Consider the following 144,179-nt stretch of genomic DNA (forward strand, 5'->3'; position numbering starts at 1 on the left):
TCCCGAAACCGCAGCCAAAAAAATTATAACCACATAAAGACATAAGAAATAAGAGCAGGAGCAGGTGATACAGCTTGTCATGCTTGGTCCGCCATTAAATACCATCATGGCTGAACCTGGGCTTCAACTCCACTTTCCTGCTGCCCCCCATATGCCTTGATTCCCCGAGCGATCAAAAATATGCCTGTCTCAGCCTTAAATACATTGAACAATGGAGTATATATTGAACAGTGCTCTGGAGTAGAGAATTCCAAAGATTTACAACCCTCTGAGTAAAGAAGTTTCTCCTTATCTCAGCTGTTACAGGTAGGGATGAGAGAGAACTGTTTCCTTCCCTTACTGTCCGTAATCAGGAGGTGTTTTGAAAAGGAAGAGGTGTGTGTGGACTTGAATAACCAGCAGCAAGCTTTTTGTGGGTTTAAAGTAAACAGGATTGTTCATTCATGCATTCACCCGAACATCTAACACTACGTCACTCACTCAACCACCACCCACCACCCCCCAAAACACTTAAAAACAAACACATTCACATACAAGAAAAATACAACAAAAAATAATTGTTTATAATTCATGTGATTAGCTTGTCTTGGAAAACACACATTGAAGGCCTGATGAAGAGGATATTTTCACTCCTGAAATGTAGTCTAGGTGAATTCAATAGCCAAAGTCATACACCAGAGTCGCTGCTGGATTCTCTCGAAAAGATGGATTTTTGCAGGTTACGGAGTTAGTTACTTGTAAGTCTTGTTATCAGGAGATCAGTTTGCTGTATTAGTGGATTTGAAAAAGAACTGACATGAAGACCTTACAATGTTACGATCTCCAGCTCTTAAGGAACTGGTGTTGCCGCCCTTACTGCTGCTGCTGCTGTTTCTGCAGTTGTTGTGCGTCTTTTTGCGGACAGCACTTAAAGATTCAAAATATGGAGACCAATGAGGCTGCCTTACTATATGGTTTTTCACAGCTCCCTAAGTGTGGTGTTGGGCTTAAGTTGATCAGCCATAACCTGGATTACCGTTTATAGACATTCACCCTGGGGATTTGAGACAAACACTGTCTTGGTTTCAGAACGATCTATTCAAGTCAGGAAATAGCTTTTTGGGTGGTTTCCCCAGGGACCAAGAGTCCGGTGACCCTCGGTGGCTATCTTTAGCAGCCCATCGTTGTCAATTTTAAAAAGAAATGTCAGTTCCAGAAGTTTCCACACTGAGTGCAGTTTGTTTTAAAAGTTATGAATATGACGTGCCTTTACTGGTCCTGACATAGTCCTAAATGATCCTGAAACTGTCCCTCCACGTTCTAGATTCCCCAGAATAAGGTGCTGTCACGCTCCCAGCTGATACCACTAATTGACCCCATCCATCTACCTGTCTCCTTGATCTCCAGTTCTGAGTGAAGATGACAACTATGAACTGGAAACCTCTTATTCATGGACTTCACACATCAAAACTGGCCGACACAGACTGACCTGAGCCAGAGTGGCATGAAGACTCTTCTCACAGGGCTCAGCATCAACATTTCTAAACCACTTCCTGGGTTCAGTCTTGAGAAAAGAGAGTTTTCACAGGCTATAGAAAATACAGGACAGGAGGAGGACATTTGGCCCCCAGTGCTGGCACTCACTCCATTCATCTCAAATCCTTTTTTATTCCTCCTTTTCAAAAATTTATCTCCTCCCCTTTTAAAATTAAATTTGACTACAAACCACATGAAGTGAAGGATCCCATAGTGTGATAGCTCTCAATTCAAGAACATTCCTCCCATTTTCTTCCTCGGTTCTTCTTATGAGAATCCTTGGCCTCTGTTCCCTAGTTCCCTATTTGCCCACCAGTGGAAATTATCTTTCACTAAGGTCCCCACGCTTCATTCATGCCTTTACTGGCTGCTCCTCTCAGTTTTTCTCTCACCATTTATGTTGCTGTTGTTACCAGCTTTGTAGGAAATGCTTGTCCCTTCGCCAGCTCACAACCCTGACCCTAGTCCCCTTCTCTCCCTATTCCCCTATCCCCATTTCTTCCTTAATGTTCAATCTCCTGATCCTGCACTAGGGAATGGGGGCTCAGTTGGGGGAGATGGAGACTGGGGAATAAGGCTCAGGAGGTGAGAGGGAATGGGCAATGAGGGTAAAACAAATGACTGGGAAATGGGGCTCAGAGAGGAAGAGATGGAAAAGGTGGAATGGGGGCTTAGGGAGAGAGGTAGAGAAAGGGAATGGGCTCTCAGAGAAAAAGGGAGATGAGAGATGAGAGATTAAGGGATTGGAGGTTAGGACCAGGATTTTCTGCTTGGCGAGCTGGGTCAGGGCCTGCTCGCCAAGGTGTAAAATGATGCGGGGTAACGTTGGGCACGCAGTCACCGCGCATCATTTAGATTTTCAGTTCGGCGGGCGTGCAGCCGACTTGGCTGTGTGCCCACCAAACTGTCAAAGGCCTATTAAGGCCATTTAAAAACTAATTAAACTAATAAACTGAGCTGTCCATCCAACCTTATGGTTGGCAGGCAGGCGAAGAGCTCAGGCGGCCTTCGCATTTTTCATGGAACCTCATCCATGGGCGGGATGAGGTTTCATGAATGTTTAAAAATTGAATAAAATTTAAAAAAAAAAATTAATTGACGTGTCCCAGCTCATGTGACACTGTCACATGAGGGGACATGTCTTAAAATTGTTTATTTTCTTTATTTAGATGTTTAAAACTTAAGCTAATCACAGAGATGCCTCAGGGAGATTTCTGCGCTCTTTTGTGCGCATACATGTAAGAGCACAGCCCTGACTCAGGGAATCCCACCTGCCCACACAGAGAGCGCTCAGCGTTTCCGGGTGCACGTAAAATGGCAGTAGGGACCTGATTGGGGGCACCGATCGGGTCCATGCCCACCTGTGCCCCGCCCCTGCACAACGCCCCCCCCACCCCCCCCTCCAGACGGGAGGAAAATTCTCACCCAGGAGACTGGGAAAAGGGCAAAAGAAGGGGACTTGCAGGATAAATTGTTAAACTCGTGGATTGCTGGAGCAGAACTTAGGGCGGAACCCCTGATTTCGAGAGATTCCCTTCATTCTGGGAGGGTTGTGAATATTACTGTAAGTGTACATTGATGCTGTAAATTATTTGGCTTCACTTTGTCAATAAATTTGTTTAGCGTAATTCTAGTATTAGGGCCAAATCTGACTCCGGAACAGAGTGATGGGACTTTCATTCTCCCTCTGCTGTAAAGCATCCTGAGGTAGGGAAAGATGCTACAAATGCAAATCTTTCTTGTATTCTTTCCCTTGGTTTGGTTAGACCTGTCTCTGGATTTTGGGTACAGTATATTTATGATACAAGTAGCAACTGCACTGCTACAGTTAAGGACAACTGAGGGTGAATTTTAAAAAAGTGGTACAGTTGTAGTACAAATAAATGCACTCTGAAAATCATCTGAATTCTGCTTGCTGTTGGCCGATGGCAATCTAACTTGCGCTTGGAGACCCACTTTGCGAGGAATTACAGACAGGACATTATATTGCATCCTTCTGCTTTGTTGATTTGTAAATCAATCCTCTTTACTGCCAAATAACTCTGAGTGATATGTTTTCCCCTCCCAAATGATTCTACTATGAAATACATTTGAGATTATTTAATTGCAAATTTTAAAAATATGCTTTTAAGCATATATGATCAATTTTGCTGACAGCCTCGAAACTCAGCAACAAAGACAGTGGGATGTCAATTCCCCTTCCGTGAACGCAAAACAGGCAGTCTTGGAGTGATTGGACATCATACTTACGAGGAGATGGGATGGGATTAAGGTCACACGTTTGTCGCTGGGAAACCCGGAAGCATTGGGAACACGGAAGGTACTGTCAAATTTAACAATAGGACCTCATTAGCATTTCTTTATTTCATTTCTCACCAGCAGCCAGCCAGCCAGATGGAGAGTCTGGGTGGCTGCCAGGCACCTGGCTGGCTTCTGGGTGGGAAACCAATTTAATTGAATGCTGTAGCTGGGAACAGTTCCTAGCAATTGGAACCTGTCAGGGCATTTTGAGGAGGTGAGTTGGAGGATTTCTGTAGCGAGAAGGGAGGGAAAGATCAGGGCCTGGTCAGGGTAGAGGGGAGTGTCTAGATTATGGGGGCAGCCTGAAGAATGCTGGGGGAGTTAGACTATGGCAGGTTTGCTTAAGGAGCTGCCTGGGCAAGTTATTCTCTTCCTCCTGGTCTACAAACAGTGTTCGAAAAAGCACTTACATGTGGCAGCCTCTCCTTAGTGGCTGGGTTTCCTGACCTCTAGAAAATGTGGCCTGCAGCTATTAATTTCAAATCATCCTGAAAGGTGAAGAACAGAGCCTCATCTAAGTATTAAAATCACTGATGCCCTCTCCAGAGCAGATGACTCAATGCCACCAATCCTGCCATGGTCACAACTGAAAGGTGCATACATAATGGGTAGGGACAGCCAGGTTTCACATTTTTAACAATTTACTTCTCCCCCACCAGCCCCACCAACGCCCCCCCCTCCCCCCCTCCACTCCCCAAATCCCACCTCCAAGCTCAGTGGTGGGGGAATGGATTAAAGTTATCCCTTCTATTTCCGTCTGTCATGTTGGTTTTTGTTGTAAAAACATTGCTGTACACAGGTTGAAGTTACGGCACGAATTGAAATTGGCAAAAATCAGAATATCTGAATGCTAAATTTGATGCTGACGTACTTTCTTAGTCCTGTTAGGATATGCAAACTTCAATAAAGCCAAAACACTAAAGGTGTTAAATAAGAATGATCCTTTTAAAAATTGTTTATTTAGTATTTCTAAGTTTGAAGAATGGAAATAACTTTTATTATAAAATGAAGTATCAGCTTTACTGAATGTGTAAAAATACAAAAACTTTGGCATTGTAGTATTATATAAAGCAAATAAAAACATATATTCATTTACTTCTGATGCACCTAATTTAAAGATGCTGTTAACTTAAACTAAATAATTTGTGGGTATATTTTCTTCCAGAATTAATACAATTGGATAAAATCAGTGTGTTGGTTAAATAATATACCCATAAATGCAACAAACAGTGCAAAGTGCAATAAGAATTAGGATATGCTTGAATTATTTTTGCCTCCTACTCTCAGGCCTACCTACAGCATTTCTCATTCCCTCATTCCCTGGGATAGAATTTGGCATGCCACTCAGACATTGACATCGAGTCTCATTTCAATAACCTGAGCGAGCTACCGGTGCCTGCTGTGCCACAAGGGACAGCTCACTCACTTTAGCAAGATACATTTCAGGTTGCTTATCTTGTCAGGAATGGCTCTCAAATAAGTCCTAGGGGAGGGTGTTGAAAGGGTAATGAAAGGGGACTGCCCCTCAAGAGTACTTGGAGTTGGAAGGAGTTCTCCTATACTTCTGGACCTCATATCAAACTGTGAAAAAAAAATAACTTAGGCATGACAGAAAATTTGGTCAGGCATTGCGTGAAGAAGTGTTCCCTAACTTGTCAACAAAATGTTCTGGCTCTGATTTTGAGGTCACGACAGCTTCTTAAACAGTGGAAAAAAATTCTCTCAACCTGCCCCATCAATTCTGTTCAATATCCTAAACACCTCAATCAATTTGCCCTTCATCCTTCTATATTCCAGGGAATACAAGCTAGTTTATGTAATCTCCTCAAAATCTAATGCTTGGAGTCCTGGTAACATTCTGGTGAATATGTGCTGCACTTCTTCCAAGTGTGGGATACAGAGTATTCCAGGTGGGGTCCAGCCAGGGTTTTTTTTTATAAATGCAGCAAAACTCTCTCCCCTTTAATTTCTAGCCCTATATTTAGAAAGGCTATCATACAATTCACCTTTTTCATTATTTTCTGTACCTGACTATTACACTTTAGTGATTTGTGTATATGAACTCTTATATCTCTTTGGACCTCCACCATTCCTAAAAGGTTTGAGTGGTTTTATGCACTGAAGTTAGATTTCATAAGAATTATAATATAAGCAAGCACGCAGTAAGAAAAGACCATATTTTCCAAGGAGCCCATTTATTGCACAAACTGTATTAAGTCTATATGAGTTTCACCTAATCATAGATCTTCCATTATTCATCCTCAACCTTTGTTAGCATGACATTGCCAGCAGTTCAGAGACCCTCTGTGTGTATTAACGCAGGTGTAGTTGGGTGTATGAAGGGAGTATGGAGTTAGGACAGGGGCTCAGGTGGAGTGCCTTTACAGACTGTTGTGATAAAAAGGGAGTGAACAGAGTGAGTCAACATCTAGGAAATATTATTTACTTCCACAAGTACCTACTGCGTCTATATTTTTAGATCCAATAGCACTGCATTAACAAGTGTAAAGGATTGGCTGGAATGCTATATGTTATTTATCCCTCTCTATCTAACGTTTGTTCCATTTCTTGTTTCATCATCCTTTATCTTGTCGAATAGGCTACATCCTCAAAACAGAATCTGAGTAAAGCTTAGCAAGTTAAATATATTTCTGCAGGAATCATTAATAATGAACAAATTTATCTTTAGAGGACAGTTAAATGTAAAATAAAACCAGAAAATTCTAGGAATAAACAACTCTGCCAGCAGGAGAAGAGAAAAAAAAGATGAGTTAACGTTTCAGGTAGAGCCTCTTCATCAATTCAATCTTTCATATGTTTATAGACCGTCTGTTCATTTCCATCATTTTATTCTTTTAATTTCATATTTTCAGCTTTTGCAGTTTTTATCCTTTTTATCTTTTAATAAAAATGTCGGTCAACAAACTAAAAACAAACACTGTTTAAGAAAATTGTGAAATCTTGATCTATAGGCATTATGAAAGCAGAACCATTGCAGACATGCTGCTGTGCAAATGAACTGTTCTGTTCGATGATAGGAATCAGTCTTTGTCAATTACCTTTAGAAAGGTTTCATAATTCAGGGTCACTACAAAAGAATTTGTAAAAACAGTTATCAGACACAAAGGAGCTTGCACAGATCATAAAGAAATAATGAACCCCTTCACCCCCACACCACCATTCACAAAAAGTTCTGTTTGACCAAGTAAATGCAGCATTGATAGAAAACCCAATGTTTTCTTTGAACTTTCTATATTCAGTCTCATTCTCACTTGTATTATCAACCCAACACCTGTCATACTCACCCTTTTGCTGGTTCATCTTAATTTCTATTTCCTTCATCATCCTTGCTAATTAGGCTCATTGTTGAGCCACTTGAAAGACATTATCCCTGAGCCCACCTGGATTTAGTGGTGTCTGAGGGATTTTCCCGAACTCACATGCGTTTCACACACCTACTGATGGTCACCCAGCAAACCTTGCCAGGTGTGCCAGTAGCATCCCAGGAAGATCCCTCTTTCAAAGGCATGTCATGTCCAATCAAGGGACCCAGCTTTGGGAAGAGGATGCACTGAAAGGCAACTCCTGCTCTTGCATCCAAGCCCCCTCCGTCCCTCAATGGCAACAACCTCCCTGTGACCCCCAACCCACCCCATTCACTTCTCTCCAGGGATCTCATGACGATCCCTAGTGAAACTCTTACTGAATTACTGGCAACAGCAATGCTCTCAGTGATGCTGCCTATCATGTTGAGCTGCCAGCCATTGATTGGCCGGATGACGGGATTTCCACTCCCAGGGTCCTAAATCCTGGGGAAGGCCCTATGCTGGCCAGTTAAGTGCCAGAGGTGTTGTAAGATTATTTGCTGTCTCACTGTCGGTCTTGTGTGGTTGGACATGAACCGTTTATTGTTAATGCATAAGTATATACATATCTCCAAGCTATAGCCCTTGCAAGGTGCTATCTTCATTCTGACCTCTCTCAGATTCTCTCTATACTCAGTCTATTGTCATGTGACTCTGCATCATAATGTGGGCGGTACTGTTTCCCCAGTCCCCCCTAACCCTTACTAACCCAAAGACCCTTATTCTACACCTCCCCCCAAAACACTTACCCAATATCTTTACAATATTTTCATGTTACCACTTCTTTCCCCAAGTCAATTTTATGACTTTTCCAAATCTCATTCTCTTCCCATTCAGAGGAGTGGTAGTCTCAGTTGCTTCAGGCTGACCTTGTTAGTTCGGAGTTGAAATTGTAGCACTTGGTGTTTCAAACACTCGGGTTTCAACATCTGGTTCTCGTCTTGTGCTCTTTAGTGTTATGTTCTTTGTTGACAATCCACCTCCTTTGACCAGGTACCATTAACTTATCCCATTCCTTGTGGAGGGAATGTTCACTCTGTTCACTCATAGAGTGGACTTGGATTTTCTTTTTCCATGGGGTCTATGTTCTTCCGGAAGTTGATGTTTTAAAAATGGAACTTTAATTTCCACTTGTTTCACAATTTCAGCAAATTATTTGTTTACTCTCTCTTATTTTCCAATTCTTTTTCAAGCCTATTAATCTTTTCATTCAGCTCAGCAACTAATCTGGTAAGTTCAGTTGTCTTTGTTTCAGAGTTATCTGTTGATCTCTTATATAAGCTTAACAACTTCACCTGGGCATTTAGTTCCTTTCAGAATCTTTCTTCCATGGTCACTAACTGCTCCTTCAACTCCTCCACCCATTAGATCTGCAGTCTGTTTCTTAGAATTTTCCTTATTTGCTTTTAAATTCTGGATTTGTTGTTTCACACTGCACATCTCATATTTCATGTTCTTGAGATTTGATCAAAGTTCAAGAATTTCATTGCTCCTTTCACAATGAAGTTCCAACATTTCATCAGTTATGGTTGTTAATTCTGCATGCAACCAATTGTTCTAATTCATTATTAGTTCTTTTTCCTGTTCTAGGCATTTATCACGATACTTAATAGAGGCTTCTGATACTTGAATTTTATCAAGTTCTAATTTGTCATTAACAAACTCATCTTCTGCACGTGAAGGTTGGTTCCCTTCACTGAACAGTTTTTCCTTGGCAGAGCATAATTCCTCTGTGCTATCCTTCAAGCTCACATTTTAAATTTTACTTCTGCTAGTTATTTCTGAGATTCTTCACAGTCTTTTGTGAGAATTCCTACTTTCCCTTGGAACTGTTCAATTTTTTCTTGACATTCTAGGTTCTTGACTTTCACTTCAGCTATGTCATCTTTCAACAACCCAATGGTTCTCAGTAAGTTTGAAGCATCCAGTGCCTTTCCTTCTTGTTCCTTGGTCTTCAGCATCGGATTTACATTTTCTGATCTTATTTCTATCCTTCCTTTCTCTGCCTGCAGCAGAGCTATCCTTGTGCTTCATTTTGGTTTCACTGTTAGGTAGGTCTATCTCTGGCAAAGTCTTAACTTGTTTAAGTTCTGTAATTGTGCTGCTCATGGCTTCATTATCCACTTGCAACTTGCAAAGCTTTACAGCTTTTCCTTTCAATGCCTCCTCTTTTCCACTCAGCTAGTTCTTCAGCTTAACAATATCCATAGCCATCTTCACTTTCAATTGGGTATGCTGCAACAGTGGTAGAGTTCTTTTTCTCACTGTCGAATTGGTGCTGCAATTTTTGTACTTTATGTTGCTCCTGTACACAAGAATTCTTCATCATTTCCTTTTCCTCCTGCAGTCTTTCACTTTGTAGTTCGACCTCTTCATACTTCTTCATCACTTTTTCCACACGCTTATCCTTTTCACCCATATCATTGACAACTTGCTTTCCATCTCTTAATATATATCTTTGGAAATGTAATGTTGTTCCAAATTTCTTCCAAATGTCCAACAATTTTCTTCAGCTCTGCAGTCTCTTTCTTGCACCTCTTGGCTTCCGCTTGGAATATTGAAAATTGCTGACTCTTCTCTACCAACTGGTTCTTCAATTCTTTCAGAGTGACATTAAATTTACTTTGCTTCTCTTCGTAATATTCCAGAGGAACAAACTTTGATCTGAATGATCCTTGTAGTGTGCGAAGTTCCTTCAACAGGTTTTCCTTTTCTTTGTGAAGCTCAGTTGCTTCATCTTGAGCTTTCTTGTAATTCAAAAGTCTTCTCAACTTTTTTCTGCTGTTCAAGGCAGTCTTCATTTCTTCATGCTGTTAAAGGGTTATATGAACCTTTTGCATTTGATCTTAAAAGACAATTAGTTGTTCTTTCAACTGTTTATTTGCTTGTTGATCTCTTGCCAACTCATGCTGCACTTCAGTGCTTTGCTTTGTCACTGCTGATAGTTCTAATGCAGCTTTATCTGAAAAAGTATTCAACATCTTTTTTAAATCTTCATGTTTTTCCAGGGCCAAGTATTGATTCTTCAAAAAGTCTTTCAGGGCAGTGACTTCTTTGAGTACTCGTTCTACCTGTTGTTGTGCCTGGTTATACTTCTGGTTGAGTTCTACCAACTCAGCTCTAATACAAATATTTTTCTGTTGAATAGCTTCATTTTCTTTTGGCAGGATTTGTTGCTTTAGGGTTACCTCAGGTAACGTTCCTTCATTCACAGCCACCTGCCAGCTGCTGTTACAGTTTGGGTACTGTTTCGGTATTTTCAATAGGCTCTATTATTAAATCTTTCGGCTGCTTCTCATTGTCTTCTTTTCTCTGCACTAAACTCCTCAGCTCCTGCATTTCATTGTACAGACATGGCCTATGACCATCCTGTGTTTTGCTTGGGTATTGTCTACCTTGCTCTGGTGTCTCTTTGCCCTTTTGGCACTTTATTGGAGATCTTCACTCTCCATGACTTAGAGTTTAAAATACTTGTCAAAAACTTTTAGTATCTCGCCAAATGTAGTTGAAGATTCATTTATATCTTGTCTTATGATTACATTGCTGGCAATTTCACTAAACAAGCACAAGAATGTATTAACATACACTTTCACTGATTTTCTACTTAATCCTGATGTATCACTGTAATCTAAACATTTTCTTATCCAAGCCACCCAATTTTGCATCTGGTTTAGCCCTGGCATGAGCTGAAATTGATCAGGTAGTTTTAATTTACTATCCATGGCTGTTTGTGAGAACAGGGGAGTACAGCTTTAATTTTCTTTTCAAGATGGAACTGCAGTCACCATTTTCTTCTCTTCTTCCCACATTTACTGGGTTTCAGCAACTGTTGCAATCACAGAGCCGTCTTTAAAACTTTGTGATTCTGCATGAAACCTTTTAAATGTTCAGTTTTGGCCAATGATTTGTTTCTCTGAGCTTGGAAAATCAATTTGAAGGTGATTTGTTTTTCTCTGCCTTTGGTTTTGATTTTTTTTCCCGTTCATTACAGCTCGGCTGCCATTTGGTATGGCATTGGCTCTAGACCCAGCTGTAGCATTCTTCCAGATGTGCTGGTTAAACAATCAGTATGCTCTCCCTGATTAGTGTCCTGATTCTTTTTAAAAAGTTGGTTCAGCCTTATAGTGAATTTTGCTCACACTTTTTGTGATCTGTTCACGTCCATTGATTCTGCATCTGGTCAGGTTTGTCCTTAGCTCACCCTTTTGTGATCTGACAGAGTCCTTTAACTCTGCATTCAGGTCTGGCAATGGACGCCCACGTGCTCTGGTGGCATCTTTTTATGCTGCATACTGGATCTCTTTTCTGCCCTTCTGTCTCCACATCTCCAACAGAGCTTTTTTTCAGTTGATCTCCAGGTGTCTCTGAGGATTAGGTGCACTTTGCTCAGGTCAGACTATAGTTTCTTTACTTCCTTTACCTGTTTTTTTGGTTCTGGGTTTGTTCATTGGTTGTCACCATGATGTAAGTTTGTTTAGTGTCTCACTTAGAGGTCTGGAGGCTTGTGCGATGGAACATAAACTGCTTATTGTTAACACATAACTATATTCATATTTCCAAGGTATAGCCCTAACTAGGTGTTATTTTCATGCTGACTTCTCTCAGACTGTCTACACACAGTCTACCTTCATGTGACTCTCTGCATCATAATGAGGGTGATACTGTTTCCGCAGCCCCACCTTAACCCTTACTAAACTAAATACCTTATACCACAAGAGAGGCACTTAGTCTGGTCGGGCCTCCCCCACTGAAATGATGTGGATTTCCTACTGGCTCTCTAAATTGCTGGCAATTTCACTAAACGAGCACAAGAATGTATTAACATACACTTTCACTGATTTTCTACTTAATCCTGATGTATCACTGTAATCTAAACATTTTCTTATCCAAGCCACCCAATTTTGCATCTGGTTTAGCCCTTGCATGAGCTGAAATTGATCAGGTAGTTTTAATTTACTATCCGTGGCTGTTTGTGAGAACAGGGGAGTACAGCTTTAATTTTCTTTTCAAGATGGAACTGCATTGGGAGCATTGAATTCCGCCGATGAATTGGTTTTGTGACATGAAGGAGCTTATGTGTTGTTATTAGGCCTGGGATGTAGTTCCTGTGACAGCGGTACTCCCCCCATCCCTACCCCCCACCACCCCCACCCCCACTGGTTGGAGATCTGATCGGAGCCCTGCGTTGTCTCTGCCAACAATGTGCCTCCCATGGGATCAAGGGTGGAAATCCTGTCCCCGACAGCTGCCAGCAAATCAGAGGCAGTGTCACCAGGAGCAGTGACTACTCCAGGGCCTACCCAGAGGATGGACGGTCAATCCCCGGAGACAGTGACTGGGATGGGATGGGAGTCACAGGGAGGCAATTGCCGGAAGTGGGGGAATGGTGTTGGAGGCAAGGGGACATTGGCTTTCAGCTGCCTCCCCTGCTTCCTGATGTGGGGTCCTGCGATCAGGAACTGAGTGCCTGTCAAGAGGGGATCCTCCCTACGAGGCCACGGGCAAGACTGGTTGGGTTAACTGGACAGTCTTCGGGAGCTTGCTCACTCCACAGCCTCTGTTCCATCTCCCTGTTGTACTGCAAACCCAGAGGCACTGTCACTGCTGTCCCACAACCTGTTTCAGTCTTTGCGTGAGCAGGTGACCTGGTCCTCTGCCCTCCCTGCGGGGATGCAGCAACACACCCTGCCAAATCCAGGAACTCACAAACGACTTCCAAAAACACCCCAGAGTGCTTCCAGACACTTTACCATGGAAAATGTTGTCAAAAATTCCCTTCCTGGCAGTTTGGGTGTGTGTCCGTTTAAGGAACACTCGAGCGTGGCCCACCTTGAAGCCTCATGCCTGACCTTTGTAGATTGGTGAACAAATTCATCACCAGGACTAGTGTTGCCCAAATTTGGGATCTTGGCATTGCATCAACTGCTTAGGATAGTGCTGCTTCATGGGCTTCTGCTACCCACTGGGAATGCCCATGTGGGCAGTGTTTTGAACAGGCCTCGCCAGAAGCTGCTGGCAGTGCTGTGCAGGATCGGAAAACAGCAACTGCATTTCACACCCAGAAACCTTGACCACAATTCTTCATAGTTTTGAAAGGAGAATTCTAACATCAAAATATTTTGTCAAGGAGCCCTATGCATGCTTGATGTATATAGTTTTAGTAATGATAAAGCTTGTGCATACATTGTCTTTTATTATGCCAGAACGTTTCAAATATCGATGACGATGAATTCCATTTGCATTCTTAAAGTGTCAACATGTCAGGATATGGCAGTGCTATAGTCCTTGTTAATACCAAATGAAATCTCAATATTTCTTTTAATTCTCATTTCCAAGTGCAATGAATCATCCTTCTGTTGCTCAGAGCTCTGTCTTCCTGAGTTAATTGTTGCCTCTGGTGATATACTCTGCTCTGTGCTTGTGCTGTCACTTTACTCGAGACCACTTCCTGTTAGGTCTTGCCGTGACGTGCCACAGTGCATATGATTATGGCTTTCCAGTCGACTATGTGGTGAAATATAATCTAATATAAACTTGATTAGTGTCAAATAACGAAAAGATTTAATTAACATGTGACAAGCATAATTTTTAAAAATCTATGCATGATTTGTTTAAATGTTAAATAGTCATGGAGGTACTACATGGGGTTAAATACAGGTAGATACATTTTCTATCAGGATTACAAAACTTAAGGTTCCTTCTCTCTCGGTCTTTCTCTCTCTCTCTCTATCACGTACCTTGAGTTAGGTTTCAGGTCTTTGTCCTCGCTGATATCTGCTAAACATTCCTGTTGAGCTGAAATGATTTAGGAGTGTATTAGGAAGTGAAACACAGCAACACATCAAATGCCACATGGAGTTTGACTCTGGAGAACAGGGGTACCTGTAGTTTGTGCACCTGTGAGGCTTTTCTGAAAACTAAAATACTGACTGGAATTTATGGGACCATTCAGGACATGTTTGGCGGTTAAGGTGCATAAAATCCACACAAAACACATTGAACTAGAAGTCCGATATCTGTACGTTTCCAGATTTTACTGGTGCAAAAACATGCAAATATTTCACGCATCAACGCAGCGGGATTGCAATTAAAATATTTAAAAAGCTGATTAACTGGAATTTTATGGCACATTTCTGATTCTACTGATCATGCGGCTTCAGGCCTGGTTAATGAAGATAGTGAGCAAGCAGAAGCTCGGTGCTGGCTCTCTCAGACAGCCATTAGGAGGATCAGGATGGAGTGCCAGGGAGGGTGGAGAAATGCGAGTACTGAATACTGAAGGCAGGAGTGGGGAAAGGTGGCAGCACTGCAGGGGCATGCTGCCAGGGTTCCATTGGGGCAGTGGCACCAAGGAGAGTGGCCTTCCACAAGGAGGGAGACCACCTGTCATGGGCCTCATCCACCCAGGATTTGGGGACCCCCATTGAGGAGGAGGTGCAGCAGCAAAGAGGGAGAGACACCTGAGCAGTGGGACATCAGCAATCTCAGGGCAAATATGAGGGCCAGCCCTCAGGTGGGCACACCAGAGAAGGACATAGAGGGGCACAGCAACAGCCTCCTGCCACAGAAGAGGCTATTCCCACGAGAGAATCTACTGTCCAAGGCTGAATTGTCTCCAGATGTCTGAGCGGCAGCATCAGTGAAGATAGCAACTCTCCAGATCTCCAGAGAGCAGTCATTGATCTCTGTCCCTTGCTGCAGGATGTGCTAAGAACCATGTGCATTGGTGAACACCCAATGCTGAAGACCACCAGGGCTCTCAACTACACCTCCAACTGTTCCCAAAGGTCTACAGGGGATATGTGTGGAATCTCCCAGCCTGAAGCCCATCATTGCATCAAGGAGGTGAGCTAAGCCTTGTTCAAGGACAAACCCTAATAGTCAGTCGGAGTGGTCCACCAGCTTCAGGGCCATCTCTGGGTTCCCCCAGGTGCAATGTATCATTGACTGCCCACGTGTGTCCATCAAGCTTTCCACTGACCAGCCAGTGGCCTTCAGGAAGAAAAGTTTCCAGTCACTGAATGTCCAACTGGTCGGTGGCCACTGGGGATGGATTCTTCAATTGTGTGTCCGGTTCCTGGGAAACAGGCATGCGCATACATACTTCGGCAGTCCCAGCTGTTGCAGCTTTTCTGGCCCCCTGTGTGGCTCCAGGAATAGAGACTGGATCACAAGAGCTACTCACTAAAGACGTAGATGCTCAGACCAGTGAGGATTCCACGCATGGATGCAGAGGAGAGGGACAACATCTGCCATGGGTCAACCCAAGTGACCATCGGGCAGGCCATTGGTCTTCTGAAGAAGCAATTCTAGTGCCTAGACCAATCCAGTATGCCCCAGCAAAGGTCTTGTGCATCGTGGAGGACTGTACACCCTAGCACTGCAGAGGGGTGAGGCATTGGTCAATGAGGGTCTCGTGGATTGCGATGCCTCCTCCGACAATGAAGATACAGAGGAGGCTGCTGACCAGGTGAATTAAGATGAGGGACCCCAGGGGCCACAGGCAAAGCCAATGAGGCTTGTGCAGGGGAGTTTGGGAGGCACTAATACAGAGATTTTTCTTGTGACCCTCAGGCCCTTGCAGAAACATTTCCATTAAGCCTTAACTTTATGCAGTCCTGCTGTCACCTCCTTCATTTTGCACTCTATTGGCCAGTGCCAAGGTGCACAGAGAACAATGGCAAGGTCGAGGAGTTTATCAACCACAGCTTACTCCATCACTTCCAGCCCATTGAGGGAACAAGTTTGTAGATAAGATCTCAAAGGGCAGCAAGAATTGGAAGTAACATTAGTACATAAACCCTTTATAGAATGACACAACAAATGCGAAACTTGACATTGACACATCTCGTTTACTTGTGAAACCCAGCTAGGCGCTTTTCTTAATTCACCAGTAATTGCTCCTGCACCTACAGCTGATTTGGAGCCAGGCTGTTGATCATGCTGCCCTATGGCTTGGTGTGTCCTTTATGGTCGCCCCCCTGGCTGCCTGAATTCCGGAAGGCCCTGTCATGCAGGGCCCTTTGCTGTAGTCGTGGCTACTGCAGTTGCTGGGGTCACGGGCTGAGGAGCTGTTGTTCACACTCAGAGCCCCTGAGAGAAGACCCAGAAGCAGAAGCCATCTGTTCCTCCTCCCTTTCAAGGCACACTTGTGCCTCTCTGTCAGTGGAGGTGATGGGCACTCCAGTTGCCTTGTTCCCCTCTCACCTTGCCACTGTTGTGTTTAGTTCATGAAAAAGGCAATGGTATGCAGTTCTGCGTGTATCTCTGGCATCCACTGAGTGGTCTCTTGATCAGGCTCTCCATAAAGGCTGCCAGCCTCTTGATGGAGGGTGCTATGTGCGCGCACACCTGAGGCATGGCAGCACTCATGGCATGGATGGGCTCCTCCATCGTCCTTGCATGGGTGTGCAAAGGGTCTGGCAGCTCCGCCAGGTGTTCCCTTACTTTACCCTGCAGCTGCAACATTTGGAGTGTTGCCAACGGCCCATCATCCGCTTGGGGCTCAGCATGGGCCCTGGCCTCCCACTGTCCTCCAACAGTCAGGGGTCTCAGCTGTCACAGTATCCATCAGCTGCTAAGGCATGTATGTGATGTGCTCACAAGGTTGTTACCCTTAATCTAATTGTGAACACATATCCGCTGATATGAGTGTATCTGTGCTGGTTGATGGTGCAGGGGGATGGTGTGACGGTGCATCCTCTGATCCCCCTCTCCTTCTCTTCAGAAGGGGGTCCCCTGTCTCTCCAGCTCTCTATGCTTTGGTCTGACTCTGATCTGCATGAGCAAACAGATACATTGAAGCGCTAAGGGCTTCCCATTTCCTCTTCCTAACTACTCCTGCTGTGGGGCTCCATGTGTCCATTGGAGGACACATGAGCTCTATGCCTCATGTCCCCCTCACTCATTCACTCACCCTGTGGGTTGGTACTCCTGCCTTATCATCAGCAGTGACTTGGCTGCACTGGTGCTCTGCCAATTCCAAGGCCTCCTCCTCCCGGAGGGCTGGGAAGTGCAGATACAGCTCCCCTCCAATGCTCTTGGCCTTTCCTTGCTGTTGTGTACTGTCTTCTCCTGCAAGTACAAGAAAGAAGTTTCCATTGGTTTCCCCTGGAGATGTAAGGCATTTTGATATTTTGTGTATTTCTGTCATGCTGTAAGGCCTTTCTTTGTTTCTTTTTCATTTGTTTTATCTTTATACTTGTGTTAAAATGTAACCAGTTGTGAGGTGGACCAACATCCTGAGCCAACACCAGGTGGTAGGAACATGGAGTGTGGAGGATGTCAGACAAAGGGAGAAAAATTCTGACTGAGGACATCAATGCTGAGGCTTTTACGGAGCTTTTTAAAAATAAAGACTGAATGAGGATATGTTCACAGACACAGGCATGTCAGGTCATGTCACTGGGGCAGTGGCTTACCACCAGACGCTCTGATTACAGAATCTGACCGAGACAATGGTCTCTCAGGGATGTATGAATGAGTTTCTTCCTGCCTTACCAAGATACAGAAATCATATCCATTGCTGGCAGGTACCTGAAGACACCCCCTACTGAGAGCAGGAAATGACAGCGAGCAGGTGGTCTTTGCAAGGCCAGGGTGGGACTGACAACCCATTCGGATGACTTGATTTAAGACATTACCTTATATGCCGAAAGACCAGGGTCAGTAAGGGGATAAAGCCACAGCTCCCAAGGATATTGCTGCTGCAGCCAGGAAGTGTGACTTGATCAGTCAGGGAAGCTGTGTGGGAGAATTTGTCCAGCAGTCTAACCCCCCAGGAATGAACTCCTGCACATGGGTCTTACTAAGCAACTGGTGTTGTAAGTATATACTATTGCTTCGCTGGTTGATAAAGGTTTTCCACATGAAATGGAAATTGTATCCATAGTTTGTTTCATGCTGTTGATACCAAAGTAGAGGGTGAGGAACTTAGAGGGTAGTGAGACCCAGTGGTTAAGAGTCTTGCAGAATCGCCAATGCTGGTGGCCCATGTTGGGTGCTCATGAAAGCCTCCTACAAGTGGCTGCTCTTGAGGGACAATGTGGGGAGGGAGGGTTACCAGTGAGAGACAGGTGCCTCTCACTGAGATGCAGCCATGCCCCTGACAGGATATGCTGCTTCTTGACCTTCATGTAAGGCCCCAAGGGGAAAGATGTATAGAGTACACACCTTGGCAGACTGAAGGAGGTCATTGATAAACTGACGGCATGGGATCCAGGTTCTCCAGGTGCTCCCACGGCTGCTAACTCTCTCTGCAGTCTCCATCCAGGCTTGAGCAGTCCTGTCTCTTCCTCTCGTCCCTGAGGAAGAAGACCCCTGCCTAGATCCTGCAGGCTGGAGATGCTGCAGAGAGGTGAACCATGGGGCCTCCCCAGGTCTTTCTTCTGCCTTTCTGGCTGCAGCAGTCAGACAGAGGCTCCTTCCAGCAGACAGCAGCCAGACAGAGGCTCCTTCCAGCAGACAGCAGCCAGACAGAGGCTCCTTCCAGCAGACAGCAGTCAGACAGAGGCTCCTTCCAGCAGTCAGACAGAGGCTCCTTCCAGCAGTCAGACAGAGGCTCCTTCCAGCAGGCAGCAGTCAGACAGAGGCTTCTTCCAGCAGACAGCAGTCAGACAGAGGCTCCTTCCAGCAGACAGCAGTCAGAGAGAGGCTTCTTCCAGCAGACAGCAGTCAGACAGAGGCTCCTTCCAGCAGACAGCAGTCAGACAGAGGCTCTATCCAGCAGACAGCAGTCAGACAGAGCCTCCTCCCAGCAGGCAGCAGTCAGACAGAGGCTCCTCCCAGCAGGCAGCAGTCAGACAGAGGCTCCTCCCAGCAGGCAGCAGTCAGACAGAGGCTCCTTCCAGCAGGCAGCAGTCAGACAGAGGCTCCTTCCAGCAGACAGCAGTCAGGCAGGGGCTCCTCCCAGCAGGCAACAGTCAGACAGAGGCTCTTTAAAAACACGGGCAGCAATGAATGCAAGGCCGGCATCACCTTCCCAGCGTTGCTTCTCGCCTCCATTGTTCAATTTGTTGGCCCCCAGGCCTCCTCTGAGTTAATTGGCCGGCTGCCCTGTGATAGTGTGTGGCTGGCCATTAAATACCCGGTCGGAAGTGGCACCCATGTCCAGTGTCACTGCCGGGACCTTACGGACTTGTTGTAAAATTCAGCATGTTTCTGCACTAGAATCTAAAATATGTCATTTAGGTAAATTTATAAAGAATATAATGATCATGGAGTGAGGGGAGAGGGAGAAATAGAGAGAGGGAGAGGGAGAAGGCCGTTAGAGAGAGAGAGAGAGAGAGAAAGGAGAGGCAAAGCTGGGTAGAGAGAGTTTTATAATGTCAATCTGGACCAGATTCAAAACTATGGCCTCCTCCTGCTGTCCCACTGCCCTACAGTCTCCTTCGTGGATAACTTATTAAAATTATTAAAAGGGGAGGAGTTGACCGTATTGAGAGATTATGTATTTTATGATTGTGCACTTACGCATCTTTTTCACGCTGCCCATCCATCTGTCAAGTTCGTCCATTTCGACTTCCATCACCGAAGCTACATCTTCCTCAAAAATAGGGCTTATAAAGGGAAATAATTACTAGTTGTGAGTGTTACTACTCAGTTTTAAAAATCAGAGGATCACATCTCATCTATCAAAAAGTATGCATTATCAAAATTATTAGGGCTGAAAATTCTCAGAGCACAATCCCAACAAAACACACATCACTCAAACACCCCGACCACACACACTGGGAACCTCTGGTGCTGAATGGCCAGAGGAAAGTCCAGTCATTCACATACATCCAACAAGTCCCCACTCCCCTATTTGGGAGCGATTCTCCAACACATCCCTGTATAGGCCCATCCATTGCCAGTTAGAGGGGCCACTAGGTCCCCAAAGGTGATTTATGGTCAATAATTAAAAACAAGAAAACATTTTTACTTGCCAAGTCTTTGAAGGCCCAGGCCACAAACCAGGTTGGCCCACAGCTGTCACTGCAGAGACAACTAGGCCTTTTCCTTTCCCAAGCCTCAGGAGCTCCACCGGGCTTCTGTGATGACAGAGATGTGGAACTTTCAGCATGAGCAGTCCCGCCTCCTGACTGCCCATTTCAATAGGCTTAAGTAGAGAAGGTGGAAGGTCTAATACAAAACAAGGCCATTGAGAACTTCTGCTCAATTGCTGCTTGCAATCAATAATGCGGAGAGACTGATGTAAGAATAAACACTGATAGTTTATGGAGACATGGGGCAGAGCACCGTATCATACATGCTCACCCAGAAACCTCCAAAACTAAACTTACAGTATCCAGTTGCCCGCACTGTTCGGTGATTCATCAGTGCTGTAACATGATCAGTACAATTGCATTCTCTTAAAGGGACATGGTACCTCATTTTACCACAGATCAAAGAAACGATTGATAACAGCATAAGGAATTGACATTACTCGAGCAGTTTGTATTGTGTTTACATTTGGAACAAGTTTCAATGCCACTGGATTGCTTTGCCTCTACGTTCTGCTTAAATTTAATGGAGACCAGCAGAATGGAGCCCAAAAAGGTGATACAAAACTTTAAAATACACAAGATCTAATACAAAAACACAAGAAATAGGAGCAAGAATAGACCACATGGCCTATCAAGCCTGCTCCATCATTCAATACAATCAGGGTGATCTTGGGCTTCAACTCCATTTTCCTGTCTGCTTCCCATATCCCTTAACTTCCTGAGAGACCAAAAGTCTGTCTATTCCAGCCTTAAATATAATCAATGATGGAGCATCCACAACCCTTTGGCGTAGAGAATTCCAAAGATTCACAGCCCTTTGTGTGAAGTAATTTCTTCTCATCCCAGTCCTAAATGATTGGCCCCCTATCCTGAAACTGTGCCCCTGTGTTTTAGACTCCCTGACCAGTGGAAACAATCTCTCATCATCTACCTATCATACTCCTTCAGAAGTTTGTAGGTTTCAATGAGATTGCCTCTCATTTTCCTAAACTCCGGGAAATATAAGCTCAATTCACTCAGACTCTCATCGTAGCACAACCCCCTCATGCCAGAGACCAATCTAGTGAATCTTCACTATCCGGCCTCCAATGAAAGTACTTCCTTCCTTAAAAAAACACCACATGCAGTATTCCAGATGTGGTTTCACCAAAACCCTGTACAACTGTAGCAAGATTTCTTTATTGGTGTACCCCAATACCCTTGTAATAAAGGCCACAATGACATATGCCTTCCTAATTGCTTACCGCACTCACATGCTAACTTTTCACGTTCCTTGTACGAGCACACCCAAGTCTTTTTGAATATCAACACTTACAAGTTTCACATCTTCTAAAAAATATTCTGCTTTTCTATTCTTATGTCCAAAGTGAATGACCTCACATTTCCCTACATTATTCTCCATCTGCCATCTTGTTGCCCATTCACCTAACCTGTCCATATCTCTTTGCAGCCTCTCTGTGTCCTCCCCAGAGCTTACCTTTCCACCTAGCTTGGTATCATCAGCAAATTTTGATACATTAGTCTCTGTTTCTTTATCTAAGTCATTAATATCGATTGTAAATAGCTGAGGCCCCAGCACTGATCCTTGCAGCACTCCACTATTCACTGTCTGCCAACATGAAAAAGCCTCATTTATGCCCACACTCTGCTTTCTATCCATTAATCAATCCTCTATCCATGCTAAAATATTGCCCCCAACTCCATGAGCCCTTATCTTGCCTATGAATCTTGTGTGTGACACCTTATCAAATGCCTTTTGGAAATCCAGGTATACTACACCTACTGTTCCCCTTTATCTAACCTACTAGTTACATCCTCAAAAAACTCTAATAAATCTGTTAAACAGGATTTCCCTTTAGTAAAACCATGTTGACTTGTTCTAATCATACTATGCTTTTCTAAGTGCATTGTTAAGACTTCCTTAATAATAGATACCAGCATTTTCCCAACAACTGATGTTAGGCTAGCTGGCCTGTAGTTCACTGTTTTCTCCCTCTACCCTTTTTTTGAAAAGCATTCCAACATTTGCCAACTTCCAATCTAGTGGGAGCATTCCTGAACCTTATGAATTTTGGAAAATCATAGCTAATACATTCACTATCTCTGCAGCTATCTCTTTTATAACCTGAGGGTGTAGGCCATCAGGTCCCATGGATTTGTTGGAATTTAGTCTCTTAATTTTTTCCAAAACCTTTTCTTTGATGATATTAATTTCCTCGCTCTTTTTAGCCCCTAGGCTGCCATCTGTTTCTGGTATGAAACGTGTGACTTCTACTGTGAAGACAGACACAAAATATTTGTTCAATGCCTCTACCATTTCCTCAATCTCCATGGGCAGAATTTTTTGTTCGGTGTGTGGGGCACATGCCCGACATGCTCGAATGTAAAATAGCATGCCTCGATGTCAGGTAAGCGCCCCGACATCATTGCACACTTGTGTGATATTTCGGTCGGTGAGTCGCCAGCATGCCCACCAACAATTAAGAGGTGCATTAAGGCCATTAATGTAGTAATTGGGAGTGATTTTTCACTGCCTGTCCAACGTTAGGTTTGGTGGGCGGGCGCATCAGCCGGGTGGCCTTTGCCTTTTTGAGGAAACCTCATCCAAGGGCGGGATGAGGTTTCCGACATTAATTAAAAATAAGATTAAAATGTTTGGACAGAACTTTCATCAGGTTTGTGTTCCGGTGACTGATTCTGATGTGTGGGCATTTTTTCCCGGTTCTTAAAATCATTATTTTTTTGCATTTAAATTCTTCAGTTCCCTGAGGCAGCTCTCTGCCTTCAGGGAGCTTTCCTTCCACGCTCCCCTGCACTCACGTTTACTTCAGCACTCACCCTCCTCCCGTCCCCACCCCGGCAGCGCTGAGCCTTTCAGTGCGTCTTTCACACTGTTTGGTCAGCCACAATGAAATCGCAGTTGGGGGCTGATTGTGGTCAGGGGTCCGTTCCCCAGCTGCTCCTGAGCCTTCCGATCATGGGCGCCCTCCAAACACAAAATCCTGCCCCATGATCATTTCTCCTGTCGCTGCACCTAAGGGACCAATGTTTACTTCAGCTGCTCTTTGTATATACTTACAAAAGCTCTTACAATCTGTTTATATATTTCTGGCTAGTTTACTCTCATATTCTATTTCTACCTTTTTTATCAATGTTTTGGCTGCCCTTTGTTTGTTTCTAAAACAATCCCAATCCTCAGACTTGCTACTGTTTTTTTTGCAACAAAAGCCTCTTCTTTTATTCTAATACTATCTTTAACTTCCTGAGTGAGCTACCATAAGACCATAAGACATAGAAGCAGAAATTAGGCCATTCGGCCCATCGAGTCTGCTCTGCCATTCAATCATGGCTGATAAGTTTCTCAACCCCATTCTCCCGCCTTCTCCCTTTAACCTTTGATCCCCTTACCAATCAAGAACCTATCTATCTTGTGTCTTAAATACACTCAATGACCTGGCCTCTGCAGCCTTCTGTGGCAATGAATTCCATGGATTCACCACTCTCTGGCTAAAGAAGTTTCTCCTCATCTCTATTCTAAAAGGTCTTCCCTTTACTCTGAGGCTATGCCCTCGGGTCCTAGTCTCTCCTACTAATGGAAACATCTTCCCCACATCCACTCTAACAAGGCCTTTCAGTGTTCTGTAAGTTTCAATCAGTCCCCCCCTCATCCTTCTAAACTCCATCGAGTATAGACCCAGAGTCCTCAAATGTTCCTCATATGTTAAGCCTTTCATTTCTGGGATCATTCTCGTGAACCTCCTCTGGACCCTCTCCAGGGCCAGCACATCCTTCCTGAGATACGGGGCCCAAAAGTGCTCACAATATTCTCAATGTGGTCTACCAGAGCCTTATAAAGCCTCAGCAGCACATCCCTGCTTTTATATTCTAGTCCTCTCGAAATAAATGCCAACATTGCATTTGCCTTCCTAACTACCGACTCAACCTGCAAGTTAACCGTAACAGAATCCTGGACTAGGACTCCCAAGTCCCATTGCACTCCAGATTTCTGAATTCTCTCCCCATTTAGAAAATAGTCTATGCCTCTATTCTTCCTACCAAAGTGCATGACCTCACACTTCCCCACGTTGTATTCCATCTGCCACTTCTTTGCCCATTCTCCTAACCTGTCCAATTCCTTCTGCAGCCTCCCCACCTCTTCAATACTACTTGTCCCTCCACCTATCTTTGTATCATCTGCATACTTAGCCAGGATGCCCTCAGTTCCTTCATCTAGATCATTAATGTATAAAGTGAAAAGTTGTGGTCCCAACACTGACCCCTGTGAAACTCCACTAGTCTCCGGCCGCCATCCTGAGAAGGACCCCCTTATCCCCACTCTCTGCCTCCTGTCAGACAGCCAATCTTCTATCCATGATAGTACCTTGCCTCTAACACCATGGGCTCTTATCTTACTGAGCAGCCTCCTGTGCGGCACCTTGTCAAAGGCCTTCTGGAAGTCCAAGTAGATAACATCCATTGGCTCTCCTTTGTCTAACCTACTCATTAACGCCTCATAGTTATGGATGGGTCTTTCTTGCTGAGTAATAGAATGTATTTCTGTTGAACATTTTGAATTGTTCCTTTAAAATGTTTCCCACTGTTCATTTAGCTCTATATCTTTTAGTCTATTTACCCAATTCACCTTGGCCACTTCTCCCCTCATATCTATGTAATTGGTTTTGTTTAGGTTTAAGGTACTTGTTTGTGATTGGAATATTTCACGTTCAAGCTTAACATGGAATTGGAAGGCTTTACGATCACTATTTCCCAGTGAATCTTTTACTATGACATTGCTGATTAACCCTTCTTCATTACACAATACTAGATCTAAAATAGCTTTATCTCTAGTTGATTCCACAATGTTTTGCTCCAAGAAACTGTCACAAAAACATTCTACAAACTCATCCTCAGAACCATTCTTGCCAATTTGATTGTCTCAGTCAACACATGAAGATTAAAGTCCCCCACATTTATTATCTTTCCTTTGTTACAAGCTCCAATAATTTCTTGTTTGATGCTCGGCCCAACAGTGTAACTACGGTTAGGGGCCTATAAATTACTCCCACCGGTATTTTCTGACTCATACTGGTTCTGCTTCATTTCTTCGTGGCCAGAATTTTACGTTCGGGGGTTCAGCACCTGCTCAACCCGACCAAACGTAAAATATCGTCAAATGACATCAGGCGTGCTTTCTGATGTCACCGCGCATCCGCTCAATTTCACGGTCAGCAGCACACGTGTGCGGGTTGGATCCATCCTGCCGGTATTTAAAGAAACAATTAAGGCCGTTAACAAAACAATAGACAGCAATTTGATGCTGCCTGTATGATTTTTAGCTCATCACACAGGTGAAACTGGTGGGTGAAAATCACGTTTTAACCATTTCCTTATCCTCGGGTGGGATAAAAGGCCCTCAGAGCAGCAGTGGTTTCTCTGCCATTTGCAGTTCTTTGCTGTGTGAGTACAGAGTTGTCTTCAGAGTTTCTTGGCATCTTGTTTGATTGTCAAGCCTGCCTTTCAGCATCTCAGGCCCTCATCTTCTCTGGAAGGCTCCCCTCAGTATTGCAGCACAGTTATCCCTCATTTTCAAGGCACTGCCCCTCTGCATCCCAACTAATGGGGATAGTATATTCCGTTGATGGAACCTCCTCTGAAGAGGAAGAAAGGGGCAGGAGGGAAAGGAGGCCAGGAGAGTGCAGGCAGCGTCCTAGGGACAGCGCTTTAAGAAGAGTGGCATGGGCTCAGTTGGTGCAGGGCCAGCAGGGAGGCCAAGAGAGGAGGGCACATTGAAGGCTCCTCTGGCCAGCGGCTAGCGTGTTCAGGCAGCGCTCCAACTACCTCCAGATCCAGGTCTGAGATCCAGGGACGCAGGATGTTCTGCCTCTCCAGGGACATAGTGACAGCAATATGTCACATGATAGATCCGAAAATCGCCTGTAACTGTGTGGGCGGACACCCCATGCCGGTGGCTTTGAAGGTCACAATGGCCTGGAACTTCTCTGCTTCTGGTTCTTTTCAGGTCTCAGTGGGGGATCTGTGTGTTTCTCAATCAGCTGCACAAAGTTGTGCCAAGCTCGTGACTGATGCTATCTTTGGAAACATCCGCATGTTCATCCATTTCTGGACAGACAAGGCGAGCCAGGCAGATAGAGCACAAAACGTCACTACGATGGCTGGGTTCTTCCGTGTCCAGGGTGTAATCACTTGCACTAATGTGGCCATCAAGGCACCAGCAGGTGAGCCAGGAGCATTTGTAAACAGAAAAGGGTTCCACTCAATGAATGTTCAGATTGTCTGTGACCAAAGGTTCTCCCAGTTTGCGCCCATTACCCTGGGAGCTCACACAATGCTTATGTCTTGTGGCACTCACAGGTACCAAGGCTGTTCATGGCTCTTGCACAAGCAGATGGATGACTCCTGGGTGACATGGGCTATCCCTTGAAGAGCTGCCTGTTGACCCCACTCCGTCACCCAAGAACTGAGGCTGAGGAAAGATACAACAGGATTCATGCCTCCACAAGGGCAGTGGTGGAGGAAACCATCAGGCTGCTGAAGATGCGCATCAGATGCCTGGACCGATCAGATGGATCATTGCAGCATCCTTCAGAGCCTGCATCCCCCAGAGTCATCGCATGCTTCACCCTGCACAACCTGGCTCTGGCAAGGGGGAAACCTACTGGAGGCTGAGGAAAGCGAGGCAGCTTCACAGGATGACTCAAGTGATGGCTCAGAGGAAGAGCCGGAGGAGGGGGAAGGTGAGGACATTGAGGCAGAGGATAGGGACCTTCATGGAGTCAGGAAGACTAGGGATCCTTTGATCCAACGAACCGTGAGCTTGGCATCCAAGACATTGACGCCTTGTCCAGCTTTGTCCAGTCTCTTTTGCTAATAATCAGTAAATGAGAACCTGACCCAGTATGCCAGCTTCACACAACATCACACTTTTACAAAAGCCTGTGCTGCATCTGGCACCAACTCAAACCATCCAGCCAACTCAGCCCCAACTCAGTCAAGTAAACGTTTATGTTACTTCACATGAACATTCAAAGAATCAACAAAGTGTCCATCCCAAACAAAAACATCAAAATAATTAATGCAACTAATGTCACCCATGACATGCCCCTGCAGTGCTCAAGGTGCCTTCAACTTATGCCTGCGGGGGCTGCGTCTTGGTGCCCACCCCCCACCTCGCTGTCAGTGGCATTGGAGGCAGCCAGCTGACTGGTCTGTCCCGGTGGCCTTGATGACCTTGGTGGTTGTCCTCTGGCCACCAAAGCCTAAGCAGGCTCTACCTGGGAGTGGTCACTCCTCAGTCGCTGCAGCATCATCAGATGCAGCGGCCACCGGTAGAGGGGCAGAGGAGCTGGTGCCCTCATCAGGAGCATCCTGAGAGGAGCCCACAGAGACGACAGGCAGCTTGTCCACCAATGTGAAGTCTGTTTGCACCTCCCTGCTCACCATTGATGGGTGGGCACACAGCAGAGAGAATAGATGCCTCATCCATCTCTCACAATGGCAGTGACCTCCTGAGGTCATTGCTTGTGTGAGGGCTTGCAGGTCCAAGCACAATCTCAGGAACCCCTGAGTCTGGTCCTTAAGCTGCCTCTCTGTAAGAGTCGCCCTCTCTCCTTGGAGGTGGCACTGTGCACTCGGTGTTAAGGGTCAATGAAGAACTCATGCTCAGCATGGACTCGTCCTCCCCACTCTCCCACTCGGGCATTTGGCAGTCCGTGTCACAGTGGCACATCTCACCCTGTAATACACTGAGGCCAATTGTGCTGACATCCCAGCCTTGGCAGGGCAGGTCTCAATGCCAGTTGGCATACACACGCATAGACCCCTGAACATTCTGAGCAACAGGCACCCGAGTAAAGTTCTTCGCACAGGTCCATGCCATCTCTGCACTTACCCTTGCTGACTGCAAAAGATCATTGTACCTTTTGTGGCACTGAAGCCACGTGCAGCACACCACATTGTGCCCACTAACCTAGGCGGCAACCTCTGTCCAGGTCTTTTTGGTCAGGTGGGGTGGCCTTCTCTTGCCATCGCTGGGCATTAAAATATGCTGCCTGGCACTGACCACCTTGACCAACACTGCCAGGCACTCATCTGAGAAACAGGGGGGCAGAGTGCCCACCCTCCTGCCTTCCATGAACACCAAGTGCTGAGACCATGACTGCGCACTAGGACACTTCTTGAACAGCTTCCAGACAGCTCCCTCAGCCTCCCCCATAACTCCTGGCAGCTTTCAGGGAGCTGCCTCTTCCATTTTTCAACACCCCGCTGGGTCCCCATTGGATCAGGCACCCAGCACCTCCCTACCCCATGCGCGGAAAAAACAATAGGCGGTTGCATTTCACACATTTCGCCCTTAATTGGCCACCCAGCATAATATTGCATTTACCGTCCGATCTCGGTCGGGAGAGGCTTTTACATCTGCTTCCAGCCACGCCAACTTCAGGTGCACCCCGAGGGTAAAATTCAGGCCCATGTCTCTAGCGGCGATTAGATAGAAATAATTTTCCTCTATTCATGCCACTAGTTCATCTATCTTATTGCAGTTGCTTTGTGCATTCAGATAAAGCACCTTTAATTTCATTATTTTTATTTATATTTCCTGCGATGACCTTTCTCGCTAATGTACAGTTTTTGTTAAACTCTCTGTTCCTTCCTGTTTCCCTCTGCTTGTCTTTATCCACATCACTATACTGTTTCGATGCCTCAACTTTTCTCTTCGGATTTCTAAATCTCTTTTCACCTGAGCCCACGCCCCAACGCCCCGCCCCCCCTACCCTCAGTTAGTTTAAAGTGCTGTCCACATCCCTAGTCATACGATTGGCCAGGCACTGCTCTCAGCCCAGTTCATGTGGAGCCCATCCCAATGGAATCGCTCATCCTTCCCTATTTACTGATTCCAGTGCCCCATGAATTGAAACCTCTTCTTCTCACATCACACTTTTAATTCTCTAATCTGCTCGACCCTGTGCCAATTTGCACGTGACTCAGGTAGCAACCCAGAGATGATTACTTTCAATGTTCATCATTTTAATTTAGATCCTAACTCCCCAAATTCTCTTAGAAGATCATCATCCCTGGTTCCACCTATGTCGTTGGTTCCCACATGGACAATGACAACTGGATCCTCCACCTCTCACTCCAAGTTTCTCTCTAGCCATGAGGAGATGTCCTTAACCCTGGCACCAGGCAGGAAACACAACGTTCAGAGCTCCAGTGTTAGCTGCAGAGAATGGGATCTATCTCCCTGACTATCCTGCCTACTATTACTACCACACTTCCTTTTGCTCCCCCTACTTGAATGGCATCCTTCACCATGGTGCCATAGTCAGTTCGCTGATACACCTTGCAGTCTTTTTCCTCTTCCGCACAGGCTGCAAGCACCTTATATCAGGGACTGAGACTCCTCCATCATTACTTGCTGGTTTCCCCATACCTACCTGATTCACAGTCACACCCTCCTGTCCCTGACCCCATTGACCAACTCTAAGTCTCTGCCTAAACTAAGGGGTATGACTGCTTCCTGGAATAAAGAGTACAGGAATTCCCACTCCTAATGCACTCCATAATCCACAGCTCAGCCTCCAGCTCAACAACTCTGAGCCAGAGTTCCTCAAGCCATAGACACTCACTGCAGAAGTGTTTGCCCTGGATCTCACTGGTCCCATGATCTCCCACATTCTGCATGCACAACACATCGCCTGTTCTACCATCTTTATTATGTATTAATTAATTTATTATTTTTCTTAATTAATAAATCCTACTACTCTCAATAAGGTTTACTACTGCTAGTGAACCTTACTACTATTACTAACACCTTACAACTACCAATAAGTTGTATGATAAATAAGAAAAATATTCACCAAACAGTCACTTACCTTTTTCCCTGTGACTTTGATTTCTTATTGAATGCGATCAGACCACAGTCTGAAGCTCTTTTAAGCCTCTGGCTGGGTCTCTCACTCTCTCTCTTCAATATTTACATCTATAAGATCTGCCCATCTGCTGTGTTCTTCAATCCAGCTGTATGACAGCTGATTCGTGTCAACATTGTGGCCGACAGTGAACTCCTTAACAGTATCCAGCTAGTGCCTGGAATACCACCCCTGCTACCCCCTCCTCCCCCCACCTTTGCCTTAGTCAGATGTTAGAGATCAAAGATGGGAGATCAAACGATTTTAGCTTCTGGGCAAAGTGAACATTTAAACTACATCAATACCGATGGCGCAGAATATTCTGCCTGTCAGGCAGGCCGTGCAGGACTGGGCATAGGCGGGCGTGGACCCGACTGCCGCCTGCGATTGGGGCCGTACTGCCATTTTACGCAGGCGGGCATGAAATGCAGCTCCCGAGGACAGTGGGAGTGGGTGGGCAGCGGCGGGGCTGCAATGACCAATGGGTCCAATGGCGACCCGGCGGCCTGTTTATAAGAGCTCCGGCAGCCTTACAAAAAACATGGCCAGCTGAGGGTCCCCAGAGCTGCTGGTGAGCAGGCCAGGCAGGAGGGTAGGGCACTGCGCACTGTGCCCCTCGTTCCTCAGACGATTGCCTTGCTGCCATCCTTGAGGAGGTGGCAGCAGGGCCGGAGATCCTCGTTCTCAAGGACAGGAGGAGGAGGCCCCCCCAACATGACCAAATGTGCCTGGGAAAAGGTGGCGGATATAGTGATCTCCCTTGATGTGGTGCGATGCACCTGGATCCAGTGCCGCAAGCGTTTCAATGACCTTTAGTGCTCTGGAAAGGTGAGTCGCATGTTGGTATTGGTCACTTAACCCAGCAAGTAGGCATCCCCCCATGGCCACCACATCCTCCAACTCTGAGCGCAATGGCTGCATTACTCATTGACAACATGTGTCCTCCATTGGTTGGGCCAGATATGGCCCATGCCGAGGTCACCCTGAAAGGGTGATGAAGAGATGGGTTCTGCACCCGCAGCATGTGGTACAGTGACACCCACATTACTGTTTTGGGGGAAACCTGGAGGATCTGCACCTGGGAGCAGTGCTGGAACTCCAGGACATGTCAAAGTCATGCTGCTGACATACTGGGAGGGGAGATTCCAGGTGGCAGGACACTGATCCATCTGCTGCCCTTTGTATCCCACGTGCTTGCGCCTCCTTTCTTTGCAAGGTTGGACCGTGTGGTGCCAAATGTGATGTAGGCAGCATTTGGCCAAGGTGGGGGGACAGGTCTGGCATCTTTGTGCGGCAGCTGCGGGGTGGGGAGGCACTGGAGCCCTGCAATGTCCCACTCTGGTTGGGGTGGGACGGCAGTGAAGAGATTCCGGGTACAAGTTGCACTAATCAATGCTCTTCTCTCCTTTTCAGGAGAAGAATGCTCATAATACTGCCAAACAGGTGAAGACTGGTGGAAGGCCGGCCCAGTTGGCCATCATTACCAGGTTCGAGCAGCAGGCCCTCAATCTGGATAGGTGCCATATGCCCAGATCCACTGGTGTTGGTGAGGCTGGGGTGCCACGGGCAGGTATGTTAGCCCAGCACTGAGGTCACCATCAGTGTCCCAGCAGCCATGGGACTGCTGAATGTTCAGTGATTGAAGTTTGGATTGACCATTGCTTATGGAAGGATGAATGCATAATGATCTGGGGGACAGGGATGCACATTGACATTGTCTGCATGTTAACTAATCAAATGTCCTTGTTCTTCCTTTCAGCATCACCGGTGGAGGAGACACAGCGGCAGCCTCTCACAGCTGAGGGGCCTGAAGTCTCTGACCTACCAACGTCACACCACCTCTGCCAGGCAGGCACCAGCACAGATACTAGTACCTCAGTGGGAATTAGATCATCAGCTAGTGTCCCGGGGCACAGCGGTGAGGGCACTTCACAGTCGCTGAAGGAGCTGGTGGAGACAGAGAGTGCCCACAGCACCAGCAGTTGGAGAACTGCAGGGGATCACGCACATGCTCAGTCAGTGCTCTGGAGTTGTCCATGAGGCAGAAAACACTGGAAGTCCAGCAGGGTGTCAAGAGGATCTGGGGGAGATCCATGAAGCTATGCTTGGCATGGTGTCCACGCTGGAGGAGTCCACACAGACTATCGCCGATGCAATGAGCCTCATGTCCGAGTGCCATGCTTCCACCATGGAGAGAGTGGCGACTCTCGTGGAGAGGCTCCTCCAGGAGAACAATCAGGGCTTCCTGGGGATGCGCTTTGACCAGCAAGCCCTCATAGTAGCATTGACCACAGCTGGTCAGTGGGAGATGGTCTGGGCACCAAGTTCCCCAGCTCGGTGCCCATCCATCCACAGTGAGCAGGGAAGTCTGAAGTGACCTCATGTTGGTGCAGCATCTGCATGTCATCTCTGCAGGCACCTCTCAGGGCACTCTGGGTGAGGGCAGCAGCTCCTCCGCCTCTCTGCCAGTGACTGTTGCATCCGATGAGTCTGCAATGACTGGGGAGATGCCAGCTGTGGAACTGGCCGCTCCCTCCCAGGCGGGCCCGGCACAGGCTCCACAGGCCAGAGGACAACCACCAAAGGTCATCAAGGCCAACAGGACAGCAGAGTGAGCAGGCTGTCTCAGATGCCAGTGCCGGTGAGGGGACAGCACCAAGACGTAGCACCTGTAAGCATAAATTAAAGCACCTTAGGCACACCACGGGTTTCTCACTGGTGCTTTTGCGTTGCTCCACAATGAGATCATGATTAGTTGGTGTGGTGTTTAACACATTTGTCATTTACTTTCCTTGAGTTCATTTTGTTATATCATTAAATTTAGACACGTGACCATGGCTGAGGGTGCCTCTTTTCTTCTGCAGGATGATGATTACCCATGTTGTTATGAGTGAGTTGTGTCACATTGAGCTTTATTGACAAGGCTCTTAGTTAATGTTACTATCCAGGCAGATTTTGCACTCAGGTATCGAGTATGGAGCCTGCAGCACAGGCTTTTGTTGGAGGTCCATCTGTGGTGTTCTAACTGAAGGTTCATTGGATTAAAGCCTCCTGGGTGTCCCTGCCTCCCTGCAGTATATCTGGGTCAGTGTCTATCCCCTCAGCATTTCCCAGTGCATGCTTATCCTCGGACTCACTGCTGGACTCATCATGTGCAGCCGCAGCCACTGCCTCGATGCCTTCATCATCCACCATGTCCCCCCCTTCCAGCGTAAGATTGTGGAGAGTGCAGCATGCAACCACTATCACCGACACATGATCTGGGGGGGTAGTGGAGTGCGACCCCTGAATGCTCCAGGCATTGGAAGCGCATCTTGAGAAGACCGATGGTTCTCTCCACCACAGCCCTTGTGGAGATGTGGCTCCTATTGTAGCGCTGCTCAGCTTCTGTTCTTGGATGGCGGAGAGGCGTCATGAGCCACCTTCTGAGGGGATAGCCCTTGTCACCCAGCAGCCATCCATCCAGCCGAGCCGGAGCACTGAAGAGCCCCAGCACCTGGAAGTGTCTGAGGATGTAGATGTCGTGGGAGCTGCCTGGGTACCTTGCACAGACTTGCAGAATCTGCATCCTGTGATCATACACTATCTACACGTTCATGGAGTGGAAGCCCTTCCTGTTGACAAAGGCACTGGGCTCACCTGCTGGCACCTTGATGGCCACATGTGTACAGTCTATTGCACCCTGGACATGGGGGAACCTAGCAATTGCTGCAAAACCTCTGGCTCGCTCTGTCTGGCTGGTCTCATCCCAATGGAAGTGGATGAAGGTCAATGCATGCCTGAACAGAGTGTCTATGACCTGCTCGACACAAGTGTGGACAGCTGATTGGGAGACACTGCAAAGGTCACCCACCGAGCCCTGGAAGGAGCCAAAGGCATAGAGGTTGAGGGCAGCTGTGACCTTTAGAGCCACTGGCATGGGATGTCCACCCACACAGTTAGTGGAGACCTCAGGGCCAATCTCCTGACAGATATAGTTAATTGTCTCCCTCGAGAGGCAGAGCCTCCTCTGGCATTGCACCTCAGACATATTGAGGTATCTGCTTCGCCGCCTGTATACCCTGGCAGCAGGATAGTGGCGTCTTCTGCGGCCCCTTCCACCTTGGACTTCCTGTTGGCCCTGCAGCCCTTGTGCCTGCACCTCTCCTCCCAAAGGTGGCTCCCCTGGGGGCTGATTGTTCACTCCTGGCCCCCTCCCCCTTCTGGCCCTCCCTTCCTCCTCAGAGGAGGTGCCTCCAGTGGACAGTTCAGCTCCCATTCCCAGGTTAAGTGAAGGCTTCCTGAAACGTGCAGGCCCAAAAAAGATTCCTCATTGCAGAGTGCTGACCTGAAGGTTGTGAGTCCAGTCCAAGCAGCTGGTATGAGTTTTGAAGTATTTCTGCTCACACAAGCAAGTATCAGTAACTTACCAAATTAAATATCTGAGCTTATTTGCGACCCAACTCACCCCTCCTATCCCTCCTGTGGATGTGGTTTATACAAATGTCTCCTACCCGCCTGTCCGTTGCGCCTGTGTAACGACCTGAAGATCACACGGGCCTCAAAAAATCCCCGTCAATTGGTGCCTCAAGGGCCTTAAATGGCCTGTTAATTAATGGCAGATGTGCATCGGAGATCACCACGCACCCGCCCACTGAAATATCGTGATGGCGCACGGTGAGGGCGGGACACTCGCCTGACGTCACAGAGCAGAGTCGGCAGTCATATATCCCCATGCACATTAATCAAATGTATTGGAATCAAATGGCTGCTATTAAGCATCTCAATTGAAACCTAAACTGTTTGTGTTTGACATGTCAGTGCATGCACTAGACAGGTAACTGATCAACAAGACTCATGCTAGAGATTAGAGTATATATGGCCTCCGGCCTGAAACAAATGTTTGATTTTAGTTGTCCATCAGGCTCCAAGTTGATTGGTACAAATTTCAGAATTCAGCCCATGAACTTTGTTATTTTATACCATGGGCAGAATTTTCCTGTTGGCGTGTGGGGGCGGGACCTGCACACTGATGCATAAAATGACGCCGGATGATGTTGGCCATGTGTCCTGATGTCATTGCGCTGTCTCATGATGTTTTGCTCGGCGGGCACACGCCGGAGTTGGCTGCGCGCCCGCCGATATTTAAATGGCCTATTAAGGCCATTAAGGAAATAATTATGTTCAACTTTACGCTGCCTGTCCACCCTTACAGTTGGCAGGCAGGTGAAAAGGCCAAGTGGCCTTTACATTTTTTATGCAACCTAAAAAATTTTTTAAAAATTTAATTTGAAATATTTCAGGAAGTGGTGTGCCGGGGCACTGGAAGTGGTCCCATGGAATGGGAGCACTGACAGAATCATCAAGCAGTTTTTAAAAACTGGGAGGATGTCTGAATCTGATGGGTGAAGAAAGAAAGCAAGCAAGAAAGAAAGAAAGATAGAAAGTCTTGCATTTATCTAGCATTTTGGATGACTTTGTGGGGGCCCAAAGTGCTTGACAGTCGTTTTTGGAGAGCATGTCCTGGGGCGTTACAAGAGGGATTTGGGAGGGCAGTTTGGAAGCACTGGGGCAGGGCAAGGTTTGGATACCTTACAGTGGAATGGAACCCAGAATAATGAGTGATTTGACCGATTTATCGTCGTCTTTGTTTTATTGGTGGGTTCTTCCCACTAGATGGATTGCTCTCACAAGCCTTTAGTTGTTTCTCATTGGCACTAATTATCCAGGTGTAATAATATAAAGTGGGCAGATAGGTCCCACAGCAGCACAAGTGCAGTAACACCTACACCTATCAGTGACTGTATAACAGAAAACACCAGAATCAAGGAATCATTTACAACAAGATGAAACTGACACTTTGAATATTTTAGCTACCAGCCTCTGATAAACTACTCCTGTCAGCTTAATGAAGTTTCACTTTATGCAGCCTATATAAAATGTTAAATGTTTTAAACACCATACCTGGCAGGATTTTCATTGTCAACGTCATTGTTTAGAGCTGAAAAACCAAAGTTTATACATGTTTAGTTCAAATACATTTCCCAGCAGATTTTCTGAAGAAAAAGACTTGTGTTTATATATTGACCGTCGGATGCCTCAAAGTGCTTCACAAGTCAATGAAGGTACTTTTGCAGCGTAGTCACTGTCGTAATGTGGGAAACACAGCAACCAATTTGCACCCACAAGCTCCAACAAACAGCACCATTGGAGGTGCTGCTTTTCAGGTAAGAAGTTAAATTAAGGCTAAATTGGGTAGACATAAAAGGCCATAATGACCTGATAATCTGTTTTCGGGATGTAGGGAGGGATTTTCTAGTCCTGCCAGCAGCAGGCATCATTGCAGGCAGGATGGGAAAACTTGGAGAGCGGCCAAAAGACAATCGGCAGGGCTGGAAAATCTCGCCTGTTGACTTCCACCACCTCCCCACTATTCACCAAAGGGAAAAAAGTGGCTGTGAAGATACACTTAAAAAAAGGGATAAATAATGGCCAGGACACCCCAGTCTTCACCAAAATAGTGCCATGGGATCTTTTATGTCTACCTGATTTAGCCATAACTTCTTATCTGAAAAACAGTACCTCCAATGGTGTAGAACTGCCTCGGCCTTGATTTTTATGTCTAAATCCTGGGGTGGGACTTGAACCTGAATCCTTCTATCTCAGAGGGAATAGTGCTACAAACTGAGCCATGGCTGGCACGCTTGTCTTCGGATTTGTATTGTTTTTACATACTTTGACCGGGAGATAGTTGTCACCTGTAGAATGAGGGAGGTTAACTTAGAAAATAATGAAGCCAAAATGTAAACTAGTTCTGTTATTATTGATATTCTCTGGAATTAAAATTGAGCTCTTAAACAGACACTGATTTGTTGAAAATGAAATTATTATGCATTTTGTCCCTAAGTACAATTGAGTCATGGAGTTTTTGTAGGTTCTGTATCCCATAAAGCAAATTTAGCAATATATTTATTTTCCTGCTGATGCAAATTGCTTGTTCCCCACCATCTCATTCCCAATCCTCCCCAAGACTGTTTCTAATTGTGAACATGTTTGGAACTGTAGTGCTCCAGCTCTTGTAGCATCTTCCCTACACTAGTAAATATGGTGAAGTGTTTATTTCTGAAAAACTACTTGGAAGAGGTAGTCCACATAGTTATAATAAATAACATGGTGACAGTGCAAAACCCTTGGGGCAGAACCTTGCCCTCATTGGGTGGGCTCAGTGGGTGTGGGTGGGCTGCCCACTGCCCACGATCAGGGCCGGATCGCAATTTTACGCTGGCGGGCCAATTAAGGTCCACCCAGCGTGAAACACATGCTGCAGCTGGTAGGGGGTGGGTGGGGTGGGGGGGCTGTGTGGGAGGAGGGCGAGTGGGGAACTTCACACAGAGCTGCCTCAGGGAGATGAAGATTTAAAAATTAAAAATTAAGTATCTTTAGATGTTAAAAGACATGTCCCCTCATGTGACTCTGTCACATGAACAAGGACATGTTAGAAATTAGCATGAAAATTTTTGATTCTTTTTTAATGATGGATTGAAACCTCATCCTGCCTGTGGATGAGATTTTGCGAAAAATGCAAAGGCCGCTTGTTCTTTTTGCCTGCCGCCAACCGTAAGTTTGGACGGGCTTCGAAAAATTTAATTCATTTGGATTGTTAATGGCCTTTCTAGGCTTTTTAATCGACAGCGGGCCACTGCCAACTCCTGCGCATGCCTGCCAATTGAAATATCGAGCGAGTGCATGATGATGTCAGGATGCTTGACGGACATCATCGCACGTCATTTTATGCTTATTCGGGTTGGGCACGCACCCGCCCAATGAGCGAAAAATACTGCCCCTGAAGGGACTTCACTGTTTGATTCTGGCTACAAAAGTAAATGGACTGCTGGGGTCACTCCTACTCCTGCTGGTCTACAAGGAACCCATATAAAAATAAATCACCTTTTTGTACTTTCTCTGGCCCCAATCGTGTTAGCTGCCAGGTTTCTCTGGCGGCTCTGGCACTGGCTGTGCCTGGTGCAACTACAAACTAAAGTCATGCGTTTGCATATGATAAGATCCCTACTTTTGCAGATTTGTTAGGCTCTCACTTACCCGCAGAGATAATCTCCAACAGCTCCTGAAACGTGCGGGTTATATTGGCAACAAAAAGGAGCATGATAGCGAGGTCGATATAAGTACACCACCCCTATTTTAATCCGCTGTCTTCCCTGTTTTTGTTGCATGCAGGAGTTTGAAATCAGGGCATTTATGTTGATGTCAGATGAATCTTAGCTGCAATTTCCAATCCTGCAGTTGATTAAGCTACCAACGTTGTTTGTCTGCTCACCCATTTATGTGAAGTGTAAAAGGACTACAGGCAGTTGCAGAATTATATGTCAATAATAATGAGTGTCTTCAAGTTAGGAAGGGAGAAAATTGGTGGAAAATTCCTTTAAATAGAATGAAAATCAATGCCTTAAAATGAGTTTAGAGTAACTTTTAACCTCTGGGCTGAAAGTGTCAATCATTGGGAGTGGATATCGGAATTCATGCACACACTTTTCCATCTGTTAAAATTAATTCCTGATATATGTTACAGGTAGGCAAAGCTCTCTGTCAGAAATATGATTCATAAAATGATCCCTTATATGCCCATATTCAATTAGGGATCCTGTGTCAGCCTATTAGTAAACAGAAGTGTTTGTTCTAGGATAGCTTAGGTAGGACCACAAGTATGATATGAGGATGCTAAGCCATTTGAAAAAGACTTTAATATCCCTGCTATTTCATATTGGAAATCCAGGCACATTTCATTTCTTTACTTGTTTCATGAACAATCTGCATATTCTGAGGTAGTCATGGTTACAAGCAACTATGCATGAATACATTGGGATATGATTGATGCGAACTGTTTGATTTAACCTAATTAGTTTGTGGAATAAGTTAGGGATCTTTGTGTTCTGTGTTTAAAAACAGGGGGGACATAGCTAGTACAGTGAGAGGACTATGCTGTCATTTCACCTGGGTATAAATCTAGCCCAGACTGATGGGATGAAAATTCCTCTGTTGGTAAGCATTGCAGAAATTCAATCAAAGTCAGATCTCTCACTGAATCTTCTCTTTTCTATTGGCTTTCTACTTTACCAAATACTCAGTGTTGGCCCAATTCATGCACAATCAGCAAATCAGAGTCTGAGGGAAGATTGAATTCAAATCTCAGTTGAGGCTAGGTGGATTGCAAAAGTGGGTCCCCCAGCTGGTTAAGCAGCCAATACACTGTCACATCTCAGCTTTCTAATCTGGTAACTGTCCATTGTCTAGTGACATTCAGAAGCAGTTAAGAGAAAAATGCTTTCATATGGAACTGGGCATTTTGAGATGAAAAAATATTCATAATGGAATAAGTGGGACAGTCTGTAATAATTCAATGAAAGAAATGGGGATGGAAGGGCAAAACTAGAGGGTATCAATATAAGATAGTTACCAAGAAATCAAATAGAGCATTCAGAAGAAACTTCTTTTCCCAGAGATTGATAAGAATGTGGACCTTACTACCATGGGAGTTGAAGTGATTAAAATAGAAGCATTTAAGGGGAAGCTAGTTAAATATATGAGGGAGAAAGAAATAGAGGGTTGTGGAGATGGAGTTAGGTGAAGAAGGATGGGAGAAGGCTCGAGTGGAGCATAAATGCTGGCATGGACTGGTTCTTCTAAATGACCTGTTTCTGATTCTATGTAATTCTATAAAATTTGGCTTTGTTATACATAGGGAGAGGATAACAAGCTTGGGAATAACTGGCAGTTGATAAAGCAGTTATAATAGTGCAGGATAGTTTCAGGATATAGAGACTATTCAGATCAGTCATCGACTCTTTCACCAAAGCTCTCCAAAATTTATATTCCCATTTCTCCATGGAATTGTGTCTTGGAGGAGGCAATAGAATATAACAAACAAATGCAATTCTTGGTCTCCTGGGGCAGAATCTTCCGATCGGCATGCGGGAGTGGGTCTGACACGCCGACGCGTAAAATGATGCGCAATGACATCAGGCGTGCATCCCGATGTGATCGCGATATTTCGTTCGGCAGGCGCGCGCCAGAGTCAGCTGTACACCTGCCAAAATGTCAACAGCCTATTAAGGCCATTGAGAAATTAATTAAAGCACTTAAGAATGCTGCCCATCCAACCTTAAAGTTGGCGGGCAGGCGAAAAGCCCGAGCGGCCTTCGTGTTTTTCAGGAAACCTCATCTACAGGCGGGATGAGGTTTCCTGAACTTTTCAATAAATAAATAAATTTTCATAAATTTAAAAATGTCCCAACTCCCAACTGTGTCTCATGAAGGGACATGTAAGGGAAATTTTATTTTTCTATTTTAATTTTTTTTACATATACAGCCAATCTCCCTGAGGCTGCACTTAGCCTCGGGGAAATGAGTACGCTCTTTTGTGCGCATGTGCGAAAGAGTGCACTCTTGACTTTGGGAATCCTCCCCCGCCCTCACAGAGAGTGCATAGCGCTTCTGTGCGGACGTCACGCTGGGCGGGCCTTAATTGGCCCACCCACGTAAAATGGTGCTGCGCCTCCAATCGGGGGGAAAATTCAGGCCCATGACTGGAGAGAGACGTAGATTGAAAACTGGAGAGAATTATTTTCAGCATTCAAGAACAAAAAATTGCATTTGTCAAACTGTGGCGATTGTTGGTTAAAACCTTTCTTAATAAATAATGATCTGAAACAGACTGACTGCTGAGGCCCCCGGGTGTCTCTTTATCAAGAGCTTGTTATATATTTCACTCTCAATCCCTTTGAGAACTTTCCATAATGTGTTGTTTTCTTCTGACTGTGCTAAATAATTGTGAATTGTGTAATATTTAATGAGTATTGTATATTCTATGAATTGTTGTAAACAACTACATCCTCAGAGATTTGAAAAAAATCTTAACAACAGTTCCCATTGCAACTAGTCTTTCATCTATTGTTTAAAGTTATATAGCCCCAATTTAACCCTTCACGCCCGACAGGAACGGGGTGTGCTGGGGTTAAAGCCTTTATAGAGATCCACTCACCTGATCCTTGCTGACCATGTGCCATGCACATTTTAACAAGCACATACTGGCCCACCAGCAAATGCCCTGCATTAGACAAGCGAGGGCCACTTTGACATCCAACAGTCAAGGTCTGTTGATCTTGGCTATATCTTAACAGGGAATATTTGTGTTGGTGTCCAGTGCCAACCTCATTAGAAGCTGCAGGGATGAAGCAGCAGGCCCTGAAGAGGGCCAAGAAAGTGAGCAACGTGTTATTTTAATTTGCGTTGCTAGGCAGCAGTGCTCCTCTGGGCCCCACAAGTAAATCTAGAGCCCTAGGCTTCCCTTCCCAGTGTGTGATTGAATACCTCCTGCAACTCATCCGAATCCAGGGAACCGTTACCACAGGTTCCTGGCCCAAGACTTTTGCTATGCTTGCTCGCTGGGCCTGACACCATTGACATTGGGTTTGGGTAGGAAGTGGCCCTGGAGTATTTAAATGAACCACGAAAGGTAAAAATGGCCTGTGCCTCAGTGTGCCTCGCAGTTGGCCCCTCACTCATCCTTGTCTCCTGGTTAAAATTGGGGTTTGATGTGTGCTTGTAGGGCATTGCAGCTAAAAAAAAAGCTATTACTACTAATATGTGCATAAGCTTTCAAAACTCGTATTTAAAAAATGCTATTATGCCAAGTTTGTTCAAACAAATAAATCAAAATATGATTATTTTTGTTTGTCCATTCTAATAGATCTCCCTTGAAATTCCTTACAGATGGAGCATGTGAAAGGAGTGGTGTGAATAAAGTTGCATCCACTCTTCCAAAGAGCTGGAGGGTCATTTTAACCAAACATGCAGGCCTGGGAACAGATGGACCTGAATTTTACATGTCCCCAGCTGCCCGGTTTGTACACGGAGAGGGGGTGGGTGAGCGTAAAATTCCTTGGATGGGCTTCCCGATGGGTTCGCACCTGCCCCGACCTCGCTGCACTTTTACGCTAATGCGGGCGAGGCCTCGGATGGGCCGCCCGCCCTTGCCCCAGTTGAGGCCAATTATTGACCACTTAAGATCTGTTTTCCAACCAGTCTCAATTGTTAGGCTGGCGGGAGAAGTTCCCAGGTTTGGGGAAAACCCGGAAATAATTAAGTTTAGGCCTCGGGTGGGCTGGGGCGAGGCGTGGTGCCGCCATAAGAAGCTAACTTTTAACTTCAGGCGCCCCCTCCCCTTAAGGTTCCATAACTACAGGGCCTCCTTTCCCCAACTTGCCTCTTTTCCAACACCCCAATCCCCCACTATGCAGCTCCCCAGGCCTTCTCTACGCTTCTTGCTGTGAGATCCTCAAAACTTACTCCTTCCTGGAATGGCAGGACTTGGGATCTGGGGACTGATTGCAGTCCCAGTCCTTTCCACTGCAGCTTCTGGCATTGCGGGATGTAGAGAGCTGCCGGCCAATCTGATTGGTTGGCAGCTCTCTAAGTTGGGTCTTCCTCCTGAGTGAGGAACGGAAGTCCTACCTGCAGCCAAGTAATGCTCTTTGGGGACTGAAATCACTGCAGGGCAGACAGTGTTGACGGTGATGTGTTCCCTGCCGAACCTTTGGATGGCAGGTCGGGAAACACCACCACCCTAAAAATCCTGGCCATGGGGGTAGATCAGCTGCCCATACTCGCTGCCCAGGTTTACTATCCATTGACTTCAAAGGGAAGTAAAATCAATTACCTCCGTCGTGCCTTAATGCCAAACTCAGAACAACACTCCTTACTAGCACTTTGTTCTTCATAGGCCAACCAGTTTGGTTCCTTTCTGTTATCGCTTCTTTGAAGTACAAAACTACTTTGCACTGAGCTTGTTTAAGCAAATTAATAGAACAAAATATTATTGCTTACGTTGCTTGTTCCCATGAATATGATTTATCAGGAAGGCAATCAGTAAACCAGTCAGAGCAAGACCCAGAATTGGAAGCACAATCATCAAAATGACTTTGTTGTTATTTGAGGGCGTCTTTGAAATATTTTTGGGAGCTGGCGAAGAGGTCAACACGTATATGGAATTCTCGGATCTGTTCCACAGGTGTTCAATGGTGGCCTTGGTACGTGTAGCTTTTCCTTTGTGGACATCTTCCAGAATCATTGTTGCTGATGTATATTGGGAAATTGTTGGTGACGCTTGTTTACTTGCTTGTAATGTGAGGCAGTTGTTGGTACAGAGATCATGATGTGTGATAGCTGTAGATAATGGAACAAATGTATCATTTTTGGTATGAACTGACTGGATTGTATGAATCTTTGACGTGGTTGTTTCATTTCTTTCCGTTGAATAGCCTGTTGAAATAAATCAGAGGATTAAAAAACAATTTAGTTTGCATTATGTATGAAACTGGTGCAAGTCTCAACTCCTCTGCAGAATGTGAAACTTGCCTTGCAATTCTCCTTTTATCTTCCCTCTTCTAAAATATTGGAGGGTGGGTGGGCAGAAACTTAATGCAATGTTGGCATTTATTTGGAGAGGACTAGAATATAAAAGCAGGGATGTGCTGCTGAGGCTTTATAAGGCTCTGGTCAGACCACATTTAGAATATTGTGAGCAATTTTGGGCCCCATATCTCAGGAAGGATGACAAAAATGAAATAGAAATACCTGGAAAAACTCAGCAGGTCTGGCAGCATCGGCGGAGAAGAGTACAGTTGCCGATGCTGCCAGACCTGCTGAGTTTTTCCAGGTATTTCTGTTTCTGTTTTTGTTTTGGATTTCTAGCATCTGCAGTTTTTTGTTTTTATCTCAGGAAGGATGTGCTGGCCCTGGAGAGGGTCCAGAGGAGGTTCACGAGAATGATCCCAGGAATGAAAGGCTTAACATATGAGGAACGTTTGAGGACTCTGGGTCTATACTCGTTGGAGTTTAGAAGGATGAGGTGGGGGGGACTGATTGAAACGTACAGAATACTGAAAGGCCTGGATAGAGTGGATGTGGGGAAGATGTTTCCATTAGTAGGAGAGACTAGGACCCGAGGGCACAGCCTCAGAGTAAAGGGAAGACCTTTTAGAACAGAGATGAGGAGAAACTTCTTTAGTCAGAGAGTGGTGAATCTATGGAATTCATTGCCACAGAAGGCTGTGGAGGCCAGGTCATTGAGTGTATTTAAGACCGAGATAGATCGGTTCTTGATTGGTAAGGGGATCAAAGGTTCCAGGGAGAAGGCAGGAGGATGGGATTGAGAAACTTGTCAGCCATGATTGAATGGCAGAGCAGACTCGAAGGGCCAAATGGCCTAATTTCTGCTCCTATGTCTTATGGTCTTATGGTCTTATGGTTAATTATGGCTGCCACCTTAGCTATGTCACTAGTGATGCTGGTGCTCACTATTGCCGTGCAAAATAAGGAACCACCCTCTAACCCTGTGAACTTTAGTGGAGTTGGTGGTAGGCATCCAAGAAGAAGGTCATTTGACCCATCATGTTTGTCCCAGCTCTTTGTAAGAGCTGTCCAATTAGTTCCACACTTCTTTCTCCGAAAATTTCCTTTTTCCTTTTTCAAGTGCTATCCAATTCCATTTTGGAAGTTATTATTGAATCTGTTTCCACCATATTTTTAGGCAGTGAATTCTAGGTCATGACAATTCACGCATAAAAAAATTCTCCACATCTTCCCCCCAATTCTTTTGCCAATTATCTTAAATCTTTACCCTCTGGCTATTGTTCCTTCTGCCATTAGGATCATTTTCTCCCTATCTACACCATCAAAACCCTTCAAAACTTTAAACACTTCTGTGAAATCTCCTTCTCTGCTCTAGGGAGAACAATCCCAGCTTCTCCAGTCTCTCTGCATAACTGAAGTCCTTCATTTCTGGCTCCATTCTTTCTGTTTCTGTCAAAATTTAACACATATTTCGTTCGGGTGTAATGGATGCAATTTTTTAAGCACTTTTATAAAATATGAATAAAATATACTCTTCTCACTCTGGAGGAGGAACTGTTGACAGTTGGTGCCACCCACTTTCACCCCTCCCCCAAGTTGCTCTGGTCTCACTTTAGAATCATGTGAATTTACATGAGCAGCAATAGAGCATTAGCGTCTGTCAGCACACCACAGGCTGCCTGTGAAACAGTATTAGGTTACAGAATTGCAGGAACAGATAATAACAGGCAGCCATCCACATCAGAAGAAGTGTTACTTTATTTAAAATGAATAAAAATAAGATTCTTTCAAAAGTTGTTGATTTATCATTGTGACAGGACTGCGATATTGGAAGGCCATAATGAGATTGTAAGAACATTCCCATAACTGCAAAAATGAGAATGCATTCTGGTGGTAATTTTCTGGTGGTAGAGATTACCACAAAGGGAAAGTTGAGAAAGTATCTGTTTTCCTCAATGATAAGAGGTCATTTAGAATCTTTAAATTAGTTGGTGGTGGTATTCAGGTTTTTAAACTCTGAAAATAGTGGATCTCCAAAGAAATATTTTTAACTGGGAAATGTATTGCCAACAGTGCATTGGTTCTGTCCTTCAACAACATATAAGTTTTTAGATGACAGATTTTTACACACAACAGACATAATACAAAGACAAATTTTCTGAGTTGCCACTTTTTGGTGAGATACCTCATGTATTGCGAATGTGCTTTAGAAAATCTATCTTTCGGAGCAGAAAACAACTACCACTACTTTAGCTGCCCAGTGGGAAAGAGGCAGAGGCTTAGAGCAGCAAAGAAACATAGGTGCAAGAGCAGACATTCAACTCTTCATGCCCACTCTGCCATTCAATTAGGTCATGGCTGATCTGTGTCTTAACTCCATTTACCCACCATGGTTTAATAATCCTTAATACCCTTGCCTAACAAAAATCTATCAATCACAGTGAAGAAGAGTCGTACTGGGCTGAAAACATTAACTCTGTTCCTCTCTCCTCAGATGCTTCCAGGCCTGCTGAGTTCCTCCAGTGCTTACAGTTTTTATTTCAGATCTCCAGCATATGCAGTATTTTGCCCTGATTTTAGCCTCAGTAGCTTTTTGTGGGAGAGTGTTCCAGATTTCCACTAGTTTTTTTTAGAAAAAGGACTTCCTGCCACCACTCCTGAACAACTTAACTCTAATTTTGTTCTGCACTTCCCCACCAGAGGTAATGGTTTATCTCTGCCAACCCTATCAAATCCTCACCAATTAATCCTCTGTACTCAGGGGAATACAAGCTTTGTCTAAGTAACCTCTCCTCATAATTTAAACCTCTTAGCCCCAGTATCAATGTGCTGAATCTGTGCTGCATCTTTTCCAAGATTAAGATATCTTCTTTGAGGTACAGTGCCCAGGACTAAGGCTCAATAATAAACATCAAAAATTGGATGGATTTAGTAAGGTTTTCCTATAGCCTTTTAATCACATTCCTTTTTAAAAAATGTTGCTATTGCTATTGCCTTCCATCTATTGACCTAATTCATCGATGGATCAGTGGGTCTGCACTTTGCAGTACTAAGTACAGATCAAAAAGGACCCAGGCTTCCTGAGGGGAATGGGGCGTCTTGGTTCATTCTAAGATAAATGGCTTCAGGCAGAGTAGCAATGGGCAATGAGGGAGCAGGCATTTGGGATTCTGAGTTAGAGTACTATCTTGGTGTTCGCTGCTGGGCAGTGTGATTGGAAGGAAGTTAAAGATAATATAAAGACAAAAATTAAGGCATACCAAATTGTAAAGGTCAGTAGCAGGCTGGAAGATTGGGAAACTTTTAAAGATCAACAAAGGGTTACTAAAAAAATAATAAAAAGAACAAAGGTAATTATGAAAGACAACTGGCGCAAAATATAAAAACTGATAGCAAAAGCTTCTACAAGTATGTAAAAGGAAAGAGTAGCTAAAGTGAATGTTGGTCCCTTGGAGGATGATACTGAGGTGTTAATAGTAGGTAATGCAGAAATGGCAGAGACGTTAAATCAATATTTTGCCTCAGTTTTCACGGTGGAGGACACTAGTACCACCCCAAAAGTAACAGGTAGTGCAGAGAGTATAGAGAAGGAGGAACTTAAAACAATCATCATCACTAGAGAAAAAGTACTGAGCAAACAATTGAGATTAAAGGGTGACAAGTCCCCAGGACCTGATGGTTTGCATCCCAGGGTCTTAAAGGAAGTGGCAGTGGAGATAGTGGGTACATTGGCTATAATATTCCAAAATTCCCTGGATTCTGGAATGGTTCCAGTGGATTGGAAAAATGCTAATATAACACCATTATTCAAAAAGGGAGGAGGCAGAAAGTAGGAAACTATAGACCAGTTAGTTTAACGTCTGTCATTGGGAAATTGTTGGAATCCATTATTAAGGAAGTAGTAATGGAGCATTTGGAAAGTTAAGGTGCAATCCATCAGAGTCAGCATGGATTTATGAAGAGAAAATTTGACCAATTTGCTAGAGTTCTTTGAAGATCACAAGCAAAGTGGATAATGGGGATCCTGTAGGTGTAGTATGTCTGGACTTCCAGGAGGCCTTTGATAAGGTGCCACACAAAAGATTAATACACAAGATAAGATCACACGGAGCTAGGGGTAAAATATTAGCTTGGATAGAGGATTGGTTAACCAACAGAAAGCAGAGAGTTGGGATAAATGGGTCTTTTTCTAGATGGCAAGCTGTAACTAATGGGGTGCCACAGGGTTTGGTCCTTGGGCCCCAGCTATTTACAATCTATATTAATGACTTGGATTCAGGGGTAGATGGTACTATAGCTAAATTTGCAGGTGACACCAAAATAGGTGGGAAAGTAACTTGTAATGAAGAAATAAGAAATTTACAAATGGATATGGACAGGTTAGGTGAATGGGCCAAAATTTGGCAGATGGAGTTTAACGTGGATAAGTGTGAGGTTATCCATTTTGGTCGGAAGAATAAAAAAGCAACTTTTTATTTAAGTGAAGAGAAACTTCAAAACGCTTCAGTGCAGAGGGATCTGGGTGTCCTCCTACATGAATTGCTGAAAGCTAGCATGCAGCTTCAGCAGGTTATAAGGAAAGCAAATGGAATGTTGGCATTTATTGCTAAAGGAATAGAGTATAAAAATAGGGAAGTGTTGTTGCAACTGTACAAGGCATTGGTGAGACCGCAGCTGGAGTACTGTGCACAGTTTTGGTCCCCTTACTTGAGGAAGGATGTAATTGCATTGGAGGCGAGATTGAGAGTTTAGACCTATACTCGCTAGAGCTTAGAAGGATGAGAGGAGATCTACCTGAGATATATAAGATGCTAAAGGGGATAGACAAAGTAGACATGGAACAGTTGCTTCCCCTTGTGGGGCATTCTAGAACGAGAGGCCATAGTTTTAGGCTAAGGGGTGGTAGATTTAAATCAGAGATGAGGAAGAATTGCTTTTCTCAAAAGGTCGTAAATCTATGGAATTCACTACCTCAGAGTGCAGTGGATACCGGGACGCTGAATAAATTTAAGGAGGAGATAGACAGATTTTTAATTAGTAGCGGGTTGAAAGGTTATGGGGAGAGGGTGGGAAATTGGAGTTGAGGCCGAAATGAGATCAGCCATGATCGTATTGAATGGCGGGGCAGTATTGCCTGTTGATGCTACCTGGTAGACTCGCACGCTATAGCACAAAATGAGTGTTGGTGAACTGGGAGACCATTTTACTTCAACGGGAAAGCATATTGAACTAGAGTGTGAAATGGGTTGCCAATTCGCCATCATCTGATAAATAAACATTAGCTTTTGAAATTCAACAGGAAGCACGCAAGATAGAAAACAGAAACACGACACCGCGTTTTTCTGTGTCAACACTTCCCCTTTCTCGGTGTATGTTCACACCAGATATTAATACTGATAATGGTTGGTTGACAAAATATGATGATGAGTTTAATCTTTACCATTTATCTAACTATCACTTCTCATGTTAAAACAACAGAGAAATTTATTTGGCTGCACAATAAATGGATGAATTAATTAATTGAGTCCACTGCAGCAAACTTTTCTTTTTTTACCGACGATTCCTCAGAATCTCTTATATTGGGCTAAAATGATTATTTTCTAATTCCAACATAAAATTAGCTCTGGTGAGCAATTAGAATCCCTTTTAAGGTCCATATTATTATGAGCAGAATGACCTGCCTGCAGAAATTTTGCAACTTTTAGCTGTTTGAAAATGCCCTCTATGCCTCTGATGTGGTGACTTGCTGCTTCGAAAAATATGCAGTGTGTGGAGTTATGGCACATCGTAGGTATATTCAATCCCGTCTTTGCATTGTTTCCAGGACTATCACTGACGTCATCTCCTCTGGAGATCTTCCTCCCATAGCTTCCAACCTGATAGTCGCCCAACCTTGGACGGCCCACTTCTACCTCCTACCCAAAATCCACAAACAGGACTGTCCCGGTAGACCGATCGTGTCAGCCTGCTCCTGCCCCACGGAACTCATTTCTCGTTATCTTGACTCCCTTCTCTCCCCTTGTCCAGTCCCTTCCCACCTACATCCGTGATTCCTCTGACACCTTACGTCACATCAACAATTTCCAGTTCCCTGGCCCCAACCGCTTCCTCTTCACCATGGACGTCCAATCCCCCTACACCTCCATCCCCCACCAAGATGGTCTGAGGGCCCTTAGCTTCTTCCTCGAACAGAGGCCCGAACAATCACCATCCACCACTACTCTCCTCCGTCTGGCTGAACTTGTTCTCACACTGAACAATTTCTCCTTTAACTCCTCTCACTTCCTCCAAATAAAAGGTGTGGCTATGGGTACCCACATGGGCCCCAGCTATGCCTGTCTCTTTATGGGGTATGTGGAACATTCCTTGTTCCAGTCCTACTCTGGCCCCCTTCTACAACTCTTTCTCCAGTACATCGATGATTACTTCAGAGCTGCTTCATGCTCTCGTCGGGACTTGGAAAAATTTATTAATTTTGCTTCCAATCTCCACCCCTCCATCATTTTCACGCGGTCCATCTCTGACACTTCCCTTCCCTTCCCTTCCTTGACCTCTCTGTCTCAATCTCTGGTGATAGACTGTCCACCAATATCCATTACAAGCCTACCGACTCCCACAGCTACCTCGACTACAGCTCCTCACACCCCGCTTCCTGTAAGGACTCCATCCCATTCTCTCAGTTCCTTCGCCTCCGTCGCATCTGTTCTGATGATGATACCTTCAAAAACAGTTTCTCTGACATGTCCTCTTCTTCCTTAACCGAAGTTTTCCACCCATGGTTGTTGACAGGGCCCTCAACTGTGTCCGGCCCATCTCCTGCGCATCCACCCTCATGCCTTCTCCTCCCTCCCAGAAACATGATAGGGTCCCCCTTGTCCTCACTTATCACCCCACCAGCGTCCGCATTCAAAGGATCATCCTCTGCCATTTCCGCCAACTCCAGCATGATGCCACCACCAAACACATCTTCCCTTCAACCCCCGGTGGCATTCCATAGGGATCATTCCCTCTGGGACACCCTGGTCCATTCCTCCATCACCCCCTACTCCTCAACCCCCACCTATGGCATCTCCCCATGCCCACGTAAAAGATGCAACAACTGCCCCTTCACTTCCTCTCTCCTCACCGTCAAGGGCCCAAACACTCCTTTCAAGTGAAGCAGCATATCACTTGCATTTCCCCCAACTTAGTCTACTGCATTCGTTGCTCCCAATGTGGTCTCCTCTACATTGGAGAGACCAAACGTAAACTGGGCAAGCGCTTTGCAGAACACCTGCGGTCTGTCCTCAAGAAAGACCCAAACCTCCCTGTCGCTTGCCATTTTAACATACCACCCTGCTCTCTTGCCCACATGTCTGTCCTTGGCTTGCTGCATTGTTCCAGTGAAGCCCAACGCAAACTGGAGGAACAGCACCTCATCTTCCGACTAGGCACTTTACAGCCTTCCGGACTGAATATTGAATTCAACAACTTTAGATCCTGAACTCCCTCCTCCATCCCCACCTCCTTTCTTTTTCTTCCCCCTTCCTTTTGTTTTTTCCAATAATTTATATAGATTTTTCTTTTCCCATCTATTTCCATTATTTTTAAATCTTTTATGCCCCGCTAGTCTTTCCACCCCTCACTAGAGCTGTACCTTGAGTACCCTACCATCCATTCTTTATTAGCACATTTGTTTAGATAATATCACTATCTTCAACACCTCTGTGTTCTTTTGTTCTTTTGTCTGTGACATCTTTTGATGACCTGCTTCTATCACTGCTTGCTTGTCCCTACAACACACCAACCCCCACAATTTCTCCCACACCCCCCCACCCCACCCCACCCCCCCAGCCCCCCCACCTTAAACCAGCTTATATTTCACCCCTCTTCTTATATTCGCTCAGTTCTGTGGAAGGGTCATGAGGACTCGTCAACTCTTTTCTTCTCCGCCAATGCTGCCAGACCTGCTGAGTTTTTCCAGGTAACGCTGTTTTTGCTTAAAATGCAAGGCCACATTCCAAGGTGAAGATGAGAAACCAACAAATCACCCTCAGGGAAGTGTGAAGAGAGAGACATTTCCTATAATCCAGACGCTCGACTGTCTAAGGAAGAGACATTGAAAATGCAAAGTACTAGATATTGAAACAATGGCTGCCACAGACAGACACATCCAAAACCTCTTGGAGATACACAATGGATGAAGTATTTCAAGGAAAGGCTGCCAACCACTAGAGAGAATGCAAGTGACACAGATGGTATCAAGAAAATCTTACAAAACAAGTTGAGGGCTGCTCTCTCCCTCTCTCTCTTTTGGAATAAGAGTGTCGCCCGGTTCAAGGAGCCAACTCTGCCAGAAACCTACCAGCAATATCTTCTACATCTGATCACATCCAAGAAATCAGCTAATCTGAAACAGCCACAACATTTAAAATCTACATCTGAAGGACAATCAAAGGACATTCTTTTACCTGGGGGAGAATTTTCTCCCCATCGGGGGAGCTTAAGGGAGCGGGCGTGGGCAAGCACGCAGCCAATTGCCGCCCACAATCAGCTGTACGCTGCCATTTTACGTGACGCACACCCGGAAGTGCTGAGCACTCCCTGTGTGGGCGGGGGGAGTAGCTGAGTCGGGAACTGTGCTCCTTCATGCATGTGCGCAAAAGACCGCAAAAATCTCCCTGAGGTAAGGAGCTGCCTCAGGGAGTTTAATTACATTTTGAAACATTTGAATAAAGAGAGAAAAAAAATTTCAGACATGTCAATGAATTTTAATTGAAAAATTTATTTGAATTATAAATCCTTCATGAAACCTCATCCCGCCCATGGATGAGGTTTCATGATAAATACAAAGGCCGCCTGGGCTCTTCACCTGCCCGCCAACCTTAAGGTTGGATGGGCAGCTCCTTTAGTTATTTTAATTAGTTTTTAAAAGGCCTTAATAGGCCTTTGACAGTTTGGCAGGCTTGCAGCCAACTCGGTGCGCGCCCGCCAAACTGAAGATCTGAATGACCTGCGGTGATGTCGGGACGCACGCCTGATGTCACCGCACATCATTTTACGCGTCAGCGAGTGGGGCCCACTCCCACGCACCGACCAGAAGATTCTGGTCCTTTTTCTTATTGGATTCTAACTCCCCTTATTTCTGATACCTGTATATATGTGTGTGTGTGTGTGTGTCTGTGTGTGTGAATGATTGCATGAGGGCTGAATGTTTGACATCTCACTTTTGTGTATTGGCTCTTTTTTTTACTCAAGCAAGTCTTGTTTGATTGGCTTCTTATTGCTCATAGCTTAAATGGTTAAATATATTCTGATTTGAAAGAGGCATATCTTTGTGAAAAAGAAACTTAAACCTTTGTTGTGACCAGCCAAGGAAGTTGAATAGAGGGGAGCCAGTTCACCCCTTCTCACCTGGTCATACACTATCAGGAGTAGTTGAAAAGGAAAAACAGTTTTGTGATTGAAAGAGCAAAACCGCTTAAGAACTGGAATGATGTCCCCCACCCCCACCATATTTGTACAAGAATACCTAGCTCATTTTCCTGTTTCTATCTGGACAACACTCAATGAAATTTAATGATCCCATCACTGCCTGGTTTAAGATTAAAGGCAAAACGTGGAATCTTTCTGCAATGTATGGCTCAGTAAATTAGGTTTGTTAACCTTCCAGGATTGTCCTGGAATCTCTAGGAATTAAAGGTTCATTTCCTCAGCACTGCTGATAGCAACTGAGGAGACAATGATTTATTAAAAAAATGTTTATCATTTTTGGCCAATATCCTGTACTATAAATTATTGTGATTTTTTTAAATTTGGCATTTCAGCATTTGTCCTGCTGAGAACAAGCTGAAAGGCTTCAGCAACATGTCTCTCTTTTCAGCACTATTCAAGTTCTGTACTATCATGAAATACTCTTCTATATATCCTTCTCATTCACAGAGGCATATTAGCAACAAAATTTGAACCACAGAATATAATTTAAACAAAAGCTTGGCAGTTAACTACTCCCTGGTACATTCTCCATGGCAACGCCTCTACCAATCATTTTGCCAACTAATCAGCACCCTCTTCTCGTGCAATATAAATTGTTGTTCCCTTTGAAATTTGGTATTCTTGCATCTATCCTGATGAGTGAAAGATGAAAAGCTTCAATGGCAAGTTTCTTTTTCAGCAATACTCAAGTTCTGTACTCCTAACGACTATAAAAGATACTTACATTCATGCCGCTATCAGTGTTCCTCCATGCACATTCCCCTCATAGGTGAGACAACTAGCTCATTCTATACTACACATGTGATGGCAGCACTTCGCTCCTGTTTCCCAGTTTGCACTTTCACATCATTTCACAGATCCACTGGAAAGTGCCCATGGACTCCAGTTTGAGAGCCACTGAACTGGAGAACATTGCATCTCAGAACCTTGGGGGTGGGGGTAGAGGCATTACCATGGAGAATGCACCAGGGAATAGTTAACTGCCAAACTTTTGTTTAAATTATATTTGTTTTCTTAAAAGCATTATTAAGATACTTTATATACAACACTTTTATAAGTACTTTAGAATATATAATTTAAATGGGAGGGGGCCATGATTAATAATCCATTTGAGAATCTGCCCTTCAATCAAAAATATTTAAGAGCCACTGCTCTAGTTTACAGGCCAAAGCCCCATTCCCATTCACAATGCCACTATTCTGTGGTTCATACTCTGTTGCTAATCCCACCCTGTTCACAATGGCCATAGTGAGACCATATCTGGAGTACTGTGTACAATTTTATATCCTTCCTTAAGAAAGGATATAATTGCTTTGAAAGCATTTCAGTGAAGGTTCACTCAACTCATTCCTGGGATGAAGAGGGTATCTAATGAGGAAAGGTTGAGCAGGTTGGGCCTGTACCAATGAAGTTTAGAAGAATGAGAGGCGATCTTATTGAAACATCTAACATCTAGAGATCTTGACAAGGTGAATGCTAAGAGCATATTATTCCTTGTGGGGGAGTTTAGAACTAGGGGACAGAGTTTAAATATTAGGAGTCTCACATTTAAGACTGAGATGAGGATGAGGAGATTTTTTTCCCTTTCAGGGTGCCATTAGACTGTGGAATTCTCTTCCCCAGAGAGGAGTGGAGAATGGGTCATTGAATATATTCATGGCTGAGTTAGATATGTTTTTCATTGACAAGGGAGTCAAGGGTTATGGGGACAGACAGGAGAGTGGAGTTAAGGTCACAGTCAGATCAGCCATGGTCTTATTGAATGATGGAGCAGATTCGAGGGGCTGAATGGTCTACTCCTGCTCTGAATTCTTGTGTTCTTCTGTTCTTCCCCTCCCCCCCACCCCCCACCCCCAAAATTCATAAATAGGCTCTCTACTTCCTTAGGCTTCTTTCACTGTTGAACCCAGTTCCAGTTCCGATATGACAGTATTGCTATGCTCCAAGAGCAGAATCTATGTCATTTCTGCAGGGAACATCAGAAACTCTTGATCACAGTACATGCCAGTTTCCGCTCCTGGAGCAAATTAGCAGCCATTTAAGTAGCCTCTCCTAAAAGTTCCTGGGGGAACTATTTTACTGGCACAAGTGCAGTGAAACAAAAGACTTGAAAATGTATAGCACCTTCACTGATCTCAGGACATCCCAATCACTTCACAACCAGTGGAGTACTTTTGAAGGGCAGTCACTGTTGTAATGTAGGAAATGTGGCAACCAATTTGTACACAGCAAGCTCCTACAAAGAGCAATGAGGTAATGACCAGATCACCTATTTTAGTGATGTTGGTCAAGCGATAGGTATTGCCAGAATGCCAAGGAAACACCCACTGCTCTTATTAAAAATAGTTCATTTGTTTCTTCTACAACCACAGGAGCAAAGACTTGACTAAGATTGCAGAGGTGGGGAGCAGTGAGGCCATAGAGTGATTTGTGGAGGACAATAATTTTAAAATTTATGTGTGGTTAGATAGAGAGCATGGTACAGGACTTAATATGGGTTAGGATACAAGGAGAAGCTTGAAGGAGTTACAACTTGTGATGGCAGTCGACTACTGCAACTTCTTTCCACTCTCTTTCCCCTTACATATTTTCATTCCTACCAGTCCCAGTAGACCTATCCCCAGCAATAGATTATCTTCATGTCTCAACACAGTGACCTTTGGAGTGGTCCTTTTCCTTATTTACGCGATGCATGTATCTTGATAACAACAACTTTGCAGTTATATAGCATCATTAATGTAGTAAAATGTCCCAAATACATTCTATGGAAACATTATCAAACATAATTTGACAACAAGTAGAGAAGATGTTAGAATAGCTTGGAAAGAGAGGTGTAGAGGTGGAAAGATTTAGGGAGGGAATTCCAGAGCATAGGGACTAGGCAGCTGAAGTTGGACCACCAATGGGGGAATGCTAAAAATCAGATATGGCAAGAGGCCACAACTGGATGAACACATAGATCTGGAAGGGTTATGCAGCTAGAAGAGATAACAGGGATAGGGAGGTGTTAGGGGTGAGGCCATGGAGGGATTTGAAAACAAGGATGAGAATTATAAGATCAAGCCATTGCTGGACCGAGAGGCAATGTAGATCACAAGAACAGGACTGGTGGATGAAAGGGACTTAAAATGTGAACAATAAAGTTTTGATTCTTGATTGCCACTTGCCCTTGAATTCCATGGGCTCCTATTTTTCTGACCAGTCTGCCATGTGGGACCTTGTCAAAAGCCTTGCTAAAATCCTTAGCTTCACCCTATATTATCTGCTTACAATCCCAAAATGCTGTCGCTGTTTAATCAAACAACCAATCCAACTTAAAGTTGTGGATGAGACAAAAGTTTCCCCAGCTGCACTTTTGGAAAGTTGAACTCATTTCATTCAGCTGTCACCAAAACTATTGGACCCTTGCCTCATCAATCCCCTCTGAGCAATTGTTCAGGCTGCAGAGGACAGAGCACAACCTACATGTCCTTTCCAACAGGAGGTGAGCTTCAAACCCTTCAGCATCTGAGCCCCAGGACTGCTTACTTCAACCTCCAAAATATTGCCCACCTCTGAACATGGTTCAGCCACCATCGTTAAAAACCTTAACTATGGTTTTGATAACCTCAAGGATAAACATCTCCAAGGATAATCCAAGAATTTAAAAGATACTTTGAGGGTTTCTGCCTCAACCATTTTTTAGGCAGTGATTTCCAGACCCTTACATCTGGGTGAAGACATTTTTAATCCTTCTACCAATCACTTTAGCCAGGATTTTATGGCCCCTCTCATCCAACGGGCTATTACAGACCCGCCGACCTGAATGGAGATTTAACTGTCTCACTGCATCCCCGGGGGGAGATGCTGTTAAATCCTGGTTCAGCCTCTGCTCCCTGGTTATTGACCTCCCTAACAAAAATGGCTTCTTCCTAATCACTTAATCATCCCTTATAATTTTATACATCTCAATTAAATCTCCCCTCATCCTCCACTGTTCCAAATAAAATAATCTAAGCCTATCCAATGTTTCCTCATTGCCAAAATGGTTTCCTCCCTGGCAGCATCTCTTAAATATTCTCAGTACCCACTCTAGTGCAATCACATCTTTCCTGTAATGCAGTGACCAGAACTGTACATAGTATTCTAGCTATGGCCTGGTTCATGTTTTATACAGTTCTATTATACCTTCCCTACTCTTGTAAGGAAAGCATCCCATATGCCTTGTTAATCTACTTGTCTTGCCTCAAGGGATCTGTGGATATGCACCATGAGGTTCTTCCATTCTTCTACACTTCTCAGTATCCTACCATTTAGTGTGTATTCCCTTGTGTTGTTTGCCCTCCCTAAGTACATTACTTCACACTTCCTAGATTGAATTCTATTTGCCACTTTTCTCCCCACCTGACCAATCCATTGGTATCTTCCTGCAGTTTAAGCTTTCCTCCTCACTATTAACCACATGATGAATTGTTCTATCATCAAACTTCTTAATCATGCCCCTTACATTTAAGTCTATATCATTGCTATACACCATGAAACTGAGTCCTGAGCAACCCAACTGAAAACAGCCTTACAGCCATAAAAACACCCGTTGACCATTGCACTTTGTTTCTTGTGACAGCCAATTTTGGCTCCTACTTGCCACTTGCCCTTGGATTCTCCAGCTTTGGCCTTCTGTGCATTCCCCCTCCCACTGCTCCTCCACTAGAAACACGGGCATGAAATTTGGTTCCATATTGCTCGATTTTCCAATGGTTCATAGTGTCCATGGCACATATATACTTCTGGTTCTGGCCAGCTGCCATTTTGGTGATAGCATGGATACAAGGATTATCTGGCAAGAGTAGGGAGATTGAGACATCAATATGTATGTAATGCTAATTTAAAGCCACACTGACATCTTGAGTCTGATACTTAGCTAACACCCTCTTTTAACTTTGCATAGCCCCACAAGACTCCACAGCAGGAAGGACCCCCATCCCCACCAATATAATTTAAAACAATCATCAATTACTTTCAGATTAGTGCTGATTGATTTCTAATGGCTTTTGGTGCAATTGTAGAAGTGTTTAGTTGTTTTCAGAGTTGCTTAAAGTTGCTGAAGTCTAAAGGGACTGGTCCTGACTTCAGGATTCTGCACAGGTCATTTGCTCTCAGACATGAGTGCAATAGTTTGTAACCACCATCAAATAAAGCACGACAGGGAGAATGGGCAAAGGCTACAACAGAGCAGGACAAGCTCATGGAAGAGGGAGGAGGAGGAGGCAGGTTCTCAGCAGGGAGGCATCATCCATCCAGGGTATTCAGGGAGCAATTCTCCTACCTGAACCTTAGTGAGGATCAATGTTTCAAACACCTCTGCTTCATTTAGGAAGACCTCACTGAAATCTGCCATCAACTGTAGCCTCAGAGCAGGGTAAGGATTATATTTCCAATAGCTGTGAAGGTAACCATCCTATGAACTTTTATACATTGGGCTGAATAAATTTTATTCCATCTTGCCAAAGATAAGCAGGCAGATCAAGCACCAGACTTAATAAAGATTTCAGGCTTTCCCAAGGTGCCTTCCAACTTCTTAGACAGTCCTTCAAGATCGAGGATGACTTGCTTCTACTCTGGTTCGATGAGTTCTGAGCAGGCTCATAAGCCTAATGCAGACCTTACAACATGTGGGGCAGATGGTCTTGAAGGACTGAGTAGCTGGGTTGTTTGGTGGTCTGTGCACTCCCTCCAATGCCTTGATTTTGCCTTGCATGTTCTGATGAAGTATCTCGATGTGTTTGGTGCCTTCCCAGATTAGCCTTCTCCATTTTGGTCGGTTTGGAGACTCAGACAAGTTGGCAGGGATGTTTGACCTCTTCAGGGATGCTCTAAGGAACATCCCTAAAGAGTTTCCGCTGTCCACCTAGGAGTTTCTTACCTTGACCAAGTTCTGAGTAGAGCAGTTGCTTCAGGAGCCTGGTGTCAGACATACGAGTGACATGTCCCACCCAGCGGAGCTGGTTTTGAGTTATTACCATATCGATGCTGGACAACTTAGCTTGGGAGAGGACATTGCTATTAGACTGTCTTTCTTGCCACTGGATTTGGAGGATCTTGTGCAGCACTGCTGGTGGCTTTTCTCCTGTGCTTTGAGATGCTGCTGTAGGTTGTCCAAGTCTGCAAAGCATATAGGAGCATGGGATCACTGCTGCCTGGTAAATCATGACCTCAGTCTTAGGTTTGAGACCCTCGTCTTCAAATACTCTTTTCCTCAGTTCGCTAAAGGCTGAGCTGGCACATTGGAGGCGCTGATAAATTTCATCATCTCTGTCTGTCTTCATTGAGAGGAGGCTCCCAAGGTACAGAAAATGGTCCACCTTTTCCAGCATTTCACTCTTGATCTTAATTGATGAGGGGAGGTGTTTTGCTGTGGGAGCTGATTGGAAGAGGACCTTACTTTTCTAGGTGTTTCGTGAAAGGCCCATTTTTTTATATACTTCAGGGAAGGAGTCAATAATAACCTGGAGCTCAGCTTCTGAGTAAATGCACAGGCTTCATGTGCGTACTGAAGTTCAATGACTGAGTTTGGAATGATTTTGGTTTTGCATTGAGGGCGGTGTAGGTTGAGCACATTTCCTTTTGTCCTGATCATCTCCATGCCTGTGGGTAAATTTCTGGAGATGTGGTGCTGTATTGCAATGAGGAAATTGGAGAAGGAGGTTGCTCCAATGATACAGTCTTGTTTGACTGCAGTTTTTACTGATATTGAGTTTGTGGTGGTTCTATTGGTGAGGATAACAGCTGCATTTCATCATGGAGTAGGTGGAGGATGGTGACAAGTTTCTGAGGGCAGCCAAACTTGAGGATACTCCATAAGCTTTCATTGTTAACATAGCCAAAGGCTTTACAGAGTCATAGACTTATACAGCACAGAAATAGGTCCGTCTGCCCATCGTGTCTGTACTGGCCATCAAGCACCTATCTATGCTAATCCCATTTTCCAGCACTTGGCCCATAGCTCTGTATCTATGGTGTTTCAAGTGCTCATCTAAATATTTCTTAAATGTTGTGAGGGTTCCTGCCTCCACCTCAGGCAACGTGTTCCAGATTCCAACCACCCTCTGAGTGAAAAAAGTTTTCCTTAATTCCCCTCTAAGCCTTGTGCCTCTTACCTTAAATCTATGCCCCCTGGTTATTGACACCTCTGCTAAGGGGAAACGTTTCTTTCTATCTGCCCTCTCTAGGCCCCTCACAATTTTGTATACCTCTATCAGGTTCTCCCTCAGCCTTCTCTGCTCTAAGAAAAACAACCCCAGCCTATCTAGTCGCTCTTCATAGCTGAAAAGCTCCAGCCTGGGCAACATCCTGGTGAATCTCCTCTGGACCCTCTCGAGTGCAATCGCATCCTTCCTAAAGTATGGCAACCAGACCTGCACACAGTACTCCAATTGTGGTCTAACCAGCGTTTTATACAGCTCCAGCATAACCTCCCTACTCTTATATTCAATGCCTCAGCCAATAAATGCAAGTATCCCATATCCTTCTTAACCACCTTATCTACCTATGCTGCTGCCTTCAAGGACTTATAGACATGTACACCAAGGTCCCTCTGATCCTCTGTGCTTCCTAGGGTCCTACCATTCATTGTGTACTCCCTTGCTCTGTTAGTCCTCCCAAAATGCATCACCTCACACTTCTCAGGATTAAATTCATTTGCCACTGCTCTGCCCATCTTATCAACCCATCTATATCACTCTGTAATCTAAGGCTTTGCTCCTCACTATTTACGACACCAACAATTTTCATGTCATCAGCAAATTTACATCTCCTATGTTCACATCGAAATCATTAATGTACACTACAAACAGCAAGGGTCCCAGCACCAACCCCTGTGGCACGCCACTCATCATAGGCTTCCAATTGCAAAAACAACCTTCGATCATCACCCTCTGCCTCCTGCCAGTAAGCCAATTTTGGACCCAATTTGCCAAATTACCCTGGATCCCATGGGCTCTTACCTTCTTGGCCATTCTCCCATGCGGGACCTTGTCAAAAGCCTTACTGAGGTCCATGTAGACTACATCAACTACACTACCCTTATCTACACAACTAGCCATCTCCTCCAAAAATTCAATCAATTTCTTGAGGCTTTCTTGAGGTCGAAAAAGGCCACGTGCAGCGGTTGGTGCTGTTCTTTGCATTTTTCTCAAATTTGCCGTGTAGGTCATGCCTGTGGTGCCTCTAAATGGTTGTAAACCTCACTGTGACTCTAGAAGGAGCTCTTTGGCCACTAGGAGGAGGCAGTTGAGGAGGATCCTTGCAATGATCTTCCCTGTGACAGACATAAGGGAGACTCTTCTGTGGTTACCGCAATCAGTTGATTCTTGAATACAGTCATGATCACAGCATCACAGCAATCCCTGCTGAAATTCTCAAACATGTGGAGAAACACTCCCAGCATGGCTGCACAACATCATATCTCACATCTGGGAAGGAGAACACATGCCAGCTGAACTCAGGGATGCTGTGATCGTGATCCCAAGGTGCAGGGTGCATACAGGTCGGTGGGCTCACATTTCAGTTCTGCGATACACCCCAATTGATTGGGATTCACTCACTCAACATCTAGATGATGTTCAACTATATGCAGTGTATCCTGCAGGACAATGCCCAGTATCCTGGCAGCCTTCATTCTGCATCAACCCACTGTGCCATCTGCAATGAGTCACCATGGCAAGCCAGAAGATAACTGAAGGTCAGCATTTGTTTCCTGTCCCTAGTTGCCCTTGAGAAGGTGGTGGTGAGCTGCCTTCTTGAACCACTGCAGTCCATGTGGTGTAAGTACACCCACAGTGCTGTAAGGGAGGGAGTTCCAGTTGACCCAGCGACAGTGAAGGAATGCCAATATATTTCCAAGTCAGGATGGTGAGTGGCTTGGAGGGAAATTTGCTGGTGGTCATGTTCCCATCTATCTGCTGCCCTTGTCCTTCTAGGTGGTGGTGATTGTGGGTTTGGAAGGTCCTGTCAAAGGAGCCTTGGTGAGTTTCTGGGTGACAGGCGACCTCAACGGTGCTGGGGAGGGGGTGGCTGGTGGAAAGATAAATGCATGAATATTGTCATCTAAATAGAGGGCAGCAGGTTTAGCCTCCATGAAACCATTGGCACTCCCCCTGAGGCAGGGCCTCAGCAGTCCCAGCAATGTGTTGAAAACAGAATTTTGGACTTCTGTGAGAGCCTGCAAGCCTCTTTGAACATTGATATTTGCAACCATGATGGCAGCTGTCTGAGTCTGTATGATATCACTCTGAGTTCCAACTGCAGCACTCAGTTGTTGGGTGGCTTCTGCTTGTTCTGTAATAGTAGCTGAGACCTTGCTATCAGACGCTGTCTCATGGTTGGGTCTACAAGTACGGTAATGGAGTTGGCTTTCATTTCCATGCTGGAAAGGATGGGCTGCAAGTTTTGTGCAAAACCCTGTGCCAAGTTGGTGCTGGACTCCTCCATGCTCCGTGGCATTGACCACAGGCTTTCTGCCAGGCCTTGCAATGCACCAAACATTGTCAGTCTGTTATAAAAACAAAAAACTGCGGATGCTGGAAATCCAAAACAAAAACAGAAATACCTGGAAAAATTCAGCAGGTCTGGCAGCCAGACCTGCTGAGTTTTTCCATTGTCAGTCTGTTTCTGGACACCACCCCATCAAAGTCCTCATCTGAATCCTCTGCAGCAGAACTTATGTGCAAACTTGCCCTCCAGTGAGCTGGCACTTCTGCTACCCTTGCCCTCTGCCCTGACTACAGGCTACTCATGTCCAGTGACTCACCACATGCTGTTCCCCGCTCTAAGCTACCCTCTAAAGTATGTGTAGTGTCAGTAACTGAGCTGGTGGCTCCAAGTGGGGGAGAAAGTGATGGTGTTTCTTCTTTATCACTGTCTTCCTCCTCTTCCAGCCCTTGCCCCTCCAGCATTAACTGGACAAGTTGCACTGCTTGGGTATCTGAAAGAAGAAATGTATAATGCTAGGGTTGTGGTGAGGGGAGAGGTGGGAAAGCAAGGGCGCATGCTTACACCATCTGCAATTTAGAGGTCAGAAGAGATTGTGGGATGAGTGGGACATGGAATTTGATAAAGAAGATTAGGTATGAAGATATTATCATCCTCAATGGTTTCAGTCCCACTGCTGGCTATGGCTGCAGTCATAGTTGTTCCAACAATGGCCACCGCCATTTCCTCCATCAGGTTGAGGGTATGCAGCCGTGCCTGCACCTTGCTGGTTAGGTGCTGCTAGCTCCAATTATGCACCAGCTTGGCCTGTAAGAGAGAGGGAAGTATGTCAGCGAATGTGTGATGGACCCTGGGTACGTGGCTGTCATCGTTGAAAATCCAGCATTGCATGCAAGCTGTGAGATGTGAGTGTGCAACTGGCAGTAGTGCTAAGTGTATGAGAGTAAGGTGAAGCTATCAATGTGATATACATTCCATGATTGATAGAGATTGAATGATCGGGGTGTGATGCATTTGGTGGGATATGGAATTTAAAGGTATATTCACTGACCTTGACCGCTTATGTGAGGTCATTGAACTTCTTGTGGCACTGCATCCAGATCCTCAAGGTTGGACCCCTCTGGCATTGACTACCACAGCTCTCAGTTCCCACTGCCATCTTCCTGTGTGTTGGGAGGACTTCATGAGGATCTTTCTCCTCCTGACCACTTCCTGCACCAGACATTCAGCACAGTACCAGAAATTCTTGAAGCATTTTCCCTGCCCTGTTTTGCCATAATTCAAAGTTCTTCTTGCTCGGACTCTCTTCTGCAACCAATTCCAGTCCATGTTGCAGCCAGAATGTACAACCCCACCCCTCCCCTCCTAACACTTTTAAGAGGTGCAGTCTGGCTTTATGAAATGCAGGCTAGCTGTAAGTGGTACTAGTGTTGCACAAACCTGGACCCTCTGCTGTGGTGTGCAGCTACTCAGCAGCATATTCAGCGCTGGCTACATGCAGCTATCATGCAAATCAGCAAGCCGCACAAAGTTTGCATTCTGCCTACTTCGGAAACAGTGGGCATGGGTTAATTACGTATTGCACTTTTCCCCTATTTTCAGGCCTTGTTCAATTTTGCAGCCTCCAGCCACTTTAACATCTTTAGAACTCTCTTCCTAACACTTTTCATTCAGCTACTTCTCTCTGCTCCTGAAAATGTTATTTTTGGTCATCTAGCTCTCTTACTGCTGCTCGGTGAGCCATCTGTCCTTTGTAAAGCACCTTGAATGTTCTATTACTTAATTGGCACTGTAAAAATGGAAGCTGTTACTATAGTATAGGCCAGATGCAAAGTGAAGATCTCTCTAGTTTTCAAAGGCAAAACACCTGAACCACAAACTCAAAACTGAAAACTAAGGGGTTACTTTAACTCCTTAATCCCTGGTCCATCGGGAACAACACAGGCAGAGGGTTAAGATGGTGAGGGGGTCTGTGCCACATTCTCAATGCATTCCTGCCCTCACCCCCACAATCAAGCACAGGGAGATTTCCTACTTGAGGGGTTGGGGCCTCATTTAAATAATAAAGTTGCCATCCAATGATATAATCAGGGAACACATGCTATTTTAATTCCAGGACAGCTAAGGATCATACAGTTTCAGACTCGTCAGCTCCTGCTGCCAGTAGGCAGCACCCTGTCCTCAAGATAAATCCTACTCCTGGCCCCAAAAAGATACCTTAGGATTCCCCTGTCCTTCTCTGATTATGAATTTATCAACTCTGCCCCTTTCTCGCTTTGCCAAAGGACTGTTTGTGTGGATTCCTGGTGGGGACCCGACCTTCCCACAGATTTGCACTCCAACCCGCCAGCACTGATGTCATTCCCACTGGTTCCAGGTGCAGTCTGAGTCAGGCATTCCAATGAGGAGTGGAAGTTAAAATCTTGCTGCCCACTTTGGCCTCTGCACCCCCAGATTTTAACCTGTGTTACTACTGGGGATCTATTTTTTAAGATTGCTCCGATAAGGAGATTAAAACAAAAACACAGAAGGTGATTTAAATAATTACACAGGGAGAAGGATGTACAGTGGAATGAAAGGCATGACTTCACCAACACATCACATCACATGAAGTTAATTTATCTCCCGTGGAGAAAAATACTCTTCTTCAGAACATATGCCACGGGTCGAATACAAGTTGAACAATTTGTTTCTCAACCGAAAATTTCAGTGCGTAGGTGAAGTAGAATAAAAAAAACAAAGCAAATAACAAGAGAGATTCATCAACCTGGGAAATAAGTTAATTATTCACAAAATGTTACAGCACTACAAATGATTTTTTTTTGCTTTTGCTTTGAGCAGCTTAGGACTTTGCATTCGTTTTACATCAGAAATCTTTTCTCAATATCATCCAACTCAAAAGAGGATTCAAAACAGAATCTTGAGAAAAGAATCTCCAAATGAATGAGAATAAGTTTAGGTTTTTAAACCCTTTTTTTAAACCATTGTGCACTTTTAAGGTAGCCAAACATTTCCACTCTTTATTGAGCAATGAATATTTTTAAATATGGAAAACAATGGAAAAAACCTCAGAAGTTATAAATGACAAAAGCTAAATTATTTTTGTTGATTTTTTTTCCCTTTTAGTTTCTCACTGCTTTCTTTCATTTTCCAGCCTCCTTCCCTGGCACTGAATGAGCAAAAACTTGGCAACATTTGCCGTCAACACCATTTCATGATCAGCCATCATGGTTGAGCTGATGGGACCCTGTCAGATTTCCCATTTCTCACCTTCCCTTGATAGGTAGCCACATGTTACCATAGTCATAGATCAAATTCATTCAGCGGTTTATGTTTACTCAGTGGATGGCACTCCATCCTCTGAGCCACAAGTTTCTGGTTTCAAGTCCCAATCCAGGGCATGAATACAAAAATCAAGGCCAACGTTCCAATGCAGTGCTGCAGGAGCACTGCACTGTCGAAGGTGCCATCTTTCAGATGAAGCCCTATCTACCTTCTTGGATCAATGTAAAAGATCCCAAGGCACTATTTTAAAGAAAAGAAGGGTATCCTGGCCAATGTTTGTCCCTCAATCTGCATCAGAAGAACAGATATTCGGTCAATTTATCACATTGCTGTTTTGGGAGTTTGCTGTGCGCCTATTAGCTGCTGTGTTTCCTATGTTACAACAGTGACTACACTTCAAAAAGTGCCTCATTTGGCCATAAAGCACTTTGAGACATCTGGTCGTTGTGAAAAATGCTCCAGAAGGAAAAATCAATCTAAAATTTTCAAATCCCAGTAAAAATCAATAATACTGGCACCAGTAATACTGGAGTCCTGTTTTGAGGTAAACAAGACCAGTTCAGATAAGTTTTACCTTCATTTCCAGTTTTATTTTCTTATTAAAAATTATTTTCTCCCTTTTCCTTATTACCAGGATTCACATAGGCATAGAATATGGACTTGAATGTGATTTGAGTGTAAATCAGGCATATAACAAATTTCCCAATTTGGGGATCACATCCTGTGAAATTGGATCAGCCGCTTTTTTAGGTCAACTACCTTTAACAGGCACTAGGCCCCTTAAATGTATTAGATCCCAGGACCTGCCCCACTCAAGATTCGTCACAGCGGCAGCAGTCATCGTTGAAAGCCAATTTTAAGAAAAAATAAGTTATTTTAAAACTTTCTCCCGTGTTCCTCCATGTTCCACAACCCCATGTGCAGTATGGGAGTAGCAGCAAATTTCATGTAACCTTGCAGCACAGCCATTCTGTCTACAGGATGTGACTGATAGTGAAAGCGAGGTCGTTTAAAAGGTGACATTTAGGAAACAGTGCTAGAACAGCTCCTCGGTAACTCATGAAGATTATACTGGAGGGAGGCTCAACAATAAACAAATGAATTGGAATTTTAAAAAATATGCACTTTCTGCACATAATTAACTGGATATAATGATTCACCAGTCAACTTTAGAATGTGTCGCTCTACATTTATGATTGACAAGAGTATGATTAGAGTTACAAATATCAAAATAGGTTACACTTTAAATCAAAATGAATTGCCTTTTGTAATATGTGCAAGCTATAAATTTTAGAGTACTAGGTCCTTTTACAGTTCCTTATCTGACCATTTAGTGGATTTCACAAGTGGGTAGGGACAAATCAAAGAACAGATTAATGCCATAGTCTGTGCAAACAGATTTGAAAGTGTAGAAATTTTCAAATAACTGTGTAAATCAGTCTCCAACCAATTAATCTGTCAAGAGAAAAATTATAGCAGACGCCAGGTCCCACTGAGAAGCCTGAAAGATACATACTTGTTCTAAAGTGCACTTAAATATTAAAGCATATTGCTGTCACATTCCTTAAAAATCTGGGTGTAACCATTCACTGAAGTAAGTCAGAGGCTGCATGGTAGGCAATACAAGAGTTTTCAGCCAGGTTCAATATAACATTTGACATTGACACTTACTGTTGCCAGAAAATAAGGTCACCGACAGAATCAAATACAGCCTTGCATTCCGCTGGTTCATGTTACCTTTACAGAGAGTGTGCATACAATTTTATTGTGCTCTGATATCCTCTCTTACTCAAAGAAGCGTCACCATTTCCTGTTTCCTGTAAATGTTTCTGACTCTTAATATTTCTCCAGGAGCTGCTTTTGAATGATCTTTTTAGGAAGTGATGCAATGCAACCTGGGCTGGCTGCTGCACCAGATTGATTATTTCTGAAGGTGGTTTCTTTCTTATTTAGCTACATAAAAGTGATTCCTGTAGGTTTTTTGATTAAATCTTTTTTAAACACTCCAGCTTCTCCAACCCCCAGAGGAGGTATACCTTTGTTATCTGTTCCAGCTTGTGAACACAGGATGTGATTATTTTATCATAAGAAACATGATGCTGTTAATGTTTTTATAAGCTTCTAATACAGGATGAAGAATATCCTGCTAACTAATTAAATCCATTCCTTCCTGCCACGTGAGAAGGTCGCAGATATTGATCTTTCTTCCAGGTGTTGATAAATTCCCAACCTGACTTCCGCCAGGAAGGAGAGATTAAAATATAAACTGTTCATGTTATTGCTCAGCCAAAAATTATGCTTAAAATTAGCCAGTTTCCCATGGACCACAGTGTGAGAATGTAATTCAGTCCTCATCTGAATGTGATTAGATTCTGTCCTTTGCGTTATATTAATTAGATTTGATATTATTATTTGTAATTATCTAAATTAGGAAACAGAGAAAGTCTGGAGCAGAGGAATTTCTCCGCAGCATACTTTGAAAGTTGAGAGATGCAAAACTGAGGCACTAGAACTAAGGGTGTCATTACAGGGTGATTTGTTTACATTGCCAGTTTCTATTATAAATGTGTACATAAGAAGGGAACTTTTAGCGCTAGCTGGTTTCTTTTCAAAGCTGAGCTCTTGAAATCCTCATCTCTGCCCTGCTCAGCAGAGGAACCTGAATTTTCTCCTCAGCTGCCCATGCCACTGGTACCCGCTGCTATTCACTTGTGTTGGGTCCTTCTGCAAACCCATCCCGCATCACTGTGTAAAAACACACAGAATGCCAAGGTTTGAACTGGTGCCTGGGAAGGATGGAACGTTGGTGCTAAATCCTCAGAAGGATTGTCCTCCTCCAACATATCTTCTTTGAGAAGCCTTCGCTACTGAGGACCTAGGGGAAAAAGAGAAGGGCCAGAATTTTTAGCTTGTTGGACAGGTGTGCGCCTGACCCACTTGAGCATAAAATGATGCGCGATAATGTCAGGTGAGTGTCCCAACATCTCTTGCGCGATATTTCGGTCGGCGGGCGCACACCAGTGTCAGCAGCACGCCTGCCGACAATTGAAAGACTTATTAAGGCCATTAAAGTTATGATTGAAAGAAATTTTTCACTGCCCATTCAATTTCACAGTTGGCGGGCAGGCGAAAATGCCAAGCGGCCTTTGGATTTTTTAGGAAACCTCATCCACTGGCGGGATGAGGTGTACAACAGCAAATAAAAATAAAAATTTTAACATTTCGTTTATCACAGAGTCATATGAGGGGGAATGTTTTATAACATTTTTAAAGTCTTTTTTTTAATGTTTTAAACTGTTCATCTCCCTGAGGCAGCTCAATGCCTCACGCTGGAGGGCCTTAATTTGTCCACCAGCGTGATATCATGGTCTGATCCTGATCGCTTGTGGTGGTTGCCTTCCCAGCCACTCCTGCCCAGCCCGCTAGGCCCGCAAAGCCCACCCGATGAGGGGAAAATCGTCCCCAAGGATTTTAAGATTGAAGTGTTAGGCAAGATATTTACAGGTGATCATCTTCAGAATGCAACTTGAAGTTGTAAAGCCTGCTGAATATTTACCAGGTGAAATGAAGGGTGGCACCCTACTGAGATAAATCAGCAGCCTGTCCTTCCCTGACACTTGTATTTCGGCTTGGGTTGCTGATCTCCAAGCCTTCTGCATCTGCCTTAGTGAAGGTTATATTATTAGATATTCCTCCCCCTGCAAGCTTGGTTGGTTCCCTGTTATGTGCCATTTTCTCTTGCAGAAAAGAGACTGAGAGTTAATGAACGGTTGTTGAAAATTTATGCAGACGTGCCTCAGGTTTGTGCTTATAATTCGTGGAGAAAGAAGCAAAATGGAGTCAGGATGAGGAGATGGTGAATGTAAAGCCAAGTGTGTGGAATGTGAAGTGAGGCAGGAATGCTCGGGGGGGGGGGGTTTGATTATTGTGCAAGTGCTAACATGTGAGAAGACGATGGTGTTGGTGTGTGGCGGGAAAAGGTTATTTGGTGACTGATGGAGGTGGGAAATGAAGGAATTTTTGACAAGTACTGCTGAGAGAGGTAAAGAACTACTCTAATGAGATCCTTGAACCTCTTGATTCGCATCAACAAAAACAGAGGCCGGGGGGTGGGGGCTGGGTGGGGGGGTTAAAGAAAGAGAATTCCTTTGACTCGTGTTGCCACAACGTTCTCCCCGGTTGTTTGGGAGAAAATAAAACCATTAATCTTGCTTTAAGAGATGAATCCCCAGTTTAGTTAGAGCTTGGGAGGTCCAACAAAAATTACACTTGTCATTTGGGCAGACTGTCCGATTCCTGGCCTGAGTTGCTTTGGTGGGCGTTGGGTTGTTGGGGGGTGGTGTGTTGGGCAGGGGGAGAAGGAGCCCATCAATCAGTTGCTGTCTGGAAGTGAAAGTTGTGTGAGTTGTGCTGTAAATATTAGGGTTACTCTGTTTGGTTGCATACTGTAAGATTGTACATTTTTCTGACCTGTTTCTGATCATTAGGCGGCATTTCTGTCAGAGCGTATTAAGGATATTATACTAATAAAGAAGCTCTCATTAGGGGTACAGTCAATGTAGGAACAGCTGATAAAGTTGTATAACATTAAATTATCCAAATCATTTTCAGACTGTCGATAGAACCCAGAATGTAATCTCCAAAACAACAGTTAACATCCTAAATTCCCACTGAGCAAAACTAGAATTTGACTTAGTAACTGTGAACTGTTGGCCTAGATTACAGCATTTCATTGAGGAAGACATGTTGGATAGGAACTAGAATGATCCAGAACCAAGCCAGAGAAAGGTATTATTTTTTAAACTCGCACTTTTCACTATCGAGTGACCACTGTAGCAACACAGGGAGTGTCCCACATCAAAATATAAAATGGTTCTGGGGACTTTCCAAAGTTAGAAAGGCTGGGCAGATTTGACACATACAGAGATCACCATAGAAACAGATGCCACTTTCCTAACCATGAATTTAAGAATAAGGTAGCTATAAACAGCAGCTCCCTCTGCCTGTGCTCCAGGCATAAAGCATAGACTGTCAGGAAATATTCAGACCAAGGTAAGCTACAGAGAGAGAAAGAGAGCACAAAAGCCACATTTGACCATTTCTTTTATACTAACCCTTCTGGCTTAGAACCTGATACAAGTTGGCCGTGTATGGTTAGCATCTGGGCACCAAAGATGAGTTTTTAAAATATTCTTGCATGGGATATGGCCATCACTGCCCATTCCTAATTTTCACAACTGAATGTCTTGCTAGGCCATTCAGAGAGCAGATAAGATACAACCACATTGTTGTGGGTCTGAAGTCACATGTAGGTAAAGATGGCAGATATTCTTCATTAAAGGGCACTAGTGAACCAGATAAGTTTTTATGGCAATCATGGTAGTTTCACCATTGCTGAAACTAGGTTATAATTAATTGAATTTAAATTCCACTGTTTGCCATGGTGTGATTTGAATCTCTGTCCCCAGGGCATCAGCCTGGGCCTCTGGATTACTAGTCCAGTCACATTACCACTACACCCCCTGATTGTGGTTGTACTGTATAATCAAGGGGAGGATTTTTAGGTCGGCATGTGGGTATGATCGGTGGGTCCGGGAGCAGCTGGGGAACAGACCACTGCCTGCAATCGACGCCCAAAGCCGATTTCACACTGGCCAATTAACGACCAGACAGCGTGAAACGCGTGCTGAAATGCTCAGCGTTGCCAGGGTGGTGGTAGGAGGAGGGCGGGCACTGACGTAAGCGCGGGGGAGCACGGAATGAAAGCTCCCTGAAGGCAGAGAGCTGCCTCAGGGAGCTGAAGAATTTAAAAGCAATAAATAAAGATTTTTAAATTCCCCAGAAAAATATGTCCACGCATCAGAATCAGTCACCTGAACATATACATGATGAAAATTCTGTCCATACATTTTAATTTTTTAATTTAATAACGGAAACCTCATCTCGCCCTTGGATGAGGTTTCATCAAAAATGCAAAGTCTGCCTGGCAGATTCACCCATCCGTCAACTGTAAGGTTGTAGGGACCACGAAAATTTGGGGACAATTTGAACTTTAATGCACTTAATTGCCCTCTTAATTATCAGCTGGCACGTTTCCGACTTTTGCATGTGCCCACTGACCGAAATATTGCACGAGCATGGGATGACATCACGTGCTATTTTACGCTCAAGTGGGTTGGGCACGCACCCACACACTAAGCTAAAAGTTCTGCCCCATGTGTGCAGGAATGAATTGAGGCCTGAAAAAGGTGCATGAATGTAAAGTGTATGATTGTTTGCCAGTGAGTGTCGCAGACCCGCGCACTCAGATTTCCTGATACAGTAAAGAGCACAATTCAGAAAAAAGAATACGTCCGACAATCTGGCACAATAGCTACCAGCAGTTTCACTTAGTCACTGTTATCATAAAGATTTAGTCTGCACTTGTCAACAAATATCTTTACTTTTGGCCTGTTGACTCGCCTTCCCCAAAATCACCAACACACACTGTAATAACAAAGGACAGGGATCAATGTTCCGCATTTCCATACACTTTAAGCTCCATCCTACTATCCATACAAAGAAAATCTTCCCAGTCAACCCTGATTTCTCTTCCTATTCCCAAATCATCAAACTGAAGATGGTTAAAATGAGGAAGAACTTCTAAAACTTTGTAAAAAGGAAGAGATTAGCGAGAGTAAACATGGGTCCCTTAGAGGCTGAGACAGATGAAATCATAGTGGAGAATAAGGAAACGGCAGAGATATTAAACAGGTATGTTGTATATGCTTTCACAGCAGAAGACAAAAAAAACATACCAGAAATAATGCAGAACCAAGGGTCTTACGAGAGTGTGTAACTTAAAGTAATTTATATTAGTGAAGAAAAAGTATTGGACAAAATAATAGGATTAAATGTTGACTAAATCCCCTGGACCTAATGTCTAGAATTCTAAAAGAGGTGGCTGTGGAGGTAATAGATGCATTGGATGTAATCCTGCCAAAATTCCCAAGATTCTGGGAAAATGCCAGAATCCATTATTAAACATGTGATATCAGGGCACTTTTAGCCAGAGGAAGATTGGGGGAGAAATGGTTTTTGACAAATCCTTTAGAGCTGATAGAGGGTGTAACTAGCAGCATAGATAAAGGGGAACCAGTGGATGTAGTGGGCAGAATCGTCTGATCCTGTTGGCATTAGGCGTCATGGCAGGGGGAACAATATGGCGAGAAGGCCAAAAATCGGCTTCACGCCAATGTGAAAGTGCAGCGGGATCATCCGATGATGTCCACTATGGCGGAACGCGAATCCCACTGGAGGCCGACGTGAACCCAAGGTGCATCCTGCTAATGGGATGCAAAGTGAGGCCTGACGGGAATCATCCCCCCATGCTAGATTTACCGTTACGCTTGCAAGAAAACACGATGGCCCAGAACAAATCTGGACAAGTGTGACATGCAGAAGTCGGGACTTACTGTCAGGGTCTTGATCAGATCGCGGACATCTGAGGAGAAGATGACGCTGGAGCCCTACAGCTACTGGACCCTGGAGGAACATGTGCATTGCCTGCTGGGTGGATCCTCGTGCACATGGCTCCGTCACGAAGCAACTCATGGAAGGTGATGCTTCAGGTCTGCTTTAGAACATCATGGTCTTGGCCATGGGCTGATACAGATGATCAGCAAAGTGGGGGAGAGAAAGGTCTAGCTGTGTGTGGGAGCGGAATGTGTACTGGGGAGGGGTGAGGTGGGGAGGAGGGAACAAAGCTGTGAGTGGGGGAGGTGAGGTTGGGAATGGGGAATGAAGGTGTTGGGGGGTAAGGTTGGGAGGGGGGAGTACAGGGAAGAGGGTGTAACGGGCGAGAATGCAGCAAGTGCGGGAGTAGGTGTCAGGGGGAGGAAGGTGTAAGGGAAGGAGTTCAGGGGGGGAAGGAGTTCAGAGGGGAGAATGTGTCCAGGGAGAGGAAGGAGTTATGAGGGAGGAAAGTGTCTGGGGGAAGGAGGAGTTTGGAGGGGATAGGGTGTCAGGGAGAGGAGGGAGTAAGGGTGCAGGAGTGATTAGGGGTGGAGAAGGGAGAAATGGAGGGATTATGTCCAGGTGAACATGTAAGGGAGGGGTCTGTGGAGTCATTGACTGCCTCCTGGGTAGTGAACTGAGGGTGGGAGAGATAGGAATGAATAGTGAGTATGAGAGGGGCCAGAGGGTGCCAGTAGTGGTAGAAGGGGTGGCGAGGGTGGTAGTTGGCCACTCGATGGCAGACATGGATGCTGGGGGTGTGAAGGAGGAGGTCGGGGAGGTCAATGTGGATGGGGTGGAATTCTCAGGAAGGTAGGGAACATGCATGTTCACCTGGACGTCCTGGAATGACAAGGGTTTGGGTTGGTAGGGAGGTGGAAGGTGATGCCGGGGGGGTTGACAGTGATGGGGCAAAGGAAATGGGTAACTGCGGGAGGGGAAAGATGGGGGGAGTTACTTCACCAATACCATGGTTGTTGAAATCAAAAGTGAGTGGAGCCTCATGGGTGAGTGGATGAGCAAAGTTCTGTATGAGAGTGTGATCTGTGGATGGTCGGAGATGAAGGTCAGCTCAGATGGACAACTGAAAGGGAACCCCATCAGGCAGCATTGAAAATGCTCAGGACAGTGAGATGAGTGTGATGGATGAAGGCACCGTGTGCGTGGGAGAGTGTTGTACGAGGCTCCGAAAGGCCCTGCCACATATGCGCTTATCCCTCCAGAATCATTCGTGGTCTGGCTGTGTGCAGCTGATGGGACGGGGGATGCAGTGGGAGGACTTGTGAAGCCTGTCAATGAAGCTGAAAGACACCTTTACACATTATTCAGTGAAAGTGAATATATTTTCAGATTCTAAAGTGACAAAATGTGTTCACCCATGCACCACTTATGATCAGAATTTCTTAACTTTTCTACGCCTAACACTTCTTCTAGGTGCTGCCCTGACATCCACAGCAGGGGTGGAGACAGCCTGTGCAATGGTTGGCCCCGTCGCCTCTGATGACTTCGACCTGCATCCTCTGGAGAGCCGAGGCCTTGAGGGCTCCGGCTTGCTTTGGCTGCCCTCCTCTGGGCCAACTGCTCCCTCTGCACTGACAGAGGATGAGGTTGAGGGGGTCACAGGCAAAGGGGACTCGGAGGGAGTAGACAGCCTCTGTGATTACTGAGTGGATGACCCAGGGGTGTCTAGCTGCCACTTCTTTCGGGTGCCCAAGGGTCCTGGCCTGACCCCTTGAGGGGAAGGAGCACCTGGAGGGAAGTTGAAGTGCCTCGTTTCCCTCTCACATTGCCACTGCAGGAATTCACCCATGGCTACCTCGATGGAGAGTAGGTCTGTGCACATATCTGCATTCTGCTGGACCAGGGTCTCCATGGCATCCACCATCCTCCCTCTAGAGACCTCCATGCACCACATGTGGGCACCACTTCAGCAGAGAGCAGGCGGATGCACTCCTCCCACTCAAATGCCACTCTGCTGAGGGCATCCAACAGCTCTGTGTGATGTTCTCCCACTTCTGCTGACCCTCCACGGAGAGTTGGAAGGTCGAATATAGAGGCTCGTCATCTGATCGGACCTCACAGATGCCTCTTCCCCAGCAGTCCTCTGAATGCCGAGGAGCTTGGCTGAACCTGCCTCCTCCTGCTGCGGTGTCCATTCGGTAACCACCAGACTGTGAGCCCAATCATCGCCATTAAAAGAAAGAAATACTTGCATTTATATAGTGCCTCTCATAACCACATGCCTTTCATCTAGTTGCAGTCTTTCTGTGGTTTGTTTTAACTCAGCCACATCATTAGCATCTCGCATCCAGGTTTTCCAACTAGTCGGAGCAGCAGGCATGATGATGACTTGAACCTGTCTGTTAAATGAGGTTCCAATCCATCCATTCTTCAAGTGTTAATACACAGGCAGGAACTTTGGTGATGGAGTGCTGAGGTGGGAAGGTTGCATCCCCCCCAACTCCCTCGCCCCGTTCTTGGATTTATCCCTGGAGGTAGTACTGTAGGTAACAAGGACATGCAGAGATACTTTATTCCTAGCAGATGGGAGGAAGAGGCTTGTAGGCTAATCTATGAAATGAGTAAAATACAGAATAACATTTATGGGTGATTAAATGGTGCCTGTCCATAGGAGATGGAAAGATGGGAGTCTCCCAGATAATTGGTGAGGGAATTAGATATTGCATTCCCACTTGGCAAATCACATTCACTCTTGCTGACATGCTCTCACCTGTACTTGAAATGTCAGCTCAACAATGACTTTTGACCCTTTCTCTTTGTCAGTTCTAATTAATGTCTTTCATCTCCCACAGGAGCTGGAGTGCTTGGAGGCCAAGGAGGCCTCAGAGGAGGTTTCCCTCTCTGAGAAACCACCATCAGACGACTCATGCACACTTTCCACTAACTCAGCTACACAAGTCCTCAGTGGGGACCCTAAGACAGTTGGCTACATTGTCACATGGTGAGTTATACAGCACACATGAGCAGGAGGAAGTGCTGCAGACAGGGAGAGCAGTGGAGAGACCCCATCGAACTCCAGCTTTTAGTTAATGGGGAGACAACGGGGAAGATGGAGAAAGGGCACATGGAGGTGGGGACTCTATTCAAGTCACTTCCACTCCTTTCCCTTTGACCCCACCACCCCCCACACCTAAGTCCCGATGACTAAGTCTGCAGGTGCAGTTGGGACAGTCTTTGGCAGGATTCTCACAGGCTCCAGAACCCAGAGGGTGTTGGCCAAGAGTACATGAGCAGTTGGTGCAAGGGAAAAGAGCAGTCTGCCTCCAGGTCAGCTGAAGGTGCAGGGGTAGCGCCATTTCAGAGTAATAGAAAAAAGAAGATAAAGGCTTTGTAATTGCGCAAGGAAAATCGCTCCAGTGTTCAAATGTCTCTTAATGTGTCCACTTAATTGTAATTGTTAAGCAGCATGAACTTCGGCTGGGATTTTCCTGTACCACTCATGGCATTTTTTGATATATAAAGGGTAAGAGAGAGGCAAAAGTGGACATTGGGCTGCTGGAAAATGACGCTGGAGAAGTAGTAGCGGGGAACAAAGAAATGACGGAGGAACTGAATAGGTACTTTGCGTCAGTGTTCACGGAGGAAGACACGAGTAATATCCTCAAAGTTCAAGAGAGTCGGGGGGCAGAGGTGAGTATGGTGGCCATTACCAAGGAGAAGGTGCTAGGAAAACTGAAAGGTCTGAAGGTGGATAAATCAACTGGACCAGATGGATTACCCCCCAGAGTTCTGAAGGAGATAGCTGAAGAGATAGTGGAGGCGTTAGTGGTGATCTTTCAGGAATCACTCAAGTCAGGGAGGGTCGCAGAGGACTGGAAAATCACTAATGTAACCCCCCTGTTTAAGAAGGGAGTGAGGCAAAAGACGGGAAATTACAGGCTGATTAGCCTGACCTTGGTTGTTGGTAAGATGTTAGAGTCCATTATTAAGGAGGAGATTTCAGAATACTTGGAAGTGCTTAGTAAAATAGGGCAAAGTCAGCATGGTTTCATCAAGGGGAGGTCATGCCTGACAAATCTGTTAGAATTCCTTGAGGAGGTAATGAGTAGGTTAGAAAAAGGAGAGCCAATGGATGTTATCTACTTGGACTTCCAGAAGGCCTTTGACAAAGTGTCATGAGGCTGCTCAGTAAGATAAGAGCCAATGGTGTTAGAGGCAAGGTACTAGCGTAGATAGAAGATTGGCTGTCTGGCAGGAGGCAGAGAGTGGGGATAAGGGGGTCCTTCTCAGGATGGCGGCCGGTGACTAGTGGAGTTCCGCAGGGGTCAGTGTTGGGACCACAACTTTTCACTTTATACATTAATGATCTAGATGAAGGAACTGAGGGCATCCTGGCTAAGTTTGCAGATAATACAAAGATAGGTGGAGGGACAGGTAGTATTGAGGAGGTGGGGAGGCTGCAGAAGGATTTGGACAGGTTAGGAGAATGGGCAAAGAAGTGGCAAATGGAATACAACGTGGGGAAGTGTGAGGTCATGCACTTTGGCAGGAAGAATAGAGGCATAGACTATATTCTAAATAGGGAGAGAATTCAGAAATCTGGAGTGCAAAGGGACTTGGGTGTCCTAGTCCAGGATTCTCTTAAGGTTAACTTGCAGGTTGAGTCGGTAGTTAGGAAGGCAAATGCAATGTTGGCATTTATTTCGAGAGGACTAGAATATAAAAGCAGGGATGAACTGCTGAGGCTTTATAAGGCTCTGGTCAGACCACATTTAGAATATTGTGAGCACTTTTGAGCCCTGTATCTCAGGAAGGATGTTCTGGCCCTGGAGAGAGTTCTGAGGAGGTTCACGAGAACAATCCCAGAAATGAAAGGCTTAACATATGAGGAACGTTTGAGGACTCTGGGTCTATACACAATGGAATTTAGAAGGATGAGGGAGGATCTGTTTGAAACTTACAGAACACTGAAAGACCTGGATAGAGTGGACGTGGGGAAGATGTTTCCATTAGTAGGAGAGACTAGGACCCAACGGCACAGCCTCAGAGTAAAGGGAAGAGCTTTTAGAACAGAGATGAGGAGAAACTTCTTTAGCCAGAGAGTGGTGAATCTATGGAATTCATTGCCACAGACGGCTGTAGAGGCCAGGTCATTGAGTGTATTTAAGGCCGAGATAGATAGGTTCTTGATTGGTAAGGGGATCAAAGGTTACAGGGAGAAGGCGGGAGAATGGGGTTGAGAAACTTATCAGCCATGATTGAATGGCGGAGCAGACTCGATGGGCCGAATGCCCTAATTTCTGCTCTTATATCTTATGGTCTTAAGGATGCCCGCCGCTGGCAGAGCTGGGAAATCGTACCCTTCATTTCAAGTCTCCTTGTCCAAGCATCTCCATTAAAAGAAAGAAATACCTGCATTTATTTAGTGCCTCTCAAAACCACAGGACATCCCAAAGTGTCCACTAAACTGCTGACCACTCAACTTCTCTCCCTGATTCCCATATTAGCTGATACGGTTAATGGTCCTCTCACTTCAGGTACCACCCCTCTCTCCTTCAAAGCTGCTATCATCACCCCTCTCTTCAAAAAAATGATCCTAGCCCCCATCATACTTGAAAATAACTGCCCCATGTCCAACCTCCCTCTCCTCTCCAAAGTCCTGAAGGCATGGTTGCCACCAAAATCTGTCCACTTTTCCTGGAATTCTGTGTTTTAAACCCTCTAATCAGGTACTGCCCTGAAACACTACTGAAACAGCTCTTATCAAAGTCACAAATGACATCCCAATGACCATGAAGGTAAATTATCATTCCTCGTTCTTCTCAACCTGTCTGCAGCCTTTGACATGGCTGACTACACCATCCTCCTCCAATACCTCTCCACTGTTGTCCAGCTCGGTGGTACTGTTCTTGCCTGGTTCCATTCTTACCAATATAATTGTAGCCAGAGTATCACTTGCAATGGCTTCTCTTCTTGTTCCCACACAGTTATGTCTGGTGTCCCCCAAGATCGATTCTTGGCCCCTCCTCTTTCTCATTTACACCCTGCCCTCCGGTGACACCATTCAAAAGCACAGCACCAGTTTCCACATGTACGCTGACAACACCCAGCTCTACCTCACCACCACCTCATTCAACTTTTCCGCTGTCGCTAAATTATCAGACTGCTCAGGTGACATCCAGTACTGGATGAGCAGAAACTTCCTCCAATTAAACATTGGGAAGACGGAAGCTTTTGTTTTTGGTCCCTGCTCCAAACTCCATTCCCTAATTACCGACGCCATCCCTCTCCCTGGCAACAGTCTGAAAATGAACCAGGTTGTTTTCAACCTTAGTGTCATATTTGATCCTGAGGTGATCTTCCAGTCACATCTCAAGTCATCACTGAGACCGCCTATTTCCACTTGTGTAGTATCGCTCGACTTCGCCCCTGCCTCTGCTCATCTGCTGCTGAAACAAAGCCTTATTCATGCCTTTGTTCTCTCTAGACTTAACTATTCCAACACATTTCAGACTGATCTCCCACACTCTGGGTGGAATTTTCTGTGCCTGCTGGCGGTGGGCGTGATAGGTGGCAATATGGTGCAATCAGTTTCACAACAGCGAGAAGGCAGATCACGATTGTCCCCTCAGCCCACTGACAGCAGCCAGCGTTTCCCGCCACCGGTCATCGGAAACCTCATTGTAATACATCAGCGTATCATTATCAGGCCATCCTGCCAGGCTCTTGCATTCCCGCTGGGTCATCCGTCCACGTTGGCGGGAAAGCACACCGACGTTTCTCACAACAGCACAGAGGCGACGTGCACGTGGTGGCTGCACTTTGGGTGAACTGGAGGTGAGTGCACAGCAACATTCTGCAGAGCTCATCAGGATCACCTGTTGCTTTGCAGGCTTCTGGGGCGCTGGGAGGTCAGGGTTAAGTGCCACCCTGCTTGACTAGCAGCGGGGTCAGGGGGAATCAGGGGGCAAGTGCATCCCTGCCTCTGAGGTGACTTGTGAGGGTGAGGGAGAGAGGGGGAAAGTGCAACCTTGCCATTGAGGTGACTGTGGCGGTGGAGAGCTGTGGGGGTTGGGTGGAGGTTAAGGGCAGCCCTGCCTCTGAGGGGACTGGTGGAGGGTGTGGTGAGCGCTGCGATGGGACTTCAGGGAGGGTGCCTCCAGGTTCCTCTTCAGAGATTTCTATGGGGCTTGATTGGAGGCCCTGGGTCATGGACTCTGTCGGCTATTTGGCAGATGTCCCCATGGAAAGAGGAGATAATTAGTGCATGGCAGTGGCCTGTGAAACAGGACACATCACTCACAGTGTGGTTGTCTGATGGATGTTGCACTGCTGGATCCTCACATGGTAGAGCACTGCTGACCTCATTGTCAGCACAGGACCGGTCCAGATCCTCACTGGCCAGCTGGATGGCTCTATTTTCAAAGTCCATGAGGATATTGATTTTGGGCATTCGGCCACCGGTCTGTGACCTCTCTCTCTTGTGTGCCTGCTTGTCCTGCATGGATAGAGATGGAGAGAGTGTAAGCAGGATGCCTATCAGGCCAGATGACAAATATGCCTGGCCTGTGTGGATGGTGAGTGGTCCCATAGATGGGATGAGGACAACGATGGTGCGTGAGAGAGAGTGAATGGTGATGTCCCTTGAACTGGCAGTGAATGAGGGCCCTGTGGATGTGAATTGGGTTTGTGAATGTGTGAGTTGAGTGATGAGATGAGTGACTTACCCTGGTGGAACGGAGGAGATCATTCATCCTTTTGTGGCACTGGGTGGCTGTCCTCTTTCGCAGGGCGTTGGCGCTGACCACTGCTGACACTGCCTCCCAAGCCGGGTTATTGCTGTTGCTGCCCATCCTGCGGCCAGAGCAAGGGTATAGGACATCCTGGTGGCCTTCCACGGCATCCAAAAGTCGCTTGAAAGACGCGTAGCTGAACCTGGGAGCTGCAGTCTTCTTCAGTTTTGTGTCCTCTGTGTGGCGAGCTGGAAGCACTGAGATGTGTGCTTTCGACTGGACTTTAAACATGGCACCTGGCGTGTTGCAACAGCAAGGTAATGGCGAGCAGGCAAATGAGAGCCTGCTCAACATGGAAACAGCGTGTTTCCCGGGAGTGCATAAATATTGTGGTGAGTTTGGGACAATACGGCGCGAAAACCCATCATCGCAGCTGGCAGGTTTACCCACGCGCTACTGCACTTAGTGCAAATTTGGGAAAATTCTGCCCTCTATCCTCTATAAACTTGAAGTAATCCAAAACTCTGCTGCCTGCATCCTAATTTGCATCAGGTCCCATTCACCTATCACCCCTGTGCTCACTAAACTACACTGGCACCCAGTCTGTGCAATGTGTTAATTTTAAAATCCTCATCCTTGTTTTCAGTTTCCTATGTTCTCACCCCAGCGATCTCTTCCAGCCACACAACCCTCCAAGATACTTACACTCATCTAATGCGGGCCTCTCGAGCGTCCCCAATTTTAATTGTTCCAGCATTGATGGTTGCGTCTTCAGCTATCGAGGCCCTAAGCTCTGGAATTGTGTCCCTAAATCTCTCTGCTTCTTTACCTAATTTTCTTGCTTTAAAACTTACCTCTTCAACCAAGCTGATCTAATATTTCCTAATGTGGTTCAGTGTCAAACTTTGTTTTATAATGTTCCTGTGAAGTGTCTTGGACTGTTTTGTTACAATAAAGGTGCTATATAAATATAAGTTACTGTTATTAACATGAACATGTTAACTGAGTGGACAAGAAGGTGGCAGATGGAATATAGTTTGGGGAAATATGAAATTGCTGAATTGGTTTGAATTTGAACAAAACCTTGGCAGTTAACTTCCACATATATTCACACTCAGGAATCTGTCCTTTGCAGACAGAAGGAGCATGTCCATGCATTATGCCTTTTTCAATTAGACTAAAGCTTGGGGGCCAGCAATTCCCTGGTGCATTCCCTAGGGCAATGCCTTGACCAATCAGAGTCGACCTGCCTTGGTTTGAATTTAAATAAAAGCTTGGCAGTTAACTGTTCCCTGGTACATTCTGCATGACAATGCCTTTATCAATCAGAGTCTATTTGTCAACCAATCAGCACTCTCTTCTCATGTAGTATGAATTGATGTTTCGTTTACTAATGGCATTCTTGTGAGCTGTCCTGATGAGTGCAAGATGAAAAGCTTTGACAGCATGTATCTTTTTTTTTAGCAATACTCACATTTTGTAGTACCAAACTACAATAATTATTAAATTTTTCATTTCTGTATGCAAGAAAAAATGAATATTTTTAAATGGTGAGAAATTAATTGTTAGTGTCCATGTACAAAAAAAAAGTTAACATATAAATACAACAAACACTTAGAAAGGCAAATATCATGTTGGCCTTTATTGCAAGGGGATTGGACCATAAGAATAAGGATGTCTTGCTACAATTGTGCAAGGCTTTGGTGAGACCATATCTGGAATACCGTGTGTAGTTTTGGTCTCCATACTGTTTCAGGTGCAATGAAAGTTTACTAGATTGATTCCTGGAATAAAAGGGATTTTCTATGAGGTGAAATTGAGTAGATTGGAGCTATACCCTCTGGAGTTTAGAAGAATGTGAGGTGACCTCATTGAAACAAATAAGATTCTGTGAGGGCTTGACGGGGTAGTTGCTGTTGAGCTGTTCCCCTATCTGGAACCAGGGGGCATCGAGTCAGGATAAGGGTTGATCATTTAGGGCTGAGATGAGAAGAAATTACTTTATTCAAAGGGTTCTGAGCCTTTGGAATCCTCTACCCCGAGGGCTGTAGATATATAGTTAAAAGTATATTCAGGACTGAGATCAAGGGATTTGGGGATCGGGCATGAAAGTACAGTTGAGGTAGAAGATCAGTCATGGCCTTATTGAATGGCCGAGCAGGCTCAAGGGACCATATGGCATACCCCTGCTTCTATTTTTAATACTTCTTATGTTTATTTTTGAAGACAATCGTTCAGTCCATCAAAGTTCCTGCACCCAGAAATATTGCTAAGTTCTCCCTTCCGCTGCCGATTTCATCGTTCTGTTGTTACTTAAGATTCAAAGGTTTTTGTCGTAATTGCTCTTCCTGGAAGTCTATTTTGTACATTAGTCATTCTTTGTATAAGACACAGGTTTACTTTTTATTAGCTTGAACCCATGCACCTCTTGTTCTAATTTTGTTGTTTAATGAAGTAATATTAAAAATGAATATAAGGGTTTACCTTTTCCATTCACATAAATGTTTGATATAATTCTATAAGTATACCTCTCAGGCAGTTTGGCCTTGATATTTTGGGGAGGTGGCGAGGGAGCGGGGTGGAGAGAAGGAGGTGCAACTGTTAACAGTCAGCAACAGAATTATGGATTTCCTAGGATTTAATGGCAGGACTTGATTTAAATTTTTGAACTCTGTTTCCTGGCCACAGCCGGCCAAATTGAGAGAAGGGTAAGCTGTTAGCAAGGGAAGGTCTGTGGCAAAGGCCTGACTGGGAGGGTGCTGAGAAAGGCCAAGGTGTGGAGAGGAGGAAAGAAGAGCTTGGGTTGAGGGTGATATCTGGGTGGGGTTTGTCTGGAGAGATCAGTTGTGGAGGGGGAACTTGGGGGTGCGATGTCAGTTGACAGGGGGGGCCAGAGGACTTTCAGAGTTTGGAGAGGTCATGAAGGGGGAGCCAATCATGGGGTAGGAAGTGTTAAAACAGAAATCCAACTAAAATTAGTGGCATGCTGCCTCGAGAACTAACGTTTTAAAATTGGGTTCCCACCCCCACTCCAGAGTATAGGTTACTGGGCTGCTCTCCAACCCTCCTCTGATGTAACCAAAAGTTTATGTGTTAAGGGGTGGGGGTCAGATGACCAGTTTTGAAATTTTAACCCCTCTCACTCCCATCCCCCCAATTACACGCCCTCGGTGTTAAAATTACCCACTTATCTGTGTATTGAAAAGCCCAGATTAATCCCAGCTTTCCTCAAAATTCAGACACTTGATGCTGGGGATCAACCTCATGGCTCTTCTCTGTGTGATTCCAATGCTTGAACATCTCTGTGCTCTTTCAATACCTTGAACTGCAAGCAGTGGATCAACTGGTTGAAGTCAACGTGTGATCTGCACAGGGTACATAGAGTTTGATTACAACTCTCTCTGACTCATATTCAACAGCTTTAGTTTTGTTGGATACTACTCTGCATTTGTTGGACATCATGGGCCAGAGGTGGCCTGGGATAAAGATTGCCATAGGAGAGCCGTGTGCCAGTTTACCAGCGTCGCCCCACCTCCAGGCCATTTTTAAGGAGGCAGGGTCAGTGGCGGGAAGCCTATTAAGACTGTCTCCCACTCAAACTGGAGTTTTCAGTGCCAGCCCCATAGGCAGTGGCTGGAACCCGGCTAACGGATGGAGACGGCCTTCCAGAGGGAGACATGGGGATGGGGGGGCGTGTGGGGGCAGGGTGACAGTGTTCTGGATGAACATTTAAGCCCCATCTCACATGGTCTATGCAGAAACTTGGCCACAGCTGCGACCATTTTTTATTTTCAGAGCATTTAAAGGTGCTGAGAAAGTGCCTCCCTGCAGAGGCAGTTTGCAGCTCCTCTGCTGCTCATGGGCCTCCCATTGGACCTCCTACATCTGGAGTTTGCCCACCATCCTTACTTGGACAGTGAGCATGCCCTCTGGCCATTAATTGACGAATGCTTTCAAGATTGCGGCATGTTTGTCACACCAACCCCATGCGGGGTCAGAATCTGCAAATGGTCTCAACATTGGCTCCCAATCTCGGAACAAAAAAACCTGCCCCATAGCTTTAATTCTATTTAAGTGGGATGTTACAGTTCAGAGTTCTACAGGAAGATTTGGGACACTAACATTTTACTAGTATTCATCCTCCTTCTTCACTATCCCTTATCACCTTTAGGGTTGGGTGTTCTTGGATGGAGATAGCTTGCTCCCTGAAGAAGGTGAGGCCCTGGCAGAGGCTTTACCTCCTGTCATTGCCAAGCACTGCAGAGTCACCCCTTCTCATGATGCTGCCACCTTATCCTGCCAGCAAAATCGAGAAACATTAACAAGGAGTTAAACTTGAAAAATTACAAGATCACACCCATTCCATGACAGCCTTTAGTCATGGTGCATTGAGAGCATTAGGCAGCTTTAAACTTTAAAATTATCAGGAGCAGACAAAAGCGTCACCTTCTTGCAAGAGACTCTGGGTGGCTTAATAGCGATTGTTTTGTTGCCTCCTCTTTCTTTATGCCCCCTAATCAGTCACAGTGCTGCTGAACGTCCTGTTACATGCTGGTCCAGTGCATGAGATCCACCCTTTCTATTCAGCTGAGACTCCTATGGTGTTGCCTATTTTATTACCTCTTACACCTGCCCCTATTATGCCTCCATCTAAGGACTAGAGTAGCCAACCCTGGCTGGACATATTCCAAGAGGGTTCATCAAATGTCCTCTGACCTCAAGCTGCCCTGGCCCGACACTCCCACCATTAGCCGCCTACTATGTCCACCCTCATAATGCTTCACATTCTTAGATCAATTTTAAAGTGAGTGCAATCTTCATTAGCCAATTGGACGATTCTTCACTGTCAATCATTAGTCTTTACTGCCACACCCCCAGCCCCTGCCACAGTCTAAAATTTTCATAACTAATGAACGTAATTATGAAAAAGATGGAATTGTTTTTATTGTCGCTATGCTTTTACTGCTGGGTTGCATACAGCAGTGTACTGGGTGATTCTTTTTTTTAAATTCTGGAGACTCCATGGCAATCCTGGAGGATTGGCAACTTTAATAAGGACACATATGGGAATAGTTATAGCGGGGTCATGACAAGAGCTGCACAACTAAAGATCAGAACACAAAAGGTTTCCCTGCTTGAAACCACTGCAAGAGATTTTTCAGAATCCTTTTTCACAGCAGAAAGAAGGAAGACTTTTCTTGAATCTCTTCATTCAGAGTTGATATTTCAGGCACGAATTGTGGAAAGTCAATGATTGTGAACTCAATCCTTTCTCTGTTTGAGAAGTCATATTCCTCTTTTCTACAGATTTAACTTAAATCAGGTGTAATTCTGACATAAATAGCATAATTCCTGGCCTTTATTATTCTGTCATTCGCATATAGGCGTCATTGGTCCATTCTCCAGGCCATTGCCTTCATGGGGAACAGGGGAACAGACTCTTTGGGCGAAATCATCCAGTTCCGTTGACAGAGGGCATCATGGCAGGCAGGGCGTAATTCAGCAGGGGGCGCAGAAATGGCTTTCACGCCGGCATGAAATCACAGGGGGATCATCCGATGGTGTCTGCCATGGTGGAACGTGAATCCTGCTGGAGGCTGGTGTGAACCTGATTTGCATCCCGGTGATGGGATGCAAAGTAAGGCCTGACTGGAATCGTTCCCACAGGCTAGATTTATCGTCACACTGGTGGGAAAACACATGGGCCAGAACAGGTCTGGGCAAGTGTGACTTGCAGAAGTTGGGACTTATCATTAGGGCTTTGCTCAGATCGCGGACATCCGAGGAGAGGATGTTGGTGCCCTACAGCTACCAGACTCTGCAGGAACACGTGCATTGCATGCTGGGTGGATCCTCATGGACATGGTTCCGCTGCAAAGTAGCTCGCAGAAGGTGGGAGGTCTCCATTGACATCTCGGGTCTGCTTCGGAACATCACGGTCTTGGCCATGGATTGCTATGGATGATCGGCAAAGTGGGGGGGAGAGGAAGGTCTACCTGTGAGTGCGGGAGGAATGTGTAGCAAGAGGGTGGGAAAGGAAGGTCTAGGTGTGACTGGGAGAGGAAGTTGTACCAGGGAAGGCTGAGATTGGAATTGGGGGGGAAGAAGGTGTTGGGGGAGTGAGATTGGGAAGGAGGGGGAAACTAATATGTCAGTGGGGGGGGGGTCGGGGAATAAAGATGTCAAGGAGGTGAGATTGGGAGGGGGGCACAGGGAGTTGGGGAGGGAGGAGGATGTAATGGAGGAGAATGCAGCAAGTAGGGAGGTAGGTGTAAGTGGGGAGCAAGGTCTAAGGGAGGGAGTTCAGAGGGGGGAAGGTGTCCAGGGAGAGGAGGGAGTTCGGAGGAGGTAGGTATCCCAGGGGAGGAGGGAGCAAGGGTGGAGGAGGGAGTATGCAGGGGGATGTCTAGCTGTATATGCAATGGAGGGGCCTGTGGAGTCAATTACTGCCTCCTGGGGAGTGAACTGAGGGTGGGCATAGTAGGAGGGAATGGTGAGTGTGAGACGGGGCAGAGGGAGCCGATAGGGTGGGAGGCTGAGGGTACGATGGTAGCAGTAGAAGAGATGGTGAGAGTGGTTGGTGGGGACTTGGAGACAGACATGGACCCTGGGGGTGGGAAGGAGAACATTGAGAGGTCAATGTGATGAGGTTGGGATTCTCAGGAAGGTAGGGAATGTGCACATTCAGTCAGACATCCTGGAAGGGCAAGGGTTTGGTTTGGTAGGTGACAGTGGGGAGGTGGAAGGTGATGCCAGGCGGGTCGACAGTGAAGGGGGAAAGGAAGTGGGTGGCTGGGGTAGGGGAAAGCATGGGAGAGCTGATCTAAAACTTCACTAACTTCATATTGTTGAAATCAAAAGTGAACAGAGCCTCATGTTGGACGGGCACAGTTGCTGCATTGGAGTGTGATCAGTGGGTGGGCGGAGATGCAGCTCAGCTCAGATGGACAACTGAAAGTGAACCCCAGCAGGCAGCATTGAAAAGGCTCAGGACATTGAGATAAGTGTGATACGTGAAGGCTCCATGTGGGAGAGTACTTGTATGAGGTTCCGAAAGGCCCTGCCACACCTGCACTACTCCCTACAGAATCACTTGTGGTCCAACTGTGAGCAGCTGAACTGCTGATCAGGGAGGGATGCAATGGGAGGACTCAGAAGCCTGTCAATGAAGCTGAAAGACAACAATACACATTATTTAGTGAAAGTGAATATATTTTCAGATTATAAAGTGAGAAAATGTGTTCACCTGTGCAACCACTTGTGATCAGAATTTCTTAACTTTTCTAGGCCTACCACTTCTTCTAGGTGCTACCTTGACATCCGCAGCAGGCGTGGAGCCAGCCTGTGCAATGGTTGCCCCATTGCCTCTGATGATTTTGGTGTGCACCCTCTGGTGAGCTGAGGCCTTGGGGGCCTCGGCTTGCTTTGGCTGTCCTGCTGTGGACTAGCTGCTCTCTCTGTGGTGACAGAGGACAACGTTGAGGGGGTCACAGGCAAAGGGGACTCCAAGGGAGAGGACAGACTCTGAGATTCCTGAGTGGATGACCCAGGGGTGTCCAGCTTCCACTCCTCCTCCCTTTGGGTGCCTGAGGGCTCTGGCCTGACTCATTGAGGGGAAGGAGCACCTGGAGTGACGTCAAGGTGCCTCAATTCCCTCTTGCATTGCCACTGCAGGAACTCACCCATATCTCCCCTGATAGAAGGCAGGTCTGCACACATCTCCGCATTCTGGTGGACCAGGGTCCTCATGGCATCTTCCATCCTCCCCATGAGACTTCCATATACACACATGTGGGCACCACTTCATCAGAGAGAAGGTGGACGCACTCCTCCAATTCACGTGCCTGTCGAGGGCTTCCGAAAGCTCTGCGTATGTTCCCCCATCTTCTGCTGACTCTCCACAATGAGTTGGAAGGTCGGATATAGAGGCTCGTCATCTGACTCGAACCTCACAGATGCCTCTTTCCCAGCAGTCCTCCGAATGCTGGGTGCTCAGCTGAACCTGCCTCCTCCTGCTGTGGACACGTGTCCATGCGGTGACCACCAGATTCTGAACTCGGGCCTGCTCTAGATCCAGGTCCCACTGAGGTGTGTGTCTCTGCGCTGGTGGATGGTGTGGGTAAGCACTGTGATGGGTCTTCCAGGCTGCTTATTTCCAGCTCTTCAATGGAGGAGGAGTCACCTTGGCTGGAGGTGAGGATGTGGATCGAGTGTTTGGTCACTTGGCAGAGCTCCCTGTGAATCAAAGTAGAGAAAATTAGCGCATGGCAGCAGAGTCAAAAACAAGAGAGAGGGATGATATGGTGCAGGATCCTCACATGAGCGTTCGCCACCGACGTCACCATTACCACAGGCAGGGTCCATGTCCTCACTAGTCAGCGCGATGACACGTTCCTCAAAGTGAATGAGGGGCCTAATGTGGGCCACTCCACCCTGGTCTGGGACCTCTCCCTGCTGTTGTGAGCCAGCTTCTCCTGCATGAAAAAGTGTGAGCAGGACACATGGCACTGCATGGAATGTTTGTGTGGTGAGCAGACACATGGACGGGATGAGAACACAAGCTCCAGACGATATGAGCCTGGTGGAGATATGAGGGTGTGTGTGAGGGTTAGTGATGTTGTCCCTTGAGGTGTGAGATCTCTGTGGATGTGTGATGGGTTTGGGAATGTGTGAGATGAGAGTGATGAGATGGTTGACGTATGCTGGCGGAGCAGATGAGATCATTCATCCTCTTCCTGCATTGGGTGGCTGACCTCGTCTGTGCTCCAGTGTTGCTGACCACCACTGCCACTGCCTCCCAGGCTGGATTGGTGACTCTGGTGGACCTCCTGCGGCCAGATCAGGGGTAGAGGACATTGCAGTGGCCTTCCACTGCATCCAGCAGGCACCCCAGAGAGGTGTCACTAAATTTGGGGGCTGTTGTCTTCCTGGCTGTCAGGACCATCTGTTGCCTGGAGCAGTCCTGGTCTGTAGGTGTGAAGTAAGCAGCGCTCTGGTGCGTTTTAAATATGAGCCCGGAGTGAGGATATCTGAGGTCACAGCATGGTGGGCAATTCTGAGCCCACCCACCAGCAATCCAGCATGTTTCCTGTGAATGCATTACTAATGAGGTGGGGCGCGCCAGGAAGGGGACAATACAGTGCGAATACCCACCATTGTGGCCGGCGGGTAAAACATCCTTTTTCACGCTCGCTGGCTCACTTAGTGCAAATCTGGGGTGATTCCACACTTTGTTAACTGACTGGATTTATTTTGACTGTTGTTAAACAAGTTTTCATTCCCACCTCCAATATTTTTACAACTAATAGCTGAAAGTGGCAAAGTAAAATGTAGTGAACAACACTTTTTCAATGATCTATGCTTGTTCTCGTGTGTTTCCTGCAGCATTGTCCAGGAGATTAATCCTCAATTCCTGAAGACCCCCAGGACATTCCTGATAAATTGGCAATTCTATATCTGAGTTACATTCCTATGTCACTTTATCCTGCCAAAATTGCAGGAGTTTGGGGCCTAAGTTTTACGGCTGTTATTTTTTAGTCACCTCCACCCAATCCCACTATGGACAGCTGTGCATTTAGCTGCCCCAGTTCCACATCTTGAATTCCCTACCTAAAACCCCCCCACCTCATCAGCTCACCCTCCCTTCTAGACCCTTTCTTCAAACCACCTCAGTGTGAACAAGCCCTCCTAAGTCCTGTTTCTTTGGCTTGGCATTTATATTCCTTTTGCCTCCAAGTACCTTTGGATAACTTGTGTTATGTTCCTTGACACCATTATGATTCCTGAGCTTGTGGGAATTAAAGAGGCAAGGCCTGAAAGAAAGAGCAAGCTTAGCAATGAGCACGCATACCCCATATTCTTGCAGTTACACCTGCTGTGACATGGGGCAGGATTTTCCGGTCATTGGGAGTGTGACAGGCCGGCCCTGAAGCAGCTGGGAAACAGTCCACTGCACGTGATCGGCCCCCAACTGCGATTTCATGCTGGCTGGCCAATTAACGGCCAGCCAGAGTGCAATGTGTGGTAAGAAGCCCAGTGCTGCCGAGGTGGGAGGGCGGGAGGAGTGCGAGAACTGAAGTCTGGGCATGCGCGGAGTTGCACTCACTGAAAGCTCCTTGAAGGCAGGGAGCTGCTTTGGAGAGCTGAAGATTTGTAGAAACAAAAATAAAGACTTTAAAATGAGAGAAACATGTCCCCACATATGGCTCAGTTGCATGAGCAGGGACACGTTAAAAATGATGTTTAAAATTTTTTACTATTTTGTTAATTACTGTTAGAAATCTCATCCCACTGACCGTAAGGTTGGACGGGCAGTGAAAAATTGTTTTTAATTAATTGATTAGGAGCCTTAAGAGGCGTCTTAATTGTCTGCGTACGCACTGCTGGCTCTCATGTGTGCCCACTGACTGAAATATCATACGAGTGCACGCTGACGTTGGGACACTTGCCCGACATCATTGTGTACTATCTTACTCCCGATCAGGTCAATTGCATGCCCGTCCACCCGCGGGATGTAACATTCTGCCCATGAATTTGACTGAAAACGAGAAATATGCTGCACATGTTGCTTCTCTTGCTTCAGTTGTACCAGGCCACCTGTGCTGGGTCTTGTATGTGATCAGGAGGTGCACAAGCCTGTCAGTTATATCTAGCAGGCCCTCGGAGCAAGCACCCGAATCTCCCGGATGCTGGCTGCCTTAGTTTAATGGAATTTGATTGGGACATCCACAGGTGCTTAAGGTGAAAGCTGAAAATGTCAAGAACATCTGTTTTTTAAATATTGTTTTAAAAACATGTGCAATTCTTCTGTCATGTTGGAGAAATTTGACATTCCACAAATTTCAGGGCATAACTTGCCGGTCCTGCTGGCATAAAAACAGTTTGTAGTTTTCCACTCCGAGTTTCGTAGTGGTTCGGTTAGCCCTCCACCCCATGTCGGGAATCGCTTTTGCATCCACTTGGATATCATGAATGCTTATTAAAAACCCAGCTTGCCGGAATCATGCCTCCCCACCCCACCCCCAAATCCCTCCCCCCAACCCCAGCTCCAAATCACCTGGCCAAGCCAGCTGCAAATTAGCCTGGTATGAGTCACGACCAGATGTGCACCTGGTAAACTGCACTTCACCCGCGATCTCCAGGTTTGTGTGTGCAGTGCTTGCCTACCATTCACTGCACTGCAATCACGGCTGCTCCAACTCAGTGCCAAGGCTGCTCAGGCAAGGCCAGTGGGAAGTGAGGGGGGCGGTGGTGGGGGTTGCTTGGAAGGCAAACGCTTCACTGGGGTTTGGGGGTGAGACAAGACAGAGGCAAGGGAAGGGACTGGAAGGCAAAGGCTTGACTAGGGGCAATGACTGGAGAAGGGGTGAACAGAGACACATGACCTGGGGGAATGACTGGGGGAAGGTGGGCGGAGACATATGACTGAAGTGGGAGGCAATTAGTCGGGGCCAGAAAGCAGAGGCCGCCCTGGGCAATTGTGCATCATGTTCCAAGGCTGTACTTTGCATGCCTGTCCTGGTCTCAGTCCAGGGAGGGATGGGCCTGTCCGTCCTGTGTCAGTAGTGCACAGCATGGGGTGCAGGGCGTGGTCAGTCCCTCACACACTTCGATCCTGGGAGTTGGTGGCTTGGCACTGGGCTGCAGATGGCACAGTCACAGTCAGGCGAGGCACCTGCAGGCTGGAAATTGGAAACAGGTAATACAGTGGGGGGCACTCGATGTGGTCATGAGGGGCAGGGTCTCAGTGGGTGACTGCATTGGGCCTCAACATGGGGAGAGGTCAGGACGACATGGGGCATCGGGACATTCACAGAAAATGGCTAAGGGGGGAGTACAGAGATATCAACCACAATTACAGTGGGATCCGGGGTTAGAGCGGGAGGAAGGAGAGTGGCCAGAGGGAGGGAAATATGCACAGGGTGCTCCTCCTGGATGATAGGAGGGACTTGGATGGTCATGGGGGTGGGGAGGCGGTGGTTGGAAGCTGGCCTCATAGTACCATGGAACAGCACTGTTTTGTCAGCTGATGGAAAAATGCAATTGAAAATTAAGCTAGGAATATCTCACCAGAGGAGGGGCCTGAGGACTTGTGGGAGGAGTCGGCTTCTGCACTTTTGAGCCAATTTAAGGGGCACCTATAGTAATCTGACATGTAATATACCTTTAAGACAAGTATTCTAATATAAGGTCACATGATCTTAAAACCCAATAGCAGAGTAGTGCGGGCTACCTCCCTGTGGAGTAGTCCTGAGTTAGTCATTGATGAGTGAAGACAGAGTTTTATGTTGTGAGCACACAAGTGTAGTTGTAGAGTTAGTTTGTAAATAAACAAAATGTGTTTATTCTAACAATGATGTCCTGATATTCTCTGTCCCTGTACCAGCTCGGTCACCCTGATACAAGGGTGCAACCTGGATCCTTTAGCCCCAACAAACCAAGGGCACTGGATCCAACAGTATCCTAATACTTTCCACCTCAGCACATGGATTGCAAGACCCGGGTGATACATGTTAGGAATGCTCAAACGCCACTTGGAAGATTTGGGCGCCTTAACTCATGGTGTACATTCTTGTGAGAATCCTTTGTGGCTTGGGGCCAGTTGTTGACTGGGTTTGATAGGAATGTGCACAGGTCACAAGGATCTAACTGTAAAGGGGCAAAGGCTAAAGAGTGTTTAACAAAATGCTCCAAAGACCTCTACACATCACAGCTGACAGGCTGGGGCTTGGTATGCCTCAATGATTACAGTCATTATATTCATGCAAGGTTTGGCTCTAGTCCAATCAGGAGAAATCATATTGACAGTGCCCTGACTGAGGCTCATAGTATCTGGGTGCACTCATCCAGATCCTACTTTGTGAAAGTGCAGCCATGCCTGGGGTAGTGCGTCTAGTGATTTTTAAGGCTGTGCAACAACTGCAAGGGAGGATCTGGGGATGGAATGCCTGGGATGAGGGCAACAAAAGGGCTTCACAATGACTCCCTAGCTTGGCAATGGAAGGTGATAATTGCAGAGTTCTGTTCAACAATGGGCACTAAGTGAGGTAGTGGCAGGGAAAATGACGTTTTACCCGCCAGTCGCAATGGTGGCTTCTCACGCTGTATCATCCCAATCCCTCCACATTCATTTTGCAAACCCAGGAAATGTGCCGCTTCGATGGTGGGCAGGATCTCATTCACCCGCCTCGCCATCACCTCACCGCTTCCTCATGCCAGCTGCCATATTTAAAGTGCAGCTGCACGCACACCTCTCAGTGCTTCCAGCCCAGGACTGCTGCATGGAAGACAGGATGGCCCCGAAAGGCAAAAAGACTGCAGCTGCCCCCCCCTCCCAGTTTAATGATGCATTCCTCAAATGCTCTTTGAACACTGTGGAGGACATCGTGATGACCTCTATTCCCGCTCTGGCTGCAAGAGGTGCAGCAGCATCACCAATCTGGCTTGGGAGGAGGTGGCAGCGGGGGTCAGTGCCAACGCCCTGCAAAAGAGGACAGCCACCCAGTGCCCCAAGAGGATGAATGATCTCCTCCATTCTGCCAGGATAAATCACTGTTCTCATCGCTCTCAACTCACACACTCATAAACCCATCACACATCCACGGGGATCTCACTCACTGCCAGTGCAAGCGACATCACCATTCACGCTTTCACACTCACCTTCATTGTCCTCATCCCATCCATGGCACCACTTCACCACTCACACATGCCAGGCATACTTATCAACTGGCCTGGCAGGCATCCTGCTTACACTCTCTCCATCTCTATTCATGCAGGACAAGCTGGCACACGATAGAGACGTTGCAGACTGATGGAAGAATGCCTGAAATCAAAGTCCTCATGGACTTTGAAAACAGGGTTTGGACTGTTCCTGTATTGACGGTGAGGTCGGCAGTGCTCTACCAAGTGAAGATCCAGCAGTGCAACATCCATCAGACAACCATGCTGTGAATGATGTGTCCTGTTTCACAGGCCACTGCCATGTGCTAGTTATCCCTCCTAGCTTTTGAAGGCACATCTGCCAAACAGCCAACAGAGTCCATGACCCAGGTGCTCAACTTAAGCCCTGCTGAAACCCCCATTGAAGTCCCATCATAGCACTCACCCACACCCTCCATCAGTGCAGAGGCAAACGCCTCAGTATGACCAAGCTTTAGGGTAGCTTCGGGATAGCAATCGGGTGAGTACATTACACTTTCTGATCCACAGCAGGCGATGGCAGGGACTTTCCAGGTTTCCAGCACCCGGAGGACTGCTGGAGGCCAGAATCTGCTGAGCCTGAGACAAACGATGAGCCTCTGGACTCAGTCATGTCACAGTTGCTGGAGCTGCAGAGTCAAGCTCGGGAACATCAGGAAGGGATGTCCACTGCACTCCTCAGATTGCAAGGCATGATGGAAGACTCTGTCCATCTTCAGTCTGAGGTGATAGCACCGGCATGCCAACACCCTGAGGTCAACACTGGTAGGATGGCAGCCACCATGGACATCTTGATCTAGTACGTCGCTCCTGCACTGCTGCACGGGCTGAACTCCATCGCTGATGCTATAGTTGGCCTCCAACAGTGTGTACGCAAGAAGGTTGCAGAGCAGCCCAATCTCACTCCAGCTTCCTATTCTCTTCAAGGTGTCAGCCAGGTGCCCTTGGGCACCCATAGGGAGGAGGATCAGCAATTGTACCTCCCAAGGCCATCCATCCAGGTGACTTCAGCAGTCCGGCTAATCTGAACACCCTCTTCCAGTGTCCCCAATAGATCCAGCTCCACAGGCCAAGGAGGGTGCCACTGCCACATAGCAGGACCCCAAATGCAGGCCAGGGCCCTCCAGGTCTCAGCCATCCAGAGGACGCCTGCCAAGGTCATCACAGACAGGGCATAGCAGTCAGCAGCTGCCTCCACCTCTGCTGCAGATGTCCAGGGAGCGCCAAGACATAGCAGCAAGGTTAGTAAGGTTAAGAAGATGTAACTCTTTTGAGTCAACCAATTAAATTAGCTGCACAGCCTGGGCATGGGTGTTAGCCACTTGTACCTAATGTTCAGTATTGTAAATAAACTCCCAAGAATGTCTCCCTGCCTGTGGCCCCTTGTTCTGATGAGCAGATGTGAAACCTTTCAGAACAAGATAAAGGTGTCCCAGTCCAGCGCCTCTTCCCTATGCTTTGTGCAGCCTTCAGACCAAAGTGATGGTCCAGCCTCACACTCCCTGAACATATTACTGATGCCTGCACCTCGATGGTGTTTCTCATTGCTGCCAGAATGTCGTGGGCAGGCGTCACATAGTTCCATCATTCTCTCTGTGAGTTCTCTGCACCTTTAAGTTGGAGCTGGCCACCATCTCTTCAGTATCTGTGACCACTGATGCTGTGCTCCAGAAAGGGTCAGGTGCTGAAGGACAAAGGATCAGGTGCTTTTTAAGTTTTGTTCCTACATCTCTATGATATGATCCTAATCACAGAGCGCAAGCGAGATGCTCTCAGCCAGACAGGATCAGACATTCTCAGAGGCTGTGTGGAGATTTATGGAGTGCCTCACTGCATGTCGTCATCGTCCTTCTGCAATTGAGCCACTATTAGGGCCTCCACTGCGTCTCCATGACAGGAGCATTCTCACAGAGGGTATTTTCGCTGCTATCAGCCAGACTGGAGTCAAACGTTCCCAAGTGCAATGTGAGGATATATGGTCTCTTCACTGCATGTCATCATCATCCTCCACAAACCTAGCAGCTATGAGGGCCTCCCGTGAATGCCTGCCTCTTCTAGCCAGTGCGATGGCCTGATCACTGTTATTACCTTCAAGGGCCTCCTCACCCTCATCACCATCAACGTCCTTGCCATCAGAGGAGACCTCCAGATCTTTTATCTCCCCCTCAGCCAGCTCCTCTCCCTGTTGCAGTGCCAGGTTGTAAAGGGAGCAGCAGGTGACGATGATGCGTGACACCCTCTGTGGACTGTATTGCAGGGCTCCACCAGACTGGTCCAGACACCAGAACCTCATTTTCAACACCCTGATGCTTTGCTCCACCAAGAGTTGCAGCATGCGTCTTGTTATACCATCGCTCTGCTGCAGTCTGAGGCCGCTGCACGGGTGTCATCAGCCATGTCCTCTGTGGGTAGCCCTTGTCCCCAAGGAGCCAACCCTGCAGCCTCTGTGGACCCTGGAGGACGTCAGGGATCTGTGACCAACTGAGGATGTAGGAGTTGTGCACACTCACTGGAAACTGTGTGCAGACCTGCAGGATGCATTTGTGGTGGTTACACACCAGCTGCACGCTCAGTGAATGAAAGCCCTTGTGGTTGACATAGTTGACCATTTGTTGTGATGGAGATCTGAGTGCCACATGAGTGCAGTTGATGGCACCCTGTATCTGGGCAAATCCAATCGCTCTTGCATCCTGGCTCTCCTGGTCCCGGGCGAAATGCCCAAAGTTTGTGCCGTCGTGAAGATGGCATCGGTGACTTCATGGATGAATTTGTGGGTGGAGGCTTGCAATATTCCACAGAGGTCACCTGCGGAACCCTGAAAGAAGCCACTGGCATAAAAATAGAGCACCACAGTCACTTTCATGGCCACAGGCAGTGGATGCCCTCCATGTCCCCATGGCGCCAAATCCTGCAGTAGCTGGCAGAGTGACAGACCAGTTCTCTAGACATGTGCAGTCTTCGGCGAGACTGGTTCTCGGTCATCTGCAGGAATGAAAGGCAGTGTCTATAGACCTTGGGTCTAGCTAGGCGCCGACCAGCAACGGCTCTCTGTGGCTCTTCAGCAGCGTGTGCAGGAGCCCCTGCCACCCCGTCTTCCTGAGGGTGCTGCTCCTCCCTCTGCGCTGCCAGGTGCCTCCATTGCCTTTCTCTGACATCTTCACTCTCTGTACATCATGAGGTATACAGCTAGTTCACTAGGCTCCATGCTCCTGATGTACTGCTCCTGCAGGATGAAAGAGAGAGACACGTGGGTTAGCTTGGGTGTATTAAGAACTTATCGGTTAAGTATGAAGGCCCCTGAATGCATCCCGGAGAGTGCTGGCCACCACTTGGATGGCCAGAGATTAGTGCGCTACATGCCTGAAACCCCAACAACCTCCACCCCACTCCACTCCACATGACCAATTGACAGCAGCTTTGCTCACTGGACTGCATGCTGTGCTCTCAGCTCAGCTGCAGGCATTCTCTTAACCCAATCTGCAAAGCTGTACTGTTAGCCTGAACCATTGGGGAGATGGGTCCAAACTGGGATGCTGACATTGCAAGAGGCTGTGAGTGCCTCCACCAGTAACTGCTCCATGGTCAGCTTTAGCAAAGAGATTGTACAAAGTGCCCAGGTGTCCAATTGTTCTGCAGTCCACTAAAACGCTCCTTAGTTTGCAGTCTGTACCCAAGGGGTGAAAAGCTCTGGAGTGCTTGGTGGCACTTTGCCTCTGCGTTGCTTGAGTGGGCAGATAAGCTGGAGGCCCGACTCCAAGCATATCAATGTGGCTGCGTCTGAACTGTCTCAGCTGCAGAGGAATGGTCACTTTATACAAGGTTTCCCTAATGGGTGGCTGCTTCCCTCACCCACCAACCCCTCCACTCCACACATGCTTGTTCATTACCACCAACTGCAGGGCAGCTTTCCCCCATCCCCAAATTGCCTCAACCGTAGGGAAGCCTTTGCCACCCCACCCCGACCCCCACCTCATTCCTCCCCCAGACCCCTGCAATGAGCCTCAACCTCGAAGTCCAACAGGCAACCCTGGTGAGTGCTGCACAATGTTACTCTGCACTCACCTCCAAGTTCCCCTCAAAGTAACTTTGTTCATTGTAAAGATCACCCATCAGATGTAGTGGAGCTTCACTATGAGCCCATATGCAGCCTCCACATTTTCATTCCTGCAGTTTCAGATAGACACATGGAAACCTGGGACACTGATGGCATTGTATCGATCTGATGGCCATGCCAATTGCCCATCGGAGAGCTGCCTCATGGATTATGTCAAGCCATGTTTGCCAGATCTTCAGGTCCAGAGCAGCATCATCCAATTTAAAAGTCTGGCATGTGGAGCCTAGTCACACAACACTGACCTCACTGTTATCTAGCTGATATTTCAGAAGTCACCAAGTGCTAGCTAGGTCCATTGCTCTGCATCATGCCAATGGAGAATGGGAACTATTATAGAGATGATGCCTAGCTATACATGCGGTCATGACATGACGCTACAGGCCGCCATGAGCACCTAAGATCCCTGGCTATTACTTGAAATGTTACCCACACTCAAGCCTGACAGACATTACATGGAAACCACTGAAAGATGCTTCGAGTTAGCTTGACTCCAATGCGGGTCACCATTCCAACCTATAAGATCATAATAGACCAGTCTTCAATGCAGAAGCATCAGGCGAATAAACCAAACTGCAAAATCTATATTCATGAGGCCACTTGATATGATCCTCTGATGCATTGCCCATGTTGAAAGAGCAAATGGCTTTGCTCATGCTGCAGCTGTTGTCAGAAAGGTGACTCACTGAACTGAGATTTTGCGTGACACCATAGACCTGAGGCAACGTTGGGAGGTATATGAGGTTGGGGTCACTGGTTACACTTGGATAAAAGTCATATACTGTGGTTGCTGGAAATCTGAAGTAAAAAAACAGAAAATGCTGGAAAATCTCAGCAGGTCTGACAGCATCTGCGGAGAGAGAAACAGTGGTTAATGTTTTGAGTCCTTATGACCCTTCTTCAGAGCTCTAGAGGGTCATACAGACTCAAAACATCAACTCTGTAAGCCAACCTTCTCTTCACTCTCAATTCACACTCGCACAAGGCCATCAGGCATTCACAAGGTTTCATTCTTTGGAATGAAACAATCCAGCACATGTTTTAGTCAGCTCTACATACATATATAAGTCTATGCTATGCAGTTTACAGTCACAGCTGACCTTGAATGTTGGAGCCTCTGCACATACCTACCTGATTATCTCCGAAGTGGGTTCTGGTGACCTTTTGCTACAATTGGAGTATGTGGAAATTGGTGGGTTCGGCACAGTTTGTCTGGCTTTCCCTTTGCTTCTGGGAAATTCTATTGCTATTTATGGTGCTCCTGACAAAACATACATTACATAACTGGCACAATGGTTCATGTGAACCTAATAGTCAAGAGGGAAAAGAAAAGGGAAAGGAGGCTAAAAACTGCCTTAAAAATGCTGCACGAATCTTCTATCCAATTCCTAGCTAAGCACACATGGGCTGTTATGGGGAGAAAAATCTGCAATGTGGTTTTATCACATGACTCATGGAACATTGATCAGAACTATGTTTCTACAGGGCTATAAAAGTGGCCTGACTCTGGGATGGATCTGCTTTACACCAATCCAACTATCACATATCTTACTGGCAATGTTCATGAGCGGTCACAATGATCTCTACACCTGCTGAAGTCTAATCTCCAATGATGTGGATAAATTCATTACAGTCAGTGCTCCAAATCATTCTGCCATAAAATGAAACTGCTTCTGAATGGGTTTCACGTCAGCACCAACTTGGAGGGATGTAATTTAAACTCCCTGCATTTCTGTCCTGTTTCAGTAATATTTTTGTTCTATTCGTTCTTGTGATGTGCTTGCTAGGCTAACATTTTTATTATCCATCCCCAACTGCCCTTGAGAAGGTGGTGGTGAGCTGCCTTCTTGAACCACTATAGTCCATGTGGTGTAAGAATACCATCAGAAGGGAATTCCAGGATCACAATCACAATTGCCTTCTTCTGTGACATATCTACAGCAACAGAGAGGCTAAATTTTGCAATAGCAAATTTGCATGAAGGCAGTACATAATGCACATTGGGTAGAATTTAATGCCCCCCTCCCCTGGGCAAGTTCAGAGGCGGGGAGGCCGTGTGGTCGGGTGGGAGGGTGTAGGAAATCTTGCTCTCTTCCCGTCCTCCCTTTGATTAAGTCCAGGGCGGGAAAGCTTGTGGGTGGCATTCCTACCGGTGTGCCAGTTAAGTGGCTCCATTCGATTGCCACTGGTATTCAACCAGCGGTGGGCAGGGGGACTCACCTTGGGGTGAAACTGCCCACAAACACTGTCAGGTTTGAAAATAGTTAAAGTGAGCCCAAATGTTGTGGTAATAATGATGACAAAACTGTCAGCGTTTGCCATCATTGTTTCTCTGAAACTGATAGCAGCTTCTGGAGCCCCCATGTGCACAGTTCAATGTGGAAAACCATTGGTTCTGTCATTGATTCTACGTTTCTCCATAGGGTGCATTGTTAAAGTCTCCCAGAGTGCAATTAGTTAAAAATCACTGAACTGGCAAGAACTTGCCCTTTTATGCTATTAGTCTCATTATATTTTGTGTCTTGGGTAAATGAGCTCGTTGGCCAGCCAAACTCTAACTGCATGCCTTCCTATGTTCTCATCAATTGCAATCTTGCAGTCAGTAATGGGGAGAGACTGATGTAAGAATAAACAGTAATGGTTTATTGAGACATAGGGCAGAGCAATCAGATCATACGTGCTCACTCAGAAACCTCCAGAGCTAGACTTAAAGTTCCCAGTTGCCCACGCTGTACAGTGATTCGTCAGTGCTGTCACATGATCAGTACACTTGCCTTCTCTTAAACGGACAGGGTACCTCACTTTACCACATCCCTCCCCCTTTAGTTAAAAGTACAGCTAACAAGTTTAAAACACATTAACTATTTACACAATAACTATTTATAGGTCAAGTCTATCAGGAGGCTTTCTTTGACAGGTTTAGCATCGTAGCCCAACAAACTTGGCTGGTGTTTCTGAGACCGCCTTTTCAGAGTCAGTCGCCCACTATGTCCCTCAGTGGATGATTTCACCATCTTCTGGGTGCCGTCACGTTCACTCCTGCTGCCCCTCCACTCCAAGCTGAAACAGATAAAGGGCAACAAGCACAAAACAATACAATGATGAGCTACATGATGTGTCAGGAGAAAGAAGAAAAGGAAAAGAAAATTGCTTTTTGTTTTTCTTTCCAAGAGCTGTCAATAATTTCTCTTTTTCTTCCTGCACGTCCTTTTCTTGGGAGCACTGACCCGTTTCTCTGTCTTCTCTTTAAGTTCACTGTTGGTGGAACTAGACTCAGGCACGAGGGTGAACCTGAATGAGCTCAGTAGTTGGGTTTTCCGACAGCGCTTCTGAGAATTCAGAGCCTTCTAGCTTTAAAGAGACCTGCCCACAAACCCCCATGAAAGTGATGTGATTCTGGCTGTGAAGCCTGGCACTGATGACTGTGAGTGCTGCCTGAAGCAAGATGGCAAACAAACCTCGAGGTCCAGAGCAAAGTGCAGCTCCCCAGGTACACGTCGCTTATGTACAGCTGTGAAACACGGCGGTGTGATGATCCACCATGGGGGGCTGATCCTGGCGAGCAGGGCTTATGATTATAATTGCTTGCAGCTGTATTGCAATTATGTTCCCAGTGTCTGGCAGAGGGAAATATGGCCTGCTATTGATGGGCAGAGTGGATGATGGCAAACTGGTTTTACGACATTGTGAAACTGATTTTTGACTGTCATATCGTCCGCCCATGCCCTCCATGATGCCCATCACCAACGGGGATGGAAAATTCGCCCTATGAGAGCAGCTTCCAACCCCCACCCACCACCCCCCACCCCTGCTGTCACCATTGAAGCCCTTCCAATCGTGCTGGAAGAGCATAATATGCAGGTTTCCCTCCATCCGATCACTTCTGCTTCCTCCCCCTCTAATCCTAGATCCCATCATTATCGTGGTTGATATCCCTGTCCTCCCCCATGAACTATTTGATGTTGATACCCCGATGCCCCATGTTGACCTGGCCCCTCCTGATCTGGAGGCCCAATGCACAGTGATGTATTGAGAACCCACCATGAGACAATTGAGTGCCCCTCACCATATGGAAAACAGTGGCAGAATCGGACTTGTAATTATTAGGGTTAATGAGGGGGAGCCAGTGGATATGGTTTATTTGAACTTGCAGAAGGCATTCGACAAAGTCCCACGTAAGAGATTAGTGTGTAAAATTAAAGCACCTGGGATTGGGGGTGGTGTATTGAGATGGATACAAAACTGGTTGGCAGACAGGAAACAAAGTGTAGGAATAATTGGGTCTTTTTACGAATGACAGGCAGTGATTAGTGGGGTACCGCAGGGATCGGTGCTGGGACCCCAGCTAGTCACAATACATATTAATGATTTAGATGAGGGAGCTAAATGTAATATCTCCAAATTTGCAGATGACACAAAGCTGGGTGGGAGGGTGAGCTGTGAGGAGGATGCGGAATTGCTTCAGTGTGATTTGGACAAGCTGTGAGTGGGCAAATGCATGGCAGATGCAATATAATATGGATAAATGTGAGGTTATCCACTTTGGTAGCAAAAACAGGAAGACAGATTATTATCTAAATGGCTATAAATTGAGAGAGGGGAATGTGCAACGATACCTCGGTGTCCTCGTACACCAGTCGCTGAAGGTAAGCATGCAGGTGCAGCAGACGGTAAAGAAGGCAAATGGTATGTTGGCCTTCATAGCGAGAGGATTCAAGTACAGGAACAGGGATGTCTTGCTGCAATTATAGAGGGCCTTGGTGAGACCACACTTGAATATTGTGTGCAGTTTTGGTCTCCTTATCTGAGGAAGGATGTTCTTGCTATAGAGGGAGTGCAGTGAAGGTTTACCAGACTGATTCCTGGGATGGCGGCACTGACATATGAGGAGAGATTGAGTCGATTAGGATTATATTTGCTGGAGTTCAGAAGAATGAGGGGGGATCTTTTAGAAACTTATATATTCTAACAGGACTAGACAGGGTAGATGCAGAAAGGATGTTCCTGATGGTGAGGGAGTCCAGAACCAGAGGTCACAGTCTGAGGATACGGGGTAGACCATTTAGGACTGAGATAAGGAGAAATGTCTTCACCCAGAGAGTGTTGAGCCTGTGGAATTCGCTACCACAGAAAGTAATTGAGGCCAGAACATTGTATGTTTTCAAGAAGGAGTTAGATGTAGTGCTTGGGGGCAAAAGGGATCAAAGGATATGGGAAGAAAGTGGGAGCAGGCTATTGAGTTGGATGATCAGCCATGATCATAATGAATGGCGGAGCAGGCTTGAAGGGCCGAATGGCTTTCTCCTGCTCCTATTTTCTAAGTTTCTATGTTTCTATATATTACCTGTTCCCCATCTACAGGTTGCAGATGCCTCCCCTGACTGTGATTGTGCCACCTACAGCCTGATATCAATCCAGAAACCCCCAGGACTGACATATTTGAGGAACTGACCATGCCCTAAACATCATGCTGAGCACAAATGACACAGGACAGCCAGGCCCTTATCCTCCCTGGAGTGGGCCCAGGCCAGGCTTGCCAAGCACAGCCCTCTAAATTGGGCACAAATTGCCCAGGACAGTCTATGCTATCTGGTTATGATTAACTCTCACACCACCCCTCCCCCACCCCCAGTCATGTACCTCTGTCCACCCTTCTCCCCCAGGGTCCAGTCAACACTCCTCCATTCCCCAGCAATCCTTCACCTTCCAGCCACTTCCCTTGCTCTTGCATCACCCCGCCACCAGTCTGCTTACCAGAGCCCCTCACGCCTTCCGCTGGTCTTGGTTTTGCCTGAGCAGCCTTGGCATGGATTCAGAGCAGCGGTGAGCACAGCACAGTGAAGGGTAGGTGAGCGCTGTGCGCTCAAACCTTGAAGTCTCTAGTGAAGTGTAGTTTGCTATGTCTTATATCAAGGTATGATTCACGCTGGTCTAATTTGCCCCCTGGCGTGGCCATTTCACCTGGAAGGGAGCGGCGTGATTCCGGCGAGCTGGGTTTTTAATGCATATTCATGATATTCAAATGCACGCAACTGCAGTTCGCAGCACAGTCGGGCAGGCTGCTCAACCCGCCATGAAAGTCGGAGGCGGGAAATTTCAAACTATTTTCATGCCAGCCGGAAACTGACTTTTGGCCGCACTCCAAATGTTCCCATCCCGCCTGCCACAATGCCCACCACTGGGGGTCCAGGAAATTCCTCCCATACTGTTACTCTTATGGAGCAACAACTGTGATGAAGGGCCTGAGTCAGCATAGAGCCAAATACAGGGTTATGCCATCTACTTTAAGGACATCTGCTACTAACATGTATGATAGGACTGGCACAAGTGACAGAACCTCAAGCCTGCACATGATGTTTCCTTTCTCTTCACTTTTGGATATTATTTCTTAATCCCATGCCCTTTCAGCCCTGGCAAAGTCTTGGCCGTAATCCCCTTTGAGCCTTTCAAAATTTTGCTTCCCTCTACACACGTTAATTGTTGCCATCCATTTAAGTTTAATCTACACACAGTTTTCTGCTCCCCACTGCTCACCCTACATCACCCCCACCCACTGAAACTTGCATGTCCCAACACCGGACCAAACCTGCACTAGAATCTGTGAATAGCTTTGCAAGTAAATTTATCCAGGAGTGCTCAGAACATATTTAAATTCAGACAGAATTAGCATTAGATGTTAATATTTCAGACATCATTTACTTTACACCATTAGCTGAAAATTATTTCCAGGCAGTTTAGCCCATTGCACTATTCAGTGCCCAACAAGAGAAAGGCGTTCTCAATACATGAAATAAAAATATCTTTTGAGTTGTCAGCTGGTTTCACTGCCATGGGTCGTGTGTTCCTGCAGATGTTTTGTTCAAACTGGACTGACCTCGAGAACCAAAAGAAGCCAGTGTGGAATTCTAAGGATTTGCTCACCATTTTGAGGGATGTAAGGCATTTCTCTGGAGATATTAGTGGTGATTTAATTACTGATATAAGATGCAGAGTGTCGGAACTTGACACAGGGAGAAAACATGATACTGGATCCCAGTGGCATTCTCAGTGACACATATTAAGGATTTAATTCAAGCCAGAATTACAAATGCAAAGTCAGACGGAAAGTGCGAAATGCTAACTGCCAATGCTCATTTGAAACTGGTTTGCCCACATACATGATTTAGTTCTTTTATTCATAATATAAATGCAAAATTTAGGAATTATCTAAGAACTCCTTGAACGTACAACATAGTTCTGAAAATTCCTAGCAGGAAAGAGTTAAGTTTGTCCGCGTTCTATATTTTGTAGAAACAGGGTTTTAATTCCTCCATCTGACGGGTACAGAGTTAATAGGTAGTTAAAATAGAGCTTGAAAAGCAATCTGCATTCCTTATTTGCCCCTCAAACAAATCCTACATTTTGGAAGTGGCCACAGGACCCACTACAGGGAACTTACAAATTTATTAAAATCGGGGTCCTATGATGCTATTATGATCCAACACAATTTTAATTAAAAATGGTGGCAGTCTCACCTATCCCTGGACCCACCAGTTAAATCTGATGGCAAGCGGATCCAGGACCAGAGGGGTCTCAGCGAATTTGGACACAGCAAAAGAAATTGTGGGCTTCACTTGATCTAGGTGTCCTTGACCCTCTTCCAGATTTCCCTGAAGCATTTAGCCAAGTGCTATCGGGCTCATGCCAGCAGTTGTCCAAAAACCCACTCCAGCCCAGATAACACTCCACATCAGGTTCAGGCGGAGACTGTTGGGACTAACGCAGATGAGGCCTGGGAACTAAAATCTCCCATGCATCAAGCTGCAGAGGACCAGTTGGTTTTCTGCCTGTATTGGCCACTGCCCTCAGGACTCCAGCTGGGAGTTATCATGCGGGCTACTATAATAATAATATAAAAACAAAAAACTGCGGATGCTGGAAATCCAAAACAAAAACAGAAATACCTGGAAAAACTCAGCAGGTCTGGCAACATTGGCGGAGAAGAACAAAGTTGACGTTTCGAGTCCTCATGACCCTTCAACAGAACTAAGTAAAAATAGGAGAGGGGTGAAATATAAGCTGGTTTAAGGTGGGGTGGGGGGAGAAGTGGGGGGGGAGTGGGGGGGGGTGGTGTGGTTGTAGGGACAAGCAAGCAGTGACCTCTACCTCGCGGAGGCTGAGCGTCAACTCACAGACACTTCCTCCTACCTCTCTCTGGACCATGATCCCACCACTGAACAAGTCATTGTTTCCAGGACAGTCACTGACCTCATCTCCTCTGGAGATCTTCCTCCCACAACTACCAACCTGATAGTTGTCCAACCTCGGACGGCCCGCTTCTACCTCCTACCCAAAATCCACAAACAGGACTGTCCCGGCAGACCGATCGTGTCAGCCTGTTCCTGCCCCACAGAACTCATTTCTCATTATCTTGACTCCCTTCTATCTCCCCTTGTCCAGTCCCTTCCCAACTACATCCGTGATTCCTCTGACACCTTACATCACATCAACAATTTCCAGTTCCCTGGCCCCAACCGCTTCCTCTTCACCATGGACGTCCAATCCCTCTACACCTCCATCCCCCACCAGGATGGTCTGAGGGCTCTCAGCTTCTTCCTCGAACAAAGGCCCAAACAATCCCCATCCACCATTACTCTCCTCCGTCTGGCTGAACTTGTTCTCACACTGAACAATTTCTCCTTTAACTCCTCTCACTTCCTCCAAATAAAAGGTGTGGCTATGGGTACCAGCATGGGCCCCAGCTATGCCTGTCTCTTTATGGGGTATGTGGAACATTCCTTGTTCCAGTCCTACTCAGGCCCCCTCCCACAACTCTTTCTCCAGTACATCGATGATTACTTCAGTGCTGCTTCATGCTCTCGTCAGGACCTGGAAAAATTTATTAATTTTGCTTCCAATCTCCACCCCTCCATCATTTTCACATGGTCCATCTCTGATACTTCCCTTCCCTTCCTTGACCTCTCTGTCTCAATCTCTGGTGATAGACTGTCCACCAATATCCATTACAAGCCTACCGACTCCCACAGCTACCTCGACTACAGCTCCTCACACCCCGCTTCCTGTAAGGACTCCATCCCATTCTCTCAGTTCCTTCGTCTCCATCGCATCTGTTCTGATGACGCTATCTTCAAAAACAGTTCCTCTGACATGTCCTCCTTCTTCCTTAACCGAGGTTTTCCACCCATGGTAGTTGACAGGGCTCTCAACTGTGTCCAGCCCATTTCCTGCACATCTGCCCTCACACCTTCCTCTCCCTCCCAGAACCATTATAGAGTCCCCCAAGTCCACACCTATCACTCCACCAGTCTCCGCATTCAAAGGATCATCCTCTGCCATTTCTGCCAACTCCAGTATGATGCCACCGCCAAACACATCTTCCCTTCACCCCCCCCGGTGGCATTCCACAGGGATTGTTCCCTCCACGACACCCTAATACACTCCTCCATCACCCCCTACTCCTCAACCCCCACCTACGGCACCTCCCCAAGCATACGCAAATATGCAACACCTGCCCCTTCACTTCCTCTCTCCTCACCGTCCAAGGGCCAAAACACTCCTTTCAAGTGAAGCAGCATTTCACTTGCATTTCCCCCAACTTAGTCTACTGCACTTGTTGCTCCCAATGCGGTTTCCTCTAACTTGGAGAGACCAAACGCAGACTGGGCGACCGCTTTGCAGAACATCTTCGGTTTATCTGCAAGAATGACTCAGACCTCCCTGTTGCTTGCCATTTTAACTCCACCCTGTTCTCTTGCCCACATGTCTGTCCTTGGCTTGCTGCATTGTTCCAGTGAAGCTCAATGCAAACTGGAGGAACAACACCTCATCTTCTGACTAGGCACTTTACAGCCTTCCAGACTGAATATTGAATTCAACAACTTTAGATCTTGAACTCCCTCCTCCATCCCCATCCCTTTCCGTTTCTTCCCCCTCCCTTTTGTTTTTTTCCAATAATTTATATAGATTTTTCTTTTCCCACCTATTTCCATTATTTTTAAATTTATACCTTTTATGCCCTTTTAGTCTTATTTCACCCCACCCCCACTAGAGCTATCTGTACCTTGTGTGTCCTGCTATCCATTCTTAATTAGCACATTCTTTTAGATAATATCACCACCTTCAACACCTCTTTGTTCTTTTGTCTGTGACATCTTTTAGTTATCTGCTCCTATCACTGCTTGCTTGTCCCTACAACCATGCCCCCCCACCCCCCCACTTCTCCCCCCACCTTAAACCAGCTTATATATCACCCCTCTCCTATTTTTACTTAGTTCTGTTGAAGGGTCATGAGGACTTGAAACGTCAACTTTGTTCTTCTCTGCCAATGCTGTCAGACCTGCTGAGTTTTTCCAGGTATTTCTGTTTTTGATGTGGGCTACTATCTTTGTTTGCTGACTGGGAATTGCACAATTCATCATCACTGTGAGATGCATGGTGTGTTCCTTTACCTCGCTGAACAGTTTATTAGCAGTTACTTTTGTTGCTGGCAATCTTCATCTATTACTATCTAAACTCAACATTTTCATTGAAATTGATTGTGTATTTTGTCTTGTTTTGATTAGTCCTTTGATGCAGGTTTACACTCATAAATTCTCCCATTTGGAGTAAATGACAACATTTTTCTTAGATATTGTTCTGTAAGTTACCATAAAGAGTTAATGACTCCTAATTCTGCACTCACTGCTTAAAAAAGCAAGGGGGTTCATCAAGTGTGTCGGACGTCCTCTTCAGGAGGGGATTCGGAGAAGCAGCTTCCACCATTCCTAAATTTGAATTGTAAGAGCTGAGCACGCATTAAAATATTTTATGCTTTAAGTAAAGGCATTCTAAAATACATTAATTCACCGAGAAGATCGTCTTTACATTCTCGTGGTCATGTTCTCATCCTGTCCAGAGCTGAAGCAGATTTAAAGTTTGTCAATAGATTAGATTTATTTGATTTAAAATTCAATCTCTTTTGCGATATATAGTATCCATGGTATTCTCCTGTTAATCATAAATCCTATTGCCTAAGTTTGTTGTCAAATCATACATTGCTGCCATCTGTGAGGTTACATGGTTCAGTTGTGAGAGATGGTCATCACTGCTGTCTGACATGATACCCTGGCCAGCAACATCAAAAATAAAGTAATATTTAGGTACAGTCAATTACGGTGCTTTAAGATGTTGCTTTGTGATTTTAGTGTTTGAACACTTATATGTGTTTAGATGAAATTCCACTATCCCCTAGATTAATGGAAGTGTGGACCCATTTATTTTAAACACGTCAGTAGCTCAGTTGAAATCAATTTTTAAAGGCTTTCTCATGCTCATATTGTGATTTTGTGGTCTATATTTCTCTATATTATACACAATAACATATTTTGAAGTGTAATCAATGCAATAATACAGCTCAGGCTCGAGATGAATTTAATTAACTCCTTGACCTTCATTCTCACACTTAATGACAATCTGTCAAACCCTGAATATATCATTGCCTGCTAACAAATGCAGACCAGTATTTTAAAAGCTGTACAAAATGCAGTGCTCATATTGAATGAGAAAGAATTTGAATGTCAGGTCATTTTATCATTCCAGTCATTGCTTTCATGCCTGCTTTGGCTTTGCCATATGCCAAGATAATCCCAGCAGGGTAACACTTTTGATATGTGTATGTCTGTTTATTATTGTCCAATTAACCTGATAATTTACTTTAATTGTTGTTATGCTGGCTAGTCCAAGTAAGTACTTTAGACTGTTACAATTAGCTTTAGGAATACATTTATTCTGTTATGGGCTTCTCTCTATAATGTCATGCCCTAGTATATTCTGAACTGCAAATTATTTTTTATACTGTAAAACTGACCACAAAAGTCTGCAAAAATGGCCACCTGAGCATTTCTTTTGTGGGTTGAAACCACACCCCTTTCTCAAGAGGGAACTAAAGAAATCTTCCAGACTGCTGTTGCCCTTTCTTGAAATAATTCACAAAGGTAATTTCAAATTGAATGGGCCATTCAGATACAAAGACACTGACTGTCTCAAACTCTGAAAGGGTCAAACGACGACACCTTATTTGGAAAAGGACTTTGAACTTGCAAAAGGTCACATGATGAAACAGCCATGTTTTCTGATAAAAACAAAAAACTGCGGATGCTGGAAATCCAAAACAAAAACAGAATTACCTGGAAAAACTCAGCAGGTCTGGCAGCATCGGCGGAGAAGAAAAGAGTTGACGTTTTGAGTCCTCATGACCCTTCGACAGAACTAGGTGAATCCAAGGAGGGGGTCAAATATAAGCTGGTTTGGGTGGGGGGGGGGGGGGGGGGGGGGGCGGAGGTGGGGGTGTGGGTGGGGGTGGTGGGTTGGGAGGGGGGAGAGAAGTGGAGAGGGGTGGTGTGGTTGTAGGGACAAACAAGAAAGCAGTGATAGAACCAGATCATCAAAAGATGTCACAGACAACAGAACAAAAGAACACATAGGTGTCGAAGTTGGTGATATTATCTAAACGAATGTGCTAATTAAGAATGGATGGTAGGGCACTCAAGGTATAGCTCTAGTGGGGGTGGGGGGAGCATAAAAGATTTAAAAATATTTAAAAATAATGGAAATAGGTGGGAAAAAGAAAAATCTATATAATTTATTGGGAAAAAAACAAACGGGAGGGGGAAGAAACATATCCTCCTTCTTCCCCCTTCCTTTTGTTTTTTTCCAATAAATTATATAGAGTTTTCTTTTCCCACCTATTTCCATTATTTTTAAATATTTTTAAATCTTTTATGCTCCCCCCACCCCCACTAGAGCTATACCTTGAGTGCCCTACCATCCATTCTTAATTAGCACATTCGTTTAGATAATATCACCAACTTTGACACCTATGTGTTCTTTTGTTCTGTTGTCTGTGACATCTTTTGATGATCTGCTTCTATCACTGCTTGTTTGTCCCTACAACCACACCACCCCCCTCCACTTCTCTCCCCCACCCAACCCACCCACCCTCCAACCACCCCCCCCCGCCCCTGCCCTAAACCAACTTATATTTCACCCCTCTCCTTGGATTCACCTAGTTCTGTTGAAGGGTCATGAGGACTCGAAACGTCAACTCTTTTCTTCTCCACCGATGCTGCCAGACCTGCTGAGTTTTTCCAGGTAATTCTGTTTTTGTTTTAGCCATGTTTTCTGTCTGCTTTTAAATCAGCAAAAGCTGCTTACAGAGGGAGAGTTCCACTCAAAGCCTTTGAACCAGCTGCAAGCAATCAAGCAGCCAAGGTAATTCACAACAATTATCTTGAAGGTGGGAGATCCCAACAGAGAGAGAAGGACTCCTCATACCTGTTCCACTTAAAGTTCACTTGAGAACCAACTTCCTAGAAATTCAACTACAGGAGACTTCACAGCCTGCTGATAACCCTTCGCTCCACAAGACTGTCACTTCAACTACAAAGCATAGACTGCATCAAAGAAACTACCGTCCTGCCACAAAAGAGACTGAGATAATTATAACCTATAACAGTATTTCACCTTCATCTATATCCAGTCTTTGTGTGTGTGTGAGAGTATGTGAGGAATGCGTGAGTGAAACATTGCATCATTTTGCAGTAAGTGTGTGATATTCAATAATCTGTTTTAATTTTAAACTCCAAAAGCATGCTGCTGTATTATTTAATTGGAACACACTCCAAGGTTAAGAAAACACACACCTGTTACGTACCAACTTACTGAGCACAGGCAGTAAAAAGGAAAACATAAATGCTGTTTGTGACAATGAATAAGTATATGATAAAGAAGAAGGGATGAAGTGAAAGAGATCACATAGCAATTCATAACTCAACAGAAAGCCGAAAATTTTGAAAGATTCACCCACCCAGTTTCATGCTTGTACATGGGAGTTTTTTTCTCTAAATGCCAGTTTACACCAGATGACCATTTTATTCCATGTTAAAGTACATTATACAAAAAGATGCATTGCTACCACAGTAACTTTCATGTCCGTTTACCTGTTTCAGTTGACAGAATTTAAATTCTCATTTAACTCTCTACTTTCCATCATCCTTCACCTGTGACAGATTCTCTGCCTATTTGCTTTTCATATTTCGGCATCTCCTTCTCGATTCACATTTTTACTGTATTATGTGCTTCTTTTGGAAAACAGATTTCGACTGGGAGTCAGATTGGGGTGGGCAGGCACTATGGTGACCACCAAACGTGCCCAAAGTTTTCAGCTGAGGCTGACATGTAGTTTGGCTGGATGTTTAATGTGTGCTTTAGTGTCACAGAATGAGTATCACAGGAGCAGCTGGGAGAAGGGATATGAGACAGGTGTAAAAGTAAAGCCCACTTTTTGATGCATTGGGCCTTTTAACCCTCTCGAACAGACGGCTGGGCAAATGTGAGGGCAAGCCTACCAAAAAATGCATGCAGAATTGACCGATGGGTAGGCAATCTGCTTTTGCTATGAAGGTGGTGAGGTCTGAGGCATAATCGTGGCACCTGATTAGTGATGACATTCCACCACAGTCAGGTTGGCATTTCTGTGAAGCAACTCAGTCACAAGGTTCAACCCCTTTCTTTATCTCAATCCAAGGAGTTAATGCTTGTCTTTCTTAGCTTGTAGCCTCTTTATATCCAGATCCAGCAAAACAAAAGGTGATAAATGTTACAATTATGAGGTTTATGAGATTGTTATGTTTTGGGACTGTATCTTTAATTTAAGGTAAAATGAAGGGGATCATGTACTCTATCTAGAATCTGCCTCACAAGCCTGGGTGGATTGATTGTTAGGGCTTTAAAGGGGGCCCAGATTGTTTTACTGGGGAGAAGGTGCAAAGTTTTTATACATGGAGACAATGAAAGCAGCCTGTATGCTATATTGTGAACCTCCAAAGTCCCAGAAAAGTGTTGAGAATGTCAGGTTGTAAATAATTGCTCTTTAAACTATCCACTTAGTTTGAAGATGAAAGAGAGTTGGAGTCTCAAGGACAAATATTCAGCATCTCTATCTGGATACAAGGACCATGTGGTTCACATTGCCATGATGATGGGAAGGTTACTGGGTAAGTCATTGTGATATCAGGTTATAGGCTTTCCTAAAATATCACTGAATATTATAGACAAGGTTAGGGAGAGAGAGAGCAGCTTTAGGCAGCAAGATGCTATGGTTCACCACACAGGAATGCAGGTGGAACTCCCGCTCAGATTGGAAAGATCAAATTTTTGGGGAGTTAAAACAAGGCTGAAAGATTTGCCCAGTTTTAGCTAGAGAGGGAAGTCTCCAGGAAAATCCACACTGTGAGAGACAGCTCTGGAGTTGAAAGTTTCCAGGCTGAGAAAGAAAAAGATTGGAAGTAAAGTGCTGAGAGCTAAGGCCAGAATTTTACCTTTGGCGTGTGGGTGTGTGCCTGACATGTTGCAATGTAAAATGACACACAATAATGTCGGCTGAGCATCTCAACATCACCGCGCACCAGAGTCGGCTGTGTACCCAACGATAATTGAAAGGCCTATTAAGGCCATTAAGAAGGCAATTAAGTTGAAGTTTACACTGCCCGTCCAACCTAACAGGCGAAGAGGCCAAACGGCCTTTACATTTTTTAGGAAACCTCATCCACAAGCAGGGTGAGGTTTCATAAATATATTGCAAATTAAATAAAAACTTTGTTTTGAAATTAAAAATATGTCCCATCTCAACAGTCACATGAGGGGACATGTTTCATTGAATTTTTATTGTATTTATTAATTTTTTCAAAAAGCGTTTCAATCTCCCTGAGGCAGTGATTGAAGTGCTCTTCCGTGTGTATGTGTGAGCTGCATGCCAGGCCCACTGGCTCTCCTCCCCCCCCGCCCGCACAGGTAGGATTGCTTCAACTCAAGATCCGTGCAGGGCGAGCCTTAATTGGCCCGCCCGTGTGAAATCGCGGTGCAGAGCCGATCACAGGCGGCAGTTAACTTCCCGACTGTCCCCATCCACTCCCGCCGAGCCTGCCCGATGCGGGAAAATTTCAAGCATAGAATCGTTTTGGACTGATTCTGGGAGAATTGAATGTCCGCTTGAAGGACAGTATTACCTGATAGTGGATTTTCAGTCATATTAAAAGTTCTGTTCTATAGTTTAAAATAGAAGTTGCCTACCTAAACCGCATTTAGTCAACAGTGTTTTAGTCTGTGTTACAGTAAATGTCTCAAAATGTGAAATCTTGTTGTGTCATCCATTCAACTATCAACTGGAAATTCAATATTATTTTAAAAGTTATTCATCTCTACGGGGATCGTAACACAGAGGATGGGGAAGAGAAAGATGATGATAAACATAAGAACTAGGAGCAGGCGTGGGCAATTCAGCCCCTCGAGCCTGCCCCACCATTCATTACGATCATGGCTGATCTAATTTTGGCCTCAACTTCAATTTCCTGCCCTCTCCCCATAACGTTTCAACCCATTGCTAATTAAAAATCTGTCTATATCCTCCTTAAATTTATTCAGCATCCTGCCAGCCACTGCACTCTGAGGTAGTGAATTCCACAGATTCACGACCCTTTGAGAAAAGTAATTCCTCCTCATCTCTGATTTAAATCTACCCCCCCCATAGCCTAAAACTATGGCCTCTCAGTCTAGAATGCCCCACAAGGGGAAACATCTGCTCCACGTCTACTTTGTCTATCCTTTTTAGCATCTTATATACCTCAATTAGATTTCCTCTCATCCTTCTAAACTCTAGCGAGTATCGACCTAAACTGTTCGATCTCTCCTCATAAGACAAGCCCCGCATCTCTGGAATCAATCTAGTGAACCTATTCTGAACTGCCTCCAGTGCAACTACATCCTTCCTCAAGTAAGGGTACCAAATCTGTGCACAGTACTCCAAGTGCGGTCTAACCAATGCCTTGTACAGTCGCAACACTTCCCTATTTTTACAAGAAATGCCAAAATTCCATTTGCCTTCCTTATTACCTGCTGTACCTGCATACTAGCTTTCAGTGATTCATGCACGAGGACACCCAGATCCCTCTGCACTGAAGCGTTCTGAAGTTTCTCTCCATTTAAATAATAAGTCGCCTTTTTATTCTTCCGACCAAAATGGATAACCTCACAGTTATCCACGTTAAACTCCATCTGTCAAATTTTGGCCCATTCACCTAACCTGTCCATATCCATTTGTAAATTTCTTATTTCTTAATTGCAACTTACTTTCCCACCTATTTTGGTGTCTTCTGCAAATTTAGCTATAGTACCTTCTATCCCTGATTCTAAGTCATTAATATAGGTTGTAAATAGTTGTGGCCCAAAGACCAAACCCTGTGGCATCCCATTAGTTACAGTTTGCCATCCGGAAAAAGACCCATTTATCCCAACTCTATGGAGATGCAGGAATTACGGCTTTCTGGTGGTTAGCCAATCCTCTATCCAAGCTAATATATTACCTCTAACTCCGTGTGATCTTATCTTGCGTATTAATCTTTTGTGCGGCACCTTATCAAAGGCCTGCTGGAAGTCCAGATATACTACATCTACAGGATCCCCATTAACCACTTTGCTTGTCACATCTTCAAAGAACTCTAGCAAATTTGTCAAACACCATTTACTCTTCATAAAATCATATTGACTCTGATGGATTGCATTTTGACTTTCCAAATGCCCCAATACTACTTCCTTAATAATGGATTTGAACAATTTCCCAACGATAGATGTTAAACTAATTGGTCTATAGTTTCCTACTTTCTTCACCCCCCACCTTTTTGAATAAGGGCGTTATATTTCCAATCCACTGGTACCTTTCCAGAATCCAGAGTGAGGACAAATGGAAATTCTTCCTCATAGATTTTAAGCATGATAAAGGTGAAGAAGATGATGATGTAAATGGAGAGACTTTCAGGGACAAGCTCAACAAAGAATTCCTGCAATTACTTCCTACCCATGTTTCTTTGCCCCAATACTCTTGATCTCATCCTCTGTGCTTCTTGCATTTTCACTAGCATACATTAGCTAAGATACCTTAATCTGGGGGAATTGCATTTATTATGATCCCCAGCTGAGGTTACCCCTTGACAAGTCTGATCCCAGAGTGGAACCCAGCTTGATAGATCCTAAATTTTATTTGTTTGTTTAGCTACATGGAGAGTAGCCACTGAACAGAGTCACCAGAGGCAGCTAATAAATTTTTAACAAAAGAACAAAACATTTATTAAACAAGAGAAGATGAATTATATTACTCCTTCACCCACAACTACACATTTACAGATGTATAATGTTTTGTAAGGATAACACAAGTTATAAAAACTATCTTATACTTTATTGTCCACTGTAAGTACACAGTCCATGTAAACCAATAGGCACCTTGTGGTCAGACAAGCCATACTCTGAAACTAAGTGACAGATGCCACCTCAAATAGGTGCTATGGATCTCTCCTCAACTCCCCCACACTGTGAGCCAACTGGTCTTACTGCACTCCATCTTTCACTCGAGGATTTCAAATCTCCGCTCTCCAAGACCTAGCCTTGGAATCTTCTCCCAACCACATGCGTTCAAGCTGTCTTCCACACACTCTCTCTCATCGACTCAGCCTTCAACAGTACCACTGCTTCACATGCCCATAGCAAAGAGTTACAGACCTTCAGTTGCCTCCTTGGACCTTCTTGCCTTTTGCAAGCTGTTCTCACTTTAAATCTGCTTTCTGAAGCTTTTGTCTCTTTAAGTATGAAGCTTGGAGCCTTTCTCTTTGATCCTCACTCTTAACTTCATTAAAAGGACCTTTTCCAGATTCCTGTCCTTCCTTTGGCTAGAAGGTTTTTGGGCTTTTTCCCTCTTCCACTTCCCTGGACTTTGGGGTTTTCCTTAGTTTGGCACTGGCTGTCTGTCCCTTCTAGGCTCCAGTCTTGCCCTGGAAGCTACTTTCAACCAATTTTAGCTTGGAGCTGGCTATATGCCCCTTCTAGGTTGCTTCTGCTTCACAGCTGTCTTGGCACCAACTGAGCTCCAATAGCTTCCAAAACAAACCGCTGTTCCTCTTCTTCTGTGTGTGTCTATGGGAGGGACCTGCATTTCTGGGCCCCGGTTGCTAGGCAACAGTCCAACGCTTCTACCTGTGTATGTTTACCTTCTCTTTAGGAGTTGTAAAACTCCTCATCAGAAACGCAAGCACCATTTTTAAATTGAAACTAAAACTCCATTTGATCTTTCATAACGCACAGATACAGACATACAAATCAAACTGAAACTATAAAGCTAAAACTCATTACTAATGCTCAAAAAATATAAATATATCTTAAATAAGCTATCTCTATTTCCTACACATTGTATTGGTCAGGATGTAACACAGAGATCATGAGGGAGCTGAAGGAGTTGGTGAGGAAATATAATGTTCTCAGCAGAAGCTAAGCCAAAATCTGCAGAAGATGGGCCTCACCATCCATTGACATGACTTTGTTCCTTGAAGAGGTCAAGGAAGACCAAATTTCAAAGCATGAACGAGACATGACAGCTTGTCACGTTGACCTGCAGAATCCATTGCATCTTTACACGTGCTTCTCCACATCCTAAAAGGAAAGTTGTGACCTCCAATGTCCTGAACTTCTCCTTTTCTCACTCATGAAACCCTCCCAAAACCCTTTCCCTACCATTTAGTTGCAAGCTAGTGGGTGGTAAAATACCCCTGCCAGCAGCTGGCCTGCACCATCTTCCTGCCCATCCAGGGTGGCGAGTGAACAAGCAGCTGTTAAATGAAGCCAAGAGTAAAAATACTCTGAAACTAAGGGGGAAATTTAAAATGCTGGTGAGTGCATAGGATTGGTTGTGGGTGGGGTTGAAATCCTAGAAAAAGACAAGTGCATCAGGAAGCCGATTCCAACACATCGCCTTGCATATTTACCCACAGTGTATTAAGCTATGTATTCACAATCTCCTCAGGAAAAGCTGGTGGCCAATTTCTATCTGTTAATGGCTCAATTAGAACAATATTACTGTTTAACTTTAGGTCCATGCATTTTCTAGGCTTTCACTGTGGAGCTCACCAGTGAAAACAGGGCGAGGGCAGTAGCAATGTAGGGTTTTGAAGACATGACAGGGAAATACTTCCTAACAAGTACTCAGTACTCACAGTTGTTTTCCTACCTGATTGTGTAAAAGGTTTTGTTCACATTACTTGTGTTGAGAGGTTACTTCACGGGAGGTACCATCAGTAGCAGGAGGGGTAACATCAATGCCAGCAGGAGCAGCAGAAAGAGCTACACCAGTGAAAGCCTGCTGCTTACAGACCTCCAGCTCTACAGCAGAGAGGTGCAGCTTGTGGGAGGATATACCTGGCACACAGGGTCAACAGACAGAGGATAAGCTTTCTTTACATGTCAGAATTCCAGAGTCTTAGGAGGCTCAGGGTGTCAAGTCATGTGCTGGCAAATATTTGCAGCTTGCTGAAACAAGACCTGCTGCTAGTGGACCTGGTGGACAGGGTTTGCTGGTGGTTGTCAAAGTCACCAACAGCCTCAACTTCTATGGCTCTGGATCCTTCTAAGGTACTTCCGGAGACATTTGTAGTATTTCACAGTCAGCAACACACAAATCTGTGAGATAGGTGATTGACAGCTCCTTTGCCATGGCCACCAATTATGTCAAGTTTGCCTGTGTTGATGCCAGTCAGAATAAATGGATGCTCATGTTTGCAGCTCTGACTGGCTTCCAACAGGTCCAGGGGGTCATCAGCTGCAGACAACCACAAGGTTGACAATTCCATCGATGTGCAGCTGGTGGGCAGCCCCAAACAGATGTTTATGTAAATGTGAGCAAGATCCTCAGGGGGCTGCCATGATGTTTTCCTCTTGCGGCGGACCACACATCCTGATCTCTTCATACCTTGAAGTAGACTTATTGGCTGCCTGCTTGGAGACATTTGTCATGACTAGCCCCCTGGTGAGATCCCCCAATTTGTTATGATCCTGGACAAGGTACCATAAATTGTGAGGAGGGGTGAACTGCCCCCCCTTCTTTATTTAACCCGCCCCTCAGGGTTGGTCACAACAAGGTTAATTTAAAAAGGATCCCTCCCCTTGTGGATATCTTTTCCCAGTCCAAAAGTATTTATGTTTTAAAAGGATCCAACTTAATCAGGCTTTCTTGAGTTAAAGAAAGAGTGAGTTTATTAGTTACTAAAATGTGAGAAAAAATAATAAAAATGTAACACACATACACACAGATTAGAAATGAGAAGTGAGTCCAGAAATAAAAGTTAAACAGATATACGAATCAGTCTTTGGCTAGTCCGTGAGGAGTAGATGATGAAATATTATGGCTGTTAAGTTGTATGATTCCGTTAGAACTGACTTTGGGAAGCTGAGCAGTTGGTTTGGAAATCCTTGGTCCTGCAGGTTAGCTGAAAGGATTTGCCCTCTTTCCTTTTTGACTGTGGCTTTGCTCACTTGTGACTTGCTTTCAGCGATCAGCGAGAGAGGACCTTTTACCTGCAAGTGCAGGGTTGTCCAGTTGATGTTCATCAGCTGTGACCTTGACAGCACATTCTCGAACATCAGGCCTAGAACACCAAGATTAGCACACAGAATTAGGGTTGCAGTTGGCTTATTAACCCCTTTTCTTGCTTGTTCCTGGAAGGGAAAAACAAAGATGGCTTTTGCCTAGGTCTGCTTTGTTTTCCATTCAGATCATGTCCACAGTCTGAGATATAACTCACAGCAGATGGTTTTTGCTAAGATGGTAATGGGCCTTCACTATCTCCGCAACCACAAGGGATTACAGTTCAGTATTTGCATTGCATCTTTTCCTTTAAAGTGTCTCTGTCTGAAGTCCTTGACACCTTTTTAGGCCCGACATTCTGTTCTCTGGGTGAGTTGATCAAATGTAATCCATATAGGAATTTTCCAGAAAGTGGTTGCTTTACAGTCTCAGCAAGCTTTTGCTTGTCTGCCCTTGTTTTAAAAAAAAACATGACTTATTTAAAAGTTCAATATGTCCATAAGTAATCCGGGACTATGATCTGTGGTCATGACACAAGAAACACACACTTAAAAATGTGACTGATTATAGCTCTCAGAGACCGGAGGAAAGAGGCTCAGTAGTGATACAATCAATGCCACAATGTCACTGAGCAAGCAATTGGCATGCTAGAAATCTGCTTCAGATTCTTGGACATGGAAGTACCTTTCAGTATCAATAGCCAGGGTCCCCAGAATGGTCATGGTGTGCAGCGTTCTGCACAATATTGCACGGCAGTTGAGTTTTGCACCTGCAGGAAGAAACAGGGTGAAGAATACAAAGCCTTTTTCGACATTTTCAAGGAGGAAGAGGAAGATAAGGGGGAGAGAAGGAGTGGAAGAAGAAGAGGAGAAGGATTATGATGCAGGCAACGCACAGCCAGAAGTGAAAGTTTCTCCTCCAGTTTTCAGGATACCTATCTACAGTGAAGTTCACTGAAGTGCCATTTAACGCACACATGTAACATCCAACATGATCCTTTCTTCCCTCAATGTTACCAACTCAAAGCAGTCCTGGAAACAACCAAGTCTCCCTTTCACAGCCTCCTATTGCTCAGCACCAATTCATGTTTTCCCATTCATAGCACAACTGAAAAAGTCACTTGTACCCTTTATTTTATAGGGTCCGTCCTTGCTCTTCCTACCAAAATGTATAACTTCACACTTCTCTGCTTTAAATTTCATCCTCCATGTGTCCACTCATTCTACCAGCCTATCTATGTCCTTTTGAAGTCTATCACCATTCTCATCACAGTTCACAATACTTCCAAGCTTTATGTCATCCACAAATGTTGAAATTGTAACCCAAATGTAGGTCATTATTATGTTAGGGATCTGCTATCTTTGCCCCACCAGCAAGGTAAATTTATTCAGTCAAACTTATTGCCAGTTTAAATCCTCGATTAAAAGAGATTTTAAATCATCATAACAGCTTAAGTCAACTATGCTAACTATTGACTTGGTCTTAAGATAAAGTATCCTCTCTCCCAGGAATAACTAGACTAAACAAAGATATCTCAGAATAAAACATGCACTTTACAGGTACATAATAACAGAAATATCTCCCTTAAAGGGTTTACCTCTCCCAGAACTTGGATTATATTCTAATAATGTTGTAAATGCAAGATTAACTAATCCACCCATGTATAAATGCAAGGTCCAAATTAAAAGTAAATGGAAGATTCAAATCTACTTAGAAGATAAAAGTAGGATATTTAAACAACAAACAACTAGTTTTTTTTATACTCACAATCAAAAGTATAACATGTAATTTCTGCCGTCTCTGTCTCAGCCTGAGAGAAACCGCATTAGGTCTCAACTCTCTGATGGCTGTGCAAAGCCAACTTTCTTGTTTGCCTAAGTTTCTAATTTAAAAAAAATCTGTTGCCATTAGAATAACCTAACTATTGTCTGTCCTTTTGTTAGACCTGTTTGTTTTCCAGTATGGGAAGGCCTTTTTCAAGGTCTTTGTGTCTGCATGTGTATGTCAAATTAATGTTGCCTCTCTCTGCTTTTTGCAAAGGGTTTTTAGCTGCTTTTAGCTGAGTTAAATTTTAAGCCTTTCATTGACTGGGTCAAATGGGTTAAATCCTTAACAAGTATAGGTCAAGAAAAGCGGTGGTTCTAGTACTGATCCCTGAGGTTCCCCACTATAAAACTTGCCCCAGTCCAAAAAAAAAGCTCACCACTACTCTGTTTTCTGTCACTCAGCCAACCTTATATCCATGCTGCCATGCACCCTTTTATTCCATGGGCTTTAACTTTGCTGACAAACCCTTTGTGCAGCACTTTATTAAATGCTTTTTGGAAGCTCATGTTCACCACATCAACTATTCTAAACTCATCTACCCTCTCTGTTACCTGATCAAAAAACTTAATCAAGTTGATTAAACCCATTTCCCTTTAACAAAGCATTGTTGGCTTTGATTAATTTGTCCACCTTTGTCCAAGTAACTGTTAATTTTATCCCAGATTATTGTTTCTAAAAATGATAGAGATATTTGTACACTAAGGAACTGCTCAGATGATTCAACTATAGTATGGATGTGTTCCTTATTTATTTGAGACTAATGAGCTAACTGCACAATTTGTGCCCCAGATCCCTGCCAATGTTTTGCTCACTGCTCCCATTGGGTCATGCTGAGCACTTTGGGTGTGTTGTAGGTCTCAAAGCTTCATACCTGATTTACTTGGGAGCAGGCACCTGAGACATTCCAGTGCATCAGACAGTAACCATCATATTAGTTGCACGTACATCTGATGCATTGTGAATTGAATTGAGTTAACTTGAAGAAAATCCTTACCATGATAGCATTTGAAATGATAGCTGAAGACTAGCCATCTGATAGGAGCAACTTGCTCAGTACTACCCAAAGTGTTCAGCCATCCAGCATATTTAGACTCTAAGGTGTACATTTTCATCTTGTAGCCTAGACATAAAGCTAATATTAAGGATTGATCACATCTTTTTGGGTTAAAAGAAGAAGGGTCGGAGGATGCATATGTGCAGCACAAATGCTGGCACCGACCAGTTGGGCTGAATGGCCAATTACTGTGCTATCAATTCTATCTCCAGAGACAACTTGGCTTTAACTTGTTTTGAATGGTCTAACAAGCAATTGCAATGACAATATTACAGCCAGGCACGAAGTTGAAATTGTACTGCTCAAGGTTGGGCACATTGGGGTGCATGTTCCTGTTTGCTAATTCTGGGGAAAAGCAGAGAAGACCAAAGAATGAGAGAATACCAGAGTAAAGATCTGACAGTCTATTGTAAGTATAGCACTAAGTTGAAGATATCTGGTCTTCCAAAAAATGAATAAATGAACATAACTGAAAGGTAAGTAGAAAGCTCATTTTTTCACGTGAAAGTAAATCATGAGAACTTGTCAGTTTTCCTAATGTGCACAATCAAATAGAAGCAAGATTATATATTTTTCAGATCCAACGTGGCACCTTTCTGCATTGTTACAATGCTATATTCCTTCATTTTTGAAAATATTCAACTTACAATTGACTGGAAATTTTGCAATTTGAACTGAGACAGAGCAAACTGCTTAAAAAATTGTAAGTCCACATTCTAAGGTGCAGGTGAACGTCATGTTTTTATAATATTTTAAAGGCAGCAATCACTCATAAGGAATTAGGTAAACACATTATGGATTTATTTATTAAGATTAGGTGCATGTGAACATTTATACAGAGGTATAAAGCTTGCAGACACATCACCAGCAGAGCTGTGTGCTGCTGAAAAGCAGAAGTGAAACTAAAACTGTATCGCATGGCACCTTTCCTTTCTAGTGATGTCATGCTAAAATCCCTTAAAGGCATATTGCAACATCCCCCTTTCTTTTTAAAGATATCCCCCCCCCCCAACCCTTCCAAGGAGGTATAACTATTTACAATGCATGTTCATGTTTAGTTACCATTACAGAAGTGTACAGAACCGATGAAACTACGAGTCTCTAAAGCATAAAATAACCTGTTAGTATACCCAGATCTTGTAACGTTAGCCTTGTCTAGAGGTTTCTTTAGTTGTCCACAGTGACCTGTGAGATTGTCACTCTTGGATGTTGTACCTGGTTGCATTTGGAATCTAGTCCTCAAAGCAATCGGACTGCACAGTGTTTGAGGATCTGGAATGGATCTGATTTGTCCTTAGTTACAACTCACCATTGCATCTTTGTGTGTAATAACTTCATAGGACCTTGATTCTAAATAAATCCTTGTCACCTCGACGGGTTGCCACGTACCTTCTGTGGGATCCTGGATGTGAACTTATTATCCCAACTCTAAACTTGGCAATTCTGTACCCACATTTTTATCGTGCACTTTATCCATCTTCTCTTGCAATTTTAAAAGTTACTCTGAGCTTCTGAGAGAGTAAAATAGTAAGAGTAGGTAAATTGGTCTGCCGAACATGAGTTCTGCCTGTGATTGAATAGTTGTACTTAAAAGTATCACTCTCAGATGTAACATTGTAATGTGTAGACCATGCTTGGTTGGCATACATTTGAGAATTAAGGATTTCACTGTGCAAATCATTCATTCAGATAGGCTTCTAGATCTAGGTTAATGAGGAGAAGGAGTATTGTGATCAATATTCCACTTCTCACACATACCCAAAACGGCTTGCCAATAAATTGCAGGCCATTATCTGTAATGATCTCTCTAGGTGCACCAAATAAAGTGACACTTAGAGTGTGCACAACAGTTGTGCTTGATGTCTTGTGCAATTGTCAAATAATGATGGAGAGTGAAGAAGTTGAATCCGAAACTAGGGTCTTGAGTCTAAATAAAGGGAACTATGAGGGTATGAGGTGTGAGTTGGCAATGATGGATTGGGGAACCTTACTAAAAGGGTTAACAGTGGATAGGCAATGGCTAATATTTAAGGAACCTCTGCATGAATTCCAATAATTATTCATTCCTGTCTGGCGCAAAAGTAAAACAGGAAAGGTGGCTCAACCATGGATTACAAAAGAAATTAGGGATAGTATTAGATCCAAAGAGGAGGCATGTAAAATTGCCAGGAAAAGCAGCAAGCCTGAGGATTAGGAGCAGTTTAGAATTCAGCAAATGTGCACAAAAGGATGAATCAAATGGGGAAAATGGAGTATGAGAGTAAACTTGCAGGGAACATAAAAACTGACCATAAAAGCTTCTATAAATATGTGAAGAGAAAAAAATTAGCAAAGACAAATGGAGGTCCCTTACAGTCAGAAACGATGGAAATTATAATGGGGAACAAAGAAATGGCAGAAGAATTGAACACATATTTTGCTTTTGTCTTCACAAAAAAGGACACAAATAATTTCCCAGAAATGTTAGAGAACCAACGGTATAGTGAGAGGGAGGAATTGAAGAAAATCAGTATTAGTAAAAAAATGGTGCTAGAGAAATTAATGGGGTTAAAGGCTGAAAAATCCCCAGGGCCTGATAATCTACATCCCAGAGTATTAAAGGAAGTAACCCTGGAAATATTGCATGCGTTGGTGGTCATCTTCCAAAATTCTATAGACTCTGGAATAGTTCCTACAGATTGGAGGGAGGCAAATGTAACCCCACTCCTTAAAAAAGGAGGGAGAGAAAAAACAGAGAATTACAGACCAGTTAGCATCAGTGGTGGGGAAAATGATAGAGTCTATTATAAAAGACGTGGCAAGAGAACACTTGGAAAGCATTAACGAGGGTAGACAAAGTCAGTATGGGTTTATGAAAGCGAAATCATGCTTAACGAATCTACTGGAGCTTTTTGAGAATGTAACTAGTAGAATAGATAAGGGAGAACCAGTGGATGTGGTATATTTGAATTTTAAGAAAGTTTTTGATAAGATCCAACATAAGAGGCAAGTAGGCAAAATTAAAACACATGGGATTGGGGGTAATATACTGGCATGGATTGAGAATTAGTTGACAGACTGGAAACAGAGAGTGGGAATAATGGCTCTTTTTCCGGATGGCAGGCAGTGACTAGTGGCATACCGCAAGGATCAGTACTTGGGCCCCAGCTATTCAAGATATATATAAATGACTTGGATAAAGAAACCAAATGCAATATTTCCAAGTTTGCTGATGACACAAAACTGGGTGGGGTTTTGAGTTGTGAGCAGGATGCAAGGAGGCTTCAGGGCGATTTAGACAAGTTGTGTGTGTGGGAAAACACATGGCAGATGCAGTATAATGTGGATAAATGTGAAGTTATATGCTTTGGTGTGAAAAACAGAAAGGTGGAGAAGTATTTAAATGGTAATATATTGGGAAATGTGTATATCCAAAGGGATCTGGGTGTCCTTGTACACCAGTCAATGAAAGTAAACAGGCAGGTGCAGCAAGCAATTAGGAGGCAAATGGTATGTTGGCCTTCATTGCAAGAGTATTTGAGTTTAGAAGTAGGGATGTCTTACTGCAGTTTTACAAGGCCTTGGTGAGACCACACCTGGAGTATTGCGTACAGTTTTGGCCTCCCTACCTAAGAAAGGATATACTTGCCATAGAGGGAATGCAGCGAAGGTTCACTAGGCTGATACCGGGGATGGCAGGGCTGTCGTATGAGTTGAGACTGGTTCAACTGGACCTGTATTCACCAGAGTTTAGAAGAATGAGAGCGGATCTGATTGAAACACATAAAATTCTAACAGGGATAGACAGACTGGATGCAGGGAGGATGTTTCCCCTGGTTGGGGAGTCTAGAACCAGGGGCCACAGTCTCAGGATATGGGGCAGGCCATTTAGGACTGAGATGAGGAAAATCTGCTTCACTCAGAGACTGGTCAACCTGTGGAATTCTCTACTACAGAAGGCTGTGGAGACTGGGTCACTGAGTGTATTCCTGAAAGAAATTGATAATTTTTTGGATATTTGGGGACTTAAGGGGTATGAAGAGAAAGCAGGAATATGGCGTTGAGATAGAGGATCAGCCATGATCATACTGAATGGTGGAGCAGGCTCGAAGGGCCGAATGGCCTAATCCTGCTCCTAGTTTTATGCTTCTATGTTTCTATTTTACTTGGATCGGGATGTATGCCAACACTGGAGCAAATAGAACCAAAGAAATTGAGCTGTCGCAGGTGATGGCACATTTCAGGCTGTTGAACAATAATCCTTCATGATGTGATGCTTGCATCAATATGTGCAAATTATGGTCATGTTTTTACTTTGTTCTTCCTACAATAGCAATATAATCAGCCATACAGATGCATTCTGGCACAGTGAATGAAATGTGGTCCATGTGAGTTTGAACGAGATCCTGGCTAACAGATAACTGAAAGGAAGTAATTGAAAATAGTATCATCCAAATGGGGTACATAATGTATTAATCCCTTGGAAGTTCTCTGTGAGATATGCTGACCAGTAACCAAGCTTGGCATTAAGGTTTGAGAAGAATTTTGCACCTGAAAATCTTGGATTTAATTCTTCTAATGTGGGAATTTTGTAAGAACAACATTGCAAAGCTGCGTTTAAATGTCGTGGCTCGAGGCATACTCTCAAGGATCCGTTCTTCTTTGTGACACATATAATTGAGCTGCACCAGTCAGTGTGCTTTTTCAAACGATTCTGTCTTTCACCATTTTGTCTGGTTCAACCTTTAATTTATCTTGTAAGTGGATGCTGTACTTATGTGGTGGATCAAGGGATGGACTTGCAAGTCCTGCAAGTATAATGTTGCAGCTCCCTTGAAACTGCCAATTTTGTCAAAAAATTCTGGATATTTAGATGTTAGTTCATGAATTGTGTTGATAGGAGTGTTTCTGAGGTTGACCTGCTGTATGAGGTCTGACTGATTCCATGGATTGTCACTACTGTGAGGTCACAGAATGCTGGTAGACCTGCAATTGCTGGGCCTTAGTCTCCATGAGGTAGAACATCTGTGACACCCAGGAGGATTGATTGTACTTGCACTCCAGGAATATGGATCCTACACATGAAACTAATGAACCGTTGGACACTGACAGCTATGCAGTAGTAGATTTCGCCATGGCCCTCCATGTGTGTGGATGCATGTCTTTTAGAATTTGCAGGAGTAGTATGTTGGCACTTGCCCCTGTGCCAATCTTGGCCAATAATGAACAGTTACCAACTTTCTTAGGGCAGATAATTCAAATCTTAGCAAACACTTTGGGTGGTGAGATGGTATCTATGTTTTCCACGAGATTGATGCTGTGAAACATGTGTTTACCACTCTTCAGCTCGTCATGCACATCATCGTCATTTTCTGGTTTGTCAGTCACCTCATGTACATGTTTCTGATGGGATACTGGATGGTCATTCTTATCATCTGAAGGTATCCATTTTGTACAGTCTGTTTGGATCAATGCATGGCTCTTTATAGCTGCATCAGTCTTTGCTCTAGTCTTTGCCCCTTCTTCCAGAGGGTGCTGCTTCAAGTGCCTCAGTCGCTCGCTTCACTGTCATCTTCACTCTCTGGACACCACAAGGCATACAACTAGTTTGCCAGGCTCCATGCTCCTGATGTATTCTTCCTGCAGGATGAAATTGAGAGACATGTGGGTTAGCTTGGGTGTTCTAAAAATCTCTCTTGGTTAAGTCTGAAGGCCCCTTAACGCATCCCAGAGAGTACCACTTGGATGGCCATAGATTGGTACACTGCATGGCTGCCTGAAATCCCACCATCCTCCGCCCCACTCTACCTGACTGATACGTGGCAGGTTTGCCCACTGGACTGCATTCTGTGCTGTCAGCTCAGCCGCAGGTATTCTCCTAACCCGTGTTGCAAGGCTGTACTGTTAGATTGAACCAAAGACTGGTCCAAACCAGGATGATGACATTGCAAGAGGCTATGGGTGCCTCCACCAGTAACTGCTCAATGGCCAGCTTTAGCAAGGAGATTGTACAATGTGTCGAGTTGTCCAACTGTTCTGCAGTCCATTAAAATGCTCATTAGTTTGCAGTCTGTGCTCGAGGGGTGAAAAGCTCTAGAGCACTTGGTGGCACTTTGCCTCTGCTTTGCTTGAGTAGCAGATAAGCTAGAGGCCCGACTCCAGTCATATAAATGTGGCTGCACCGGAACTGTCTCAGCTGCAGAGAAATGGTCACTTTATACAAGGTGTCCCTAATGCATGGCTGCTTCCCTTGCTCACCAACCCCTCTACCCTGTGCATGCTTGTGCACTACCTTCAACCACAGGGCAGCTTTTGCCCCCACCCTCAACACACCTCAACCTTAAAGTCCAATAGGTGTCCCTCGCACGCCCTCTGCAATGTTACTGTGCACTCACCTCCGAGTTCCCTCAAAGTGCAGCCCACCAAGTGCACGCTTTTTATATGCTGTTGTGAAACAGCATGCAAACATACTGACATGGCCAGACGATCCAGCGGGCAGGATGAGTCCACCGTGCTAGCCTTATAATGATATGCTGATGTATTACAATAAGGTCCCCAACATCTGCTGGCAGGAAACATGGCCCGCCATCGATTTGCTGAGCAGGCAATCACAAACTGGATTCACCGTCATGAGCCGATTTTTGGCCTTCTCACCATATTGTCCGCTCAGGCCACTGAACAAACCCGACGCGAGCGGGCATGGAAAATTCAGCTGTATGTCTTCAAAGCTTTTCTGTGCATTCAGCACGCTGCATTTTCAACACTCTCCAATGCATCGACTTTGTTGCTGTCCGACCAAAACGGCAAGAGTCATCTCATGCCATGCAGCATGATCTAAGACCTTTCACCATGTTGTACCTGTACTGAATCTTGCTGCCAGGCTGAGCACCATGCCATTTAGAAGGAAAAACTGCTGCAAACCATGTTGTGGTTTTTATAATGACATAAATACGCCAATCACTCTTAAGGGCTTGGGTAAACATGTTGCAGGTTCATTTATCGAGACTGGGCACATGAGAACATTTATACAGAGGTATAAAATGCTGTGTGATGCTGAAAAGCAAAAGCAAAACTAAAACTGGATCACATGTCATACTTCCTTTCCAGTGATGTCATGCTGCAACCCCTTAAAGGCATATTATAACCGTGAGAAACCAACAAATCACCTTCAAAGGTATGTGAAGAGAGACATTTCCTATAATTCAAACACCAATCAAAATTTGTACCTATCTAAGGAAGAGACAGTAAAAATGCAAAGTACTGGGCATTGAAAAATGGCTGCCACAGACAGACCCACCCAAAACTGCTTGAAAATACACAATGAGTGAAGTATTCCAAGGCAAAGGTGACAGCCACTAGACAGAGATTGCAAGTGACATAGGCACTGGCCAGAATATCTTCAGCAGAGATAACAAGTTTAGGGCTGCTTGCCCTCTCTTCCTCTCTCTCTTTTGGAATTAACATGTTACCCGGTTTGAGAAGCTAATACCACCAGGAACCTACCAGCAAACAAAGATATCCTAATAATTGCAATATCTTCTACATGTGACTGCATTCAAGAAACTAGCTAACCTTAATTGGCAGCAACATTTAAAACCTACACCTCAAGGACAATCAAATGACACTTAACAGTATATTCTTTTACTTTTTTTATTGGACTCTAACTCCCCTTATTTCTGATACGTGTGTGTGTGTGTCTGTGTGTGTTTGTGTCTGTCTGTGTGTGTCTGTCTGTGTGTGTGTGTGTGTGTGTGTGTGTGTATCCTAATGACTGTATGAAGGCCAAATGCTTTATGCCACATTTTATTATTTTTCTGAGGTTTAGTGGTTAATAAATTTGCTTTCCTTCACTTAAGAAAACTTTGCTTGATTGACTCTTAATTGCTCACAGCTTAGATACTTAAATACATGCTGATTTGGAAAAGGCATATCCTCGTAAAAAGAAACTTAAACCTTTGTTGTGACCAACCAAGGAGGTTGAATAGAGGGGAGCCAGTTCACCCCTTCTCACCTGGTCATAACAGCATTTACAATCCTTTTCAAGAATGGCCATATAAAGATGTTGGTATATTGGTGATTGACTTTGTTAGTAAAATATTTAAAAAATTACACTTAGCAGAACAGTAGTGGAATGAAATACAGTACTGTATTTAACTCAAAACAAAAACAGAATTACCTGGAAAAACTCAGCAGGTCTGGCAGCATCGGCGGAGAAGAAAAGAGTTGACGTTTCGAGTCCTCATGACCCTTCGACAGAACTTGAGTTCGAGTCCAGGAAAGAGCTGAAATATAAGCTGGTTTAAGGTGTGTGTTGGGGGCGGAGAGATAGAGAGAGAGAGAGAGAGGTGGGGTGGGGGGGTGTGGTTGTAGGGACAAACAAGCAGTGATAGAAGCAGATCATCAAAAGATGTCAACGACAATAGTACAATAGAACACATAGGTGTTAAAGTTAAAGTTGTTGATATTATCTAAACGAATGTGCTAATTAAGAATGGATGGTAGGGCACTCAAGGTATAGCTCTAGTGGGGTTTTTTTTTATATAATGGAAATAGGTGGGAAAAGGAAAATCTTTATAATTTATTGGGAAAAAAAGGGAAGGGGGAAAACAGAAAGGGGGTGGGGATGGGGGAGGGAGCTCACGACCTAAAGTTGTTGAATTCAATGTTCAGTCCGGAAGGCTGTAAAGTCCCTAGTCGGAAGATGAGGTGTTGTTCCTCCAGTTTACGTTGGGCTTCACTGGAACAATGCAGCAAGCCAAGGACAGACATGTGGGCAAGAGAGCAGGGTGGAGTGTTAAAATGGCAAGCGACAGGGAGGTTTGGGTCATTCTTGTGGACAGACCGCAGGTGTTCTGCAAAGCGGTCGCCCAGTTTACGTTTGGTCTCTCCAATGTAGAGGAGACCTCGTTGCCTGTGAACTAGTTTGCAAATAATAGTTTTTGTATCATTATCTGTTATATAAGAGTGCAGTGTATTTTATTGTCTTAGGCAAAAAGTTAAGAAATGTGCTTAATTATTTCTTCATATGCAAAACTATTGTGGATCTTCTTGTAAATTCCCTCAATTGTCATGGAACTGGAGGTCAATCTGCCTTCTGCTCAACAATTAGAACTAATTGGGTGAACGACAGTTCTTATTGACCAGCAACAAAAGTAAATATGCACTTGCAAGGCTTTATGGGTGACATGGGCTTTTTGCCATTGTCACTGTACAATAACAGTTCAATTGGATTAAAGAGTACAGTGAAAAATAAATGAGTGCAGTGTTAGTGTTTTGCCACTTGATGTCACTATCAGATAAATAGCTTGGAGAATATTATATCACATTACAACAAGGGGCAGACAGAACCAACTATAACAGGTAAAAAAGGGATTTGCAAAATTGGCATACTGTTGTTGAATAGCACAGAAAGACCCAGAGAATCTGTGCTTTGTAATTTGTAATGAGTTGTCCACAGTGTAATTCATGATACTGGAATTCTAAACAGCACTAAATTTGGATTGCACCATGATTTGGTCATGATCTGCTTGCACCATTTCTATGAATGTTGACTGCACCCAAATTTAGTATCACAATCTTGTTTGCCCAATTGCAAGTTTGGGCCCAGTATCTCCAAAACTGCTGGCTGCCTTTACGCTCAGCAGGAGGCCAAATTGTGTTCACTGTTAGCACATGTTCATAAAGAAGGTCTATCCCTCTTAAAGAGACACTGCACTATATGACAAGGCTACTGCTGAATATTATCGCTGCAATTCTAAAGAAGGAAAATGGAATGCCAGGTATAGTAGGGGTTTCAGGGTCATGAATGTGGTGCAGGAAGCCTTTGTGGTAGAGTTGGACAGGAAGAGAGACACCTGGTTCTGCTGGGGGCCAGCAGGCCCTCAAAAACTATCCATAGAATGGACAGAGAACAGATGGCCAATGGAGGTCAATTCCCAACATCTGGATCCAAGGACCTGACAGTAATGCCACAACAAATCTAATGATCTAAGGCAGGTAGTCAAGGTCAGTGAATGCATCTTCACATGACATCTCCTTCACACCATTTCACCAGCATCTCTCATTCTTCAATGCACCATGCTCCCTGCCAGACTGCGAGTGAGGGGGACCCAGAGGGCAGGAGTGCAGGAGTGTGAGCCTCTGCAATTGTTCAATAGGTTTAAAGTTCTCTCAGCTTGTTTGGATGAGAGCAGGGTATACAGGGTAGATGAGCAAACTGACCATGGCACCGTGGTACAGGAGGCCATTCAAGTGGGGGATGCACAAAGGAATGTAAGGGTAGTAGGGGACAGTATAGTGAGGGGGAATTGACACTGTTCTCTGCAGCAAAGAGCAAGAGTCCAGACGGCTTGTTGCCTGCCCAGTGCCAGGGTTTGGGCTGCCTGCCCAGGGGTTTAGAAGGATGAGGGGGGATCTGATTGAAACTAACAGAATACTGAAAGGTCTGGATAGAGTGGACATGGGGAAGTTGTTTCAATTAGTAGGAGAGACTAGGACCCAAGCTCACAGCCTCAGAGTAAGGGGAAGACCTTTTAGAACAGAGGTGAGGAGAAACTTCTTTAGCCAGAGAGTAGTGAATCTATGGAATTCATTGCCACTGAAGGCTGTGGAGACCAGGTCACTGAGTGTAATTAAGACTGAGATAGATAGGTTCTTGATTGGTAAGGGGATCAAAGGTTACGGGGAGAAGGCAGGAGAATGGAGTTGAGAAACTTATCAGCCTTGATTGAATGGCGGAGCAGACTCAATTGGCCGAATGGCCTAATTTCTGCTCTTACGTCTTATGGTCTTATGGGCTGGGGTGGAACTTGCAGTGGGAGAGGGAGGACCCTGTTGTCATGGCCCATGTAGGCACCAACAACATATGCAGATCCTCTTTCCTTGTTCTACCTAGAGAGTATGGGGAGCTAGGTACTAAATTGAAAAGCAGAACCCCAAAGGTTACAATAACTGGATTATTGCATGCAAATTGGCATAAGACACATAAAATTAGAGAGATGAATGTGTGGCTCAAAGACTGGTGTGGGAGAAGTGGATTCCGATTTATGGGACACTGCCACCAGTACTGGGGAAAGTGGGGGCTGTACCTCTGGGATGGTCTACACCTGAAGCCGTGCTGGGACTAGTGTTCTTGTGAACTGCATAACTAGGGAAGTAGAGAGGGTTTTAAACCAAATAGTGGGGGCAAAGGATCAAACATGGAAAAATGTAATATATCAAGGAGTAGAAACAAGGTAAGAAAGGAGAATAGTAATATGGGAAATGAGGGTTGGAGAGTGGCGGAAGTGACAGTGGAAAAAACATCTAACAATGTACCAAAAATCTAGACTAGATATCACAACAATAATTAAAAGACAAAACTAAAGGCTATTTACCTGAATGCTTGTAGCCTTCATAGGAAAGTAACTAAATTGATGGCGCACATTGAAGTAAATAAATATGATCTGGTAGCCTTTACGGAGATGTGGCTGCAGGATGACAAAGATTGGGTCCTGAATATTGAGGGGTATATGACCTTCAAATAGAATAGGAAGCTAGGTAAAGGTGGAGGGATAGCACTGTTAATCAAGGATGGTATTTGTGCAACAGCTAGAGATAACCTTGGTTCAGGAGGTCAGGATGTAGAACCGGTTTGGGTGGAGATGAGGAATAGTAAGGGAAAGAAGTCACTAATGGGAGTGGTCTACAGGCCCTCTGCCAGTAACTACAATTTAGACAAAGTACACAAGAAGAAATATTGGATGCTTGTGGTAAAGGGATGGCAATAATCATGGGTGACTTTAATCTACATATAAACTGGAAAAATCAGATTAGCAATGAGGAGTTCATTGATTGCTTTTTCAATAGTTTCTTAGAGCAGCACATTCTGGAACCAACTAGAGAGCAGGTTATATTAGATTTGGGATCGTGTAATGTGACAAGATCAATTAATGACCGCAGGGTAAAGGCACCTCTAGGTAGCAGCGACCATAAGGTGATTGAATTTTATATCCAGTATGAAAGAGAGAAGAGTGGGTCTGAGACTAATATTTTAAACTTAAATAAGGACAACTATGTGGGGATGAAAGCTGAGCTAGCTGAAGTGAACTGGGATACTAGGCTAGGGGATAGATCTATAGAGAAGCAGTGGCAGACATTTAAGGGGATTTTCAGAATACTCAGAATAAGTACATTCCTACTATAAAGAAAAATTCTGATGTGAGGACCCACCATCTGTGGTTAACCAAAGAAGTTAAGGGAAGCATCAAACTTAAGGGAAAAGCATATAACTGCACAAAAATGAGTGGCAGGTCAGATTATTGGTCAGAATATAGAGAATGGCAGAGAATGACTAAAAGGTTAATCAGGAGAAAGAAATTAGAGTATGAGAGGAAGTTAGCTAGAAAGGTAAAAAGGACAGCGAAAGTTTCTACAGGCATTTAAACAGGAAAAGAGTAGGTAAAGTGAATGTTGGTCCTCTAGAGAGTTGAGAATGGGGAATTAATAGTAGATAATAAGAAAATGGCAGATGAAATGAACAAATACTTTGCTTCTATCTTCACTATAGAGGATTAAAAAATATTCCAGTAATAGCTGTAAATCAGGAGGTGGAGGGAGAGAGGAACTTGGTGAAGTTATATTCACTAGGGAACTGGGTACTGAGCAGATGGCCAAAAACATCTCCCCAGGACTTATTTTCTCAACTCTCAAATGGCCAACATTTAAGGGGAGGACAAAGAAAACACTTCAAAGACACTCTGAAACTCTCCTTGAAGCAAGGCAGCATCGGCATTAATGACTAGGGGCAACTTGCAACTAATTGTTCAAAATGACAACAACATGTGAATCCACAGTAGGAACTGATACTCTCCAGGCTATCCTCAGTACCCTGCAGTAGAATGCATGGATGAATCACCATCGATTGGAAAGCTGCAAAAAGCAATCAGACAGATGAAAAACGAAGCCTGCAGCTCTGTTTCCAGCTAATGTCTTATCGCTGGTGGACTTCTGCTCACATTGATACTTCATCCACTCATCCTACAGATATGGAGGAAAAAGAACTCTCGTCCCCCACCCCAACTTCAGGAATGTGACAATTATAACTATATTCAAGAAGGGAGATGAATCACGCTGACAACTATCTTGTCAATAGCAGGGAAAATCCTGACACGATTTCTCCTGATTTGCTTACTTCCCATGGCTGAGGAAATCTTCCCTGAGATACAATGTTTAGATCTTCCAGAGGAATCTCTGACATGGCCTTTGCTGCCAGGCGAATCCAAGAAGAATGTAGAGAACAACATCAGGAGCTCTTCATTGCATTCATCGACCCAACCAAAGCACCTGACTGAGTAAACAGCAGCAGACCTCAGTAAAGACCTGTCCTTGAATGCTGCCAAAAAAACCTCATATGTCATCGCACACCTGGTCAGCCAAATATTCCACTTTGTCTATATATTGAGGGAGGGACTCTGAAATATGTTGACCACTTCCCATACATATCTTGGTGGCCTCCTCTCTCAAAAGGCCACCATTGACAAGGAAATCCAACATAGGATCAACTGCACCAGCTCAACATTCTACAATTTACAGCAAAGAGTGTTTAACAACAAAGACCTTTGGAAGTCAACAGAAGTCCTTGTGTACAGAGCAATTGTCGTCACCACACTCCTGTACTGCAGTGAGACTGGAACTGTGTATCAGTGACACATAAGAGCATTATAGAAATTCCACCAGCAATGCCTCCGCATTTTAGCTGGATTCAATGGGAGGACCAAGCAACCGGTAGTGTCCCACTTGAAGCCAGCTCCACAAGCATTCAGACAAAATTCCTGCAAAATCAACTACAATAAACTGGACACTATGTCCAGATGGTCGAAAAGCGTCTTTTAAAAAATTCTTTCAAGGGGTGTAGGTGTCGCTGGCATTTATTGCTGATCCCTAGTTGCCCTTGAGAAGGTGGTGGTGAGGTGCCTTCTTAAACCACTGAAGTCCATGTGGTGTAGGTACACCCACAGTGCTGTTAGGGAGGGAGTTCCAGGGTTTTGACCCAGCAACAATGAAGGAACGGCGATATAGATCCACATCAGGATGTTGTCTGGCTTGGAGGGGAACTTGCAGGTGGTGGTGTTCCCATGCTTCTGCTGCCTGTATCCTTCTAGGTTGCAGGTTTGTAAGGTGCTGTTGAAGGATCCTTGGTTGCTGCAGCGCGTCTTGTGGATGGTACTCATCTCTGCCGCTGTAGAGGATGAAGGGAGTGAATGTTTAAGATGGTGGATGGGGCACCCATAAAGCAGGCTGCTTAGTCCTGGTTAGCGTCAAGCTTCTTAAGTGTTGTTGGACCTGCACTCATCTAGGCAAGTGGACAGTATTTCATCACACTCCTGACTTGAGCCTTGCACCTGCCAGGTCCTGTTTTCTTAACACACAAATGCCCAACCTTCCAGTGGGCGACAAAGACACTCTGATGCTCTCCTTGTTGTGTGGCAGCATTGACATTAATGACTGGGAGGAGCTTGCTACCAATTTCACAATGGCTGTAACTTGTCCATCTAGCTTGAATTCCAACCTCTTAATGACCAGGCAGAGCAGTGGCAAGGAAGGAAAGAAAAGGAAGCAAATCCTGCACTCTGGATCCCAGTAACTCATAGGACACCCTGCCCCATGTGCCCAAAGACCTTTGGGTTGATAATCTACCTGTTCAGTCACATGATGACCCATGGCAGACAATTGTGACCCTGAGTAGACTTCACCCTTGAATCTTGGAGCAGATGACGATGAATGGTTGGTTTGTGCGCAAGTTCACAGTCAAGTTCTGCTACAGGGGATTAAGATGAAGACCTTGATGAGATGACATACAGAACAGCGTTGATGGGCATTCACACTGAGGCACTGGTGCATTACCTGGACTGCCAGACAGCCTCCGGTCACTGTCAAAGAGTATGAGGGAATCCAGCTTGGTAGGAGATAAGCACGGAGCTTAGCTTCTCTGCTGCCTCTGTTCCATCTTCCTGTCATGCTGCAAACCCAGGGGCACTGTAACTGCTGTCCTTGCACCTGTTGCTGCCTTTGTTTGGACAGGCTACTTCTCTGCCCTTCCTGTGAGGATGCATTGACACTCCCTGCCAAATCCAGGAAGTCAACACAACACCTCCAAAAACACTTCAGAATGCTTCCAGAGACTTTGCAGCAACAGAAAATCTTCAAAGTTACCTTACATGCAAGTTGGATGCATTGCCCTTTAAATAAACCTCTTGATGCCGGTTGCTTGATTTATGTTGAGTTTTTTTTAATTAATTTATCGGATGTGGGTGTCACTGGCTAGGACAGCATTTATTGCCCATCCCTAATTCCCCTTGAGAAGGTGGGGGTGAGCTGCCTTCTTGAACCACTGCAGTCCATGTGGCGTAGGTACACCCACAGTGCTGTTAGGGAGGGAGTTCCAGGATTTTGACCCAATGACAGTGAAGGAACAATGATATATTTCCAAGTCAGGATGATGAGTGTCTTGGAGGGGAACTTCCAGGTGCTGGGTGTTCCCATGTGTCTGATGCCCTTGTCCTTCTAGATGGTAGGGGTTATGAGTTTGGAAGGTGATGTCTTGGTGAGTTTCTGCAGTGTATCTTGTAGATGGTACACACTGCTGCTACTGTGCATCAGTGTTGGAGGGATTGAATGTTTGTGGAAGAGGTGCCAATTAAGTGGGCTGCTTTGTCCTGGATGGTGTCAAGCTTTTTGAGTGTTGTGGGAGCTGCACTCATCCAGGCAAGTAGGGAGTATTCCATCACACTCCTGTCTTGTGCCTTGTAGATGGTGATGTGCAAATTAGTTCTATGGAGCTGCTTGGTTCAAATTTTGAAAAAGGGTGTTGTAAGAGTCTTAACCAGGGGGTCTCACTATTCTCTAATGTCCTGGTTATGATCCCCAGCTGAGGCTATCACTGGACAAGCCTGATCCCAGGGGGGATCCCAGCTTGATAGATCCTAACTTTTATTTGTTTGTTTAGATACATGGAGAGGGGCAACTGAACAGAGTCACAGGAGTCAGCTGGTGAAATTTTAACAAAAGAATAAAACATTTGTTCAACAAGAAAAGATGAACTATATTACAATACTCCTTCATCCACAACTATACCTTTACATATATATATATATATTCATATATATATATACATACATATATATATATACATATATAATATTTATACACACACACACATATATATATATATATATATAAGATTAACACAATTTACAAAAGCTATCTCATACTCTAAGTACACACACAGTCCACGTAAACCAATAGGTGACCTGTGGTCAGACCGACCATACTCTGAAACCAAGTGCCAGACCCTACCCCAAACAGATGCTATGGATCTCTCCTCAACTCCGTCCAACACTCATGAGCCAACCAGTCTCACTGAACTCTGTTTTTCACACAAGGGTTTCCAATCTCCACTCTCCAAGAACTTGTTTTGGAATCTTCTCCCAAATCAACGCTTTCTCTCAGATGCATCCCACAAGTGTTCACCTCCAGGGTTTTGAACTCTCCTTTGAAATTTCCTCTCCTCTGGGTCACCACATGCATTCAAGCTGCCTTCCACATGCTCTCTCTCATTGATTCACCTCTCAACAGTTCACCACTGTTTCACATGCCCATAGCAAAAAGTTACAGACCTTCAGTTATCTCTTTGGACCTTCTGGCCTCTTACAAACTGTTTCACTTTAAATCTGCTTTCTGCAGTTTTTGTCTGTTTAATTCTGAAGCTTGGAGCCTTTCTCTCTCCGCCTCACTCTTAACTTCACCTAACAGGACCTCTTCTTTGTTCCTGCCCTTTCCTTTGACTAGAAAGTCTGCTTGGGACTTTTTCCTGTTCCACTCCCCTGGATTTTGTGTTTTTTTCTTTAGCTTGGAACTGGCTATCTGTCCCCTTTGCTCCAGTCTCTCCTGGTAGCTACTTTCAAAAGCAATGGAACTCAAACAGCTTCCAAAACAAACTGCTGTTTCTAGTTTTTTCTGTGTATTCCTGTGTGAGGGATCGGCCTCTCTGGATGCCTGTTGCTCGGCAACATCCCAGTTACTCTACTCTTGTTTGTTTAACTTAACTGCAACGGTCATAAAACTCTCATTAGAAATGCAGGCACCTTTTAAAATGAAACTACAACTCAATTTGACCTTTCTTAACACACTGAGACAGAAATACAAATCAGACTTGAACATTAAAGATAAACTCATTCCTAACACTCACAAGTACAAATATAGCTTATTTAAACTATCTCTATTTCCTAACATCCTCAACACATACTTGGTACCAATGACATGAAGCAAACTGTGGATACAATTTCCACTTTATGTGGAAAACCTTTATTAACCCACTAAGCAACTGTATATACTTACAACACCAGTTGCTTGCTAAGACCTGCGTGCAGGATCTTGTTCCCGGGTGGTCGGTGCACCTAATGAATTCCTCCACACAACTTACCGTGACTGACGAATTCACATTTCCTGGTTGCAGCAGCCCCAATGTCTTTGCGAGATGTGGCTTTATATCCCTTTCTGACCCTGGTCTCATGGCATATAAGGTAATGTCTTAAAACGAGTCATCTGATTGGATTATCAATCCCATCCTGGCCTTGCAAAGACACCTGCATGTGACCATTTCCTGCTCTCAGTAAGGGGTGTCTCCAGGTATCTGCCAGCAATGGATATGATTTCTGTATCTTGGTAAGGCAGGAAGAAACTCATTCACACATCCCTGAGAGACCATTGTCTTGGTCCTTGTGCTGGTATTCCTGGTTTGTGGTTGTGACACAATATTCCCCTTTTCCTATATATGACACACGTGTAGGGAAATCTGCTCCCTTAGTCACCATGATCATGCAGTTGGGCTCTTCCTGATCGTAAGTGAACCCACGGGTTGGTGCTGCATTTACAGTTACATCATACGTGCAAACAAAAGTATCCCCTCTCCGAGCGCACCCAGACAAATCTAGGGCTACCCAAGTAATCCCGTTCACTTGTGCCACGTACCTAGGGTGTTGGTCATAATGTGACACATGGCCCTCACTTGCTACCCCAGTGTTTTCAACTCTAAAAAGAGGATTAGGTTTCTCCCATTCCTTCAGGACAGGATAATACAGAACCAACCCTAGCATGCCCATGCTACTGATCCCAAGATGGCACTCATGTTTCGCCAGGTACACCTGCCGATTCCCCTGATTTTATAGATATCGGTGGACATAGCCCTGAGAAGTTTATCAGTGGCCCAGGAAGGTGATCACCCTTCCACAATCCTTTGGAGGTTTTCATGGGCCTGTTCCACTAATCAAGAACCATACGTTGTGGTAGCATCATTTTCCGCAACTTCCATAGGGGCATTTTTATCCTCTTTTAGAATTTCATTCATGCAGTGGGCACGCCTTTTCAATTCCCCCACCACATCTTGCAAATGAATGGTCATAGTTTGGTCTTCCTCTAATTCAACCTGTTCCACATCATTCATCTCATTCAATATATTCCTTAACCTATATCTAACAGTTTTCACCAATTCATCTAAAGCAGCTAAATCTAAATTATTTACAAGTGATGTCCCAGTGTTAAATATGGTTGCCATACCATTAATCGAGAAACGTTGTACCCGCCCTTGCAAGTGAGATTTCGTTTGATTCCCTGAATCCTCATACAGACTAGCATGTTCATCCTCATCAATTGCAGTGCCAGTACACTCCCAGAATTCCCTCAAAACTTGATGCAGTATTCGATTCTGCACTTCACGTGTTTGATGTTTGCACCATGGGGGTAGTCCCATGTCCGCGAAAGTCACATGGAAGAATTCGTTCACTGTACCGACCACCCAGGAACAAGCTCCTGCGCTCAGGTCTTACCAAGCAACTAGTGTTGTAACTATATATTATTGCTTAGTGGGTTAATAAAGGTTTTCCACGTAAAGTGGAAGTTGTATCCATAGTTTGTTTCGTGTCATTGATACCAAGTACAGAATTAAGACCTTAGAGGGTAATGAGACCCTTTGGTTAAGGGTCTTATAGAGTCACATATCAGCCAATAAGGCTATGTGATTTAATCTTGAATAGTTTAGTTGCTTCCAGTACTTAGAGGAGATGTCCGCGCAAACACTTCTCAAGATGGTGCATCGCATGGTCTGCTCCAGAAGTGGCTGAAGTGGCTGATGGCACAATCCCCAATGCCAGGAAAGTGATGAGCTTCAGTAGCACTGCATCCTGCATGCACTATTGATTTGAATTTCGCAGCCAATTGTTTTCCCTTCATTTTTTGTTTTTATTTAAGGTTTCCAGTACTGGAATATTTTGCTTTGGCATGATTCATCAACTCCAATTTAACAATTCCTGGAGCAGACAAACTGAATGTTGCAATTCAAATGGGTACAAAATGGGTGGTAGCGAATTGGTCATTCAATAGACAGCCTACACAACTTCCATTTCTGTTGAAGGCGGGATGTATAATGGCAACCAATTAGCTACTTCCCACACCAAAGTTGAATATCACTTCCACTGACTTATTTCTTCAATTAACCTAGTTTTGGCTTGGATTTCTTGGCCACTAGTTGGTGATGTGGCAGCAGGGTTGGGATTTCCACCCGCTGCTTTGATCCTACTGTAAGCCCAATCCATTTTCCTGGATTGTGATTCATTGGATATGCAGTGCAGGTAAGATCCTGCTTCAGTGACACCAACACTGCAGCAACTGAAGAGGCCAAGTGGATTTAAAAGGGAAATGGAAGGAAGGGAATTTATTTTTAGGCCTCTACCAAACACAGGATCAAAAATAGAAGGTGATTGTGGCCAAAATGTTGGGGAAGGAGGCTACCTTAAAGTCCACTCCCTCCGTCCAATTATTTTGAGGGCTCGGCCACTGCTAAGCAGCGACTATAGCCTCTCTTCTTCAGGTGACCCTTGGATTTAGTAACAACAGTGGTAACAAGGATAATTCTGTATCTCAGTGGGCCCCATCTCCCCAGTGGAACTTAGATGCAGAAGGTAGTAGAGGGGCAGCCAGTGGTTATCTTCTGGGGATGGGATAGAGAGAGAACCTTTGAGGTTGGGATTGGAATATGGCAGTAGGCTTGAAATGTAATGTAACTCTTTCTCCGGTACATCGATGATTACTTCGGTGCCGCTTCATGCTCTCGTCGGGACCTGGAAAAATTTATTAATTTTGCTTCCAATCTCCACCCCTCCATCATTTTCACGTGGTCCATCTCTGACACTTCCCTTCCCTTCCTTGACCTCTCTGTCTCAATCTCTGGTGATAGACTGTCCACCAATATCCATTACAAACCCACCAACTCCCACAGCTATCTCGACTACAGCTCCTCACACCCCGCTTCCTGTAAGGACTCCATCCCATTCTCTCAGTTCCTTCGCCTTCGTCGCATCTGTTCCGATGATGCTACCTTCAAAAACAGTTCCTCTGACATGTCCTCCTTCTTCCTTAACCGAGGTTTTCCACCCACGGTCATTGACAGGGCCCTCAACCGTGTCCGGCCCATCTCCCGCGCATCCGCCCTCACGCTTTCTCCTCCCTCCCAGAAACATGATAGAGTCCCCCTTGTCCTCACTTATCACCCCACCAGCCTCCGCATTCAAAGGATCATCCTCCGCCATTTCAACCAACTCCAGCATGATGCCACCACCAAACACATCTTCCCTTCACCCCCCCTATCGGCATTCCATAGGGATTGCTCCCTCTGGGACACCCTGGTCCACTCCTCCATCACCCCCTACTCCTCAACCCCCTCCTATGGCACCACCCCATGCCCACGCAAAAGATGCAACACCTGCCCCTTCACTTCCTCTCTCCTCACTGTCCAAGGACCCAAACACTCCTTTCAAGTGAAGCAGCATTTCACTTGCATTTCCCCCAACTTAGTCTACTGCATTCGTTGCTCCCAATGTGGTCTCCTCTACATTGGAGAGACCAAACGTAAACTGGGCGACCGTTTTGCAGAACACCTGCGGTCTGTCTGCAAGGAAGACCCAAATCTCCCTGTCGCTTGCCATTTTAACACTCCACCCTGCTCTCTTGCCCACATGTCTGTCCTTGGCTTGCTGCATTGTTCCAGTGACGCCCAATGCAAACTGGAGGAACAACACCTCATCTTCCGACTAGGCACTTTACAGCCTTCTGAACTGAATACTG

General features: G+C 45.0%; 1 protein-coding gene across 6 annotated transcripts; it reads right to left on the reverse strand.

Annotated features, from left to right (window-relative positions):
• Positions 1-748: 748 nt before the first annotated feature.
• On the reverse strand, positions 749-67,534 carry LOC121276333 (transmembrane protein 154-like). 6 transcript variants are annotated; one of them, XM_041185001.1, is made up of 7 exons: positions 67,402-67,534; positions 42,976-43,410; positions 36,040-36,076; positions 19,653-19,738; positions 13,919-13,976; positions 6,876-6,904; positions 749-766 (listed from the first exon to the last, which is right to left on the reverse strand). In XM_041185001.1, exons 1-6 carry the CDS (start codon positions 67,484-67,486, stop codon positions 6,889-6,891), a joined length of 717 nt encoding a protein of 238 aa, XP_041040935.1. In that variant the 5' UTR covers positions 67,487-67,534; the 3' UTR covers positions 749-766; positions 6,876-6,888. The 6 variants fall into 6 exon arrangements, with proteins under 6 accessions (XP_041040935.1, XP_041040848.1, XP_041041018.1 ...); XM_041184914.1 differs by lacking the exon at positions 749-766 and having other exon boundaries at positions 4,757-6,904; XM_041185084.1 differs by lacking the exons at positions 749-766; positions 6,876-6,904 and adding an exon at positions 13,358-13,685 and having other exon boundaries at positions 42,976-43,314.
• Positions 67,535-144,179: the final 76,645 nt, after the last annotated feature.

This window comes from Carcharodon carcharias, chromosome 1 (genome assembly GCF_017639515.1).
Source record: "Carcharodon carcharias isolate sCarCar2 chromosome 1, sCarCar2.pri, whole genome shotgun sequence".
Taxonomy (NCBI): Eukaryota; Metazoa; Chordata; class Chondrichthyes; order Lamniformes; family Lamnidae; genus Carcharodon; species Carcharodon carcharias.

Excerpts from the sequence above, each read along its gene's own strand:
- LOC121276333 (XM_041184658.1), bottom strand. The coding sequence starts at position 67,486 with ATGCACACTCTCTGTAAAGGTAACATGAACCAGCGGAATGCAAGGCTG. Across the intron at positions 43,411-67,401 it reads GACCTTATTTTCTGGCAACA|GCTATTCAACGGAAAGAAAT; the intron begins GTAAGTGTCAAT and ends TTATTTCAACAG. Across the intron at positions 13,686-13,918 it reads GACCTGAAACCTAACTCAAG|TCGACTGGAAAGCCATAATC; the intron begins GTACGTGATAGA and ends TTCACCACATAG.